Genomic DNA, 140,090 nt, shown 5'->3' on the forward strand with positions numbered 1-140,090 from the left:
CTGCCTCTCTTCTTCACCCCGCCCCTTCTTTTCCCAAGGAGGTGGGCCTTTACCTGAGCACGTTCCCTGGAAGTTTTGGGGCGGGGCCTGCCCCTGCCACCCCCTGCTGGCCCAGGTGAGAGGAGGGAGGGGCCTGGGGAGAGCCGGATGGTGCCCTAGAGAGTTACACCTGGCTGGCCAGGAGCGAGGCCTGGAGAGCCTCGGCCCGCGCAGGGCTCTGGGTGCCTGCACCTTGACCTTTCAGGCTGTGTGGCGTCTTTGTTCTGTGCTCTGCTTAGCATCCCTGGCCCGCCTTAGTTATGACAACCAAAATGCCTCCAGCAAGTGCCAAATGTCTCCTGGAGGGAAACTGCCTAGAGCTGAGAACCACGGCCCAGCGTCCAGCTACTTCTCTCTGGGGTGATTCCCGCCCTGCCCTCCCTCATCTGGGTCTTCAGCTAAGCCTGAGCTGCGGATGAGCCAGCTCTCTAGAGCACGTGGTCTCCATTCCAGGTGTGGCTGTGATTGTGTGGGATCCCCGTGCCGGCCATATTTAGGCTTCTCTATTCTTGCTCTGTGGCAGACAGGCTCTTAACAGGGTGGAGACGCGATCAGGGTATGCTGGGATTGGAGAAGGGAGATCAAACCAGCAGACACGCCCTAGTTACCGTCCCCAAGTTTTAAGCTCTACTTCGGTGCCCTCCTAGAGCCAGACACAAAGACGACTCAGGGAGTTTCGTCTGGAGACCAGGTCCCACTCCCCACCTGGCCGGGCCGGCCTCAGCGGAGGAGCAGGGGCTTTGGCACCTGCCGTTTTCTCAGGTGTTTGTGCCAGCGTGGCAGGCACAACAACAGATGAGCAGGGTGTCTCGTTAGTCTGGGACCAGGGGCTCTGAGGCGGTGGGCTGGGCCTGGGCGCCCGTGTGCACTCTGCTGGTCCCCTGCCATCCAGCTTGCCCCATGTACACTGACCGGTCCTAATTTTCTCAAATTTCAGTGTACTTCCTGCCGTTTTTCAGGGTCTAGTATTGGTTGGAGAGATGCGTTCCCAGCCTACTGTCCAAGTTAAGCTAGATGCTCTGAAAGTAGACCACCTCGTCACCCCAGAGGAACAGGGTCCTGGGGCTAAAGGATGGTGCAGAGGGTGGGACCCAGCCTCCTCCTCAGAGTCTTGAACACGGCCTGCCCGGTGCACTCCTGCTTGAGCTGTCTCTAATGTGTGTGCTGCCATCACTTTAAGGTGATAGGATTGGGTTTGAAAGTCATAATTTATATTAAAAAATTGTTGGACTTTTAAATACATTTTTCAAATAAAAATGTTAGCAAAACGTTTGCAGAGTAGTCACTACAGGTGTGTACTGGATTAAAAGAAATGTCTGCTGAAGTCACTCCCTCCTGGAGAGTGGCTGGGATGGACTTTTGTACCAACGCTGCTGTTTGAAGACAGGGGCCAAGCATTGGAACCCAGAAAAACCACCATCTTTCAAGGGCTTGACCTTCCTAGTTCCTTTTCTTGGCATTTGGGTTTTATTTATTTTTTCTTTTTATAGCACTGGAGATTGAACTCTGGGGGTATCCTACCTTTGAGTTACTCCTCCCCAGTCCTATTTTATTTTTAACTCGGAAACAGGGTCTCACTAAGTTGCAGAGGGCCTCGCTACGTTGCTGAGGCTAACTGAATTTTCTGTCCTCCTTTCTCAGCGTCCCAAGTGTGTCCCGCCACACCTGGTTTGGGGTCTTAAAGTCTTTAAAGGAGTGCGTATTTGAGAACAGTGTTGACTTTGAGTGGCATGAACCTTTTCTTCTGGGGGAGCCACAAAGAGGAAGAAGCCCAAGGCGGCTGAAGGTGAAGTTCGTTTCAGAGTTGAGCTCTGTGGTCTCCTCCCTCCAATAGTTCTGTAAAAAGACACATGACCAAACGATATTTTTTCAGTTTTGTTTTTCTGTACTAAAAATATCTAGTGGATGCTGGGATTGAGAGGGGAGGAGAGGTCGAGATGCTGACACCTCCTCTTGTGGATGATGCGACCATTACCTCTGGTTTCTGTCTGTCTGGTAGGGAAAAAATAAGAGAAAAGGGAAAATTACAACCACATCTACTTTTTTTGGGGGGGTGTGGGTAGTACTGGGGATTGAATCCAGGGGCATCCTATATCTGAGCTATACCCCCAGCCCTATTTTACCTTTTTTGTTGTTGGTGGTGGTGGTACTAGGGGAGGAACCCAGAGGCTTTCTACCTCCGGGCTATACTCCCAGACCTTATTTTTTTATATATTTTATTTGGAAACGGTCTCACTAAGTTGCTGAGAGCCTCACTCAGTAGCTGAGGCTGGCTTCGAACCTGCGCGATCCTCCTGTCTCAGCCTCCCAAGCGCTGAGATTACAAGCCTGCGCCACCACGCCTGGCGCCCTATTTTATCTTATGAAACAGGGTCTCACAAAGTTGCTGAGACTGCCCTCAAACCTGTGATACTCCTGGCTCAACCTCCTAAGTACTGGGATTACAGGCTGAAAAAAACGTACTGGGAATGAAACTCAGGGGCATTCTTCCTCTGAGTAAACACCTAGCCTTATGTTTGTGGTATTGTTATTATTATTTTATTATTTTTGTTGTTTTGTTTTTTATGGTGGTACTGGGGGTGGAACTCAGGCCTTTACCTCCAGGATATATTTCCAGACCTATTTTTAATATTTTATTTGGAAACAGGGTCTCACTAAGTTGCTGAGAGCCTCACTAAGTAGTTGAGGCTGGCTTCAAACCTGTCGATCCTCGTGTCTCAGCCTCCCAAGTGCGGGGATTACAAGCGTGCGCCACCACACTGGCTTATTTTTGTGGTATTAGTAGTGGCACCCAGGGGCCTTCTACCTCCAGGCTGTATAACTACCCCTATTTTATATGTTTATTTGCAGAACTGAAGATGGAACTCTGGGGCATTCTACTTCTGAGCTGCACCATCAGCCCTATTTTTTATTCTTTATATTGAAACAGGGTCTCACTGAATTGCAAAGGGCCTCACTAAGTAGCTGAGGCTGTCCTTGAACCACGATCCTCTTGTCTCAGTCTCCCAAGTGCTGGGATTACAAGCGTGTGCCACCATGCCCGGCTCCTATTTTATTTTTTATTTGGAAACTGTCTCCCTAAGGTACAGAATGCCTCATTAAGTTGCTGAGGCTGACTTTGAACCTATGGTCCTCCTTCTCAGCCTCTCATGGCATGTGCACCACGCTCACTAACAAAAAAAAATTTTTTTTTTTGAGATAGGGACTTTGTGTTGCCCAGGCTGACTTTAAGCGCATGATCCTCCTGCGTCAGCCCTGCCAGTGACAGGTTCCAGGTGTGCACCGCCACGTCCACAGCTACGTTCTACTTCCACCTCTTCCCTGTACCTAACACCCTCCCTCTTTGTGCTTTTTTTTGTATTCAAAACAGTATTGGAAGCCGGGCGTGGTGGCGCACGCTTGTAATCCCAGTACTTGGGAGGCTGAGACAGGAGGATCGGGCAGGTTCGAAGCCAGCCTTAGCGACTTAGTGAGGCTCTCAGCAACTTAGTGAGACCCTGTTTCCAAATAAAATAAAGAGATCTTGGAGTGTAGCCCGGAGTTAGAAAGCCCCTGGGTTCCATCCTCAGTACCAAAAAAAAAAAAAAAAAAAAAATATTGGACACACAGGAGAAAGACAAAAGACAAGTATACCCTTTATTCAGAGCCTTTTACCCCTCTGTCATCCCTAGCAATAGACTTTCACTAGGACACTCAGAACTTGTGACCTTGCGGTAACTTCTTAAGAACTTTTTTCTTACTTATTTATTTATTTATTTTTGTGGTACTGGAGATTGAACCCAGGGACATTCTACCTCCAAGCCACACCTCCAGCTCTATTTTATTTTTATTTTGAAGCAGGGTCTCACTAGGGGAATGAAAATCCCACTATTTGCTGAGGCTGTTCTTGAACCTCTGATCCTCTTGTCTCAGCCTCCCAAGTATTGGGATTACAAGTATGCTCTACCACACCCAACCTGAGATTTCTTAAATTGCCTGGAAGAATCTCAGAAGGACAATTTTGTTTTTCTATGGCACTGGGATATAGCTATAGCCCTATTCTTTTTTTTTTTTTTTTTTTTAGGATAGGATTTCAAGTTGCCCACCTTGGCCTGAAACAGGGTCTCACTGAGTTGCAAAGGGCCTCACTAAATAGCTGAGGCTGTCCTCAAACCATGATCCTCCTGTCTCAGCCTCCCAAATTCTGGGATTACAAATATGCACCACCACACCTGGCCATATTTTTTATTTTTATTTTGAATCAGTGCTTCGCCAGGTTGATGAGTCTCACTATTTGCTGAGGCTTTCCTTGAACCTGCGATCCTCCTGTCTCAGCCTCCCAAGTACTGAGATGACAAGTGTGCACCAACATGCCAGGCTCAAAACTATTAATTAGTAATATCTTTCATGTCTGTTAACTGTGCATTAAGAATTCTTTATGTGAAACTAGGTGTGGTGGTGCATACCTGTAATACCAGTATTTGGGAGGCTGAGACAGAAAAATCACAAGTTCAAGGCCACTCTCAGCAATTTAGTGAAACCTTGTTTCAAACTAAAAAATAAAATGGGCTGGGGGTATAGCTCAGAGGTCAAATCTCCCTGGATTCAACCCCTAGTACCACCAAAACTAAAGTCTATGTACCTATAATCTTAACCATTTGTTCAATAATCATCGAGTGGCCAATACAGTATGTTGCCTGCTAATCAACCAGCAATTGTAGGAGAAATAGGTAGCCGAGCCGGGCATGGTGGAGGTGCCCGCCTACGTGGGAGCGACCTTGGAAGCTGAAGCGGACGATGGTTTGAGCCCATGAGTGGTACTGGGGATGGAACCCAGGGGCATTCTACCTCTGCGTGACACCCTCAGCCCTATTTTTTTATTCTTTATTTTTGAAACAGGGTCTGAGTTGCAAAGGGCCTCACTTAAGTAGTAGCTGAGGCTGTCTACAAACCGTGATCCTCCTGTCCCAGCCTCCCAAATGCTGGGATTACAAGCATGTGCCACCGAGCCTGGCTGCTAGCCTCAGCTACTTATTAAGACACTCTGCGCCGGGCGTGGTGGCGCACACTTGTAATCCCAGTCCTTGGGAGGCTTGAGACAGGAGGATCGCACAGGTTCGAAGCCAGCCTCAGCTACTTAGTGAGGCTCCCAGCAACTTAGACCCTGTTTCCAAGTATAAGATAGGTCTGGGAGTATAGCCCAGAGGTAGAAAAGCCCTTGGGTTTCAACCTGAGTACCGCCAAAAAACAAAAACAAAAGCAAAAAAACAAATCCCTCTGCCATGTAGTGAAACCCTGTTTCAAAATAAAGAATAAGAAAATAGAGCTGGGGGTATATAGCTCAGGAGGTAGAATCCCCCTGGGTTCAATCCCCAGTACTGTAAGAAAAAAAATTAATGGCCAACAATAATATAAACAACCAGTACTTGCGATGAATCAGTATCCAAGTCACAGTTCCTTCCAGCCGGCCACTGGCTCAGCAACAGGGAAGGGAGGCTTATCAGGACTTTTCAGATCCGTCCACAGAGCTCCTGGCTCATCAACAGAACACTTACTGGCTGCATCTCTGTGAACACGGAAGAGAGGCTATTCCAAATATCCTCCAGGCCAATCCTGACCCGTTTCCAAAACTCCAGGTCCGGGCTGGGGGGCGGGGGGCTGGGTCTGCGCCGGAGGTGGAGCGGGGGCATGGGCGTGGTCTCCTCCGGGGTGGCCGGGGTGGTCTGAGTGGCCGCGTCCAGCGGGCACTCCTCCTGCAGCCGGTCGCAGGAGCACTGCTGGTAGGTGCAGGGCCGGTGCTCCGTGCGCAGCTGGCTCAGCGCCCCGACGCGCAGGCGCCCCGACAGGCCCTGCAGCCTCCCGGCCCGGGTCCGGCTCATGGTGCCCGACTTGCAGTGGCAGTGCCACGGGCCCCAGGGCATCAGCACCAGCTGCAGATCCTCGGGGGCTGGCATGGCCGTGCGGGAGGAGGCTGGCCACCGGCTGGGTCTGGCCCCGGCCGTCGTCCACTGGCTCAGGGTGGCCTCGGTCTGCGCGTCCCCACTGGACCTGGAGGAGGGGGGCGGCAGGCTCGTGCTCAGCCTGATTTCCGGGTCTTGCTTGTTGGCTATGAACCTCCGCGTCCCGGGCGGACTGGGAGAAGCCGGGGGCGCGGTCGGCCTCTCGCTCGGTCTGGCATCGATCACCACGCCCTCTTCCAAAGTGCTGTCCGGGTCGGCGCTCCGGTTGGAGCCCGCCGCCCGGCTGATGCCGGTCACGGTGGCCAGGAGCTCCGCGGCCGCAGGCCCGGCCTTGCGGTCGGCCGTGGCCGCCAAGTCATTCTCGTCTTCCAGGACTATCTTCGTCTTCCGAGGAAACCCGGTCCGGGCGGGGCCCACGGTGCTCCTGCGGCTGCGGGCGGGGCCGCCGAAGCGGAGGGAGGCCCGCTGCCTGCCCGCTGCCGTCGGCGCCGGGGTGGGGGTCTGGTCTCGGGCCCCCGCCGCCCAGGGCCCCAGACTCAGCAGCAGGGCCCAGAGCAGCGCGCCGGCGGCGGGGACCATGGGGCCGCGGCCGGGCAGAGCCGCCCCACCTGCCTGCGTCCCTGGCCTCGCGGCCCTGTCGTTGGCGGCTCCGCGCCCCACCCAGGTCCTGACCCGCCCCGGGCCGAGCTGCCGCCCGCGCGCTGCGGACCGCCAGAACCCGGGATTGTGATGTAAGGGCCCAGGGGTCGTTCGCTTCCTCGGCGCAGACAAATGTCTCCTGACAGTTTATTAACCGCTGCAGGTGCGAATTTACTAAGGTGGCGAAAAATACAGGATTGGAAAGCGCTCCTTCCCAGGCTCCCAGGGGGTGCACGCGACTCCGCAGGAAAGCAGGGCGGAGCTCGGGGTCCCTCAGCACCGCGCACGGCCAGGCTGGCGGTGGGCACCGAGCCTTCCCGCGGCCATCCCCCGAGGCGGGGGGCGGGCTGCAGCCCTTCGCTCACAGAGGGGGAGAACAGACCCAGAGAGATGCTGCTGCTTGGCCCGAGGCCCCACCGCCCTGCATCCCACGCCTTTTCACGGGCAGACCCCGCCTCGCAGCCCACAGAGGGCGGGGCCTGCTTGCAGCATCTCCAGCCGAGAAGCCAGGATCAGGGAGGGGGCACTCCGCAGAAGATGAGCTGATTGACAAGCCGACTGACAAACCAGCTGGGCTGTCTCCGGGATGGGGGCGGGCGGGTACTGACTTGGCTGGGTTCTAAGTCTTCTCCAGTCCTGCCTAGGCCCCTCTGTGGAGATCCTGGTCCAGCCTGTAGGGGGTGGGGAGAGAAGCCAAGAACTCGAGCTAGAAGGTGGAGTGCTTAAGTCAGGAATTATTTAGCGTTTTGTCCCTAGCTTCCTCTCCCACTGCCTGCACTCTCCTTCACTGCCCGCACCTCCTTTCTGAGTGAATTTCCCCTCATCTCTGTGCTGTGGTGGTTCCTTTCCTGGATGCCTCTGTACTTATACACATTTAATATTTCCTTTCTTCTTACTGAATGCAGAAATGTCCTTAATTTCTTCTCTGGGTGTACGCACCAAGACACCTGAAAGCTGGACCTGCCAGGGCTTAGGGCCGCGGACACATCCCTCCCCAAGGGCCATTCTCCAGTGCAGGACTCACTGTCTGACAGCGTCCGGGATGTGGACGTGATCCAGGGAGATGAGCTTCGCCAGCTCCCCAAGGCTGTCCAGAAAACGGATCTTCCGTGTGAACTTGGAGCTAAAAAAAAGAGAATACACCAAATATGTTATACTGAAGGATGGCTCCTGGAGAGCCTTATAAAGGGGAACGTAGCAAGTTCAGTTAGTTAAGGCTAGAATGAGGGTGCGGTAAGATTTTTTTTTTTTTTTGTATTGGAGATTGAACCCAAGGGCATTCTACCTTTGAGTTACACCCCAGCCTTATTTCATTTTTATTTTATTTATTTATTTATTTATTTATTTATTTATTTATTTATTTATTTATTTGGTGGTACTGCGGGTGGAACCCAGAGGCTTTCTACCTCCGGGCTAGACTCCCAGACCTTTTTTATATTTTATTTGGAAACAGGGTCTCACTAAGTTGCTGAGGCTGGCTTCGAACCCGTGGGATCCTCCTGTCTCAGCCTCCCAAGCATGGGGATTACAAGCGTGCACCGCCACGCCCAGCTTTTATTTTTATTTTGAAATAAAGTCTCACGAAGTTGCTGAGGCTGGCCGCAAACCTGTAATCCTCCTGTCTCAGCCTACTAAGTACTGGGATGACAAAGGTGTGTCACCACATTCAGGTTTATTATTTTCAAACAGGTCTCACTAAGTGCTAAGGTTTCTCACTAAGTTGCCGAGGCTGGCCTTAAACCTGCAGTCCTCCTGTCTCAGTCTCCCAAGTACTGGGTTACATACATACATGTATGTATGTATGTGTACACACACACACACACACACACACACACACACACACACAATTTCTTTTTTGTGTGGTGCTAGACATGGAACCCAGGGTCCTTCTACCTCTGGGCTACACCCCCCAGATCTACTTTCTTTTCTTTCTTTTTTTTTTTTTTTTTTTTTGCGGGCCTGGGGATGGAAACCAGGGGCATTCGACCTCTGGGCTGCACCTCCTGCCCTATTTTTAATTCTTTATTTTGAAACTGGGTCTCACTGAGTTGCAGAGGACCTCACTGAGTGAGTGAGGCTGGCCGCAAACTTCAATCCTCTGGTCTCAGCCTCCCGAATGCTGGGATTACAAGTGTGCGCCACCATGCCTGGCTCTATTTTCTATTTTATTTGGAAACACGGTCTCACTAACTTGCTGAGAGCCTCACTAAGTAGCTGAGGCTGGCTTTGAACCTGAATGATTTTCTTGTCTCAACCTCTCAAGTACTAGTATTGCAAGTATGTGCCACCATGCCCTGCTTTTTTTTTTTTTTTTAATGTGGTACTGGGGTACCCAGGGACATATTACCCCTGAGCTATATCCCCAGCTTGCTTTATTTATTTATTTATTTATTTATTTATTTATTTATTTATTTATTTATACTGTATAAATAAGTATAGCCATTTCTACCTCCAGGCTATACTCCCAGACCTATTTTATACTTTATTTGGAAACAGGGTGTCACTAAGTAGCTGAGAGCCTCACTAAGTAGCTGAGGCTGGCTTCAAACCTGTGTGATCCTCCTGTCTCAGCCTCCCAAGCATGGGGATTACAAGTGTGTGCCACCATGCCTGGCTGGCTTTCTTCCTTTATTTCTTTCTCTCTTTCTTTCCTTCTTTCTTTTGTGGTACTGGGGATGGAACCCAGAGGCATTCTACCTCCAAGCTACACTTCCAGCTCTATTTTTTTATTCTTTATTTTGCAAAGGGCCTCACTAAGTAGCTGAGGCTGTCTGAGAACCTTGATCCTCCTGTCTCAACCTCCTAAAAGCTGGGATGACAAGTGTGTGCCACCACGCCTGGCTTATTAATTTATTTATTAATTAATTTATTTATTTTGTGGTACTGGGGATGGAACCTATATTCTAACTCTGAGCGATACCCCCAGCCCTATTTTTTATTTTATTTTATTTTACTGTGGTACTGAGGATGGAACCCAGAAGCATTCTACCTCCAAGCTACACCTCCAGCCCTATTTTTTATTCTTTATTTTGAAAGAGGGTCTCACTGAGTTGTAAAGGGCCTAAGTAGCTGAGGCTGTCCTTGAGCCTAGATCTTCCTGTCTCAGCCTCCCAAATGCTAGGATTACAAACTGCATCACCACGCCCAACTCTGGCTTCATTTTTTGTTTTGAATTAGAGTCCCACTAAGTTGCTGAGGGCCTTGCTAAGATTCTGAGGCTGGCTGTGAACCCATGATCCTTCTGTCTCAGCCTCCCAAGTACTGGGATTACAGGCATTTGCACCACACCCAGCTGCTGCTGCTACTACTACCACTACTACCACTACTACTTCTTCCTCTTCTTCTTCTTCTTCTTCTTCTTCTTCTTCTTCTTCTTCTTCTTCTTCTTCTTCTTCTTCTTCTCCTCCTCCTCCTCCTCCTCCTCCTCCTCCTCCTCCTCCTCCTCTTCCTCCTTCCTTTTTTTTTTTTTTTTGGCATGTCTGGGGATGGAACTCAGTGGCATTCGAACTCCAAGCTACACCCCCTGCCCTATTTTTTATTCTTTATTTTGAAACTGGATCTCCCTGAGTTGCGGAGGGCCTCACTAAGTAGCTGAGGCTGTCCGTGAACCTCGATCCTCCGGACTCAGCCTCCCGAATGCTGGGATGACAAGCGTGCGCCACCACGCCCGGCTACATCCAGCTTCTTCTTAGTCACGATTTTGAAAAGAAAAGAGGAGTCTTTTTACCAGAGCTAGTACCTGATGAAGGGCCGGAGCAGTGCCAGAAACGCCTTCACATACCACGTAGCATGGACGACCACTAGGGCGCGCAGGTTCTTTCGAAGCCTGAAGAAGAGTTTGATGAGGTTACCCCAGTTCTCGTCCCATCTTCATGCCTCAGATCAGAGGGAGCTCTCTCCTCCACCTCCACCTCCTGGGCTTCTCTAACTTCTGGATCTCTCTGGCCTCATCTTATTCAGCCCCCAATACTCCTCATGTGTAGGAAACTCCTTTCAGAATCCCCCAGCTCTGACTTCTCTACCGCCTTCCCGTCCCTCCTGCCCCACCTTTTTTTTTTTTTTTGGTGGTACTGGGGATGGAACCCAGGGAAATTCTATCTCCGACCTACACCCTCAGTCCTAATTCTTATTCTTTATTTTCACTGAGTTGCAAAGGGCCTCACTAAGTAGCTGAGGCTGGCTTCGAACCATGATCCTCCTGTCTCAGCCTCCCACGTACTGGAATTACAGCCGTGCGCCACCACGCCCGGCTCTTCCCTACCTTCTCAGCAGAAGTTTCTTTTGCAAACTTCTCCATCCCACCCTGGCCATGACTATTTATAAAACTCAGAGTGAGAAAAAATGAACAAGGAAGGGAAAAGGAAGAGGGCAAGACGAAATAGAAAAAAAAAGCAAAGGGAAGATGGGAGAAACTAAGAAGGAAAAAGCAAAAGAAACACGGAAGAGACAGGCAGGTGAGGGAGAAAAAAAGGAAGGAGGGAGCAGAGGCAGGCCTGGGAGGAGAGGAGGGCCAGCACTGCCACACGCTGACCCACTGGACTTGCACAAAGGCCCATGGCAAAGGCATCATTGCTGTTTTACAGATAAGAAAATTGAAGCCCAGAGGGACTTGTCCAAACTCATATAGCAGCTGGGCGTGGTGGTGTGTGCTTGTAATCCCAGCATTCCAGAGTCTGAGACAGGAGGATGGCGGTTCACAGGCAACTCAGTGAGACCTTGTTTCAAAATAAAGAATAAAAAATAGGGCAAGGGGTGTAGAATGCGCCTGGGTTTCACCCCCAGACCCACCCACCCACCCACACACAAAATCATATAGCTAGTAAGTAGTAAAGGCAAGCCTCGAAATTCAATTTCCCTGACCCCAAAAGAGGACAGAAGAGGCTTGGAAAGTAGAGAATAGGAACAAGAAAACAGGAATGGACTAAATGAAAGAAGAAAGATGAAAAGATGAAGGCAAATAGATGACCGAGAGCCGCAGCCCCGCGGCCCGGGTCTCACCGGCGATCCAGGGTGCGGTAGCACTGGCGTATCCAGCCCAGGGGAGGCACCTGGGCCCTGCTTGTGCCTCCACTCAAGTGGACAAGCAGATAATTCTCAGCCACGAGCAGCTCCAGAGTTCCCACCATATACCTGGGGGGCGATTTCATAGGGACGACTTGGGTTGTATGTTTCAGAGGGACAGGACCGTCCTGCCCACTCTGCAAGCGGCTGCCGGTCTTGGACGGGTTCTTTCCTTACTTCTTCCTCCCTAATTCCCTCCCTGTGGCCCTTCAGCTTCTTGCCTCACCTAAACAAGTGCTCCATAACATAGGTGTAGTTGGGGATGCTGCTTCGAGGGAGATAGCAGGACGCGAAGAGGATGACAGCGTTGAGGCCATCGCCATGATAACCTAGGGACGATACAGGAAAAATTCAGGCCACAAATACATACTGTGGGATGGACACTGAGGGTCTCTGGAAGTTGTAGGAAGGATGCTAAATCCAACAGCAGAGTATCTAGCTTAGCTGCTTTAATAAAAAAAGTCATGTTTTTTTATTTTGTTTTTTTGGTGGTATTACGGATCAAACCCAGGGGCATTCTATCTCTAAGCTACACCCCCATCCCTGTTTTATTTTTATTATGAAACAAGGTCTTGCTAGGTCGATGAGAGTCTCACTACTTGCTGAGGCTGTCCTCAAACCTGCCATCCTCCTGTCTCAGCCTCCCTAGGCCTGGGATTACAAGAGTTCACCACCACGTCCAGCTAAAGCCATGTCCTTGTCCTGCCACAGCCAATGGCCATTACCTCCATGAGACAGGACTTTCTTATAGGGCTCAATGACTGTCATGTCCACTCGTTGCTCCCGCTGTCCTGTTCGGAATACCCTCCAGCGATGACCATCTTCTCCAGCCACATCCCAGACACAACCCCGGCCCAGCCTTTCGGCTGCCTCTCCGGGCCCCAGACCCTCTGCCCGGGGCAGATCATCTGAAACAGAGGGGTTAGAAGAGTTGCCAGAGCGGACCTCCCCTGAAGCAGCTTGTAACTTCCCCACATCCCCATTACTATGCCAGCCTGCTCTTCCTTTTTTTTTTTTTTTTTTTTTTTGCCGAAATCCAGGATTCCTTTTTTGTGCCGAAACTCAGGTTTCTTGGGTCTTGATTCTAACTCTCCAGCTCTCAGCCTCTTTTTCCTCCCTCTCTCTCTCTCTCTCTCTCTCTCTCTCTCTCTCTCTCTTTTTTGCGGTACCTAGGATTGAACCCAGAGGGGCATTCTATCTCGGAGCTACTATTTTTTATTCTTTATTTGGAAACAGGGTCTCGCTAAGTTGCTGAGGGCCTCACTGCATAGCCGAGGCTGGCTTTGAACCTGCGCAATCCTCCTGTCTCATCCTCTCAATCATGGGGATTACAATTGTGCGCCACCACGCCTGGCCAAATTTCTTATCTTGATGAATGACATCATCCACCTAACTTCCTAAGGGAAAAAATTGTATGCATATCCCCTGAGACTATTGTTTTCTGGGATTAAACCCAAGGGCATTCTACCACTGAGTTATACCCCCAGCTCTTATTTATTTATTACATTTATTTATTCATTCATTGGGTCTGGGGATGGAACCCAGGGACATTCTATCATTCTATCTCTGATCTACACCCCCAGCCCTATTTTTTTTTTTTTTTTTTTTTTTTTGCGGGTTTGGGGATGGAACCCAGGGGCATTTGACCTCTGAGGCACATCCCCTGCCAAATTTTTTATTCTGTACTTTGAAACAGGGTCTCACTGAGTTGCAGAGGGCCTCACTAAGTAGCTAAGGCTGCCCGCACACCGACATCCTCTGGTCTCAGCCTCCCAAATGCTGGGATTATAAGTGTGCGCCACCACGCCCAGCTCCCTGCCCTATTTTTGATTCTTTATTTTGAAACAGGGTCTCATTAAGTTGCAGAGGGCCTCACTAAGTAGCTGAGGCTGTCCACAAACCTGTGATCTTCATATCTCAGCCTCCCAATACTGGGATTACAAGTATGCACCACCATGCCCAGCTTATCTTTATTTTTATTTATTTATTTTTGTGTGTGGCACTAAGGATTGAACCCAGAGGCATTCTACTTCTGAGCTACAACCCCAACCTGATGTATTTCTTTTTTTTTTTTTTTTTTTTTTTGTGGGTCTGGGGGTGGAACCCAAGGGGATTTGACCTCCGAGCTACACCTCCTGCCCTATTTTTTATTCTTTATTTTGAAACAGGGTCTCACTGAGTTGCAGAGGGCCTCACTAAGTAGCTGAGGCTGTCCGCGAACCGCGATCCTCCGGTCTCAGCCTCCCAAATGCTGGGATTACAAGCGTGCACCACCACGCCCGGCCTGATGTATTTCTTATTTGGAAACAGGGTCTTAATAGGTTGATGAGAGTCTCACTACTTGCTGAGGCTGTCCTCAAACCTGCAATCCTCCTGTGTCAGCCTGCAAAGTATTCAGATGACAGGCTTGTTCCACCACGCTGGGCCTCCTTTTTTATTTAGAAACAGGGATTCACTAAGTTACCCCACGCTGCTGGCCTCAAGCCTGTGATCCTTCTGCCTCAACCTCCCAAGTACTAGTATTAAAGGCATGCACAAAGCCTGGTGTGGAGGTGCATGCCTGTATCCCAATAAGTGGGAGGTTAACAAACAAGAATCACAGGTTCCAAATAAATAAAATTGGGCTGGGGTGTAATGCTAAGGGAGAATGCCTCTGGGTTCCATCCCCATGTCCACTAAGTAAGTAAATAAGTAAATAAAGGCATGTACCACCATGCCCTGTTCAGAATCATTAAATTTGACTATATTACTCCCCTGATTAAAACCTTTCTGAGCTGGACATGGCGGTGCATGCTGTAATCCCAGTACTTGAGAAGCTGAGACAGGAGGATTGCAGGTTCGAGGACAGCCTCAGCAAGTAGTGAGACTCTTATCAACCTAGCAAGACCCTGCTTCAAAATAAAAATAAAACAAGGCTCGGGTGTATTCATTTCGGGTCACCCCCCGATGCCATTTTGGCATGGGGCTGTATTTCTATTTTCTGTATTTCTATCTTTCTAATAAACTTCTTTAATTCTTCCAAAAACAAACAAACAAACAAACAAACAAACAAACAAACAGGCTCAAGGTAGAGCTCAAGAGTGCACCACCATGCCCAGCTTCCCTTTTTTTATTATTATTATTGTTATTATTTATTTATTTATTTATTTATTTATTTTGCGGGTTTGGGGATAGAACCCAGGGGCATTTGACCGCCAAGCTATACCCCTTGCCCTATTTTTTATTTTGAAACAGGGTCTCACTAAGTTGCAGAGGGCCTCACTAGGTAGCTGAGGCTGTCTGCGAACGGTGATCCTCAGGTCTCAGCCTCCTGAATGCTGAAACAGGGTCTTGCTAAGTTTCTGAGGCTGGCCTCAAACTTGCAATCCTCCTGTCTCAGCTTCTCAAGAGCTCTGCCACGTGTCCAGCCTCCCCGGTCTCTACTTGTACCAGCTCTGCCCTGTCCTTCTCACCTTCCCATTCGAATTCATGTCCGCTGTCCAGCTGCTCCGAGTCTGAAGGTGTCTCCAGTCCGTCCACTTCCAGGTCTGAACTGCCCTCGGAGGAGGATGCAGAGTCGGTGGGAGGGACTCCGTTGTCTCCAGGCCCCGCAGTCAGATCCAGCTGTAAGTCTGGGGCAGACAAACGCTTCCGCATGGGGCGCTGGCCGCACAGCGCTAAAGTGCTGGGGGTGCCTGGGGTTGGAGGAAGCGGAGAAACAGACAGATGTGCATGAGTTGGGGTGCTGCTGGTGGTCAGACTTCCTGTCTCTAGAATGAGGTGGGGTGCACTCTAAGAAGGAAGTGGCACAGGACACTGGGAAAAGAGGGGACAGAACTGCAAAGGGCTGGTGGTGGCACAGACCATCAATTGACTACAGTCAAGGCCTCCAGGCCAATGCTCTTTACTTACCTGCCTCTAATTCTCTTTGAGGGTCTTCGGGATCTTCAGAGGGACCAGCCTCCTCAGGTAGCAGTCTAGAAAGGAAAGATTAAAAGAGGGCAGAGCCGGGCGCGGTGGCGCACGCTTGTAATGCCCGCACTTGGGAGGCGGAGACAGGAGGATGGCACAGGTTCGAGGCCAGTCCTGCTGGCTTAAGAGACCCTGTTTCCAATTTTTAAAAAAGTATAAAATAGGTCTGGGAGTGTTGCCCGGAGGTAGAAGGGTTTCCAGGAACCCCAGTACCACCAAAAAAAAAAAAAAAGAGGGCAGAGAAAAAGATAAAGGCATTAAGCTAGGTATCAATCAGCTGTCTTGCTCAACCATGATTATATCATTTCTGTCTTTTTTCTTTCTGTTTTGGTACTGGGGATTGAACTCAGAGGCATTCTGTCTCTAAGCTAAGCTACATCTTCCCCCCTTCCCCCTTTTTGGTGGTACTAGAGATGGAACCCAGGGGCATTCTACCTCCAAGCTACACCCCCAACCCTATTTTTTATTCTTTAGTTTGAAACAGGGTTTGAATTGCAGAGGGCCTAAGTAGCTGTGGCTGGCTTAGAATCGGTGTGATCCTCCTGTCTCAGCCTCGCCAAAGCTGGATTACAAGCGTGCACTACCACGCCTGGCTCTGTTTTTTAAATTTTGAAACAGGGACTCACTAAGTTGCTGAGCCTAGCCCTTGAACCTGCATTCTCCTGTCTCGGCCTCCCAGGTACCAGGATTACAGGCCTGCACCAGGACACTTGATTTATCACCCCTATTCCCGTCTACCTCCCAGCTCCACCCCAGCCCCCCATTTTTTTTTTTTTTGCAGTACTGGGGATAGAACCCTGAGGCATTCTACCTCCAAGCTGCACCCCAGCCCTATCCTATTTTTTCTTCTTTATTTTGAAACAGGCCCTTACTGAGTTGCAAAGGGCCTCGGTAAGTAGCTGAGGCTGGCCACGAACCCGGATCCTCCTGTCTCAGCCTCCCGAATGCTGGGATTACAAGCCTGCGCCACCACGCCCAGCACATTTTTTTTTTTTTTTAAGATTTAAAGAAGTTTATTAGAAAGAAATACAGAAAATAGAAATGCAGCCCCATGCCAAAATGGCATGAGGGGGTGACTCGAAATGAATACACCCCCAGCACATTTTTTTAAAACTTTGAAACAGGGTCTTGCTAAATTGTTGAGGCTCTTTGCTTGTTTCTATCTGTTTTTCGCCCTCTGATCCTCATTCCCAGTCCCTTCCCTGTCTGTGAACACCCTTCCCTTCTCCCAGCCTTCCTCACCCAGGGAATTCCTCGTCTTGCCATTCCTCCTTCAGCTCCAGTCCTCCGGACCTCAGGGGTACTGTTGCTGCTGTCTCTGCATTCTCCCTGCCCCAAGACAGTCCCAGGAAGAAAAGATTACCACGAGGCAACCCAGACAGGGTCCTAAGGGAGCCAGACAGAAGGTAGCAGACACGACTGAAGAGCAGTAATTACAGGACAGACAGAACTCAGATCGCTCGTCTCCCATGCAGAGGCTTCTCCAACCGTCACCACTTGCTAGAGGCAGATCACCTACTATTGGGTTTAAGAATAGAAGATGCAAAGTAAAGCTAATATTGATCTTTCCGCCAGTGGCTCCACCTACCTTGCAGGGGGAGAGACAGCCTGCATTACTGTTGGCTGGAACCCAGCTACACCTGCCCAGTTCTCCCTGGCTCGTCAGGCCTGCCTTCCCTCTACCGCCCAGGGGAGTGGCTGGGGAGACAGCAAGGCGGAGGGCAGGGGCCATGGGAAGGTCCCAGAGCCTGGCTGGGAAGGAAAACCTGAGCCTAAACTCAGTCCTGGGTCATTCCTCATGGCTGTTCTGGACAGTCGAAGTTAGAAAATCAAGAACAGGTGCTGCCTGGTGGCATATGTTACATTCCCCACACCGGGGTGGTTGAGACAGGAGGATTGCAGGTTTAAGGCCAGACTTGAAAACATAGCGAGACCCTGTTTCAAAACAAAATATAAAAAGGGTTGTGGGTGTACTGTGGAGGCAGAATAGCCCTAGGCTCAATCTCCAGTACCAATAAATAAATAATAAATAAATGTTAAAGATAGGACTTGGGGTTTAGTGCTGAGTAGAACGCCCATGGGTTCAAGCCTCAGTATTACAAAATGCGTGTGTGTGTGTGTGTGTGTGGTGTGGTGTGTGTGTGTGTGTGTGTGGTGTGTGTGTGTGGTGTGTGGTGTGTGTGTGTGTGTGTGTGTATGGTACTGGGGATTAAACCTAGGAGTGTTCTACCTCTTCGCCATACTCCCAGCTCTACTTGGTTTATTCATTCACTTATTTGTTTGTTTTTTGTGGAACTGGGGATTGAACCCAGAGGTATTCTCCCTTTAAGCTGCACCCCAGCCCAATTTTATTTCTTATTTGGAAACGGGGTCTTGCTAGGTTGATGAATGTCTGACTACTTACGTTGGTTTCAAACCTGCGATCGGCCTCCCAGATACTTGGATCACAAGCACGCACCACCATGCCCAGCATTATTTGTTCATTCTAAAGCAGTCTTGCTAAGTTGCTGAGGGTCTTACTAAGTTGTTAAAACTGGCCATGAACCTGAGATCCTCGTCTCAGCCTCCCAAGTACCAGGACTATAGGCGTGCACCACCATGCCCAGCTAAATAAAAGTGTAAAAATTTAAGTGGGGGCCAGAAGTGTAGTGCACTTGCCTAGCCTGTGCAAATCCCCTCGACTCAATTCTTAGAATAAAGGGGAAAAAATAAAACAAAGGAATAAAAGGAGGGAGAGAATATTTATTATGATTGTAAGTTCCTGGCCAGCCTTAGCAATTTAGTGAGGTCCTCCATAACTTAGTGAGATCCTGTTTCAAAATAAAAAATAAGAGCTTGGAGCAGAATGTCCCTGGTTTCAATCTCCAGCACCACAAAATAAATATAAGTGAATGGTGGCCCTGAATTCAATCCCTACGCATGTGAGCGTGTGCACCCCCCAACCCCCAAAGATATAAAAACTTTTTTTGATACTGGGGATTGAATCCAGAGGCATTCTACTCTAAGCTCTACCCCCAGCCCAATTTTTTTTTTTTTTTGTGGTATTGGGGTTCCTGGAAACCCTTCTACCTCTGGACTACACTCCCAGACCTATTTTTTTTTTAATATTTTTATTTGGAATCAGGGTCTCTTAAGCTGGCTTCGAACCTGCGCGATCCTCCTGTCTCCGCCTCCCAAGTGGGGGGATTACAAGCGTGCGTCACCATGCCCAGCAAGCCAACTCAATTTTATATCTTATTTGGAAACAAGATCTCACTAGGTTAGCTCAATTTTATATCTTATTTGGAAACAAGATCTCACTAGGTTGCTGAAAGCCTCGCTAAGTTGCTGAGGCTGGCCTCAAACCTGCTATCCTCCTGTCTCAGCCTCCCAAGTACTGGGATTACAAGAATGCGTCACCACACCTGGTTTGTCTTTTTAACCAGGGAATGATCATGTTTAAAAAATCCCCTGTTCCTCAATCCATGCCAGATGTGGTAGCCTACGCCGGTAATCCCACCTACCTAGGAGACCAAAGCAGGAGAATGGCAGGTTCAAGGCCAGCTTAGGCAACTTGGTGAGAACCAGAGTCTCAAAATAAAAAAAGGGCTGGGGATGTAGCTACTCGGTGGAATAGTACTCAACTGTGTTCAATCCCTGGGAGTGTAAAAACTAAAAGAAAATCACACAAGCAAATCTCCCATGATAAAAAGTTCCTTACCATGGAGACACTTCCTACCGGATGCCGCCCTATCCTTCTCGGCAGGTTCTTACTTTTTCCTCAGAGGAACCGCTGAGGTCTGACCTTGTGGGAAAGTCCCTTCCTCCGTCCGTAATCAAGCGAGCCAAGTTCCTACTTACCCGAAACCTAAGGTCTTCTCGCCTGCCTCTTGCATGGTTCCCATCTTGACCAGTCTTCTTGTCTTTTTCTTTAAGCACTCGAGCTGCGGGGGAGCTGGTTGTCCCAACCCCCAACCTCTTCCCCCTTTCTGTCTCAGCTGTTGGTGCTCTGGACTCTGGAGGAGGGAGGTGTGGAAGGGAGGTAACCTCATCTTCAAACAGGTTTTGCTACCTCCCCTCCCAGGGAGCAGGTTTTCCCAAAAGACAAGCCCCGCCTCCGTTTGGGGGAGGAGAATAATTTTCTAGGGTGGCTAGTCTTTTTTTGGGTTTTTTTTTTTGCGGGTCTGGGGATGGAACTCAGGGGCATTTGACCTCTGAGCTACACCCCCTTGCCTTATTTTTTATTCTTTATTTTGAAACCGGGTCTCACTGAGTCGCAGAGGCCTCACTAAGTAGCTGAGGCTGTCTGCAAACCGCGATCCTCCAGGTCTCAGCCTCCCGAACGCTGGGATTACCAGTGTGCACCACCACGCCCGGTGTCTTTTTTTTTTTTTTTTTTTGCGGGTCTGGGGATGGAACCCAGGGGCATTTGACCTCCGAGCTATACCCCCTGCCCTATTTTTTATTCTTTATGTTTGAAACAGGGTCTCACTAGGTTGCGGAGGGCCTCACTTAGTAGCTGAGGCTGTCTGTGAACCGCGATCCTCTGGTCTCAGCCTCCCGAATGCTGGGATTACAAGTGTGTGCCACCACGCCCAGCTGGGTGGCTAGTCTTGGGTGAACCTAAAGAGACAATTTTTTTCCCCTTCCTTATAGAGAGTCCTTACAACCTTCTAGAAGTTGCTTTTTCTTCTTATTTATTTATTTTTGGTGATACTGGGGATGGAACCCTTCTACCTCCAGGCTACACTCCCAGACCTATTTTATACTTTTATTTGGAAATAGGGTCTCTTAAACCAGAGAGGCTGGCTTCGAACCTGCGTGATCCTCCTGTCTCCGCCTCCCAAGCGTGGGGATTACATGCGTGCGCCACCACGCCTGGCTTCTTGGCTTCTTATTTTCTTAAAGGCAATGTAAGCCAGGTATCACAGCTCACACCTGTAATCCCAGTGCTTGGGAGGCTGAGACAAGAGAATCACAGGTTCAGAGTCAGCCTCAGCAACTTTGTACAGCTCTCAGCAACTTAGTGAGACCCTCTTTTCAAATAAAAAATAAAGCCGGGCATGGTGGCGCACACTTGTAATCCCAGCATTTGGGAGGCTGAGACCGGAGGATCACGGTTCGCGGACAGCCTCAGCTACTCAGTGAGGCCCTCCACAACTTAGTGAGACCCTGTTTCAAAATAAAGAATAAAAAAATAGGGCAGGGGGTGTAGCTTGGAGGTCAAATGCCTCTGGGCTCCATCCCCAGACCCACAAAAAACAAAAAACAAAACAAACAAACAAAAAACCCAAAATAAAATAAAATAAGGCTGAGGGTATAGGCCCCCGGGTTCTACCCCAGTACTACCAAAAGAAAAAAAGAAAAAAAAGGCAATAGGAGGCACCCTTTTGGTTGTAAGGCTCCCCTGGGCCTTACAAGCATAAGCAAAACCAGGATAAGCTGAGCGTGGTGGCACATGCTTGTAATCCCCACATATGGGAGGCTGAGACAGGAGGATCCGGGTTCGCGGACAGCCTCAGCTTAGTGAGGCCCTTTGCAACTTAGTGGGACCCTGTTTCAAAGTAAAGAACAAAAATTGGGCTTGGGGTGTAGCTCAGAGGTAGAATGGCCCTGGGCTCCATCTCCAGTGCTGCAAAATAAAAACAAAAACAACAACAACAAAAGAGGGTCAACAGAAGGGAGACTTTGCATCTATTCAGAAGGAAGGAGGGAGATGAATTTGTTGGAGGCTGAAACACTTATTGGAGGGAAAGGACTGAGTATGGCTGTAAAAAGACACAGTGAGGCCCCAAACAGGAAAAAAGTATTTAATACTTTAACAAAATGCAAAATAAAGTACCCAAGTTACAAAACATAAATTCCTTTGGTTCAATGATCAAACCACTATTTCTACCTTCCAAATGGCTACAGACACCATACCCTCAAAATCAGACTGCCCCTCAAACCATGCCCAAACCATCACACACCCCACGTTCAGTGACACCCTTGGCAATTTACACGGGGAGGCGAAGGGGAGCGGGTCAGCATCAAGGGGAAAAGGAGACTACACATGCAGAACTGTGGGCGGTGGGGTCCCCGCTGGGTTGCTACGGACGCGTCATATCCCTGTACATGCTACATGAGGCTAAACCCCTTGGTACAATCACACATAAATACAATCCAGTGCTCCCGAGCATTCCCAGGGAAAACGAGAGAACTCAGAGCGGAGGGGAGAGAAAGGTGGCAGATTGCAGACCGCCAGGGAACATCTGTGGTCCAAACCCTGTTTCACAGACGGTGAAGACGAGACCGAGAGTAGCATGTCTCGCCAAAAGACCTGGTTCGTGGCACTCAGTATTAGAACTCCATGCTCCCTCTCAACTTTAGCAGAGGAAGAGAGGGACAGGAGACAGAGCCACTAGGCAGGGACAGGCCCGGGATGAACGTTCCAGTCCTGCCACGGTCTGGGGAAATGGCCAATGAGGTCTTAAGGGGTTCACAGGGTTCCTGCGGCTCCAGGACAGAGAGCCAGGCCACTGGATCAGGACGGAAAAAAACAGCCTCCAATCTACTCCCAAACAAGACCCGAAACAGTCACGAAAAGCTCAGGGGAGAAAGTCATCTCTGTATCAGACACCGCCACCTCACTGTGGGCAGAAAGAAGAGTGTGAAGGCGAGACCCGGAATACGTTTCCAAGGTGCACCCTCTTTTCTATGGAGCTAGAAGTAGGTATTCAATAAATACTTGGAAGAACCAGTGAACTCACGGAGCCAGTCAGTGAAGGTTTGGTTCCATGACAGGGAAGGATTGTGCTCCAATGCTCCCTGAGGGCACCTTTGGGGCCTACATTCTTTTTTGTCCTACTCTGCTGGGACATGGATATATCACACTGTGCCCCTGGCAAATGGAATCGAGGAGAGTCACTGCAGATTTAAATAATACAATTAAATAATAAAACTCATCTGATTGGCATAGACAGGAGGGAAAAGGCGGAAAGCCATTCTTCCAGCAGCTGCTTTCGTTCCCTTCTCCCTCCCCCCAGTGTTAGGAGAACAGTACACTCGGCTGCCGTGCGATCCCCCGCCCCCCAACACATGCACCAGAGGGGCTCGCGCGGTGGCCCCCTCCCCGCCGCCACAGTCACTTGGTTGACCTGGAGGCGGTGGCCGATTGGGACAGCGAGATCTGTGAGCACTTCTCAAAGACAGCCTCGGCTGAGAGCTTGGGCAGCCCCTGATCGAGGGGGCACTCGTCCACCAAGCTGTTCATGGGGGTGGGGGGCAGTGGAGGGTCCTCCTCATCTTGACTCAGTCCTGAGATGAGCGAGTTACCTGCCCTGTCCGCTTCCTTGTCCACCTGTTCCCTGGACACACCCGCTGTGTCGGGCTGCCCGGGAGGGATCTTTGTGGAGTCAGAATATGCTGACAGGGCTTCCTGGAGCAGAGGCAGCAGTTTCTTTCTTGACACCTGGGTGTTGCCCTGAAGATAGGCTTGGAGGTTGGGGTGTGTGCTTGGGACAGGGGTCAGCTGCAGGGCTGGGGAATGGGAATGTTCCAGGACTCCACAGATCTGCAGAGGAGACAAGAATGGGAAATGATATATAACTTAGTGTAGCAAAGGGATGAGATGAGGACTTTTTATTTTTTTGATACTCGGGATTGAACCCAAGGGCATTCTATGTCAGAGCTACACCGCCAGCTCCCCCACCCTTTAAAAAAAAAAATCAGCCATAGTGGCACATGCCTGTAATCTCAGTACTTGGGAGACTGAGACAGGAAGATCACAGTCTCAGCAATTTAGCCAGACTCTGCTTCAAAATTAAAAAATAAGCCAGGCGTGGTGGTGCACACTTGTGATCCCTGCACTTAGGAGGCTGAGACAGGAGGATTGTGCGGGTTCAAAGCCAACCTCAGCTACTTAGTGAGGCTCTCAACAACTTAGCAAGACGCTGTTTCCAAATAAATATAAAATAGGTCTGGAGTGTAGCCCAGAGGTAGAAGGCCTCTGGGTTCCATCTCCAGTACCACTGAGAAAAAAAAAAAGCCTGGTGTGGTGGCGCACACTTGTAATCCCTGCGCTTGGGAGGCGGAGACAGGAGGATCATGCAGGTTCGAAGCCAGCCGTGCTGGCTTAAGAGACCCTGTTTCCAAAAATAAAAAATCATAAAATAGGTCTCGGAGTGTAGCCCAGAAGTAGAAAGGCTTCCAGGAACCCCAATACCACTAAATAAATAAATAAATAAATAAAATAAGAATAGGGCTGGGGGTGTAGCACAGAGGTAGAAAGCCCAGGGGATCAATCCTTAGTATTACACACATATTTTTTAATTTATTTTTTTGTGGTGCTAGAGATTGAACCCAAGAGCATTCTACCTCTGAGCTATATCTCCAGCCCTACTGTTTTGTTTTGTTTTTGTCATACTGGGCATTGAATCCAGGAGCATTCTACCTGCAAGTTACATTCCCCAGCTATACTTTTTATTCTTTTTTTGAAACAGGGTCTAAATTGCGGAGGACCTCACTTAAATAGCTGAGGCTGGCAGCGAACCAGGGATCCTCCGGTCTCAGCCTCTCAAGCACTGGAATTACAAGTGTGTGCCACCATGCCTGGCTCCAGCCATACATTTTTCTTTTTTTTTATTCTTTTTTTTTTTTTTTTTTGTGTGTGTGTGTGTGTGTGTGTGTGTGTATGTGCGTGTGTGTGTGTGGTGCTGGGGATGAAACCCAAGGGCATTCTACCTCTGAGCTACACACCAGGCCCTATTTTTTATTCTTTATTTTGAAGCAGGGTCTCACTGAGTTGCAAAGGGCCTCACTAAGTACCTGAGACTGTCCACGAACCTGGATCCTCCTGTCTCAGCCTCCCAAATGCTGGGATTACAAGTGTGCTCCACCACACCCAGCTTTATTCTTTATTTTGAAACAAGGGCTCTCTAAGTTGCAGAGTGCCTCACTAAAATAGCTAAGGCTGGCCACGAACCTGTGATCCTCCTATCTCATTCTTCAAGTCTTGGGATTACAAATGTTATACCACCATGCCCGGCTAAAAAATTATTATTTTTTAAATTTTGAAACAGCCAGGCATGGTGGCACATGGTTGCAATCCCAGCACTTGAGAGTCTGAGACAGGAGGATCGCATACGCTCAAAGCCAGCCTCAGCTACTCAGTCACGCTCTCAGCAACTTAGTGAGACCCTGTTTCCAAATAAAGTATAAAATAGGTCTGGGAGTGTAGCCTGGAGGTAGAAAAGCCCCTGGGTTCCACCACCCACAGTAACACACACACACACACACACACACACACACACACACACACACACCCCAGAACATAAATTTTGAAACAAAAAGGCCAGACATGGTAGTTCACGCTTCTAATCCTGCTACTTGGAAAACTGGAGGATCACAGGTATGCAGCCAGCCTCAGCAACTTAGTGAGACCCTCTGCAATTTAGTGAGACACTTTTTTTTTTAGGTGGTACTGGGGATGGAACCCAGGGGGTATTTTACCTCTGAGCTATACCCTTAGCCCTATTTTTTATTCTTTATTTTGAAATAGGGTCTCACTGAGTTGCAGAGAGCCTCACTAAGTAATTGAGTAGTCCGTGAACTAAGATCCTCTAATCTCAGCCTCCCGAATGCTGGGATTACAAGTGTGCGCCACTACGCCCAGTGTCTATTTTTTGTGTGTGGTACTGGAGATGGAACCCATGGGATTCTACCTCCGAGCTACACCCCCGGCCCTATTTTTTTAATCTTTTTTTTGGTGGTACTAGGGGTGGAACCCAGAGGCTTTCTACCTCCGGGCTATACTCCCAGACCTTATTTTTTTATATATTTTATTTGGAAACAGGGTCTCACTAAGTTGCTGAGAGCCTCACTAAGTAGCTGAGGCTGGCTTCGAACCTGTGCGATCCTCCTGTCTCAGCCTCCCAAGCGAGGGGATTACAAGCGTGCGCCACCACGCCTGGCTTCTATTTTTTATTCTTTGTTGTGAAACAGGGTCTCACTGAGTTGCAAAGGGCCTCACTAAATAGCTGAGGCTAAGTGAGACCCTTTTTTAAAATAAAGAATAAAAAATAGGGCTGTGGGGTGTAGCCTGAGGGAAGAATGACCCTGGGTTCAATCTCCAGTACCAAAACAAAAGAAAACAAAAACTGGGTGTGGTGGCGCAATTTGTAATCCCAGTACTTGGGAAGCTGAGACAGTAGGATCATAGGTTTTCAGCTAGCCTCAGCTACTTAGTGAAGCTCTTCACAACTTAGTGAGACCCTGTTTCAAAATAAAGGAAAAAAAAAAAGGGCTAAGGATGTAGATCGGAGGTAGAATGTGCTGGGTTCCATCCACAGTACCACAAAAAAAAAAAAAAAAAAAAAAAAAATTGAAACAGGGTCTTGCTAAATTGCTGAAGCTGGCTGGCTTCCAACCTATGATTCCCTGACTCAGCCTCCCAAGCACTGGGATTAGAGGCATGTACCAGTATCCCTGGCTAAATTATGTCTAATATATATAAAATTTTAGAAACAGAACATTTTAGATCATATATCTCATTTCTGTTTTTTATGGGGGGGGGGATAGTAGGAATTGAACCCAGGAGTGTTCTACCTCTAAGCTACACCCCTGGCCCAACTTTAATTTTTAGTTTGAAACAGGGTCTGTTGCTGATGGCCTCGTTAAGTTGCCAGGGCTGACCTCAAATCTGCTATCTCGCCTCAGCCTCCCAAACACTGGGATTACAGGTGTGCACCATCATACCCAGCTTAAATTCTTAAGTTTTTAAATTTTAATTTAAGAATTCTTTTTTTTTTTTTTTTCCGGGTCTGGGGATGGAACCCAGGGGCATTCGACCTCTGAGCCATACTCCCTGCCCTATTTTTTATTCTTTATTTTGAAACAGGGTCTCACTAAGATGTGGAGGGCCTCACTAAGTAGCTGAGACTGTCAGTGAACCGTGATTCTCCTGTCTCAGCCTTCAAATTCTGGGATTACAAGTGTGCGCCACCATGCCTGGCTCAATTTAAAAATTCTTAAATTTGTCATGCCCATTTTTAAAATTTTCCCTGGGCATATTAGTAACTAACACAGGGATAGAAAGGGGAGGAACTGGCAGTGGCAGCCAAATGGAAGATCAGGAAAGAAAATGAACCTGGCCCTCAATCGCCTGAGTACACAATATGGCTAATCCCTGCCGTGAGTAGTGGCACATCCATGGCGCTGGGGCTGAGCCCAGAGCTTCACGCAAGCCAGTTAAGCGCTCTACCGTGGAACTACACAACCCCCACCTCATGTTTTAATCATCAAGGCAATAGGGTGGAAAGACAAGAAATGATTTTTAGAAGTGAGAAATTAATGATTAAGCCAAGAATCAAGTTCTAACTCCAGACTCAACATTTCCTTCTAACCAGATTTCAAACTCCTTCTAAGCAGGAATTGTATCTCTAATTTTCTTTGGAATCCTCCTTTCTCAACAATGCTATGATTAAGAATATTCAAATGGGGCCGGGCGTGGTGGTGCACGCTTGTAATCCCAGCATTTGGAGCTGAGACAGGAGGATCGCGGTTCCTGGACAGTCCCAGCTACTTAGTGAGGTCCCTATTTCTTTTTCTTTTTTTTTTTTTTTGGTGGCACAGGGGGTGGAACCCAGAGGCTTTCTACCTCCGGGCAATACTCCCAGACCTATTTTATATTTTATTAGAAACGGGGTCTCACTAAGTTGCTGAGAGCCTCACTAAGTAGCTGAGGCTGGCTTCGAACCTGTGCGATCCTCCTGTCTCAGCCTCCCAAGCGCGGGGATTACAAGCATGCGCCACCACGCCCAGCTGTGAGGTACCTATTTCAAATTAAAGAATACAAAATAGGGCTGGGGATGTAGTTTGGAGATAGAATGCCCCTGGGTTCCATCCCCAGTACTGAAAAAAAAATAAATAAATAAAAATATTCACATGAAGCCGTGTATTGTTGCACATGCCTGTAATCCCAGTACTTGGGAAGTTGAAACAGAAAAATGGAAGGTTCTAGGCTAGCCTCAGCAATTTAGTGAGACCCGCAGCAATTATATAGTGAAACCCTGTTTCAAAATAAAATATAAAGTAGAGCCGGGAATGGCTTGGAGGCAGATCATCTCTGGGTTAAATCCGCAGTACCAGCTGGACAGGGTGGCACATGCTTATAAACAGAGTACTTGGGAAGCTGAGACAGGAGGATTGCAGGTTTGTGGTCAGCCTCAGCAACTCAGGGAGGCCATGTTTCAAAATAATAAAAGGGGCTGGAGGTATATAATTCAGAGATAGAATGTCTCTGAGTTCAATCCCAGTATCCCCCAAAAAACCCCAGTATCCCCCCATACATTCACATGTTAATGGCAGAGGAAGAAGCAGGAAGAGGAAGTTCTAGAATCAGGTCAAAGGACCTGTGTATAAAGATAAGAAGCAAGGAAAGGTCACTGCAGTAGAACCGTGGAGTAGAGTGGAGTAGAGCCGTGGAGGTGAGTTCAGCCCTGTGAGGCCTGGGGTTGGAGAAGGGATGGAGACTCACCGTCATTCGAAGCGCTGCATGAGGACAGAAAATAGCCAACTGCCGCTCTGGCTCATTGTGAGCATTGAAAAAGATAGTCATGGCAACCAGGGCATCATAGCTGTGAGCCTGGCAGAAAGCACTGAGGTCCACAAGGAGGCCAGACCTCTGCAGAAAGGCCTGGGAGAGGAAATAAAATCAGCTCATTACCTATTAGCAATATGATCGAGAAGTTATACTAACGTCCTGGACTTAAGTTTATTTGTCTTTAAAATAGGGAGACAATGCTTATCAAACATAAGCCAATTAAAACATAAGCCAAGCTGGGCGTGGTTGGCACACACTTGTAATCCCAGTACTTAGGAGGCTGAGACCGGAGAATCGTGGTTTGTGGACAGCCTCAGCTACTTAGTGAGGCCCTCTGCAACTCAGTGAAACCCGGTTTCAAAATAAATAAAAAATAGGGTAGGGGGTGTAGCTCGGAGGTCAAATGCCCCTGGGTTCCAGACCCAGACACACACACACAAAACACAAGCCAAGCTAGGTGTGGTGCATGCTTGTTATCCCAGCATGTGGGAGGCTGAGATGGGAAGACAGCCTCAGCTACTACTACTTAGAGGTTCCTTGCAACTCAGTGAGACCATTTCCAAATAAAGAATAAAAACTAGAGCCGGGTGTAGTGGCACACGCTTGTAATCCCCACGCTTGGGAGGCTGAGACAGGAGGATTGCACTTGTTCGAAGCCAGCCTCAGCTACTTAGTGAGGCTCTCAGCAACTTAGTGAGACCCTGTTTCCAAATAAAATATAGCAAGAGGTCTGGGAGTATAGCCTGGAGGTAAGAAAGCCTCTGGGTTCCACCCCCAGTACCACCAAACAATAAGTAAATAAACAAACAAACAAATAAATACATGAAAAATAATAAAATATTTTAAAAATAGGGTTGGGGGTGTTGCTCAGAGGTAGAATGTCCCTGGGTTCCATCCCCAGAACAAAAAAAAATTGGGTTAGGGGTATAGCTTTGAGGTAGAATGCCTGAGTTCAATCCTCAGCACCAAAAATAAAAAAATAAAATAGTGCTGGGGTGCTGGGTGTGGTGGCACAAGCTTGGAATCCCTGTACTTGGAAAACTGAGACAGGAGGATCGGGATTCATGGCCATCCTCAGCTACTTAATGCGGCTCTCCACAACTCTGTGAGACCCTGTCTCAAAATTAAGAATAAAAAAATCGAACTGGGGGTAGAGCTTGGAGGTAAAATGCCTCTGGATTCAATCCCACAGTGCTAAAAAAAAAAATCCAAAAAGAATTAAAACACATTAATTAATGTGTCTTGGTATCTTCAAGGCTCTCCTGTTCTTACAATGAAACAAGATCTTTGTCTTATAATTTTATTCTAAAATAATAATAGAGCATGAAAATACGAGCAGATATGTGACAAAATATCCTTAGCTCTTTCCTCTGTCCCAGTCTTTATAATTTTCCCAAATCACCACTTATTTTTCTTTCTTATTTTGTGGTACTAAGAATGGAACCCAGAGACATTCTACCTCCAAACCATACCCTACTTAGGCCCTGTGTAACTTAATGAGACCCTTATTTCAAAATAAAGGATAAAAAAAGGGGGGTATAGCTCAAAGGTTGAATGACACGGGGTTCCATCCCCAGCCAGAAAAAAAAAAAAAAAAAATTGGTCTAGGGGTGTACCTTGGAGGTAAAATGCCCCTGGGTTCTACCCTAGTATCAAAGGAAAAAAACAAACAACAAAAAATACCCAACTTATTAGCCTGCTCTGGCGGCACACGCCTGTATCTCAGTACTTGGGAGGCTGAGACAGTAGGACCACAGGCTTGTGGCTAGCCTCAGCAACTTAGTGAAACTCTTAGTAACTTAATGAGACCCTAGTTCAAAATAAAGAATAAAAAATAGGGCTTAGAAGCCAGGCACAGTGGCTCATGCTTGTAATCCCAGTACTTGGGAGGCTGAGACAGGAAGATCACAGGTTTAAGGCCAGCCTCAGCTACTTAGTGAGGCCCTCTGCAACATGGTGAGACCCTGTTTCAAAAATACATAATAAAGCCAGGCATGGTGGCACACGCTTGTAATCCCCACGCTTGGGAGGCGGAGACAGGAGGATTGCGCAGGTTCAAAGCCAGCCTCTCTGGCTTAAGAGACCCTGTTTCTAAATAAAAACATAAAAAAATAGGTCTGGGAGTGTAGCCCGGAGGTAGAGGGGTTTCCAGGAACCCCAGTACCACAAAACAAAACAAAACAAAACAAACATAATAAGAGCTGGGCATGGTGGCACACGGTTGTAATCCCCGCGCTTGGGAGGCGGAGACAGGAGGATTGCACAGCTTTGAAGCCAGCCTTGCTGGCTTCCTATTTCAAAATAAAATATAAAAATAGGTCTGGGAGTGTAGCCCGGAGGTAGAAGGGTTCCATCCTCAGTACCACCAAAACAAACAAACAAACAAACAAAATAGGGCTGAGGGTGTAACTAGGAGGTAGAATGCTTCTAGGTTCAATATCCCTAGTACCGTAAAAATAAAATAAAAATAAAAAATAGGGCTAGGGGTATAGCTCGGAGGTAGAATGCCCCTGGGTTCAATCCCTAGCACAAAAAAGACCCCAAAACATCATTATTAGCTGGGCTTGGTGGTGAACGCCAGTAATCTCAGTATTTGGGAGGCAGAGACAGGAGGATCACAGGTTGAAGTACAGAGACGTTCTGGAGGTAAGCCAGAAACAAAAGGCAAAACTGCATCCACGGCTAAAGGCTGCGCCTTCCCACCACGCCCCACGTGCTCGCACCTCTAAGTCCATGTATACTGCACTAATGGCCACCTTGGTGCCTTGTCTGTAGATAGTCTTCTGGTCCTTTCTCAGCATCTGCTCAGTGGTCAGCCCTAGGAAGCAGAAGAGAGGCGCACTGTCAAACGGCACCCACGGTCCCAACCCCAAGGGAGGTGCAGATAAGAAAAAGGAAAAACACAGCAGCTCTTTGGAGCAACAAACAGGGGAAATAACCAAAAATGTAATTAAATAGCATAGTATTTAAATGATAGGGTACAATGGTCACTTTTGGAGCAGGAGACTGAAGAGACTGGTGGCAGGAAGAGGAGAGGTTTTTACTTTAACCCCTTCCCCCTGGATTGAACCCAGGGGCACTCTACCCCTGAGCTACACTCCCAGCCTGTGTGTGTGTGTGTGTGTGTGTGTGTGTGTGTGTGTGTGTGTGTGTGTGTGTTACTGGGGATGGAACCCAGGGGCATTGTACCTCTGAGCTATAACCCCAGCCCTATTTTTTATTCTTTTTTTTTGGTGGTACTGGGGTTCCTGGAAACCCTTCTATCTCCGGGCTACACTCCCAGACACCTATTTTTTATATTTTTATTTGGAAACAGGGTCTCTTAAGCCAGCACAGCTGGCTTCGAACCTGCGCGATCCTCTTTTCTCCGCCTCCCAAGCGCGGGGATTACAAGTGTGCGCCACCACGTCCGGCCTTTATTCTTTATTTTGAAATAGGGTCTCACTGAGTTGTAAAGGGCCTCACTAAGAAATAGCTAAGGCTGCTCAGCCTTCCGAATGCTGAGATTACAAGCGTGCGCCACCACGCCCAGTTTACTCACAGTCTTTTTGGTTTTTGATTTTGAACCATGGCTGAGGTTAGCTTTATGCACCAACAAGCCCAATCCCCTCCTCCTCTTCTTTGACCACAGGACTTGCTCAAGATAAACAAGTGTTCTGCCACTAAACTACCTCCACCTGAGTTTTCCCAATTTTATATTGGTTTGACTTTCTACAAGTACATGTGGAAGAACTAGACATTTTGATGCATGTCTATAATCTCAGCTGCTTGAAAGGGTGAAGCAGGAGGACTGCAAATTTAAGGCCAGCTTGAAAATGTAGCAAGACACTGTTTCAAAAAGAAAGAGCCAGCCAGGGCGTGGTGGCGCACGCTTGTAATGCCCATGCTTGGGAGGCAGAGACAGGAAGATCGTGCAGGTTTGAAGCCAGCCGTGCTGGCTTAAGAGACCCTGTTTCCAAAAGGGCATCACTGGTAGCTGAGGCTGTCTGCAAACCTGTCTCAGCTTCCCAAATGCTAGGATTACAAGTGTGCGCCACCACACCCGGCAAAGACCCTGTTTTTTAAAAAAAGGTTTGAGTGTGTTGTTCAAAGGTAGAATGGCCCAGTGTTAAATCCCCAGCACCAAAAAACAAACAAAACAAAATATATGTGGTATATATAGCTCTCGCGCTGATAATTTACTATCCCTCAGTGTATTTTTTTGTATGTCGTAGTCTCTGCTTAGAATGATACCTCTGAGACCTGAATACACCACACTCCTCATCCCACCTGAGAGCCAGTGCGGAGGAAGCGACAATCTCCAGGAACGCTGAGAGTGTTTTGATGGCATGGTGAACACAACGAACAAAGCGTGCCCACCTCCTTCCTTCTGTGGGAGGCAGAGAATTCAGCATGACACTTCGTACCTGATACATCAAACTTGGCCTTTTGTAGAGAATCAAAGATGTCACTTCTCTTGGGCAGATCTGGGAAGAGGGCCTCTAGTTTCTCCACATATGTGTTGTCCTTCAGGGTTGCCTTTCCGATTTTAGGGTCCATGTTGACACAGTCTAGGATGATGGTTCCTAGTGAGAAGGGAGATGGCAGAATTTGAATCCTGTGACCCTTGACTCATGATCATCAAAATACATACGTCCTCTTCAAACTATATGGACACAATACATAGAAGACTTGCATGGCAAATTCACTGGGGAAAAAATAGGAGCTGGACGTGGTGGCGCACGCTTGTAATCCTAGTACTTGGGAGGCTGAGACAGGAGGATCGTGGGGTCACAGACAGACTCATATATAGCTTTCTACTAAATAAGGCCCTCTGCAACTTAGTGAGACCCTGTTTCCAAATAAAGAATAAAAAACAGGGCTGGGGGTGTAGCTCAGGGGTAGAATGCCCCTGGTTTCCATCCCCTGTACTGTAAGATAAAATAAAATAGGGCTGGGAGTAGCTCAGAGATAGAATGCCCCTGCGTTCAATCCCCAGTACTGCAAAAACAAAATAAAACAACAACAACAAACACCTGGGCGTGGAGGCACAAGCTTGTAATCCAGCTTTCGGGAGGCTGAAACAGGAGGATTGCAGTTCGGAGGATTGCAGTTCAGAAACAGCCTCAGCTACTTAGTGAAGCCCTTTGCAACTGAGACCCTGTGTCTAAATAAAAAATAAAAATTAGGGCTGGGAGTATTGCTCAGAAGTAAAATTGCAAAAATAAAGAAAGAAAGAAAGAAAGAAAGAAAGAAAGAAAGAAAGAAAGGAAGGTAGGTAGGTAGGTAGGTAGGTAAAGAGAGCAGCTGAAGAACACATAACTGCTGGGCGTGGTGATGCACATTTGTAATCCCTGCATTCGGGAGGCTGAGACAGGAGGATCACAGTTCAGGGACAGACTCAGCTACTTAGTGAGGCTCTTTGCAACTTAATGAGACCCTGTTTCAAAATAAAGAATAAAGCTGAGCATGGTAGCGCATGCTTGTAATCCCAGCATTTGGGAGGCTAAGACCATAGGATCACAGTTCACAGACAGCCTCAGCTACTTAGTGAGGCACTCTGTAACTCAGTGAGACCCGGTTTCAAAATAAAGAGTAAAACTCGGGCAAAGGGTGTAGCTTGGTGGTCGAATACCCCTGGGTCCCATCTCCAGACCCGAAAAAAAAAAAAAAAAAAAAAAAAGGATAAAATAATAGGGTTGAGGGTATATCTCGGAGGTAGACTGCCCCTGGGTTCAATCTCCAATACCGCAAGAAAAAAAAAAAAAAAAAGAAAAGAAAAGAAAAGAAAAGAAAAGAAAAAAGAACACATAACTATTACCTGGTGAAACTGATATCAATCTTTTCCCACTTTTGGCTAGTATTCTATTAAAAAAAATGCTACAAACAGGAACCTTCAAGGTCTCTTGCTCTATGTTTCCTTTTGATTTTCTTCAACACTCATAGGCCTTTAAACAAATGCTTAATTTTTCCCTGAAAGAATCATACCCTTTGGTCTGAACTGATTTTGAGAGCATACGGCCTGGCTGGAGGACTCTAGACTCTTCCATGGTCCTTCCTCTGGGATGGAAAAAAAGAACTGGTCCACTCCCAAACCACCCTTACCATGCAGAAGGGCGGCAGTTTGCCTGTCCAAGACCTCTGGTGCCCCCTGCAGGATTCTCTCAGTCACCAGGGTAGCGCAGGATCCCACCAGCTCAACTGAAACATGGCAGGGAGGGCAGTGTTTTTGCTCGATGGGTCGATGGTCTAGCACCTCTGCTACAGCATCCTCCAGGGCTGCGTCACTTCTGAAGAAGGGAGAGGGTGTGAGAGAAGAAGGAAAGGCAGGTAGGGGCGCTCTGGCTGCTTCCACACAATCTTCAACCCCCTTATAAAGGGACGCACTGATGTCTTAGGCAAACTTGCAGACCTTTGGTCACTTCTACCTCTGCCTCATTCCTCTGCATTCTTTCCTTTACCGTTGTGCCTGCCCCAGGTATGGTGCGTACCTGTAATCCCAGTATTTGAGGGGCTGAGACAGAAGGATCACAGGTTCAAGGCCAATCTCAGCAACTTAGTGAGACCCTGTTTCCAAATTTAAAATAATAAAAATAAAATAGGGCTGGTATTATAGCTAAAAGGTAGAATGCCGCAGCTTCGACCCCCAGCAACAAAACAAAATGTTGTGTTTGAAGTAGTTTTTTTTTTTTTTTGGTGCTGAGGATTGAATCCCTGGGCATTCTACCTCTGAGCTATACTTCCAGCCCTATTTTTATTCTTTCTTTCTCTCTTCCTCTATTTCATTCTATTTCTTCTTATTATAATATATATATATATATATATATATATATATACTTTTTACGGTACTAGGGCATTCTAACTCTGGGCTACACCGTCAGCCCTATTTTTTTTTTTTTATGTAGAAACAGGGTCTCACTAAGTTGCAGAAGGCCTCACTGAGTAGCTATGGCTGGCCACAAACCTGTAATCCTCCTGTCTCAGCCTCACAAGTACTTAAATTACAAGCATGCACCACTACACCTGGCTGGCTTTCTTTCTTTCTTTCTTTCTTTCTTTCTTTCTTTCTTTCTTTCTATCTTTTGTGGGTCTGGGATGAAACCCAAAGGCATTCAACCTCTGAAGTACACCCCCTCCCCTATTTTTTTTTTTTTTTTTTGGTGGTACTGGGGTTCCTGGAAACCCTTCTCTGGGCTACACTCCCAGACCTATTTTATATTTTTATTTGGAAACAGGGTCTCTTAAGCCAGCAAGGCTGGCTTCAAACCTACGTGATCCTCCTGTCTCAGCCTCCCAAGGGCAGGGATTACAAACGTGCGCCACCACGCCCGGCTTATTCTTTATTTTTAAACAGGGTCTCACTAAGTCATAGAGGGCCTCATAAGTTGCTGAGGTCGGCTGCGAACCTGGAATCTTCCTGTCTCAGCCTCCCAAGTACTGAAATTACAAGAGTATGCTACCACACCTGGTTCTGAAGTAGTATTTAAATACCATGTAAGAACCAGGTGTGGTGGTGCATTTCTGTAATCCCAGTACTTGAGAGGCTAAGAAGGATCACAGGTTCAAGGCCAGCCTCAGCAACTGAGTGAGGCCCTCAGCAACTCAGACCCTGTTTCAACATTAAAAATAAAATAGGAGCCGGGTGTGATGGTGCACACTTGTAATCCCAGCAATTGGAAGGCTGAGACTGGAGGATCGCCGTTCGGGAAAGCTTCAGCTACTTAGTGAGGCCTTTTGCAACTCAGTGAGATCCGGTTTTAAAAATAAAGAATAAGCCGGGCGTGGTGTCACACACTTATAATCCCCGTGCTTGCGAGGCTGAGACAGGAGGATCGCACAGGTTCCAAGCCAGCCTCAGCTACTTAGTGAGGCTCTCAGCAACTTAGTGAGACTCTGTTTCCAAATAAAGTATTAAAAAATAGGTCTGGGAGTATAGCCCAGAGGTAGAAAGCCTCTGGGTTCCACCTCCAGTACCACCAAAGGAAAAAAAAAAAGAATAAAAAATAGGGCAGGATGTGTAGCGTGTAGGTTGAATGTCCCTGGGTTCCATTCCCAGACCCACAAAAAATAAAAATAAAAAAAATTAAAATAATCAACAGGAGCTGGCCAGACTTAGCTGTCTCATGCTCATGTTGCTTTCTTTAAGTTTTTTCCAGTCCTAAATTAGTGGTGGAACTATTATAGATGTGCGCATTTGTTAAACAGACACAAATGAGATATTTATAGACTCAACCATACATATCAATCTAAAGTCACCAAGAGTTTATGTAGGAAATACTTTTGCTAACTTTTTATTTGTGTGTGTGACACTGGGGATTTGAACTCAGGGGCATTCTACCTCCAAGCTATACCTCAGCTCTATTTTTTTAATCTTTTTAGTTTGAAAGAGATTCTCACTAAGTTGTGAAGAGCCTCACTAAGTTGCTAAGGTTGTCCTTGAGTCTGTGATCCTCCTGTCTCAGCCTCCCAAGTACTAGGATCACAGGTGTGTGCCACCATGCCCACCTCTTTTTCTAATTTTTTAAAATTAAGGGAAAAAAAAAGGCCAAGCTGGGCATGGTGGTGCATGCCGGCATTTGGGAGACTAAGGCCAGAGGTTCGAGGTTTGCAGACAGACTCAGCTACTTGGCAAGGACCTTCACAACTCAATGAGACCCTGTTTCAAAAATAAAGACTATAAAATAGTGCTAGGGGTGTAGTTCAGAGGTACAATGCCTCTGGGTTCCATCCCCAGTACTGCAAAAAAAAAAAAAAAAAAAAAAAAAAAGCCAAATCAGAGTAATTACCATTGCTATCTTCTTAGACTAATATATTCAAAATCAATATTGAAATTTACTATTCTTTTATCTTTGTGTGTGTGTGTGTGTGTGTGTGTGTGTGTGTGTGTGTGTGTGTGTTATCAGGGATAGAACCCAGGAGCATTCTACCTCTAATATATGTCCCCAGCCCTATGTCTTACCTTTTATTTTGAAACAAAGTCACATTAAGTTGTGGAGGGTCTCACAAGTTGCTAAAGCTGAGCCAGGCATGGTGGTGCAAGATTGTAATCCCAGCATTTGGGAGGCTGAGGCAGGAGGATCTTGGTTCAAGGACAGCCTCAGCTACTTAGTGAGGCCCTGTGCAAATCAGTGAGACTCGGTTTCAAAATAAAGAATAAAACCGGGCTGGGGGTGTAGCTTGGAGGGAGAATGCCCCTGGGTTCTATCCCCAGTACAGAAAACAAAAAAAAACCCAAGTTGCTGAGGCTGGTTGCAAACCTGGGATCCTCCTGTCTTAGCCTCCCAAATGCTAGGGATATAAAGGGTGCGCCACCACATCCAGCTTACATTTTTTTTTTTTTTTAGTGGTACTGGGGTTCCTGGAAGCCCTTCTACCTCTGAGCTACACTCCCAGACCTATTTTATATTTTTATTTGGAAACAGGGTCTCTTAAGCCAGCACAGCTGGCTTCGAACCTGCGCGATCCTCCTGTCTCCGCCTCCCAAGCACGGGGATTACAAGCGTGCGCCACCACACCCGGCTAACTATACATTTTTCATGGGAAAAAAAATTAAAGAGTTGTAACCATTTTTCACAAAACTCTAGCCAGGCGTGGTGGCGCACACTTGTAATCCCAGCATTCGGGAGACTGAGACTGGAGGATCGCGGTTCACAGATAGACTCAGCTACTTAGTAAGGCTCTTTGAAACTCAGTGAGACCCTGTTTCAAAATAAAGAATAAAAAAATAGGGCCGGGCATGGTGGCGCATGCTTGTAATCCACGCGGTTGGGAGGCAGAGACAGGCGGATCGTGTAGGTTCGAAGCCAGCCTTGCTGGGTTAAGAAACCCTGTTTCCAAATAAAAATATAAAAGAAAGTGTCTGGGAGTGTAGCCCGGAAGTAAAAGGGTTTACAGGAACCCCAGTACCACCCCAAAAAACAAAGAATAAAAAAATAGGGCTAGGGGTGTAGCTCAGAGGTAGAACAACCCTGTGACCCTGGGTTCCATCCCTAGTACCACAAAAAAAAAAAAAAAAAAAATTCTAGCCAGGTATGGTGGCACACGCTTATAATCCCAGTTTATAATCCCAGCATTCAGGAGGTTGAGACCAGAGGATCGCAGTTCGAGGACAGCCTCAACTACTTAGTGAGGCCCTTTGTAACTCAGTGAGACCCTGTTTCAAAATAAAGAATAAAAATAGGGCAAGGGGTGTAGTTCGGAGGTTGAATGCCCTGGGTTCCATCCCCAGATCCACAAACAAAAAAATTCTATTAAATTTTCCACAAAACTTTTGCGGGGCAGGTGGCACACGCTTGTAATCCCCGCGCTTGGAGGCTGAGACAGGAGGATCACACAGGTTCAAAGCCAGCCTCAGCTACTTAGCGAGGCTCTCAGCAACTCAGTGAGACCGTTTCCAAATAAAATATATATATAAAAAAAACTTCCACAAAACTTTTAATCTTAATGGTTGGTAATCTTACTAATCTTTGGTATTGTAATACCAAAGGCAGATGTAAATAATGTGGGGTTTGAACGCACCATGTTTCTATTTCTTTTCATTATGGTATATGTCTTTATGCCATCAATATACATATAACTAGAGAACTGACAGGATTTCTAGTTGCTTTTCTATATCACATATGACCCATCAGTCATAATTAGCCTGTGAGAGCTGGGCGTGGTAGAGTACACCTGTAATCCTGGTACTTGGGAGTCTGAGACAGAAGGATAAAAGATTGGCACACCCCTAGCCCTTATGATTTGTTATTTTGAGACCAACTTAGCAAGATTTTCAGCATCCTAGCAAGACCCTGTTTCAAAATAAAAAACAAAAAGTGCTTGGAGTGTCACTCAGAGGTAGAATACCCCTGGGCTCAACCACCAGTACCATTAAAAAAGAAAGAAAGAAAGAAAGAAAGAAAGAAAGAAAGAAAGAAAGAGAGAAAGAAAGAAAGAAAAGCCAATGAGATCCCCAAAAGCAAAAAAACTTCTTTTTGGCCAGGTGTGATGGCGCACGCTTGTAATCCCAGCATTTGAGAGGCTGAGACAGGAGGATCCAGGTTTGTGACCAGCCTCAGCTCCTTAGCGAGGCCTTTTGCAACTTAGTGAGACCCTGTTTCAAATTAAAGAATAAAAAATCGGGCTGGAGGTATATTTCAAAGGTAGAATGCCCCTGGGGTCCATCCCAAGCACCACACACACACACACACAAAAAGGGTGGGGTACACGCTTGGAGGTAGAATGCCCCTGGGTTCCATTTCCAGTACTACCACCAAAACAAAAACAAAGCCAAAAGCAAAGAAACCTCTTTTTTCATCTCCTACCTCATGTCTAATATGGACTCTATAATAGAGTATATGGTAGAGGACAAGTATGAGTTTAGCTTCTGTGGACTTACTTAGGTAGGACATGATGGTCAACCAGGGTGAGGGTGAGCTGGCCCGCCTGGTGCAATTCATGGAGGTCAATCTCATCCCGGAAAATCAAGATGGCTTCTGGGATCTGAATCTTCTGAAGGAAGAAGACATTGTCACCTCGCAGAGGTAGCTCAGAACGTTTTATATTTAAAACTGGTATAAAGACTTCCTCGGCTTCACTGGTCTGGATAAGAAAATGAAAAGAAAGTTTCACAATGTTTTAGAACAGACAGAAGTAACAAGATTAGGCTGTGTATGTGGCTGAGGAGCAGAGTATGTGCTTATCTTGGGCAAATTATTGCCTTTTACAAGGCTCCACAGTCTTGGCCCACGCCTGTAATCTCAGTACGTGGGAGGCTGATACAAGAGGATCACAGGTTTGAAGCCAGCCTTAGCAACTTAGCAAGGTCCTCAGCAACTTAATGATTCAAAATTAAAAAATAGCCAGGCGTGGTGGCGCACGCTTGTAATCCCTGCGCTTGGAAGGCTGAGACAGGAGGATCGCACGGGTTCGAAGCCAGCCTCAGCTACTTAGTGAGGCTCTCAGCAACTTAGTGAGACCCTGTTTCCAAATAAAATACAAAAAAGGTCTGGGAGTATAGCCCGGAGGTAGAAAGCCTCTGGGTTCCACCCCTAGTACCACAAAAAAAAAAAAAAAAAGAAAAAAGAAAGTAGGTCTGGGAGTATAGCCTGGAGGTAGAAAGCCTCTGGGTTCCACCCCAAGACCACCAATAAAAAAAAAAAAAAGAAAAAAGAAAAAAAAATGAATAAAAAATAGGGCAGGGGGTAAAGCTCAGAGGTAGAGTGCCCCTGGGTTCCATCCCCAGACCCACAAGAAAATAAATAAATAAATAAAAATAAATAAATAAGTAAATAAAAAGATGACTTTTTTGGTGCTAAGAATCAAACTTAGGGCCCTGTACATGCTCTACCACTGACTTACACGCCTAGTCCAAGAGTGTTTGCCCTCTTCCTTCTTAGCATCATGAAGATCAATAAGATAATTCCTAAAAAAGACCAAGTGCTATTAATGCATGCAGTTGGACTGTCACATACCTGTAATCCTAGTACTTGGGAGGTTAAGAGAGGAGGCTAACAGGTTAGAGGCCAGCCTCAGCAATTTAGTGAGACCTGTTTCAAAATAAAATAGGGTTGGGGGTGTAGCTCAGAGGTATAATAGCCCTAAGTCCAATCCCTAATACCAAAACAAGCAAATAAAGGAATGCATTTTTGTGTGTGTGTGGAACCCAGAGGCTTTCTACCTCTGGGCTATACTCCCAGACCTATTTTATACTTTATTTGGAAAAAGGGTCTCACTAAGTTGCTGAGAGCCTCACTAAGCAGCTGAGGCTACTTTGAACCTGTGAGATCCTCCTGTCTCAGCCTCCCAAGAGCTGGGATTACAAGGATGCGCCACCACACCCGGCTAGGAATGCATATTTTAATTGAAACTCTGCCAATACATCTATCTAGAGGCCTATGCTATTTTTGTCTTCAGTGGGAAAAAAATTTTTTTTTTTTTTTTTTTTGTGGTACTGGGGGTGGAACCCAGAGGCTTTCTACCTCCGGGCTATACTCCCAGACCTTTTTGTATATTTTATTTGGAAACAGGGTCTCACTAAGTTGCTGAGAGCCTCACTAAGTAGCTGAGGCTGGCTTCGAACCCGTGCGATCCTCCTGTCTCAGCCTCCCAAGCGCGGGGATTACAAGCGTGCGCCACCACGCCTGGTTTCAGTGAAATTTTTGACCCCAAGAAAGACAGGACAAGAATTTTTCCTAACAGATTGAGTTGGTTCTTGCTTATCAAAAATACTCATGTACGTGGTGGCGCACGCTTTTAATCCCAGCATTTGGGAGGCTGAGACAGGAGGATCATGGTTCACGGACAGCCTCAGCTACTCAGCAAGGTCCTTTGCAACTCAGTGAGACCCTGTTTCAAAATTTAAAAAAGGACTTTCAAAATAGGGTTGGGGATGTAGCTCCGAGGCACAATGCCCCTGGGTTCCATCCCCAGTAAAACACACACACACACACACACACACACACACACACACACACACACACACACACACACACGAGCTAACTTGGAGCCAGGCATCATAGCCAACACCTGTACTCTCAGTACTTGGAAGGCTGAGGTAGAAGGATTGCAGGTTGGATTCCAGTCTTGGTAATTTAGCAAGACTCTCAGCAACGTAGTGAGACCCTGTTTCAAAACAAAAAATAAAAAGGGCTGAAAGTGTAGCTTGTAGACAGAATGTTCCCGGGTCAATCCCTGGTACCAAAAAAAAAAAAAAAAACAAAAACAAAACTAACTTGGGCAAGAATACACAATAGATCACTGATACCCCTAAGGAACTCAAACATCAGCTGCCTGAATATCACTTCATGGTTTACAAATCCCTTAAAATATATTTACTCATTGGTTCCTCACTGTGACACTGCAAAATATCATCTGTGGTGGTAACACGAGACTCGGCAAGGTGAAGGGATTCAACTTACCCAAGGCTAAACTTTGGCTGGCAAATAGCAGAGCTGGCTCTTGAATCCAAAATCTTTTCATTCTAAAGGGCTCCGTCCCTAGGTACTCACCTTTGCCAGGTAAAAAGCCAGGGCAAGAGCAGACACCATGGAATCCAAGTCACAGGCTTCGTTTCCCAGCACAACATGAAGAGGCTGGGACTCCTGGAGAGAGAGCAGAAGGGGAAACTTTAAAAAGCACGGTGTGTGTCTGTGAGTGTGGAACTGAGGAGTGAACCCAGGGACATTCTGCATCTGAGCTACACCCCCAGCTGTTTTGTCTTTTTTTTATTTTGAAACAGGGTCTCGTAGCCGGGCATGGTGGTGCACGCTTGTAATCCCAGCATTTGGGAGGCTGAGACCGGAGGATCGTGGTTCGCGGACAGCTTCAGCTACTTAGTGAGGCCCTCCGCAACTCAGTGAGACCCTGTTTCTAAATAAAGAATAAAAAAAAAATTGGGTAGGGGTTGTAGCTCAGAGGTCAAATGCCTCTGGGTTCCATCCCAGACCCGCAACCCTGCGGACCCTTCCCATCTTTAGCCGCGACCCTTCCCATCTTTAGCCTTGCAGTACTGGGACTACAAGCGTGGGCTGCCACGCCCAGCACAAAGCATCCTTATGCATCTCCATTTACCTTCTCTTCGGGTGGGCTTCACACACACCCTCCTGATCATCGTAAGACAATCATAATTAATAGCATGGTAAGATGGATCTTACGGGGCGGGGGAGGGGGTTCTCGTTTCAGAGATGGAGCTATGAGAAGACATAAGGGTTTTAACTAAATTTTGATGACACTTGTTTTTTTATTTATTTATTTATTTATTTATTTATTTATTTATTTATTTATTGGTGGTACTGGGAGTGGAACCCAGGGGCTTTCTACCTCTGAGCTATACTCCCAGACCTATTTTTTTATATTTTATTTGGAAACAGGGTCTCACTAAGCTGCTGAGAACCTCACTAAGTAGCTGAGGCTGGCTTCGAACCTGCGTGATCCTCCTGTCTCAGCCTCCCGAGCACTGGGATTACAAGCGTGCGCCACCATGCCCAGCTTGGTTTTAACTAAATTTTAAGCATTCCACACATACCTAGTTGGTGAAAAAGTGCCCTTTCCTCTCTGGTAAACTGTTGTCTTGAATGTTAACTTATAGAAGAACAGTAAATAATTCTGATTTCTTTTTTCTTCTTTTTCTTTTTAGTAGTGGGGATTGAACCTAGGGGTAGTCTACTGCTGAGCTAAAAAAAAAAAAAAATTTTTTTTTTTTTTTGTGGTACTGGGGATGGAACTCTTCTACCTCCAGGCTATACTCCCAGACCTATTTTATATTTTATTTGGAAGCAGGGTCTCTTAAGCCAGCGAGGCTAGCTTTGAACCTGCACGATCCTTCAGTCCACCTTCCAAGAGCGGGGATTACAAGCATGCTCCACCATGCCCAGCTTTTTAATTTTGAAACATGGTCTCAATAGGTTGATGGAGACTCACTACTTACTGAGGCTGGCCTCGAACCTGCAATCTTCTTGTCTCAGCCTCCCAAGGACTAGATTTTCAAGCATGTGCCACCAAACCTGGCCTTTTTCTTTTTTTTTTGGGGGGGGGACAGTACTGAGGCAGGAACCCAGGGGCATTCTACCTCTGAGCTGCAACCCTAGCCCTATTTTTTATTCATTATTTTGAAATAGGGTTTCACTAAGTAGTTGAGGCTCGCTGCAAACCACAATCCTACTGTCTCAGCCTCCCAAGTGCTGGAATTACAAACGTGTGCCACCATGCCTGGCTGGCCTGATTTTTTTATTTCAAAACAAGATCTCGTTAAGTTGTTGAGGGTCTTGCTACATTGCTGAGGCTGGCCTTGAATCTGTGATCCTCCAGTCTCAGCCTCCCAAGAACTGGGATTACAGGCATGCACCGACAAAGCTAGCCCTCCTTTGTCTTTTTAAGCTATTTTAGGCCAAGAGGTCAAATGTAGAGCATCTGAGTAGCTGAGGTATTCAAGCAAGTAATCTACAGTTTCTGGCCACCTTGCCCCCATTCTCAAAAGAGGAAAAATAATCCTTATGCGTTTAAATCATGCAAATAGGTAAAGAGGCTTTGAAAATCAGGGTAATAAGAAGATCCAGTCAGCTGGGCACGGTGGCGCACCCTTGTAATCCTAGCATTCAGGAGGCTTGGACAGGAGAACTGCAGTTTGTGGACAGCCTCAACTACTTAGTGAGGTCCTTTGCAACTCAGTGAGCCCCTGCTTCAAAATAAAAAGTAAAAAAATAGGGCTGGGAGTGTGGCTCAGAGGTAGAATGCCCATGGGTTCCATCCCTAGTACTGAAAAATAAAAGAAAATAAAAAAGATCTAGTCGATTATCCAGTTGTCCAGGAAAATCATGCCCGGTTTGAGACATGTCAGTGATGAGCATATATAACTGATACCTCCAACAACCCAAATAGAAGGTTCAGATTAAAGCAAGAACAGTTGCTGCTGCGCAAACTGTTATTTTTAAAGCTCTGAAGTCCAGCTGCTGATAAGAACTGAGGCAGGAGGGATAGCGGCTATTATTAACCTTTTTCCATGTATCCACCTGGTATCAGAGTTTAAAATAAAACACATTTAGACTACAGTGCCCACAGTAGCAGAAATAGGCTTTTGTAAGTCAGGCATGGTGGTGTACGCTTGTAATGCCAGTACTTGGGAGTCCTTAGGAGTACCACGGGTTCACAGTCAGCCTCAGCAACTTGTGTGGCTCTTCACAACTTAGTGAGACCCTGTTTCAAATAAAAGATTATAGCCGGGCGTGGTGGCGCATGCTTGTAATCCCAGCATTTGGGAGGCAGAGACAGGAGGATCATGGTTCACAGCCAGCCTCAGCTACAACTTAATGAGGCCCTTTGCAAGTCAGTGAGACCCTGTTTCAAAATAAATAATAAAAAAAAAATAGGGCTGGGGGTGTAGCTCAGAGGTAGAATGCCCCTGGGTTCCATCCCCAGTTTAAAAAAAAAAATTTTTTTTTTCAATAAAAAGGGCTGGGGTTATAGCTTGGCATACAGAGCACTTGACTAGCATGTTCCACCAAAAACAGCAATAACGCTGGGCGTGGTGGCGCACGCTTGTAATCCCAGCGCTTGGGAGGCTGAGACAGGAGGATCGTACAGGTTCGAAGCCAGCCTCAGCTACTGAGTGAGGCTCTCAGCAACTTAGTGAGATCCTGTTTCCAAATAAAATATAAAAAATAGGTCTGGAAGTATAGCCTGGAGGTTGAAAATCTCTGGGTTCCACCCTAGTACCACACACACACACACACACAAAAAAAAAACCAGCAATAACAACAAAGCCCAGTGATGAGCATTCTGTTGTGTGGAATGAGAATCAAAGCCTATGGCTCAGTTTAGAGCAAATTAATTCTCTACTGGTTTCTTCTGAACTTCTACCACACTCAGCTGCTCAAAGAGGATGGGATGGGAAAGATAAGATAAAACAAGTCAAACTAGCCAGCAAGTTCGAATTCAAGGCCAGATTTGTCAACTCAGAGAGACCTTGTGTCCAAAAAGCAAAAAGGGTGGGGGGATGGTGGGTGTTGGGTGTCGTGGCCCAGGCCTGCAACCCTAGCACTTGGGAGAGCGAGAAAGAAGGCCCACAGGTGTGTCCCCAGCCAACAATTCAGTGAGGCCCTCAGGAATTTATTGAGATACTGTTTCAAAATAAAATGGGGCTGGGTGTAGCTCAGAGGTAGAATGCCCCTGAGTTCAATCCCTTTTACCAGAATAAATAAATACCAAACAAAGGAGCTGGGCACATGCCTATAATCCCAGTACTTGGGAGACCTAGATAGGAGGTTGTATGTTCAAGACCAGCCTCAACGCAGGTGTGGTGGTGGGCACAGGCTTGTAATCCTAGTTCTTGGGAGGCTGAGATAGGAGGATCACAGGTTCCTAGCCAACCTCAGCAACTTCGTAAGACTCTGTTTCAAAATAAAGAATAAAAAATAGGGCTGGGGGTATAGCTCGGAGGTAGAATGTCCCTGAGTTTCATCCCCGCTAGTTGGAGGTAGACTCCCCCCGGTTCAATCCCCAGTATCATTTTTTAAAAAGCCTCAGAAAGACCCCGTTTAAAAAAAAAAATAGCAGGGCGTGGTAGTGCATGCTTGTAATCCCAGCATTCGGGAGGCAGAAACTGGAGGATCCTGGTTCGTGGACGGCCTCAGCTACTTAGTAAGGCCCTTCACAACTCAGTGAGAACCTATTTCAAAAGTAAAAAAGATTAAAAAATAGGGCTGGGGTGTAGCTCGGAGGTACAATGCCCCTGGGCTACATCCCCAGTACCACAAATAAAATAAAATAAAATAAAATAAAATAAAATAAAATAAAATAAAATAAAATAAAACAGGGCTGGGGATGAGGATGTAACTCTGTGGTAGAGCAACCCTGGGTTCAATTCCTAGTGCCCTCCCCCCCCAAAAAAAAAATCCTGCAGGATTTAATGTTAAAAATGCTGGTATTTTGCCGGGCGTGGCAGCCCACGCTTGTAATCCCAGCATTTGGGAGGCTGAGACTGGAGGATCGCAGTTCGAGGACAGCCTCAGCTACTACATAGTGAGGCCCTCCGCAACTTAGTGAGACCCTGTTTCAAAATAAAGAATAAAAAATAGGGCAGGGGGTGTAGCTCGGAGGTCAAGTGCCCCTGGGTTCCATCCCCAGACCTGAAAAAAAAAAAAAAAAAAAAAAGCTGGTATTTTAAGGTTCTTTGTTTACATTTTTTTTTAAACAGAGTCTAAGCTGCAGAGGGCCTCAATAGGTAGCTGAGGCTGGCTATGAACCTATGATCCTCTTGTCTCAGCCTCCTAAGGACTGTGATTACACGTGTGCACCAACATACCCAGCTTTGTTATTTTGGACTGGATAATTCTTTGCTGTGAGAGCTGCCCTATGCATTATGGGGTATTTGGCAACATCTCTGACCTCTTCCCACTAGATGCCACTGGCACTCCAGTCACAATGATTGAAAATGTCTCCAAAATTTCTAAACATTCCCTATGGGGGGGCAAATGGTCCCAGCTGAGAACTACTAGGGTTCTACCTCATAACCCTTTATTTTGCTGGGCGTGGTGGTGCACACTTTTAATCCCCGGGCTTGGGAGGCTGAGACAGGAGGATCACACAGGTTCGAAGCCAGCCTCAGCTACTTAGTGAGGCTTTCAGCAACTTAGTGAGACCCTGTTTCCAAAAAAATATAAGATAGGTCTGGGAGATAGCCTGGAGGTAGAAAGCCTCTGGGTTAGATCCCCAGTACCACCGAAGGAAAAAAAAAAAAAAAAAGAAAAAAGAAAAAATAGGGCTGGCGGTGTCCCTTGGAGAGAGAATGCCCCTGGGTTCCATTCCCAGTACTGCAAAAGAAAAAAAAAAAGGGCTAAAGGTATATAGCCTGAAGGTAGAATGTCCCCAGGTTCAATCCCTAGCAGCAGCAGCACTACACACACACACACACACACACACACACACACACACACACACACAAAGACAACGATGTAAAGAAAGGGAAACTCTCATGCATGTACTGTAGGTGGGACTGTAAATTAGCATAGCCCCAGCCGTGGGTACCTACCCAAAGCAATTAAAATCATTATGTTCCAGAAGCATCTGTTATTTGATGTTTACACCATTCACAACAGTAGCCAAGATATGGTGGAATCAACCTAGGTATCTGTCCACAAATGAACAAAGGCAATGTGGGTTCATTCCTCAGCCATGCAAAAAAAAAAAAAGTGGTATCTATACACAATGGAATATTACTCAGCCATGAGAGGAATGAAATGCTACCATTTGCAAACATGGATGGAACCTGAGGAAATGGTTATGTGAAATCTGCTAGGCTCAGAAAGACAAACACGGCATGTTCACACTTATATGCAGAAGCTATAAAATTGATTATTAAAGAAGCAGAGAGTGGGCCAGGTATGATGGCTTACTCCTGTAATCCCAGGACTTGGGAGGTGAAGACAGAAGGATCACGGGTTCGTGGCCAATCTCAGCAGTTCAGCAAGGCATGCAATAACGCAACGAGACCCTGTTTTAAAATAAAAAGTAAAATAGGGCTGGGAGTGTAACTCAAAGGTAGAATGCCCCTGGGGTCGATCCCCAATACCCCCCCATAAAAAAAATAGAGAGTAGAATAGTGACAGAGGCAGAGGCAGGATGGTAAAAGGAGATAACACGCACACCAGGGCGATCAAATAGGAGGAATAACTTTTTTTTTTTCCAGTACTGGAGATGAAACCCAGGGCATTCTACCTCCAAGCGACACCCCCAGCCCTATTTTTTATTCTTTATTTTGAAACAGGGTCTCAATGAGTTGCAAAGGGCCTCACTAAGTAGCTGAGGTTGTGAACCTTGATCCTCCTGTCTCAGGCTCCCAAACGCTGGGATTACAGTGTGCCACCACACCCGGCGAATAACTTCTTTTTAATTTTTATGGTACTGGAATTTGAACCCTGGGGGCATTCTAGTCTATATAAGAGTCTGGAGCTGAATGTGGAGGAGGATCGTGCAGGTTTGAAGCCAGCCTCAGCTACTTAGTGAGGCTCTCAGCAACTTAGTGAGACCCTGTTTCCATATAAAATATAAAAAAGGTCTGAGAGTATAGCCTGGAGGTAGAAAGCCCCTTGGTTCCATCCCCAGTACCACAAAGAAAAAAAGAAAGAAAGAAAGAAAAAAAAAAGAGTTTGAAAGCCAGCTGAGTTTGGTGGTACATGCCCATAATTCCAGTACTTCAGAGGCTGAGACAGGCAGGTTCTATGCCAGCTTCAGCAACTTAAGGGAGACCTTGTTTCGAAATAAAAAATAAAGCCGGGAGCCGAGCATGGTGGCCCACACTTGTAATCCCAGCATTTGTGAGGCTGAGACCGGAGGATCGTGGTTCGCGGACAGCCTCAGCTACTTAGTGGGGCCCTCTGCAACTCAATGAGACCCGGTTTCAAAATAAAGAATAAAAAATAAGGCAGGGGGTGTAGCTCAGATGTTGAATGCCCCTGGGTTCCATCCCAAGACCCGCAAAATAAATAATAGATAAAAAATAAATAAATAAATAAATAAATCCGGGTATGGCGGCGCACACTTGTAATCCCAGTACTTGGGAGGCAGAGACAGGAGGTTCACAAGTGCACTGGTACTCTCAGCTACTTAGTGAGGTCCTCCGCAACTTAGTGAGACCCTGTTTCAAAATAAAGAATAAGAAATGGGACTGGGGGTGTGACTTGTAGGTAGAATGCCCCTGGGTTCCATTCCTTGCACCTCAAAATATAAAAAATAAAAAATAAATAAAATAAAAAGGACGGGGGTATAATTCAGAGGCTGAATGCCCCTGGGTTCAATACCCAGTAACCGCACAGGCGCGCACACACACACACACACACACACACACACACACACACAATTCAGAGGCAGAATGCCCCTTGGTTCAATACCCAGTAACCGCACAGGCATACACACACACACACACGCACGCACGCACGCACGCACGCACGCACGCACACAGTCCAGACCCATTCACACTGATCAGGCCTGAGGAAGGGAGTCTTTCTTTCCACGGTAGACTCTTCTCCAAAGCAATAAGGGAATTTGTACCAAAGACCCCAGGCCTGTAGTAACTTCCTGACTTACAACTCCTGCTTGGACACAGAGATGGCCGTTTCCTGGATACCAAGAACTGCCCAGATGGCCTTGGACCAGAGTGATAGCAAAACACTCGAGATAAGTGCTGCAGAGATAACCTGAATGGGAGGCAGGGCGAGGGGCCTGTGCTCTCCAGACAGGGAACTATAGAAACACCAGAGGCGGCCATGACTCTGGAGAACAAAGGTAGAAGGAAGGGCAGGGGAGACACCTGCGGCCAGGCAGGCGGCCCTGGAGAGCCTCTCAAACTCCTTTACCACAGTGCTACTTCTCTGCAAGTGGAGCTGAATCCGGCCAGCCAGATCCCCGCAGGGAGAGAAGCAAAGAAAGGCAGAAAGCAGGGACCAAACTCAGCCTCGCAGCCCCAGGAGGAGAGGAATGCTCTGCACAGCAAGGAGAGCTCTCGCCCTGTGTGCGCGCGGCCAGCCCACATGGGCACTCTGGGACTCGCAGCCCATCTGCCTGGGCTGAGCGAGCGGGAAGCATTCTTTTCCCCTGAACCATTCACCGCCCCCAAACCATGATGTGCACATTCTCTGCTCAGCCCTTTCTTTGCCCTATTTGTTCTTTTCTGAAGGCAGCAGAACTGCAGTGTGTGTGTGTGTGTGTGTGTGTGTGTGTGTGTGTGTGTGTGTGTGTGTGTTACTGGTATTGAACCCAGAGATGTACCCCAGGTCTTTTTATGTTTTGTTTTAAAAGAGGGTCTTGCTACGTTGCTGAGGCTGGCCTCGAACCAGTGACCATCCTATCTCAGCCTCCCAAATACAGAGATTACAGGTGTGCGCTACCAAGCCCGGCTAGTACCGCACTTGAAAAGATCAGACTCTCAAGATGAGTCCCAGCTCGCCCACTCGCTCGCTTGTGTTCTCTTTCTTTGTGATACTAGAGACTGAGCCGAGGGACATTCTCTCTCCAAGCTACACCCCCAGCCCGATTTTATTTTCTACTTTGAAACAGGGTCTCACTAGGTTGATGGGAGTCTCACTGCTTGCTGTAGCTGTCCTCGAACCTGTGATCCTCCTGTCTCAACCTAAGTATTAGGATTATAGGCATGTGCCACTACATCCATGCCAGCTCTTTCTTTCTTGTGGGACTTTGGCTTCTCTAAGCCTCATTTTCCTATATAAAAAGTGAGGCTAATACTGTAGCAGAGCTCATAAAGTGACAACTCTGTAAATAAGAAAGATGCACTGCGTTCCATATCCCTTCCTGTCCATTCTGGTCCTACCTAAAAGCCTGTGCTCTGGGCGAACCCTCCTTACCTTCTGGGCCAGAGCCATCCTGTCCTCTCACCCTCCAGCTTCAGGAACCGTGCGACTGAGATCGCTTCAGAGTTGAGTGACTACAGAATTTGTTATTTGTTATTCAGACTGGGAAACTTTTTTTTGTGTGTGGTCCTGGGGATTGACCCAGGGACTTTCTACCTCTGAGGTATACCTCCAGTTCTATTTTATCTCTATTTATTTAGTTATTGGTGCTGGGGATTAAGCCCGGAGGCATTCTACCTCCAAAGTACAACCCCAGTCCAATTTTATTTCTTATTTGAAAACAAGGCCTTGCTAATTTTCTGAGGCTGGCTTTGAAACTATGATCTTCTATCTCCGCCTCCAAAGTACTAGGATTACAAGTGTGTGCCACCATGCCCAGCTGTATTTATTTATTTATTTATTTATTTATTTATTTATTTATTTTTCAGTACTGGAGATAGAACCCCAGTCCTATATCTTATTCTTTCTTTCTTTCTTTTTTGCGGGTCTAGGGATGAAACCCAGGGGCATCAACCTCCGAGCTACACCCTATTTTTTATTCTTTATTTTGAAACAGGGTCTCATTGAATTGCAGAGGCCTCACTAAGTAGCTGAGGCTGTCTGCGAACCGTGATCCTACAGTCTCAGCCCTCCGAATGCTGGGATTACAAGCGTGCGCCACCACGCCCGGCTCTTATTCTTTATTTTTGAAACAGGGTCTCACTGAGTTGTAAAGGGCCGCACTAAGTAGCTGAGGCTGTCCAAAAACTGCAATCCTCCCCTTTCAGCCTCCTGAAGGTTGGGACTACAAACATGCCCCACCATGCCCAGCTCTTTTATATTTTTGAAACAGGGTCTAAGTTGAGGAGGGTCTCACTAAATTGCTAAGGCTGGCCTCGAACCTGCAATCCTCCTGTCTCAGCCTCCCAAGTACAGGATTATGAGCATGGGCTACCACACCTGCTTGTGTAATTCTTTTTAATTTTTATTTTGTGTAGTACTGGGTATTGAGCCCAGGGCCTTGCACATACTAGAAAAGCACTCTTTCCACTGAGCTACATTCCGAGCTCTTTTGATTTTGTATTTTGAGACAGCGTCTTGCTAAGTTGATCAGGCTGCCTTGAACTTGTGATCCTCCTGCCTCAGCTCTTGAGAAACTGGGATTACAGGCTTGCAACATCATGCCCTGGTAATTAGTGTATTTCTTAACTTCTGACCCATCCCCCATCTGCCGAAAGCACAGGCCAAATGGCCTTAGTTTTCTGACCATCAGAGGAAGAGTTCAGGGAAAATATAGCTACACTTAACAGCAGGAAGAAACCCGAGCTGCCGATGGAAATACAATCTGAGAGCCACAAGTAAATATATACTTTTTTTTTCCCTAAAGAGACCCACTAGTTGAAATGACTCATCCTGATGTTTTCTCTGTGGCCTCAATATGGGGCAGGGAAGGGGGTTAAGGCTGGCAAAGTAAACCACTTCCCTTCTGTAGCTGAAATTGGTCTGATAACTACTCCATAAAATAGTTAATGAGGGAGAAAAAAAAAAGATAAAGAGCCAGAGAGAGACAAACCCTCCCAGCAGAGAAAGCGGGACTGATACTGAGGCCAGGACTGCACATTTCTAATTGTATACACCTGAGAAGTGTATACAATTCCTTACCCAAAGGCTTCTAAGAAGGTTCCCAGATAAACACCTGAACTTGAATGCAGCCCCACCCCAAGAGAGATGAGTCATCTGGAATAGGACATCTAGTTAAATAGGATTTCTTTTAAACAGAGCATATGACTATCATTGTGGCTATAGAAAATTCCTCTGCTATCACACGCTATAAATATGGTATCAACAGAGATATCCAGTATCAACAGGATTATCAGCTGTCTCAGTCCAGTGCAAAAGCCTAGCATTCACAATTCCATGTTTTATCTGGCTAAATCATGTTTCTTTACACTAGAAATATAACAGGGTGACCTCTGAGGAACTGAGTGCAGAGAAAAGAAGAAAAAGAATCTTTATCTTTTTCATTTCAGATTCTTTTTGTACTTTTTTTTTGTACTGGGGATGGAACCCAGAGGCATTCTACCTTCGAGCTACACCCCCATCCTGATTTTATCTTATTTGGAAATCTCACTAAGTTGATGATGCATTCTACTCCTTTAGCTAAAAACAGCTTAAATGATGCACGCTTGTAATCCCAGTACTTGGGAGGCTGAGAAAGGAAGGTCACAGGTTCAAAGCCAGCCTCAGCAACATAGTGAGGTTCTCAGCAACTCAGTAAGCCCCTGTTTCCAAATAAAATATAAAATAGGTGCAGAGGTGTAGCCCAGAGGTAGAAGGCTCCTGGGTTCCACCACCAGCAGCGCGCGCGCGCGCGCACACACACACAGAAAACTTAAATCAAGGGTGGAGGTGTAGGTCAGTGGCAGAGTGCTTGCCTATCACCTGTGAAACCCTGGGTTCAATCCCCAGTCCAGCAAAAATAAATAAATAAATAAATAAATAATAAACTGTTTTGGTAAAACTTCCGGTCCAAGGGACCTTCACCAAATAGTGGAAAAGAGAGATTAGTCACTTAGAAGGGTGTTATTAAAACTCTACATTAGCCCTCCTTTATCAAAAAGGCTGGGTAAGGTGCTGAAAATATGTAATTCTAGTTCTTAGAAAGTTGAGACAGAAGGATCATAGGTTCAAGGACAGTGTGAGCAACTTAGAGATCTCACTTCAAAATAAAAAAAGGCTGGGGGGTTTCACTTAGAGGTAAAATACCCCTGGGTTCCATGTCCAGTACCAAAATTTAAAAAATTTAAAGATGTTCTAAAAGGACATGGCCGGGCGTGGTGGTGCATGCTTGTAATCCCCACGCTTGGGAGGCGGAGACAGGAGGATCGCGCAGGTTCGAAGCCAGCAGGGCTGGCTTAAGAGACCCTGTTTCCAAATAAAAAATATTAAAAAATAGGTCTGGGAGTGTAGCCCGGAGGTAGAAGGGCTTCCAAGAACCCCAGTACCACCAAAAATAAAATAAAAATAAAAAAAGGACATAAAGCCGGGCATGGTGGCGCACACTTGTAATCCCAGTACTTGGGAGGCTGAGACAGGAGGATCGCAGGTTTGCAGCCAGCTTCAACTACTTAGTGAGGCCCTCTGCAAATTAGTGAGACCCTGTTTCAAAATAAAGAATAAAAAATAGGACTAGGGGTGTAGCCCAAGGTAGAATGTCCCTAGGTTCTATCCCTAGTACCGCAAAAGAAAGAAAAAAAAAAGGAAAGAAAAGAAAAAGAAAAGGAGGATATAGCCACATAGGCATCAGTCTGAATTTCTTCAGTGACAAGTGTGATTAAGAGTGGGGGGCAGGTGACCTCCTGGAGCCTTTTCTGAGTGGCTTTTTTTTTTTTTTTTTTTGCCTAAAGCTACATGACCAGTCAGCACAGCTGGTAGAATCCAGCTGGCTCAGAAAGCACCCAAAATAAGCTACAAAGCATTCAAGACGCATGCTTATGGGTTTTGACTCCAAACACACTTTGTTTATCCCTTTCAAGCAAGGGGATTTTATGCGTAGTTTTTATTCATTAATGCCAAGGGACACACCTGGAGGCAAAGGAATGCAGGTTCAGGTTGTGGGTCAACAAATATGCTAGATGTAATCTGTATGTTTGGTTTAAAAACACACATTTAAGCTAGGCTTGCTAGTAGTCCAAGTACTGGGGAGGCCGAGCAAACAGGATAGCAGTTTGGAGGGGAGTCTCAGCAAGTACTGAGACTCTCATCAACCTAGCGAGACCCTGTTTCCAAATAAAAATTAAAAAAACAGGGCTGAGGGTGTAATTTCGAGGAAGAATGCCACTGGGCTCAACTTCCAGAGTCAACAACAACAACAACAACAACAATAATAATAATAATAACTATGAAATAAAAACAAGGATTTAAACCGGACATGGTGGCAAACACCTGTGTAATCCCAGCACTAGGGAGGCTGAGACAGGAGGATCGCACAGGTTTGAAGCCAGCCTCCGCTACTTAGTGAGGCTCTCGGCAACTTAGTGAGACCCTGTTTCCAAATAAACTATAAAAAAAAGGTCTGGGAGTATAGCCCGGAGGTAGAAAAGCCCCTGGGTTCCACCCCCAGTACTACCAAAAATAAAAATAAAATTAAAATAAAATAAAATAAAATAATAAAAAATAGGTCTGGGAGTGTAGCCCGGAGGTAGAAAAGTCCCTGGGTTCCACCTTCAGGACAACAATAAATAAATAAATTAATTAATTTTCAAAAATATAGGACCGAGGGGGGTGTGGCTCAGAGAGAGAATGTCCCTGGGTTCAATCCCCAGTCCTGCAAAAATAAATAAATAAATAACCACACAGATTTAAAGTATAACAGGGACCATCTTCAAGATTTAGAAAAGAGTTTGATCGGCCAGAGAGAAATCACAATTCACAAGGGATGCCGCGGGCGTCCGGGTTGGTCCCACACGCCCTGGGGAGCCCGACCTGCGGGAGGGGCGGGTGGGGTCGCCCGGGTCCTCCTGCTGCAGGGACTCCGCGGGTCCTGCGGCGGGGCCTGCAGCGGGGCCGAGCCCCAGGCCCCCGCCCCGCTCGGGCAGGCCCCCGGGAGAGAAGCCCAGGCCCCACCTCGGCCGCCCGCACGCCCCGGGTCCCGCACCTCCGTCCTTCCCAGGACTCCATGCTCCGTTACCTGCAGAGCAGCTCGACAACCTTGCAGGAAGTCCTCCATGGTGACGCCCAAGGTATGCCGTCGCCCCTCGCCGACGAGCGGTCACCCGGCGAGCGCGCCCTGCCCAGACTCCGGGGCCAGGGGCCGGAGTGAGGAGGCAGGACTCGAACCCGCCACAGCGATTCGGCCTCCGACCCCGGAGGAAGTGCGTAAGCCGGCGCCCCGGAGCCCGACGTCGCCCCGCCCCCGGCGGTGGAGGCGGAGCTCTGCGCCCAGAGGCTCACGGGACGTCTCTCCGGAAGCGGAGGCGCGTGGCGCAGGGCGGCCTGGGAAACGTAGTCCAGAAGCCCCGGAACGCCCCAACAATTGAGAGAAGAATTTTCTGAGGGATTTGACGCACAAATGTGTATGTGTCACGGGCACCCATCTTTGTGACATCTGCTCTTCCTCTCACAGAGAAAAGCGAAATATAGCATCTTCCCATGTATCACACTAAGCATGTGGTTGACATTTTAAATGACAAGCATGGCGGCTGGGCGTGGTGGTGCACGCTTGTAATCCCAGTACTTTGGGAGGCTGAGACTGGAGGATCGCAGGTTCGGGGACAGCCTTAGATTCAGCAAGTAACGAGACTCTTATCAACCTAGCGAGGCCCTGCTTTAAGATAAAAAATAAAATAAGGCTCCGAGTGTAGCTCAGAGGTAGAATGTCCCTGGGTTCAGTTCCAGTAACTAATACACACACACACACACACACACACACACACACACACACACACAAGCATGACAAAATGGCTCCCCATCTTTTTCCCAAATTCTCCCCTCACCTTTTTTTTTTTTTTTTTGGTAATACCAGGGGCATTCTATCTCCAAACTATACCCCAACCCAGCCCAATTTTATTTATTTATTTATTTATTTTTAAACAAGGTCTCACTAGGTGCTGAGGCTGGCCTCAAACCTGTGGTCTTCTGGTCTCAGCCTCCTAAGTACTGGTATTACAAATGGTGATTGAACCCCAGAGCTTTCTACTTCTTTGCTACACCCACAGCCCCTATATTACTTTTTTTTTTAAACAGTCTCAGCCAGATGGTGGTGCACACTTGTAATCCCAGCATTCAGGAGGCTGAGACTGGAGGATCACGGTTCAAAGACAGCCTCAGCTACCTAGTGAGGCCCTCCCTAACTTAGTGAGACCCTGTCTCAAAAATGAATAAAAAATAGGGCAGGGGATGTAGCTTGGAGGTCGAATGTCCCTGGGTTCCAGACCCACACACACACAAAAAAAAGTCTCACTAAGTTTCAGAGGGCCTCACTAAATTGCTGAGGCTGGCCCTGAACCTGTGATTCTTCTGTATCAGCCACCCAAGTAGTGGGATTGCAAGCTTACAACACCAAGCCTCGCTCCTTTGGCCCTTTTTATTTTTCAGCCTCTGGTTCCCAACTCCTGGGCTGGGTGCATTTTCAGGGTAACTTCTCATCAGGTCTTGCTAGGTTGCTGAGAGTCTCGCTAAGTTACTGAGGCTGGTCTTGAACCTGTAATCCTCCTATCCCAGGCTCTCAAGTACTGGGATTACAAGTGTGCACCACCATCAAATTCTCCCCTTTACCGAACTGACCCAGCTTTAACCCCTCTTTTTTTTTTTTTTTTTTTTTTTTTTTGCGTTGCTGGGGGTGGAACCCAGGGGCTTTCTACCTCCAGGCTATACTCCCAGAATTATTTTATATTTTATTTAAAAACAGGGTCTCACTAGTTGCTGAGAATGGCCAGGAACCTGTAAGTCCTGGGATGACAAGTGTGCTTTCCTCAAGCCTTTCTTGGACTCTTGTAACCTTGCCTCTTTTCTCTCTGCCCCCTTAATTAAACCGCTCTTTCACCTTTCAGACTTTCTTGAAGTCTCGTCCTGGGGCAGTGGTGTAAGTAGTGTTTGGAGGACCCTTCAGAAGGGTCCTCTAAAACTTCCCTTAATAACTTCCTTTGATAACTGCTACTTTTTTTCTTTTTTTTTTTTTTTTTTCGGTTCTGGGGATGGAACCCAGCAGCATTCTACCTCCAAGCTACACCCCCAGGCCTATTTTATATTCTTTATTTTGAAACAGGGTCTCACTGAGTTGCAAAGGACCTCACTAAGTTGAGGCTGTCCTTGAACCATGATCCTCCTGTCTCAGCCTCCCAAAAGCTAGGATTACATGTGTGTGCTACCATGCCTAGCTGATGACTGCTACTTTCTCTCCCCAGGGTAGTGCAGAAAAAAAATAAGGTCCAAGCAAACACGGTGGCAGTGGCGCATACCTATAATTTAGGGAGGCTGAGATAAGAGAATCATAGGTTGGAGATCAGCCCCAACAACTTACCAAGACCCTTGACTATTTTTTTTTTCAGGGTCTGGGGACGGAACCCAGGAGCATTTGACCTCCGAGTTACACCCCCAGTTCTATATTTTATTCTTTATTTTGAAACAGGGTCTCACTAATTTGCGGAGGACCTAAGTAGCTGAGGCTGTCCGCGAACCTGTATCTTCCGGTCTCGGCCTCCCGAATGCTGGGATTACAAGTGTGCCACCATGCCCAGCTGACCCTCAACTATTTAGCAAGGCCTTTTCCAAATAAACAAATGAACACAACAGGACTAGGGATGTAACTTAGAGATAAAGTGCCCCAAGTTCCATCTCAGTACCACACACACACAAATAAATAAGTCCCTTCATCATCAACTGTTCATTAATTAACCCAGTCCTTTATTTCCTGCCACCAGCCTCACACCAGCTTGCTTTCTTTTTTTTTTTTCTCTCTTCTTCTTCTTCTTCTTCTTCTTCTTCTTCTTCTTCTTCTTCTTCTTCTTCTTCTTCTTCTGGTACTAGGGTTCCTGGAAACCCTTCTACCTCCGGGCTACACTCTCAGACCTACTTTTTTAATATACTTTTTTAAATTTGGAAACAGGGTCCTTTGAACCTGCACGATCCTCCTGTCTCCACCTCCCAAGCGCGGGGATTATAAGCGTGTGCCACCACTCCTGGCTTTCTTTCTTTCTTTCTTTCTTTCTTTCTTTCTGTGTGTGTGTGTGTGTGTGTGTGGTACTGGGGGTGGAACCCAGGGGCTTTTCTACCTCCGGGCTATACTCCCAAACCTCTTTTATACTTTATCTGGAAACAGGGTCTCACTAGGTTGCTGAGAGCCTCACTAAGTAGCTGAGGCTGGCTTCGAACCTGTGCGATCCTCCTGTCTCAGCCTCCCAAGCACGGGGGGCGCCACCACGCTGGGCTAACACCAGCTTTTCCTGCTCCCCAAACTGGAAGCTGAGAGGCGACTGAGGAGACACTGAGGCCTGAGGTGGGCTTGCGGGACACACCCAGGGTGTGCAGGGCCTGGGGTCGCCTCTGGGTCCTCTGGGGGCGCCCTCCTCTGCTCTCCCCCAGCGCCAGGAGCTCCTTCCAGTCCTTCCCGTGCATTAACAGGTGGGCGACCCAGCCAGTTGTATTTCTTGACTAAAAGAGAGAGAGGGATGGAGGGGGACTTGGAAAGGAGCCTTCTGAGGACTCCAGAAGACAGGACCAGGATCTCTTCTCTTTTTCCTTTCCTTTCCTTTCCTTTCCTTTCCTTTCCTTTCCTTTCCTTTCCTTTCCTTTCCTTTCCTTCCTTTCCTTTCCTTTCTGACCTTCAGTGAGTAACTGCGCGTCCCGCTCGCCGGCCCTGCTCCCTGGGGTCCAGAGCCAGGGCCTGCGCGGGTGGGAGCGGCCAGCGGCTCTGTCCAGCGCCCTCCTCCCGCTGTCCAGGGGCCTGCTCTTCCCCGCTCTCACCAGAGAGGCACGAGCGCCCCGTCCCTCCGGCGGCGGGCGGAGGCAGGAGAAAGGGGCTGTTGTTTTTCTGTGGTTTCTCTCCCCCTCTCTGCTGATCTCCGAGCTGCTGGCCGGGTCAGCGAGCCCGGTGGAACCCCTCCAGCGCGGGGCAGGTCCCTCCTCCTGCCCCGAGCTTGTCCTTGACTGATTTTTTTTTCTTTGTCCCGATGGAGGAAAGAGACAGCAAGAAAGAGGAAGCAAGAGAAACCACAAACTTCCTTTGAGAACCGGTTGGTCGCCAGGGCCTGGAGTGCACGCGGGACTCGAGCCCGGAGCAGCTGCCCAGCCCCAGGCCCCGCGCTGAGCCTGGCAGCCGGTGCCCACCCTGCGCCCCCTCCGTCCTCACCCCTCCTCGGGCTGCCACGGCTGCACCCCGCTTCTCAGGTCCGGAACTGCACCCACTTCTTGAGGTAAAAACTTTGTTTGGGCCGTCCTCGCTGCTCCCGCCGCAACTCCCCTTCTCTCCGGCTTTGGGGGGTGGGGTGACACCTGTCTGTCTTCCCATCGGGGGTCTCTACAAGTCCGATCGCCCCAGGAGCTAAGGCAGCGGGGACCCTTAAAGAGATGCTTCTCCCCCGGTCCCGGCATTTCTTCCTCGCTGCCGAGCCCTCCCCCTCTCCCCGGGGGCGAGGGCGAGCGGACGCCGCGCGGGGCTTTGGGGATGGGGGATTCGTCTAACCATTGCTGCAGTGAAGACTTGGGTCAGACAGAAGGAGATTGGGATGGGACGACAAGGGATGAGTTCCCGCGGGGGTGCCTTCTTGAAGCTACACACCTATTTTATACGCTTCCCCCACTCTGGCTATTTACCGTCACCCAGGAGGTAGGTGCCGGGGCTGTGTGAACTCCCTGGACTGCCACCAGAGGCTAATTCCAGCTGGAGAGAAAAAAAAGTATGGGACTTGAACTAAAAAGAGAAGAAAGGAAAGGAAGAAAGAAAGAAAGAAGAAAGAAAGAAAAGAAATTCTGATTTGCTTGAGTACCCTCCTTTTCCACTCTGAAATAGTCCATGCCCCTGCCGCAGGAGTGTGCCTTACAGGGCAAAAGCTCCCTCTTCCACCTCCGCCTGCCTCTTAAGGCTTAGGCCACTTAGCGCTGCCCAGATTCTCTGGGGACCCCACTGTCTCGGGGCTTAGCTCCTGGCTGCTTTGAGATCATCCCTCCAGCCTGCTCTTCCCAGCCCCCACTTAATTATTGATCATTTCTAGCACAGGGCAGAAAATGAGCCCTGCCTTTTTTCAAGGTGTGTGTGTGTGTGTGTGTGTGTGTGTGTGTGTGTGTGTGTGTGACTGAGGATTGAGCCCCTGGGGCATTCTACCTCTCAGCTACAACCTCAGCTCTATTTTATTTTATTTTTTATTTTTATTTATTTTATTTTATTTTTGGTGGTACTGAGGTTCCTGGAAACCCTTCTACCTCCAGGCTACACTCCCAAACCTATTTTATATTTTTATTTGGAAACAGGGTCTCTTAAGCCAGTGAGGCTGGCTCTGAACCTGCACAATCCTCCTGTCTCCGCCTTTCAAGCCCCAGGATTACAAGCGTGCGCCACCACGCCTGGCACTTATTTTTATTTTGAAACAGGGTCTCACTAGGTTGATGAGAGTCTCACTATGTAGCTGAGGCTGGCCGAGAACCTGGGATCCCCCTGTCTCAGCCTCCGAAGTACTGGGATTACAGACATGTGCCACCACGTCCAGCTTTTCTTTAAGCTTTTTATTTATTTTTTATTTTTTATTTTTTTGAAAATTTAAAGTTTATTAGAAAGATAGAATTACAGAAAATAGAAATACAGCTCCATACCAGACTGGCATGGAGGGGTGACTCGAAATGAATACACCTCTTTAAACTTTTTAAACTTGTCCCTATCTCTGCCAGGGCTTCAAGTCTCATTAGAAGTGCCAGGTGGGAGGGGAGGAAGAAAGGAAAGAGAAGAAAAATTGTAATATTTGCTGCTCTGATTCTCAATTAAGAACATGTAAATAAAATGCAGCTAGCATAAATTTTACATATATATATATATATATTTTTTTTTTTTCTTCATGCTGGGGATGGAACCCAGGGCATTCTACCTCTGAGCCATACCCCAGCCCTTTTTTATTCTTTTATTCACTAAGTCACAGAGGGCCTCACCAAGCAGCTGAGGCTAGTCACAAACTTGTACTACTCCTGTCTCAGCCCTCCCAAGTACTGGGATTACAGGTGTGTTCCACCACACCCTGCTTGGTGTATTTTATTTGAGTAACTCTTCTGTCTTTCAATCTTTTCTCCCAGGCCTCAATTCCTGCGGGTTCACAAGAAAAAAGTATAATCTTAGGAAGCTAGAGAGAAAACAGGATTTCTGTCTAATTTCTGACATCAGGCTCAGTGGTGCACGCCTATAATCCCAGTCCTTGGGAGGCTGAGACGGGAGGATCCAGGTTCAGGCCAGTCGCAGCAACTTAGCTAGGCTGTTTCTAAATAAAAAAATAAAGGTGGGGGGGATATAGCTCAGAGGTAGAATGACCCTGGCTTCCATCACTAGTACCAACCCCCCTAAAAAATACACATGGGTAGATGAATATAAGGGCGTATGTTTTATGTAAACCAATAAATAGCATTTTTGTCTTCCATATAAATAGTGGACGAAGGAGTATCCCTGGCCATGGACAGTTTGGGAAACAAAGAGGAACAGAGAAGAAATAGCCCTGGATTAAATCTCTAGCACTGCAAAAAAAGGGGGGTGGGGAGGCTTACTGGAAGAATTTTTTTTTTCCGGGTCGGGGGATGGAACCCAGGTGCATTCTTTCTTTAAGCTACACCCCCAACCCTATTTTATTTTATTTTATTTTTTTATTTTGAAACAGGGTCCGGCTAGGTTGATGAGTCTCACTACTTGCTGATGCTGTCCTGGAACCTGTGATCCTCCTGTCCCAGCGTCCCAAGTACTAGGATTACAAGCCTGAGTCACCACGCCCGGTGTATCAGAACCATCTCTGATTCAAGTTCTTATGACCTACATTTTCCCTCTCCAGCCTCCAGGAAGCCTCCCCTAAGACCTTTTTGCTGTGGTCTGTGATTGTGTAAGGTTCAGTGGACTCGCTAGGAGAAGAAAGACTTCCCTTCCTCACCAGCAAGCCAGGCAAACCACACTGTGACCGTGCTCTTTGGGGTGAGGCAGGGAGGTTTGCCTAAGGATGTCAGCAGCCCGTGTATTCAGGATTCTCTCTGAATGGGGCGGGGTGTGAAGGAATGACTCCTGTCCCAGCTGTGGTGTGAGTTATTGATGTGATGCCTTTTAAAAGGCCAGGTAAACCGGGCGTGTTGGCACAGGCTTGTTATCCTGGTGCTCAGGAGGCTGAGACAGGAGGATCGCAGGTTCCAGGAGCGCCTCAGCAAGTAGTAAATCTTTCAGCAACCTAGTGAGACCTTTTTTCTTTTTCTTTTCTTTTTCTTTTCTTTTTTTTTTTTTTTTTTTGGTGGTACTGGGGTTCCTGGAAACCCTTCTACCTCTGGGCTACACTCCCAGAAATTTTTTATTTGGAAACAGGGTCTCTTAAACTAGCAAGGCTGGCTTTGAACCTGAGCAATCCTCCTGTCTCTGCCTCCCAAGCGCGGGGAGTACGAGTGTGCGCCACCATGCCCGGCTTTGAGAACTTTTTTCAAAAAAAAAAAAAAAGTAAAAGAGGGCTGGGGATGTAGCTCAGAGGTAGAATAAACCTGGTTCCAATGCCCAGTACCACAATAAATAAATAGTCATCAAAAGACCCTCTTTTTTTCTTTCTTTTTTTTTTCCTTTTGTGGCACTAGGGATTGAACCTTGGGATATTCTACTTTTGAGCTACACACCCAGCCCTTTTAAAAAATTTGTCTTGCTAGGTTTCTGAGAGTCTTGCTATATTACTGAGGTTGGCCTTGAACCTGCAATCCTCCTGTCTCAGTCTCCCAGGTACTGGGATTACAGCCGACATGCCACCATGCTAGTTTATTTTTATTTATTTATTATGTGTGGTACTGGGGATTAAACCCAGGGACAGTATCTCTGAGCTATACCCCCAGATCTATTTTTTTAAATTATGAAACAGAGTCTCACTAAGTTGCAGAGGGCCTGGGATCTTCCTGTCTCAGCCTCCCAAGTACTAGGATAACAAGCATGCACCCATGCCCGGCCAGTTTGTTGTTGTTGTTGTGATGATGATGATGATGATGATGATGATGTGTTTTTTTGCGGGTCTGGGGATGAGACCCAGGGGCATTTGACCTCCGAGCTATACCCCCTGCCCTATTTTTTATTCTTTATTTTGAAACCGGGTCTCACTGAGTTGCAGAGGGCCTCACTAAGTAGCTGAGGCTGTCCTCGAACCACGATCCTCCAGGTCTCAGCCTCCTGAATGCTGGGATTACAAGTGTGCACCACCACGCCCGGCTTTTTTATTATTATTATTATTAATTATTAATTATTATTATTTTATTTTATTTGCGGTACTGGGGATGGAACTCAGGGGCATTCCACCTTCGAGCTATACTCCCAGCCCTATTTTTTATTCTTTTTTCTCTTTTTTTCCTTTTTTTTTTTTTTTTTTTTGAGGTACCTGGGATGGAACCCAGGGACATTCTACCTCCAAGCTATACCCCCAGCCCTATTTTTTATTTCTTTATTTTGAAACCAGGTCTCACTGAGTTGCAGAGGGCCTCACTAAGTAGCTGAGGTTGTCCGCGAACCGTGATCCTCCGGTCTCATCCTCCCGAATGTTGGGATTACAAGTGTGCGCCACCACACCCGACTCCTATTTTTATTCTTTATTTTTGAATAGGGTCTCACTGAGCTGCAAAGGGCCTAAGTAGCTGAGGCTGTCCCTAAACCTGGAACCTGGAACCTCCTGTCTCAGCCTCCCAAATACTGAGATGACAAGCCTGTGCCACCAGGCTTGATTTAACATTTCTTTTTTCATCTCTTTTCGTCGCCCTTCTCCTTTTCACTCTGTCTTTCTCTCCATCTTTTCTTCATTCTTGGTCATTCTCTGTTTCAGGAAAGCTGGCTCCACTCGATTCTGCAGTCTCACCGAAACCCCCCTTCTCAAGCCAGGAACCCTGAGGCACCCTCGGTCCCACCTGGTCCCGAGTTAGAGCTCAGCCCCATTCCTTCTTTTTGCACAAGCTGAGAAGAGTCCGCGCTCCTAAGAGCCACGAGGGATGTGAAGACACTAGCCAGCTTCCCATACGACGGTTTCCAAGACTTGTCTGGGTCACTGGTTTTCCAGGTCTGCCATCTTCTTGGACAGGGCTCTTTTGCACCCCAAGACTGTCTTAGGCAGGGCCCCTGAGGTCAGGACACGGTGACGGTGCCCTTCCTTGACCCTTTCCCACCATGGAACACCCTCAGCTGGAACAGACAGCCCCTGATAAGGCCGGGGCTGCAGAAGCAGTCAGCGCTGAAAACCAAGAGGTGCCATTGGAACCATCGGGACCAGCCAAGCACCCTCAGGACCCGGATGCCAAGTGTGCTGCCCGGGTGGCTGGAGGACAGGAGCCAGGAGGCCAGGCTGCACGGCCCGACCAGGGCTCAGAGAACCTGGAGTGCCCTCCTTCTGAAGCCAGCTCAAATCAACTTGAGCCGGCCTGTAGGATGTCACCTGAGGTAGAGACAATAGGGGCGTACTCCAGGCCCCAGGAGCCCCCCCAGTCCCCCAGAACCCGGCAGCCTGAGCTTGATTTCTACTGTGTAAAGTGGATTCCCTGGAAAGGAGAACGGACCCCCGTCATCACCCAGAGCACGAACGGCCCTTGCCCTCTCCTGGCCATCATGAACATCCTCTTTCTTCAGTGGAAGGTAAGAGAGTGCAGAGGAGGCTCTGAAAATACTGGGGAGCCGGGCGTGGGGGTGCACGCTTGTAATCCCAGCATTCAGGAGGCTGAGACAGGAGGATCGCAGGGAGTTCAAGGCCCGCCTCGGCAACTTAGGCCCTTTGCAACTCAGTGAGACCCTGTTTCAAAATAAAGAATAAAAAATAGGGCTGAGGGGTGTCGCTCGGAGGTAGAATGTACCTGGGTTCCATCCCTAGTACTGCAAAAAGAAAGAAAGAAAGAAAATACTGAGGAGTACCCTTCCCTGACCCTCCTCCATCATCCTGGTTTTCTCAAACTAATCAAAGCTTTCCAGATTATTCTGTCCTGCCCCTGTCTCTCCTCCTCTCTAGCCAATGGGGGCTCCTTGTAGCATTTCTCATTGATTTCCCTTGCTCTGGTTTCAGGCCTTTTTTTTCCCCATTCTGCTCTCAGTGGATCCCCCTCCCTGCCTCCCTTCCTGCCTTCATTTCTTGAAACAGAGTCTTATTAAATTGCCGAGGCTAGCTTGAACCCGAGATCCTCTGATGATCTTAACCTCCCAAGTCCTGCGATTGCAGACCTGCACTGCCAGCCTCGGCCTCCCCTCTGCTCTCTGAGGGAGGACGCGCACACGATGGCTGGTCTCTCCCTCCAGGTGAAGCTGCCCCCCCAGAAGGAAATGATCACGTCCGATGAGCTCATGGCCCATCTTGGTGAGTGCCTGGGCCTTAACGAGGAATCCCCCCGGGGTTCCAGAACAACCCACCCATCCAGAAATCCAAACTTTTGGGGGCTTTGAGGTGGCAGGAAGGGCAAGAGTCAGTGGAGTGTCTCTGCTGTGCTGGAGAATAAAAAGCAAAGGTCCAGGGACCAGGTGGCCTGGGTTGTAGCATCCATTTTGCCCTTAGATTGTGTGTGTGTGTGTGTGTGTGTGTGTGTGTGTGTGTGTGTGTGTGTGGCTGGAGATCAAACCCATGGTCTTAAGCATGCTAGGCAAGTGCTCTGCCACTGAGCTACACCCTTGGTCCCTGCCCTTAGCTTGTGTACGTGGCCTTGGGTGGCCACTTCACTTTTTTTTTTTTTTTTTTTTGGTGGTACTGGGGTTCCTGGAAGCCCTTCTACCTCCGGGCTACACTCCCAGACCTATTTTATACTTTTTTAATTTTTGGAAACAGGGTTTCTTAAGCCAGCATGGCTGGCTTCGAACCTGCGCGATCCTCCTGTCTCCGCCTCCCAAGCGCGGGGATTATAAGCGTGCACCAACATGCCTGGCGCCACTTCACTTTTAATTTTTAATTTTTAATAATTAATTAATTAATTAATTTGCAAGGCTGAGGATGGAACCCAGGGGCATTCTACCTCTGAGCTATACCCCCAGCCTTATTTTTTATTATATATATATATATATATATATATATATACATATACATTTTTTTTTTTTTGGTGGTACTGGGGTTCCTGGAAGCCTTTCTACCTTCAGGCTACACTCCCAGACCTATTTTTACATTTTTATTTAGAAACAGGGTCTCCTAAGCCAGCGCTGGCTTCGAACCTGCACGATCCTCCTGTCTCTGCCTCCCAAGCGCGGGGATTACAAGCGCACGCCACCACGCCCGGCTATTCTTTATATTAAAACAGGGTCATGGCTCGGCGTGGTGGCGCACGCCTGTCATCCTAGTGCTTGGGAGGCTGAGACAGGAGGATCAAGGCCAGCAGAGACCTTCAGCAACTTAGTGAGACCCTTTTAAAATAAAATAAAATAGCCGGACGTGGTGGCACACGCTTGTAATCCCAGCATTCAGGAGGCTGAGACCGGAGGATCACGCTTCGCGAACAGACTCAGCTACTTAGTGAGGCTCTCTGCAACTTAGTGAGACCCTGTTTCAAAATAAAGAGCAAAAAATAGGACAGGGGTTGTATCTTGGAGGTCAAATGCCCCTGAGTTCCATCCCCAAACCGGCAAAGAATAAAATAAAATAAAGAAACAGGGTTTCACTAAATTGCAAAGGGCCTCACAAAATAGCTGAGACTATCCGTGAACCGTAATCCTCCTGTCTCAGCCTCCCAAATGCTGGGATTAGAGCATGCGCCACCACGCCCGGCAGCCACTTCACTTTTATAAACCTATTTCTTCCTCTGAAAGATGAGAGGTTTGGATTAGATTCTAAGGTCTTTCCCAGCTCTGAAAATGTGTGGTCCTGTGACATTACCCCGGTTCTGCAGGACAAGAGGAAGCTAAGTTTTGGGGACAGTTGTGGGGTAAGTTGATAAGAGACCTGTCTTACAGGAAACTGCCTCCTGTCCATCAAGCCCCAGGAGAAGTCAGAGGGACTTCAGCTCAATTTTCAGCAGGTGAGGCAAGAGGTCTGCGGACTTAGGGGCTTGCTGGTTTTTAAGGAGTTGCTAGAGCTATGGAGAAAATCCTTTTTTCCTTCCTTCCTCTTCTTTTTTTTTTTTTTTTTTTTTTTTTTTGCGGGTTTGGAGATGGAACCCAGGGGCATTTGACCTCCAAGCTACACCCCCTGCCCTATTTTTTTTAATTCTTTTTTTTTTTTTTTTTTTTGGTGGTACTGGGGTTCCTGGAAGCCCTTCTACCTCTGGGCTACACTCCAAGACCTATTTTTTATACTTTTTTATTCGGAAACAGGGTCTCCTAAGCCAGCACGCGCGGCTGGCTTTGAACCTACGCAATCCTCCTGTCTCTGCCTCCCAAGCGCGGGGATTACAAGCATGCGCCACCACGCCCAGCTTATTCTTTATTTTGAAACAGGGTCTCACTAAGTTGCGGAGGGCCTCACTAAGTAGCTGAGGCTGTGAACCGCGATTCTCCTGTCTCAGCCTCCTGAATGCTGGGATTACACGAGTGCGCCACCACGCCCAGCTCCCTCCCTCCCTTCCTTCCTTCCTTCCTCGCTCTCATTCTTTCTTTCCTTCCTTCCCCCCCTCCCTCCCTCCTTTCTTTCTTTCTTTCTTTCTTTCTTTCTTTCTTTCTTTCTTTCTTTCTTTCTTTCTTTCTTCTTTCATACTACATAATTGAACCCAGGGGTATTCTACCACTGAGCTCCACCCCCAGCTCCACCCTTTAAATTTTTTTTTTTAATTGGAAACAGGATCTCACTACATTGCAAAGGGTTTTGCTAAGTTGCTGAAGCCGGTCTCGAACTTGTGATCCTCCTGTCTCAGTCTCCCAAGCACTGGGATTCCAGGCATGTGCCACCACGCCCAGCTCATCGTTCTCTTTTCTGTCCCCAGAATGTGGACGATGCAATGACCGTGCTACCGAAACTAGCCACAGGTCTAGATGTCAATGTGCGATTCACAGGAGTCTCTGATTTTGAGTACACACCTGAATGCAGTGTCTTTGACCTACTAGGCATTCCTCTGTACCATGGCTGGCTCGTTGATCCACAGGTGAGTGGGGTGGGGGAACCTGACCCAGCTCAAACTAACACAAACGAGGCAACATTTTGAGAAGTGGGGATTAGGGAAGTGGGAATTAGATTGGTTTGGGAGGAAAATAGGATTTGAAGGCCGGACCTAGCCAGGCATGGTGGCGCACGCTTGTAATCCTTGTGCTGGGAGGCAGAGACAGGAGGATCACACAGGTTCGAAGCCAGCCTCAGCTACTTAGTGAGGCTCTCAGCAACTTAGTGAGACCCTTTTTCCAAATAAAATATAAAATAGGTCTGAAGTCGGGCTAGGTGGTGCACGCTTGTAATCCCAGCATTTGGGAGGCTGAGATTGGAGGATCTCAGTTTGCCGACAGCCTCAGCTACTTAGTGAGGCCCTCTGCAACTCAGTGAGACCCTGTTTCAAAAAAAAATAAAGAATAAAAAATAGGGCAGCGGGTATAGCTCAGAGGTTGAATGCCCCTGGGTTCCATTCCCAGACCTGAAAAAAAAAAAAAAAAAAAAAGGTCTAGGAGTATATATCCCGGAGGTAGAAAGCCCCTGGGTTCCACCCTCAGTACCACCAAAAAAAAAAAAAAAAAAAAAAAAAGCTGGACCTAGCCGGGTGTGGTGCTGCACGCTTGTAATCCCAGCATTTGGGATGCTGAAACAGGAGGATCCATGTTTGCGGAATAAAAGACTGGACCTAGTGCAGAATTTCTTGAATTTTAAATTCTTTGGGGGGGAGTATTCTTTTCTTTTCTTTGCTTTGCTTTTTTACCATTGGTGCTGGAGGTTGAACCCAGGAGTATTTTACCTCTGAGTTACACTCCCAGCCCTATTTTATTTTTCTTTAGTGGTACTGGGGATGGAACCCAGGGACATTCTACCTAAACAGGGTCTCACTGAGTTGCAAAGGGCCTAAGTAGCTGAGGCTGGCCACGAACCACAAATCCTCCTGTCTCAACCTCCTGAATGCTGGGATTACAAGCGGCACCACCATGCCTGGCTCGGGGATAGCATTCTTTGTGTGTGTGTGTGTGTGTGTGTGTGTGTGTGTGTGTGTGTGTGTGTGGTACAGGGGATGGAACCCAGAGGCTTCAAACTGGACTACACCCCCAGACCTATTTTTTTAATTTGAAAACAGGGTCTCCCTAAGTTGCTGAGAGCCTTATTGAGCTGCTGAGGCTGCCTGCGAACCTGTGATTCTCCTGTCTCAGCCACCAAGTACTGGGATTATAAGCATGAGCCACTGAGCCTAGCTTGGGGATAACATTCTTTTTTTTTTTTTTTTTTTTTTTTTTTTGCGGGTCTGGGGATGGAACTCAGGGGCATTCAACTTCCAAGCTACACACCCTGCCTTATTTTTTATTCTTTATTTTGAAACAGGGTCTCACTGAGTTGCAGAGGGCCTCACTAATTAGCTGAGGCTGTCTGCGAACCGTGATCTTCTGGTCTCAGCCCCCCGAATGCTGGGATTGCAAGCGTGCGCCACCACACTCGGCTGGGGATAGCATTCTAATTCAAGCAAAGAAGATCAGTTCTTTAGACATCAAGAGTTCAGGACCCTTTGATCACAGCATTGCAATCCTGTGGGCTTGGTTCATTTCCTTCCTTAAAAGAACTGACCCCAGCTGGGCGTGGTGGCGGACAGGACATTCGTCATCCCAGCTGTTGGGCAGCTGAGAAAAGAGGATTGCAGGTTTGCGGCTAGCCTCAGCACCTTGTGAGGCCCTCTGCGACTTAGTGAGACCCTATTCAAAATAAAGAACAAGCCGGATGTGGTGGCGCACGCTTGTAATCGCAGCATTCCGGAGGCTGAGACCGGAGGATCGCGGACAGACTCGGCTACTTAGTGAGGCCCTCTGCAACTCAGTGAGACCCGGTTTCAAAATAAAGAATAAAAAATAGGGCTGGGGGTGTAGCTTAGAGGTCAAATGCCCCTGGGTTCCATCCCCAGACCCGCAAAAAAAAAAAAAAAAAAAAAAAAAAAAAAGAATAAAATAGGGCTGGAGATATAGCTCGGAGGTAGAATACCACACACGCACAAGAAGAACTGACCCCTCCCCCACTCCCCGTGCAGAGTCCAGAGGCTGTGAGTGCAGTTGGGAATCTCAGTTACAACCAACTGGTAGAGAAGATCATCACCTGCCAACATTCCAGCGACCCCAACCTGGTGACAGAAGGTGACACCCCTTCTCCCTCCAGTCTTGCGAGAAGGAAGGGAGGAAGGGCGCTTAGTATCTGCTTTTTCTGGTTTTTTTTTTTTGTTTGTTTTATTTTTTTTTTTTGCGGGTCTAGCTACACCCCCTGCCCTGTTTTTCATTCTTTATTTTGAGGCAGGGTCTCACTGAGTTGCAGAGGGCCTCACTAAGTAGCTGAGGCTGTCTGCGAACCGTGATCCTCCGGTCTCAGTCTCCCGAATGCTGGGATTATAAGCGTGCGCCACCACATCCGGCTAGTATCTGCTTTTTCTTGTTCAAATATAAAGAATAGCTGGGCGTGGTGGCGCACGCTTGTAATCCCCGTGCTTGGGAGGCAGAGACAGGAAGATCGCGCAGGTTCAAAGCCAGCCGCGCTAGTTTAAGAGACCCTGTTTTCAAATAAAAAAGTATAAAAATAGGTCTGGGAGTGTAACCCGGAGGTAGAAGGTTTCCGGGAACCCCAGTACCACCACCTAAAAAAAATAAAAATAAAAAAAATAAAAGATCTGGGCATGGTGGCGCACACTTGTAATCCCAGTACTTGGGAGGCTGAGACAGGAGGATTGAGCAGATTCGAAGTCAGCCTCAGCTACTTAGTGAGACCCTGTTTCCTATTAAAAATATAAAATAGGTCTGGGAGTATCCCCTGGGTTCCATCTCCAGTACCAAAAAAAAAAAAAAAAAAAAAAAAAAAAAAAAAAAAAAGAATAAAAAATAGGGCTAGGGTGTAACTTGGAGGTAGAATGCCCCTGGATTCGATCCCTAGTACCCTATGGGGGGGGGGGTAAAAAAGAAGCAGCTTGGGAGTGTAGCTCAGTGGGAGAGGGCATGGATAAGGCATGCTTAGCACACACAAGGCACTGGGTTCAATCCCCAGCACACTTACACACAAAATAGAAAGAAAGAAAGGATTTCAGAAGGTTGGACTCAGGGTGCTCTTGACAGGAGCTATTTGGATGACCCTTCCTAGCTTGGACTTTGGTTGCTTGTTGGTTTGTGTTTTTAATTGGTTTTGCTGGGCCCTGGGCTTCCTACATGCTAGGCAAGAGCTCTACCACTCAGCCACCTCCCCCAGCCCTCCCTTTTTCCCTCATGGACTTTGGATTGAAGCCAAGTTCCCCGACCTGTGTCCTGGGCAGGCTTGATCGCGGAGCAGTTCCTGGAGACCACGGCGGCGCAGCTAACCTACCACGGCCTGTGTGAACTTACAGCAACTGCCAAGGAGGGTGAACTTAGCGTCTTTTTTCGAAACAACCACTTTAGCACCCTGACTAAGCACAAGGTGATGAGGGTTTGGAGGTGGGGGGGTTGGAGCGCTGTCATTCCCCCTTGCTCTTTCTGGTGTTTAAGTCAGGATAAGGTAGGTTGAGTTGCAGTAACAAATGATCCTTAAAATTCTTGTGGTTTTTAGCCGGGCGTGGTGGCGCACGCTTGTAATCCCCGCACTTGGGAGGCTGAGACAGGAGGATCACACAGGTTCGAAGCCAGCCTCAGCTACTTAGTGAGGCTCTCAGCAACTTAGTGAGACCCTGTTTCCAAGTAAAGTATAAAATAGGTCTGGAAGTATAGCCTGGAGGTAGAAAAGCCCCGGGTTCCACCCCCAGTACCCCCCCCACACACAAAAAAAAAATAATAATAAAGAATAAAAAAGTAGCCAAGCGTGGTGGCACACACTTGTAATCCCAGCATTCGGGAAGCTGAGACTAGAGGATCACAGTTCTACCCCCAGACCCGCAAATAAAATTAAATTAAACATAAAAATAAAGGATTAAATAGAGCTGGAGATAGAATGGCCCTGGTTCTATCCTCAGTACCTCCCCCCCATGCCACACACAAAAAAAACAAACCCCAAACAAAACAAAATCCTTGTGGTTTGCACAGTAAACGCTGGCTTCTCCCACACACTGCTCACCCACTGCGGCCTGCCTATGTTCTGTCCCACAGCAACGTCCCTCTCGGATCCAGACTGACAAAAGAGCCTTTATCTGCACTCTGTGCAGGAAGGAGATGGACACTATGCACTCAGTGCTTCTGCCTCCAATGATATGCCATTCCCGCTCACATCTCCCCGGCCAGGCCAAGCCACGAGGCTTGCTGCCCGTGGGACAGAAAGCTGTAATCTCTTCCAGAAAGGGACAGCGAGCTGCTGAACAACACCATAATCTCCCAGAGTTAGGAATCGCCCCAATTCTCTAGTAACTGAGAAGGGAGAGGTCTTTGGTTCCTGACGAATTTATTCTCATTGCCATCAGGAGAGAACCATGGGAAATAGAGTGAGAAAGCAGGGTGCAGTGGTATGTGCCTGGAATCCCAGTATTGGGTGTGTGCCACCACGCCTGGTTTGAAACTCTGTTTCAAAATAAAAAAAATATAGCCAGGTGTGGTGGTACACACTTGTAATTCCAGCATTCTGGAGGCTGAGATGGGAGGATTGCGGTTCGTGGACAGCCTCAGCTACTTAATGAGGCCCTCAGCAACTTAGTGAGACCCTGTTTCAAAATAAAGAATGAAAAATAGGGTAGGGGGTGTAGCTCAGAGGTCAAGGCCTCTGAGTTCCATCCCCAGACCCGCAAAAAAAAAAAAAAAAAAAAAGAAAAGAAAAAGAATAAAAATAGGGCTGGGGTGTAGCTTGGAGGTAGCATGCATCTCAGATGATTTGGGCAGCAAGCTGCCTGTGCGTCACCTGTCCACCGGTCTGTTTTGTCTTTGCAGAGCCACTTGTACCTGTTGGTCACTGACCAGGGTTTCCTGCAGGAGGAGCAGGTGGTATGGGAGAGCCTGCACAATGTGGATGGGGACAGCTGCTTTTGTGACTCTGACTTCCGCCTGAGCCATTCCCTGGGCAAGGAGCCCGGAGCAGAAGGCGGGGGTGGCTCCCCAGAGAAGCAGCTGCAGGTAGACCAGGTGTGTGGATCCTCAGAGCTATACCCCCGGCCCTCTCCTTGCCCGCTGGGCATCTTCTGACACCGCGGAATACACTGGGCCATGCCTTTTACTCTGGAGGGAGAAGGAACTAGAAGACTTGAAAGCAGATCTGGTTTGGAAACTTTTTGCCCAAATCCCTTCCTTTGGGGCCTAAGTCCGCCCTGTGACTCCTGTTCTCTCCAGGACTACCTGATTGCCCTGTCCCTGCAGCAGCAGCAGCACCCACAGGGCTCCCAGCTCAGTGACCTGGAGCTGGCTCAGCAGCTTCAGCAAGAGGAGTATCAGCAGCAGCAAGCCATCCAGCCCATGCAAGCGCAGGCGCCCTTGCCCCAGGTGAGCCCTCTGCAGGCAGGCTTCGGAACTGCACTTTGCAGGCGCCCTTGCCCCAGGTGGGCCCTCTGCAGGCAGGCACGGGCACTGCACTTAGCAAGGACGCAAGGCCCCACCCCTTGGTTTGGTTTTTGGCTTTAGATACTGGGGGGGTTGAACCCAGAGGCATTCTACCTCAAAGCTACATCCCTAACCCTTTCTGTTTTGTGTTTTGCTAAGGAGCTTGTTAAGTTGTTGAGTGCCTTGATAAATTGCTGAGGCTGTCCTTAAACCTGTGATCCTCCTGTCTTAGCCTCTAAGTACGGATTACAGGCCTACCCTGTTCCCACTGCTTTTTTATTTTTTGGAGGATGGTGGTGCTGGAAATTGAACCCAAGGGCATTCTATCTTCAATCTACACTCCATCCCTAATTAATTAATTAATTAATTAATTTTAGTGTGTGGTATTGCGGATTGAACTTGGGGACCTTCGAGCTATACCCCCGTTATTTTATTTATTTATTTATTTATTTATTTATTTATTTATTTATTTATTTACTTTTGCGGTTCTGGGGATGGAACCTAGAGGTATTCTACCTCCAAGCTATACCCCCAGTCCTATTTTTTATTCTTTTTATTTTGAAACAGGGTCTCACTGAGTTGCAAAGGGCCTCACTAAGTAGCTGAGGCTGTCCTCAAACCATGATCCTCCAGTCTCTGACTCCCAAATGCTGAGATGACAAGTATGTGCCACCATACCCAGCTTTATTATTTATTTATTTGTTTATTTATTTTGCGGGTCTCGGGATGGAATCCAGGGGCATTCTACCGCCGGGCTACAATCCCCGCCCTATTTTTTTATTCTTCATTTTGAAACACAGTCTCACTAAGTTGCAGAGGGCCTTAGTCAGTAGCTGAAGCAGCTGTCTATGAACCACAATCCTCCGGTTTCAGCCTCCCAAATACTGGGATTACAAGTGTGCGCCATGATGCCTGGCTCCTATTTCATTTTTTATTTGGAAACTAAGTATCTGAGGGCTAAATTGCAGAGGCTGGCTTCCAGCCAGGGATCCTCCTGTGTTAGCCTTCCAGGTACTGGGATTCCAGGCATTCTTGTGATCTTGTTGGGTGACCAGTTGTTTAATCCCACACAGGGAAGAGGAGCCACACCAGGTCGCCTGGCCGGGGAGCGGCGGCCGAAGCCGAAGCAGGAGTCAGACTGTACTCTGCTATAGCTCGCACAACTACTGCCCGTGCCCTCCTTCTCTCAGAGGCTAGGGCTCATTAGCTCCACCACCTCGACCCCTGAGAGAGGCAGGGTAACTTATTTATGGAGCGTGAAGCTGCCCACAGGCTGCGAATGTCAAGGTCACTGTGAGCCGTCTCAGTGCCTCCTCTTCCTCCATCCTGTGGATAGGTGGGTGGAGATTTCTGCTCCCTAACGCCCATTCCCAGAACAGTCCTGTGAACACACACACTCAGGCTCCAGCGGGAAGATTCCTACCTGGAATGCTTTATCTCCCCCCCCACCCATCCCTCATCCCTGGGGGCTCCTAACTACTACCCAGGAGGCCTGTCTCTGTTTCATGGTTTGATTTGGGTTTCTATATCTTTTATTTGTAACTCTTTCCTAAGGGTTTGGAAATAAAACTTTATTCCTTAGATCTGTTGTTTGGCTTACCTTGTCGCAATGGGGTTAAGTATCTGACCCATCTGAGGAATGCAAAACTCGGGGTGGAGAGGAGCGGAAAGGTAGAAGGAAGTTGTCTGCCTGTCGTTTCTACTAAGGCCAGCAGGTGGAGACAAAGCCTAGCATTTTTTTTTTAATCCTGGGGATTGAACCTAGATGCATTCTACTTCTGAGCTACATCCCTAACCCTTTTTATTTTTAAATTTATTTTTATCTATTGATTGATTTTTTTGTGGCACTAGGGATTGAACTCAGGGGCATTTTACCTCCGAGCTACAATCCCAGGCCAATTTTTTTTTTTTTTTTTTTTTTTTTGCGGGTCTGGGGATGGAACCCAGAGGCATTTGACCTCTGAGCTATACCCTCTGCCCAATTTTTTATTCTTTATTTTGAAACAGGGTCTCACTGAGTTGCAGAGGGCCTCACTAAGTAGCTGAGGCTGTCTGTGAACTGTGATTCTCCTGTCTCAGCCTCCCAAATGCTAGGATTACAAACATGTGCCACCACGCCCAGCTCCAGCTCAATTTTTATTTGTTTATTTAGTGGTACTAGACATTGAACTAGGGACATTCTACCTCTAGCTAATCCTCTGCCCTATTTTTAAATTTTATTTATTTATTTATTTTGCAGTACTGGGGATTAAACCCAGGGCATTCTACCTCTGAGCTATGTCCCCAGCCCTATTTTTTATTCTTTATTTTGAAACTGAGTCTCAGTGAGTTGCAAAGGGTCTTACTAAGGAGTGGAGGCTGTCCAAACCACAATCCTCCTGTCTCAGCCTCCCAAATGCTGGGATTGCAAGCCTGCATCACCACGCCCAGTTTATTACTTTGAAACAGGGTTTCAGTAAGTTGCAAAGGGCTGACAAGTTGCTGAGGCTGTTCTCAAACCTGGGATCCTTCTGTCTCAGCCTCCCAGGTACTGGGTTTACAAGCATGTACCACCATCCCCAGCTTATTTTTATTTTTGAAACAGGGCCTTGCTAGGTGGACAATAGTCTTGCTACTTACTGAACTAGCCTCAAACCTGCAATCCCCCTGTCTCAGCCTCTCAAGTACTACGATTACAGGTGTGAGTCTTTATAATTGGCTTATTTATTTTAATTAATTTTTTTTGTGTGTGGTACTGAGGATTGAACCCAGGGACATTCTATCTCCAAGCTACACCCCCAGCCCTATTTTTTAGTCCTTTTATTTTATCTTATTTTATTTTTTGTGGTACTGAGGATGGAACCCAGGGGCTTTTCTCCCAGACCTATTTTATACTTTATTTGGAAACAGGGTCTCACTAAGTTGCCGAGAGCCTCACTCAGTAGCTGAGGCTGGCTCCGAACCTGTGCGATCCTCCTGTCTCAGCCTCCCAAGCGCTCGGATTATAAGCATGCGCCACCACGCCCAGTTTAGTCCTTTTATTTTTAAAACAGGTTCTCACTGCATTGTATAGTGCCTCGCTAAGTAGCTGAGGCTGTCCATGAACCAGGATCCTCCAATCTCTGCCTCCCCAGTGCTGGGATTACAACTATGTGCCACCACGCCTGGCCACCCAGACCTATTTTTTTATTTTTATTTTGAAATAGGGTCTTGCTAAGTTGATGAGAGTCTCACTACTTGCTAAGGCTGTTCTCACACCTGCAATTATACTGTTTTAGCCTCTCAAGAAGTGGGATTACAAGTGTGCACCACCACACACAAATTTTTTTATATTTTGAAACAGGATTTTGCTACATTGCTGAGGCTGTTCTCAAACCTGGGATCCTCCTGTCTCAGTTTTTCAAGTACTGGGATTACAAGTGTGCACCACCATGCCTGGTTTCTCTAGCCCCTTTTTAAAGGGCCTGTGTGTATGTGTTACTGGAGAGGTTAAACCCAGGGGCGTTCTACCTCCAAGTTATACCTCTAGCCCTATTTTTGTGTGTGTGTGTGTTTGGTATTGAGATGGAACCCAGAGGTAGCTTGAAGGGTACCTTCAAGCTACACCCCAAGCCCTACTTTTTATTCTTTATTTTGAAGCAGGGTCTTACTGAGATGCAAATAGCCTCAATAAGTAGCTAAGGCTGGCCGCCATCCGTGATCCTCCTGTTTCAGCCTCCCAAGTGCTGGGATTACAAGTGTGTACCACCACACCTAGTTCTTTTTTTTTTCTTTTTTTTTTTTTTTTCAGTACTGGGGTTGGAACCCAGGGGCATTCTACCTCTGAGCTACACACCCAGCCCTCTTTCTTTCTTTCTTTCTTTCTTTCTTTCTTTCTTTCTTTCCTTCCTTCCTTCCTTTCTTTCTTTATTATTATTTTTTTTGGTGGTACTAGCGGTGGAACACAGAGGCTTTCTACCTCTGGGCTATACTCCCAGACCTTTTTTAAAAATATTTTATTTGGAAACAGGGTCTCGCTAAGTTGCCGAAAGCCTCACTAAGTAGCTGAGGCTGGCTTCGAACCCATGCGATCCTCCTGTCTCAGCCTCCCAAGTGCGGGGATTACAAGGGTGCACCACCACGCCCGGCTTTTATTCTTTATTTTGAAACGGGGTCTCACTGAGTTGCAGAGGGCCTCACTAAGTAGCTGAGACTGACTGCAAACCACGATCCTCCTGTCTTAGCCTTCCAAGTACTGGGATTATTAGTGTGTGCCACCATGCCTGGCTTTATGTTTTATTGTTGTTGTTGTTTGTTTTTGTTTGCAGGTCTGGGAATGGAACCCAGAGGCATTTGACCTCCAAGATACATCCCCTGCCCAATTTTTTATTCTTTATTTTGAAACATGGTCTCACTGAGCTGCAAAGGGCCTAAGTAGCTGAGGCTGTCTGCGAACCATGATCCTCAGGTCTCAGCCTCCCAAATGCTGGGATTACAAGCGTGCGCCAGCACGCCTGGCTGTGGCCTTATGTTTTTGATAGGCATTCTGTGGGACACTGTATTCTATTAAGAGGGTGGTTTCAAAATCTCTGTTTGGGCCGGGCAGACGCTTGTAATCCCCGCACTTGGGAAGCGGAGACAGGAGGATCGCGCAGGTTCGAAGCCAGCTGCACTGGCTTAAGAGACCCTGTTTCCAAAAATAAAAAAATAAAAAAAATAGGTCTGGGAGTGTAGCCCGGATATAGAAGGGCTTCCAGGAACCCTAATACCACAAAAAAAAAAAAAAAAAATCTCTGCTTGGACAGGTGCATTGGGGGTTGTGAATCTGACAACTTATCAAGTCTTCCCGGGATAGGGAGGGCAGCCTCACCCTCAGTTTTCCCCCCAGTTCACACAGATGGTCCTTCGCTACTATTTCTGACCGGGTTCTTCCTTAGTAATTTTGCCTGAAAATTGCTGGGGCAGAGGGAAGAATGGGGAAGGGGGTTCGGGGGGTGGGGGGGGGGCGCCTTGGTAACTGCAGCATGGGGCGGGGGCAAAAGCAGGGTCCCCTTGAAAGGGCCAAGCGCTTGCACGTCAAAGGTGCTCTGACCGCAAGGCCTCTTCCTCGAGTCCGGCTCCACCCGAAGCTCACTCACGGAAAACCAATAACAGTGGAGTTTGCCAAAAGTATTCAAGAGCCAGTGAGATGCTCTGCCAGGGTGTGGGAGGGATGAGCCGGACAGAAACTATCCGGGGGATCCCACTGCCCCACGCCCCAAGACGGCCCTGGAAGGCCCAGGTCCAGATATCATTTGGAGGTGACAGAAATGAAAGTTTTTTAAAAGACATGTAAGTTTCAGCCAGAACGAGAAGCTGGGGTACGAGGTGTCCGGGGGGAGGCCCCGCTGATCTGCAGGTTTTGCAAACAGGGGAACCTCGGGTCCTTGAGTATCCTGTAGGGCTGGGGACAGGGAGGCTTCAGATGTCTTCAGCTCTGCACAGGGCCAGGAGGGCTGGCTGGCAATCCCCTTTTACTGACTCCTGCAGAGATGGGGGCCAAAGGTTAGAAAGACCCAACGCCACCATGGTCCCAGCATCTCCCCTCCCTCCTGCGTCCACAGTTCATCCCCAAGGGAAGGCGCTTCCCTGGGCCTGGGAGACTCGCAGTCAACTTGGTGCTAATGAGATCCACGCAGGAATATACTCAGCTATGGGAGGGCAGGAGGTGGGGGCAAGGAGGGGAGCTCGCCTCTCCAAGAACCAGCCGCGTTTCACCTGCAGAGAAGAATACAGGGACTTCCCAAATTTCTTCTTAAACTCAGCTCGGATGCTCAGAAGGTCAGTTTCGCTCCGAGAGACCAGGATGCGCATCAGGACCTGGTAATTGGGCTCTGCTTCCTGGTAAAGAAAGAAATAGATGGGAGGAATAGTTACTAAATCTCTCATTGAGCCAGGTGGGCGGGGCAGCGCACGCTTTACTTGGGAGGCTGAGACAGCAGGATCGCGGACAGCCTCAGCTACTTAGCGAGGCCCTCTGCAACTCAGTAAGACCTTGTTGTTTTGTTTTTGTTTTTGTTTTTGGTGGTACTGGAGGTGGAATCCAGAGGCTTTTCTACCTCCAAGCTATACTCCCAGACCTATTTTCTATTTTATTTGGAAACAGGGTCTCACTAAGTTGCTGAGAGCCTCACTAAGTAGCTGAGGCTGGCTTCGAACCTGCGCGATCCTCCTGTCTCAGCCTCCCAAGTGCGGGGATTACAAGCGTGCGCCACCGCGCCCGGCCTTTTAGTTTTATTTTGAAACAGGGTCTCGCTAGGCTGATGAGAGTCTTACTACTTGCTGAGACTGTCCTGGAACCTGTGATCCTCCTGTCTCAGTCTCTCTCAAGTACTGAGATTACAGGTATGTGCCACCACACCCGGCTTTGGCAGACTGCTTTTAATTCAAGTTAGTGGCCCAGATAAAATGGAAAAAGAGCTGAGGGTGTAGCTCGGAGGTAGAACATCCCTATGTTTAATTCCAAGTACCACAAAAAAATGAAAGGCCCTATTTTTAAATTTATATTTATTTATTTATTTATTTATTTATTTATTGTGTGTGTGTGTGTATGTGTGTGTGTGTGTGTGTGTGTGTGTGTGTGCGCGCGCTACTGGGGGTGGAACCCAGGGGCATTCGACTTTCAAGCTACACTGCCAGTCTTCCTTTTTATAATTCTTTATTTTGAAACAGGGTCTGAGTTGCAAAGGGCCTCACTAAGTAGTTGAGGCTGGCCGCGAACCGCGATCCTCCTGTCTCAGTCTCCCAAATTCTGGGATTACAAGAATGCACTACCACACAGGCTGAAAGGGCCTATTTTATTTTCTGATTCCTAAGATGAATCTAACATTTACCCAACATTTACCCTCAAGGATGTGAGTCCTGATCCAGCATGATGGCTCATGCCTGAAATCCCAGCATATGGGAGGCTAAGATAGGAGGATCATAGGTTTAAGGCCAGCTTCAGCAATTTAGGGAGACCCTGTTTCAAAATAAAAAAAAATAGAGCTGGGGGCATAGCCCAGAGGTAGAATGCCCCTGGATTCAATCCCCAGTAACCTCCCCCCCAAAGAGTGTGGTTTCTATAATCCAACTACATGACAAAGTCGTTTATTGCTGGGATACAAGGCTGTTTTTGGTTTTGTACGTATGGGACTGGGGATTGAACCCAGGGCCTTGTGCAAGCGCTCTGCCGCTGAGCCACACCCCAGATCGTGTCTATTTTTATCACAGGAATTTAGACAGATAACCATAGCTCTTCAGATGAACTTGTGTTGACTCATTATAATGATCCGGGCTTTCTTGGCTAAGCATAATAATCTACTGTCAAGATGGAAATCTCTAGATGACAGAGCAGACGCTGTCATTTGAACAGCATCCACTCGGCAGCTGGTGTACAGAAAACTCCATCACCAAGGTGATAACGCTTTTATCTTCTTTACTCCTTCCCTCACTTGGCAAATTTTTGTATATCCAGCTTTGGGGGGACAGTTCTCCTAGGAGGCCTAGTTCATTGAGCAGAATAACGGGATTCTGATGGTGGAACCACTTGGGCCAAGACCACGTGTTTAAGGACGGGCAATGTAAAACAGAATCTGCCCAGTGGGGAGAAAGGGGCTCTGGCTGCTGAGAGCATTAGGGCAGCAGGAGGCGTTGATATGGGGCAGTGCATGTTTGATACCATTAAGTGTTTCATAGCCAGGCCTGGTGGCGCATGCCTGTAATCCTAGTACTTGGGAGGCTGAGACAGGAGGATCCCAGGTTGGAGGACAGCCTCAGCAAGTAGTGAGGCCCTGCTTAAAAATAAAATAGGGCTGGGGGTATAGCTTGGAATAGAATGCTCTGGGGCTCAATCCCCAGTACTACACACACAGACACACACACACACACACACACACACACACACGTTTCATAGGAACTGGGAGTGATGACACATATCTGGGACCCCAGTACTTGGGAGGCTGAGGCAGGAGGATTGGAGATCACAGGTTTGTGGCTAGCCTCACAAATTTAGTGAGACTGTTTCCAAATAAAAAATAAAATAGGGCTGAGGGTATAGCTCAGAGGTAGAATGCCTCTGGGTTCAATCCCCAGTACTACAAAAAAGAAAGAAAGAGAAAGAGAGAAAGAGAGGATGAAAGAAAAGAAGAAAGGAAGAAAGAAAGAAAGAAAGAAAGAGGAATAAAAGAATAAACTTGGCATTGTGGTGTACATCTGTAATCCCAGTACTTGGGAGGCTGAGACAGGAGGATCAAAGGTTTGAGGCCAGCCTCAGAAATGTAGCAAGACCATCAGCAACTTATCAAGACCCTATTTCGTTTTTTTTTTTTTTTTTTTTTTTTGGTTGTTGTTGTTGTTTGTTTTTTCGTGCAGGTCTGGGAATGGAAACCAGGGGCATTCTACCTCTGAGCTACACCCACTGCCCCTTTTTTTAATTCTTTGTTTATTTTTATTATTTTTTTGGTGGTACTGGGGGTGGAACCCAGGGGCTTCTCTACCTCCAGGCTATGCTCCCAGACCTATTTTATACTTTACTTGGAAACAGGGTCTCACTAAGTTGCCGAGAGCCTCACTAAGCATCCGAGGCTGCTTTGAACCTGTGGGATCCTCCTGTCTCAGCCTCCCAAGCGCTGGGATTACAAGTGTGTGCCACCATGCCTGGCTTTTATTCTTTATTTGGAAACAGGGCCTCACTAGATTGCAGAGGGCCTCACTAAGTAGCTGAGGCTGTCCGCAAACTACAATCCTCTGCTGGGATTACAAGCATGCACCACCACGCCCGGCGAGACCCTAATTCTATTCTTTTCTTTTTTCTTTTTGCAATACTTGGCATGAAACCAAGGGGTATTCTACCTCCAAGCTACATCCCCAGCCCTATATTTTTTCTTTCTTTTTTTTTTTTTTTTTGATTCTTTATTTTGAAACAGAGTCTCACTAAGTTGCAAAAGGCCTCACTAAGTAGCTGAGGCAAACTGCGACCCTCAGGTCTTAGCCTCCCCAGTGCTGGTATTATAAACGTGTGCTACCACACCTGGCTTAGTGAGACTCTATTTCAAAATAAAAAGGGCTGGAGTTTTGGCTCAGTGTATAACATCCTGAATTTGATTCCCAATACCAATACATACATACATAAAATAGGGCCCACCGTTAACTTTGGAGCCCTTTCGGTTCTAACCACAGCTCCCTCCTCTACCGTTGGTAAGACGGTTTGTCAGTACAGGGGAGAAAGACCCCCAAGAGGTCTATAAAGTACAGACAGCACTGTCACTTAGCTCTTTCACCTGGAAGAGCCCCCCCCCCGCCCCATTGCGGGTTTTGTTCCCAAGGGGGACAAAGGAGCAGCCTCTCACCTGGAGAGCTCGGTGGAGCTTGTCAGCAAAGTACAGTGCTGTGTTCCTGATCACCGAGGCTGGAAGCAGAGAGGGAAGATGGAGGGCCTCCGGGAGACCCTTGCCACAGCACACACCCACAGCCACGGCGGGCCCTCACCTAGGCTGAGCAGGGCGTCCCGGGCATCTCCATGGAAACGGTTCTGGACAGCTTCCTCCACCTCCTGCCCGGTGCACCGCTGGTACTGATCAAACACTTGTGGTGCGCGGCGCGTGGGAAGTAGGTAGGAAGACAAATCGGCGGGAAGGGAGATTAATGATTACAGAGAGGACGATGCCCCCTCTCCTCAGCCCCAGCTCAGCGTCGGAGCTAGCTAGGGGATGCAAGGTGCCCATCTACCTCGGTTGAGGTGCTCAGGATTGCGCTGGGTGAAGATCAGGACCCACGGCCCCTCGGTGCTGGGTCCTTCTGCCTGCAGCAGAGCCTGGAGGGAGCAGGGAATCAGATCACTGGCCGAGCCTGGGCGGCCCCATCAAGATGTTCCTAGAGTTCACCACCCACCCCTAACAGGATGAAGGGAGGAAATGGCGATTTTAACCTGCAAGGCAGTTGATGTACTTTTTTTTTTTTTTTTTGGTACTGAGTTTTGAACCAACTAGGGGCATTTGACCGGTGAGCTGCATCCCCAGCCATTTTTAAATTATTTATTTATAATCCAGGCATGGTGGCGCACACTTGTAATCCCAGAATTTGGGAGCTGAGACAGGAGGATCATGGTTCACGGACAGCCTCAGCTACTTAGTGAGACCCTGTTTCAAAAATAAAGAATAGGGGCTGGAATGTAGCTCAGTGGCAAAGTGCCTGCTTTGCAGGTGTGGCGCTCTGGGTTCGATCCCCGGTTCCAAAAAGACAAAAAAAAAAAAAAAAAAAAAAAGAACAAAAATAAAGAATAGCTGGGCGTGGTGGCGCATGCTTGTAATCCCTGCATTTGGGAGGCTGAGACAGGAGGATCGCACAGGTTCAAAGACAGCCTCAGGTACTTAATGAGGCTCTCAGCAACTTAGTGAGACCCTGTTTCCAAATAAAATATAAAATAGGTCTGGGAGTATAGCCCAAAAGTAGAAAGCCTCTGGGTCCCACCTCCAGTACCACAAAAAAAAAGAAAAAGAAAAAACAAAAATAAAGAATAATTCATCCCCAGTACCACAAAGAAAGAAAGGAAGAAAGGAAGAAAGAAAGAAAGAAAGAAAGAAAGAAAGAAAGAAAGAAAGAAAGAAAGAAAAAGTAGGGCTGGGGGTGTAGCTTGGAGGTAGAATGCCCCTGGGGTTCAATCCCCAGTACTGAAAAAAAGAATAAAATTATTTATTTATTTATTTATTTATTTATTTATTTATTTATTTATTGGTGGTACTGAGGTGCCTGGAAGCCCTTCTACCTCCGGGCTACACTCCCAGACCTATTTTTTTTTTTTTTTTGAAACAGGGTCTCTTATGCCAGCGCAGCTGGCTTTGAACCTGCGCGACCCTCCTGTTTCCGCCTCCCAAGCACGGGGATTACAAGCGTGTGCCACCACGCCTGGCTTATCTATTTATTTTTGGTTCTGGGCACTGAACCCAGAAGCATTCTACTACTGAGCCACACCACCAACCTTATTTTATTTATATTTTTATTTGGACACAGTCTCACTAAGTTGCTAAGGGCCTTGCTATGTTGCTGAGGCTGTCTTTGAACCTGCGAGCCTCCTGTCTCAGCCTCCCAAGTACTGGGACTACAAGTTTGAGCCGTCGTGCCCGGCCTGTCAGGTGTTTTATGTTTGCCTTTGCGGTTCTGGGCAAGCGCTCTGCAGCGAGCTGCATCCCCAGCCTGAGAACGCCAGTTGCTGAGCTCACTTCCTGAAACAGAGACAGAGGAGAGGAGTGAAGAGGCGTTTTAGTTCTCAGGTCACTGGGGAAGGCCTCCCAGGGAGAAGCAGTGTTGCAGGACACGTGGGCGCCCAGGCCCCAGGCTCCTAGATGGAGTGGAGGAGGGTGTCTTGTGTGTACAGCTGCGGGACCCCTACAGCCCTTGCTCACCTGGACGTCCTGGTCTGCCAGATTGTAGTCAATGATTCCAGAGTAGCTGTCGCGGCCCCCCTAAGAGGAGAAACATCTCAGGACCCAGCAAGACAGCTTTTATGTGTGAAGGGGGTGTTTGCAGGGGGAGGAGGACTGCGGATTGAACCCACGGGCTTTCTACCTTGGACTACACCCCCAGCCCTATTTTATTTTGGGATCTGGTCTCACTACATTGCTGAGGGCCTCTCTAAGTTGCTGAGGTTGTCTTTGAACCTGTGATCCTCCTGTCTCAGTCTCCCAAGTAATGGGATTATAAACATGTACAACTGCACCAGGCATCCCCAGCCCCAACCTACCTACCTTCTTTCTTTCTTTCTTTCTTTCTTTCTTTCTTTCTTTCTTTCTTTCTTTCTTTCTTTCTTTCTTTCTTTTTGGTGGTACTGGGGTGGAACCCAGGGGCTTTCTACCTCCAGGCTATACTCCCAGCCCTATTTTATATTTTATTTGGAAACAGGGTCTTATTAAGTTGCTGAGAGCAGGCTGGCTTCAAACCTGCACGATCCTCCTGTTTCAGCCTCCCAAACGCAGGGATTACAAGCGTGCTCCACCACGCCCGGCTCGCTCTTTCTTTCTTTCTTTCTTTCTTTCTTTCTTTCTTTCTTTCTTTCTTTCTTTCTTTTTCCTTCCTTCCTTCCTTCCTTCCTTCCTTCCTTCCTTCCTTCCTTCCTTCCTTCCTTCCTTCTCTCGGTACTGGGGATTGGACCCAAGAGTGGTATTATACCTCCAAGCTACATCCCCAGCCCTTTTTTTTAAAAACATGGTCTCGCCAGGATACTGAGAGTCTCACTAAGTTCTGAGGCTGGCCATGAACCTGCGATCTTCCCGTCTCAGCCTCCCAAGGACTAGGATTACAGATGTGTGTCACCACGCCTAGTTTCTTTTTTATTTTGAGACAGGGCCTTGCTAAGGGCCAGGCTGGGCTCAAACTTGTGACCCTGTTGCCTCAGCGTCTTGAGTAGCTGGGATTACAGGCCTGCAGCACCACACCTGGATTAAGGGCTGGCTCTTTATTGCAGACCAACAAGCCAGACTGGGCCACCCTAAGGCCCTCTCTTGCTCCCCACCCACACCCTGACCTCCTGGCCGTGCTCCCTCCCCGTGCAGGCCGGTCCTCCTCACCTTGGCCAGGGCCAGGAGCAGGTCCTGCAGGATGCCACTGGTCGTAGACTTGATGTCCTCCTCAGCCTCCACCTGGAAGTCTGAGGTGGGGTCGGGAGCTGTCTGGCTGTTCCTGGCTTTTCCCAGGGTAGCTATCCCCCCGCACCTGCAGGTGCCTGACCCCCGGCGCCTGCCAGCCCCACCGTCTCCTGCTCAGAGACGCTGCTCCTTCTCAGATGGACAGACACAAGCACCATCGGGGCCACTCTGAAACATCTCTAAGCTGCGAGGCGAGGTGTGAGGTGTTTTCATTCTAAGAACCAACCTGCCAGGCAGGAGGCCTCCACTCTCAGGTGTTGGCGAGGCAAGGAGGTATGGGGAAACCCGTGTGGTGACGCAAGGTGGCGAGCGCCCGGCCCTTCAGTGAAGAGAAAAAGCCCAAGCAAGGTGGGATAGGAAGCAGAGACCGAGCAGAGAGAAGAGAGGGAGGAGGAAGGAGGACAGAGGAAAACATGGGCAGGCTGGAGGGGGTGGTAGATACTTAGCCAACCTGTGCAGAGGCCCTGAGTTCAATCCTCAGCACCAAAAACAAGAACTGGAGTGGGGGAAGGATTAATAACACAGGTCTAGGTTACCTCAGCTGGGCCTGGTGGCACACACCTGGGATCCCAGTATTGAGACAAGGGGCACCACAGGCTGTAAGCCAGCTGGGGTGACTTTGAAAGACCCTGTTTCTTTTTTCTTTCTTTTTCTTTTTTGTTGTTGTTGTTGTGGTATTGGGGGTTGAACCCAGTGGCATTCTACCTCCAAGCTACACCCCCAGCCCTATTTTTTATTTTTTATCTATGTATTTTTTGAGGGTCTCAGAATGGAACCCAGGGCCATTCAACCTCCGAGCTATACCCCCTGCCCTATTTTTTTTATTCTTTATTTTGAAACAGGGTCTCACTGAGTTGCAGAGGTCCTCACTAAGTAGCTGAGGCTGGCTGCGAACCACGGTCCTCCAGTCTCAGCCTCCCGAGTGCTGGGATTACAAGCATGCGCCACCACACCTCCCAGCACAAACGAATAGTGCTGGGAATGCAGCTGGGAGGTAGAATGCCCCTGGCTTCAATCCCCAGTACCACACACACACACCTAAAATAGTACACACTTGCCAGATGTGGTGGCACATACTTGTGATCCCAGTCCTCAGGAAGCTGAGACAGGAGGATCACATTCCAAGTCAGACTCAGCAATTTAGGGAGACCCTGTTTCAAAATAAAAAATAAAGCTGAAGCTGGGCATAGTGGCGCACGCTTGTAATCCCAGCATTCGAAAGGCTGAGACTGGTGGTCTACTCAGCCTAGAGGCTGAGTCATGGTGGCTGAGACAGGAGGATCACGGTTCGCAGACCCTCAGCTACTACTTAGGCCCTTTGCAACTCAGTGAGACCCAATTTCAAAATAAAGAATAAGAAAACAGGGCTGGGGGTGTAGCTCGGAGGTAGAATGCCCCTGGTTTCAATACCCAGTACTGCAAAAAAACAAAAAAACAAAAACAAAAAACAAAATAAAATAAAATAAAACAAAATAGCCAGGCGTGGTGGTGCATGCTTGTAATCCTCACACTTGGGAGGCGGAGACAGGAGGATCGGGCAGGTTCAAAGCCAGCCTTGCTGGTTTAGGAGACCCTGTTTCCAAATAAAAAATATAAAAAATAGGTGTCTGGGAGTGTAGCCCAGAAGTAGAAGGGTTTCCAGGATTCCCAGTACAACAACAACAAAAAAACAAACAAAATAACAAAATAAAGTAAAATAAATAAATTAGATTAGCCAGTCGTGGTGGTGTACGCTTGTAATCCCCGTGCTTGGGAGGCTGAGACAGGAGGATCGCACAGGTTTGAAGCCAGCCTCAGTTACTTAGTGAGGCTCTCAGCAACTTAGTGAGACCCTGTTTCCAAGTAAAGTATAAAAAATAGGTCTGGGCCGGGCGTGGTGGTGCACGCTTGTAATCCCTGCACTTGGGAGGCAGAGACAGGAGGATTGCGCAGGTTCGAAGCCAGCCGCGCACGCTGGCTTAGGAGACCCTGTTTCCAAATAAAAATGTAAAAATAGGTCTGGGAGTGTAGCCCGGAGGTAGAAGGGCTTCCAGGAACTCCAGTACCACCACCACAAAATAAATAAATAAATAAATAAATAAATAAATAAATAAATAAATAAATAAAATAGGTCTGGGAGTATAGCCCAGAGGTAGAAAAGCTCCTGGGTTCTACCCTCTGTACCACCACCACCACCACCACCACCACCACAAAAAATAGGTTGGGGGCCTGGTTCAATCCCCAGTACAATGAAGAAGAAGAAGAAGAAGAAGAAGAAGAAGAAGAAGAAGAAGGAGGAGGAGGAGGAGGAGGAGGAGGAGGAGGAGGAGGAGGAGGAAGAAGAGGAGGGGGGGAGGAGGAGGAGGGGGGAGGAGGGGGGAGGAAGAAGATAGGGGGGGAGGAGGAGGAGGAGGAAGAAGAGGAGGAGGAGGAAGAGGAGGAGGAGGAAGAGGAGGAGGAGGAAGAGGGGGGAGGAGGAGGGGGGGGAGGAAGAGGAGGAGGAGGGGAGGAAGAGGAGGAGGGGGGAGGAAGAGGAGGAGGAGGAGGAAGAGGAGGAGGAGGGGGGGAGGAAGAGGAGGAGGAGGGGGGAGGAAGAGGAGGAGGAAGAGGAGGAAGAGGAGGAGGAGGGGGGAGGAAGAGGAGGAGGAGGAGGAAGAGGAGGAGGAAGAGGAGGAGGGGAGGAGGAGGAGGAAGAGGAGGAGGAGGAGGAAGAGGAGGAAGAGGAGGGGGAGGAAGAGGAGGAGGGGGAGGAGGAGGAAGAGGAGGAGGAGGAAGAGGAGGAAGAGGGGGGGAAGAGGAGGAAGAGGAGGAGGGGGGGGGAGGAGGAGGAAGAGGAGGAAAGTAAGAAAGAGGAGAGGGTGTTGGTGACAGATGAGGGTGTGGAAAGGCAGATACGTGGGTGGGTGAGGCACCGGGCATCAGGGAGGACGGTCAGCGGGCCCCATCATCTGGGGAGGAGATGGCGGGGATGGCCGGGGCAGGATGGTGAGGCAGGTGCCTTGGGGACTGTCAGGGTGCCTGGTGTTGTCATTAACTTTGACGCCTGCCCTGGAGCCACAGACTGAGATGGTTAATAATTGTTTTTCTTCAGTAATCACAACTGGCTTTCTCCCCTGGGGGCGCTGAGGCATTGGCGGGGAGGGAGGAGAGACGCCAGGGGACAGACCCAGACAGACCCAGACAGGGACAGTCAGGCTCCCAGATGGCCTGTGGGGTGAACAGGGGCGGGGTGGGGGGTCCCACCAGTCCCGTGGCTCTTGGGCCCCTCCCGCTCTTACCGTGCTTGTAGAGGGCTAGGCACGCCTGCAGCTGCGCTGGGGCTCTGGTGGCGAGGATTTCCACGGCCACATCCTCAGCGGAACCTGAGGCCTAGAGAAGGCAGGCGGGCACTCTGCGACTGGGCCATGTCACTAGGCTGGCAGACAGGGCCACCAGCAGATGCTGGCCGAGTCTCCCTCTAAGGGTGGACAGGATGGCTAGAGGGACCTCCCAGCCTGCGATGCTCCCGGTCAGTTCCCAGACACCCGGTACAGGCCAGCGTCCTGTCCTGTACCTTCAGGGCGGTCCTCAGTTCCTGGGCGTCCAACTGGGCTGCGGGTTGAAGGAGAGACACCACAATCCTCTCCAGGTGGCCGGAGAGCGCTGCCTGCAGGGACCTCAGCAGGTCCTGCAATAAACGGTGTGCGTGGCAGAGGGGGCAGGAGAGGGACCCGGAGGTTGGGGCGGTTTGGGAAGAGCTGGCCGGTTTGCATCTCAGGCCTGAAGCGCCAGCCCCTGGTTAGCCAGCAGGTAGTTGCTGTGACTCTGTGCTGAGTCTCCTGGGCTCCGCGCCCTGGACCACTATTTCTGGGATGTCGGAGCAGTCTCTACCTGTTGGGTGCGCTCCTGGAAGGCTCGAGAAATGAGCTGCCTTTGCTCTCTGCTCCGATTGGTCAGCACATCCACAATGGCGCCGCGGTCCACACCTGACCCAAGGCAAGGCTGAGCTGTTTATGGGGTTGGGATCCCTTTACTCCTCAGTCTAAGGTTTAAGGGAGAGGTGGGAAGCAAAGGCGCACACTCCCATTTGATCAAACGATGTAAACCGGGCGTGGTGGCGCACGCTTGTAATCCCAGCACTTGGGGGGCTGAGGCAGGAGGATCGCACAGGATCGAGGCCAGCCTCAGCTACTTAGTGAGGCTCTCAGCAACTTAGTGAGACCCTGTTTCCAAGTTAAAAAATAGGTCTGAGAGTATAGCCCGGAGGTAGAAAGCCTCTGGGTTCCACCCCCAGTACCACACACACACAGAAGATGCAGATAAAATGCCAAAACACCATGCAAATTCCATCCAAATTTAGGCAAAGGTGGCCTGCCTGGTGTGATAGTGAAAATAAATAAATAAATCAATGCTGGGTGCGGTGGCACACCCTGTAGTCTTGTAGTCTGAAATCCCAGCATTTGGAAAGGTGAGACAGAAGGGTCACAGGTTCGAAGTCAGCCCCAGCAATCTAGGGAGACCTTCAGCAACTTAGCAAGACCCTGTTTCTTTTTTTTCTGTTTTTCTTTTTTTTCTTTGTAGTACTGGGGATGGAACCCAGGGGCATTCTACCTCCGAGCTACACCCACAGCCCTATTTTTTATTCTTTATTTTGAAACAGTGTCTCACTGAGTTGCAAAGAGCCTCACTAAGTAGCTGAGGCCAGTTGCAACCCGTGATCCTCCTGTTTTAGCCTCCCAAGTGCTGGGATTACAAGTGTGCACCACAACACCCCAAACCCTGTTTCTAAAAAACAAAAGAAGCTGGGCATGGTGGCGCACACTTGTAATCCCCGGGCTTGGGAGGCTGAGACAGGAAGATCGCACAGGTTTGAAGCCAGCCTCTGCAATTTGGGCTCTCAGCAACTTAGTGAGACCCTGTTTCCAAATAAAATATAAAATAGGTCTGGGAGTAGAGCCCGGAGGTAGAAAAGCCCCTGGGTTCTACCCTCAGTACCACCACCAACAACAACAAAAAAATAGGTTGAAGCCAGGCGTGGTGGCGCACACTTGTAATCCCCGCACTTGGGAGGCTGAGACAGGAGGATCGCACAGGTTTGAAGCCAGCCTCAGCTACTTAGTGAGGCTCTCAGCAACTTAGTGAGACCCTGTTTCCAAATAAAATATAAAAAAAGTCTGGGAGTATAGCCCGGAGGTAGAAAGCCTCTGGGTTCCACCCCTAGTACCACCAAAAAAAAAAAAAAAAAAATAGGTTGGGGGGTATAGCTCAGAGGTAAAATGTCCCTGGTTCAATCCCCAGTACAACGAAGGAGGAGAAGGAGAAGAAGGAGAAGAAGAGTAGTAGTGGTGGTGAGTAGTGTATGGTACTAGGGATGGAACCCAGAGGCTTTTCTACCTCCGGGCTCTACTCCCAGACCTATTTTATACTTTATTTGGAAACAGGGTCTCACTAAGTTGCTGAGAGCCTCACTAAGTAGCTGAGGCTGGCTTCGAACCTGTGTGATCCTCCTGTCTCAGCCTCCCAAGCGCGGTGATTACAAACGTGCGCCACCACACCTGGCTTCTTTTTTTTTTTCTTTATGTCTCACAGAGTTGCAGAGGGCCTCACTAAGTAGCTGAGGCTGGCCAGGAACCTGTGATCCTCCTGTCCCAGCCTCCCAAGTGCTGGGATTACAAGCCTGCGCCACCTCACCCGGCTCTAGATGGACTTTTAAAAGGCAGACCCCAAGGGAGCGGGAAGGGGCTCACCTTGGCCTGTGATGGCTCGCAGTAGCCTCTGCACATCCTTATCCACACTGAAGCTCAAGAAGGTCCTGAGGGTGCCCAGGGTCCCCCAAGCCGCAGTCTGTAAGAACAGGAGGTGATTCAGAGAGGCTGTCCCTGTCTGCCTCCGTCCCTCCCAGGTGTCCCAGCCAGATGCCGGCAGGGCTTCCTCTCTCCATTCCCCAGGCCTCCATCTTCTCATAGACCCTGGCTTGCTCTGGTGTGCACAGGGGCCCTGGTATGCACCTGTAATCCCAGAGACTCTGAAGCCTGAGGCAGGAGGCTCACCAGTATGAGGCCAGCCTCTGCAAAGGCAATGTAGTGAAATCCCATCTCAAGGAAAACAAAGTAACCAAAAAAGGCAGGGCGTGGTGGCCCATACCTGTAATACCAGTACTTGGGAGGCTGAGACTGGAGGATTGCAGGTTGGAACCTCAGCAATTTAGTAAGACTCTATTTCCTTTTTCTTTTTCTTTTCTTTTTTTTTTTTTTTTTTTTGGCAGTACTGGGGATGGAACCCAGGGGCATTCTACCTCTGAGCTATACCCCCAGCCCTGTTTTTTATTCTTTTTTTTTTTTTTTTTTTGTGGGTCTGGAGATGGAACCCAGAAGCATTTGACCTCTGAGCTATATCCCCTGCCCTATTTTTTATTCTTTTTATTTTGAAACAAGGTCTCACTAAATTGCAAAGGGCCTCACTAAGTAGCTGAGGCTATCCACGAACTGCGATCCTCTGGTCTCAGCCTCCCAAATACTGGGATTACGAGCATGCGCCACGACGCCCGGGTATTCTTTATTTCAAAACAGGGTCTCACTAAGTTGCAAAGGGCCTCTCTAAGTAGCTGAGGCTGTCCTTGAACCACGATCCTCCTGTCTCAGCCTCCCAAATGCTGGGATTACAAACGTGTGTCAGCACACCTGGCTTATTTTTTTTATTTTGAAATAGAGACTCACTAGTTGGGCGTGGTGGTGCATGCTTGTAATTCTAGCATTTGGGAGGCTGAGGCATGAGGATCACAGGTTCGCGATCAGCCTCAGCTACTTAGTGAGGCCCCATTTCAAGCACCAGAAATACACACACACACACACACACACACACACACACCACAAAAAACAAGTAAACAAACAAGAAAAGCAATCCCAACAGCTCCTACCTTGTTGGCAAGGCCCAGCTGGCCGAGGATCTCCTGGGTCAGGGATGGCGCCGGGTTCCCGTTGCTCAGGGCCATGGTGCAGGGGGACTCCCTCCCTGGACAAGGTAACAGTTGCCACCTTGAGGCCAGGGTTCTTGATGGCCCCAGTCCTACTCCTTTTCTTATTATAGAAGAAATGACTCTGTCCTTTCCCTGCTTAGCAGGCTTGGGAGCCAGGATTAGAGCCAGAGAAAACCTCCATCTCCTCACCTCTCACTGGGCCTGCCCAGGGATGTCTAGGACCAGCATCCTCCAAACTGTCTCTAACTCCAGGGTTGGACTGACCCAGCCCCGAGGGCTGTGTCCCTTCCTTCCCTGGCCTGGCTGGGTTCTCCTGGGGCAGCACAGGGGAGTCGAGGCGAGGCGGCGAGATGAAGTAGACAGGGTGGGGGCCAATTCATTGTACCCCTAGCCCCAGGCCCAGCCCTGCTACCCTGCCGACCTGCTCACCTGCCGCTTGCCCTTCGACTGTCAGGCTGGGCTCGCTGGGTCGCAGGCGCCGTCTCTGAGAGCAGCAATTGACCAGGCCCCTCTCCCGGCTGGACCAGGCCCTGGCTTGCCAGAGGTGCTGGAGGTGAGGCATACGTGGTGGTGGCCCGGTAGCCTGGCTCTGTGGGCACCGGCTCCCGGGTAGCCTGGCAGAGGAGGGGGCGTGGGCTGCCCGGGCTGAGCAGCTGGTCAGATGACCTCTCCTGCGGACCAACCCAGTTGTTGCCTGGGCGCTGGCCCCTCCCAGACGTGGGAGAGGACCAGGCAGTGCCGGGTCCCACGAGCGGGCACCTCCCTGTGTGTGAGCATCTCTTCTCCCAGGAACGGGACCTTAACCCACACCAGTGAGCCAGGCTGGGCCTCAGCGCTCAGCGGTGGACACAGGGTGCTTTGTGCGTCTCTCTCCCTGTGGGGCCAGGTGGGACCACAGAGGCCTAGTCTCTAAGTCCAGCTCTTGACCTGGCTCCAGCTCCCCGGGGGTGTGTGTGGGGGGGGCAGGTCAGACAGGCTCCAGGCTGATTTCAAGGTTGATAGAGAAAAACCTGTTGGGGCACATGCCGGCAGGCACCCCGGCTCGCACCCTAGAGGGGGTCCCAGCCCAGAAACTCCCTTGCCGACAGCCTTATTAAAGCCAGACAGCCTGGGTGGGGAGGCGAGGGGATGGTTTAGATCTGTGGACAGGTACTGGGGGCAGCAGCAGATAGGCAGAGTCAGGAGAGAAGAATGCGAAGGGTGTGCCCTGGGGACTGCGGCTCTGCATTCCCAAAGCAGCCGCGAGGAGGAAGAGGCTCCCTGGGCCCTGGTTTCTTAAGATTCCAGATGCCTTTTGGCTGCCAGGGCTCTGGCTGTTTGCAGGTGATGCAACCCCAGCAGCTGGGCCGAGGCCGCTCAAGCTCACAGCAGCAGGTGAACAGCCCTGCCAAGCTCCCCAGGGCAAGCGGGGCTGGGTGCAGCCCCGGAACCTTCTCCAAGCTCTGCCACTGTCCAGGCCAGGACGGCCTTGAAGCCAAGGAAGGAAGACTTGCTGGTGGCAACCACTGCTCCTGGTCTTCTGGTGCCTGTCTGTCTCTCTTTTGTGTGTGGGGTACTAGGGATTGAAACCAGGGATATTCTATCTCTGAGCTACACCCCCAGCTCTGTTTTTTTTTTTTTTTGGTACTAGGCCCCCGGTGCATTCTACTTTTAAGCTACACCCCCATCCCTATTTTTTATTCTTTATTTCGAAACCAGGTCTCACTGAGTTGCAAAGGGCCTCACTAAATAGCTGAGGCTGGCTGTGAACCATGATCCTCCTGTCTCAGCCTCCCAAATACTAGGACTACAAGTGTGAGCCACCATGCCTGGCTGTTTGTTTGTTTTTTTGTGGTACTGGGGTTCCTGGAAACCCTTCACCTCTGGGCTACACTCCCAGACACCTATTTTTTATATTTTTATTTAGAAACAGGGTCTCTAAAGCCAGCAAGGCTGGCTTCAAACCTGCACAATCCTCCTGTCTCCGCCTCCCAAGTGCAGGGATTACAAGTGTGCGCCACCATGCCCGGCTTCTGTTTTGTTTTATTATGTGTGTGTGTGTGTGTGTGTGTGTGTGTGTGTGTGTGTACTGGGGATGGAACCCAGGGGCTTCCTACCTCTGGGCTATACTCCCAGACCTATTTTTTATATTTTATTTGGAAACAGGGTGTCACTAAGTTGCTGAGAGCCTAAGTAGCTGAGGCTGACTTTGAACCTGTGCAGGCATGCTGTTTATCATTCCAACTTCTGGGGAGGCTGAGGCAGGAGGATGACAGGTTTGAGGCCAGCTTGGGCAATTCAGTGAGACCCTGTCTCTAAATTAAAAAAAAAAAAAAGGCTCAGTGTAGAGGCACATGCCTATAGTTCCAATACTTGGATGGCTAAGATAGGAAGATGCAGGTTTGAGTTTAGTGTCAGCAACTTAGTGAGACTTTGTTTCCAAATAAAAAAATAGGGCTGGAGATGTAGCTTGGAGGTAGAGTGCCTGTGGGTTCAATCCCCAGTAAAAATAAATAAATAAATAAATAAATAAATAAATAAATAAAATTAGTTGGGCACAGTGGCTCATAGCACACCTATAGTTCCAGTACTTAGGAGGCTGAGACAGAAGGATCACAGGTTCAAGGTCAGAATGTGGTAACGGCTTCAAAAATAAATAAATAAGCCGGGCATTGGGGTGCATGCCTGTAATCCCAGTACTTGGGAGGTTGAGACAGAAGTATTGAAGGTTCAAGGCCAGCTTCAGCAACTTAGTGAGGCCCCCTGCAGTTTAATGAGACTCTGTTTCAGACTAAAAAATAAAATAAGGCTGGGAGTGTAGCTTGGAGGTAGAATGCTCCTGCGTTCAGAGTACCCAACAACAACAACAACAACAACAACAACAACAACAACAATAATAATAATAAAGGCTAGGGATGGCTGGGTGTGGTAGCTCACTATATATATATATATCCTATAACCCAGGGGCATTCTACCTCCCAGCTATACCCCAACTTTTTTTTTTTATTATTCTTTATTTTGAAACAGGGTCTTACTGAGTTGCAGAGGGCCTCACTAAGTAGCTGAGGCTGTCCTCGAACTGTCTCAGCCTCCTGAGTACTGGGGTTACTATTATGCACCACCACGCCCCGCTGGAAGCTCACATTTATAATCCCAGTACTTTGGAGGCTGAGATAGGAGAATCACGGGTTTGAGACCAGCCTCAGTAATGTAGCAAAATTTCAAAACAAAAAATTTTCTATTTCAAAATAAAATAAGTTGGGCGTGGTGGGGCACGCTTGTACATCCAGTACTTGGGAGGCTGAGACACGAGGATTGAGCAGGTTCGAAGCCAGCCTCAGCTACTTAGTGAGACTCTCAGCAACTCAGTGAGACCCTGTTTCCAAATAAAATATAAAATAGATCTAGAGCCGGGTGTAGTGGCGCACGCTTGTAATCCCAGCATTCAGGAGGCTGAGACCTGGAGGATCACTGTTTGCGGACAGCCTCAGCTACTTAGTGAGGCCCCCTGCAACTCAGTGAGACCCGGTTTCAAAATAAAGAATAAAAAATAGGGCAGGGGGTGTAGCTCAGAGGTCAAATGCCCCTGGGTTCCATCCCCAGACCCGCAAAAAAAAAAAAGATCTAGGAGTGTAGCCCGGAAGTAGAAAAACCCCTGGGTTCCATCCCTGGTACCACAAAAATAAATAAATAAAATTGGAAGCCGGGTATGGTGGTACATGCTTGTAATTCCAGCATGTGGAAGGCTGAGACCAGAGGATCGAGGTTTGTGGACAGCCTCAGCTACTTAGTGAAGCCCTCAACAACTTAGTGAGACCCTATTTCCAAATAAATAATAATAATAATAATAATAATAATAATAAATAATAATAAAAACAGGGCAGGGGGTGTATCTCAGAGGTCAAATGCTCCTGGGTTCCCGCTAGGTTCCATTTCCAGACCCGCAAAAATAAGTAAGTAAATAAATAAATAAATAAATAAATAAAATTGGGCTGGGATGCAGCTCAGAGATAGTGTGCCCCTGAGTTCAATCCCCAGTAACACACACACACACACACACACACACACACACACACACACACACACACACACACAATAAATAAATACATAAATAAAGCAATAGCCGGGCATGGTGGCACACTCCTGTAATCCCATTACTTGGGAGGCTGAGACAGGATGGATGATCACAGGTTTGCAGCCAGTGTCAGCTACTTAGTGATGCCCTCTGCCACTTAGTGAGACCCTGTTGCAAAATAAAGAATGAAAAATAAGGCTGGTGGTGTAGGCAGGAGATAGAATGCTCTTGGCTGGGCTCAACCCCCAGTTCCAAAAAAAAATAAAAAGAAAAGGCTCTAGGGATGCAGCGCAGTGGTAGAGCGTCCCTGGGTTCAATCCCTTGTACTTCAAAAATGCTAAGGAACATGTAAGAATAAGTACTGTTACAATGCTATTTCATAATGGTAACTGTTATTACTCCCTCAGAAGTTGTTATTTTTCCCTAAGAAGTCCCGACTTCGTTCTTCCGCAACCTCTTCCTTGCCGTTCCCCCATGTGGCCACAAGAGGGCAGAAGCGGCCACCGGCGTCTCCAGTCTCCTATTGGCCACCTGGTCTCTGGCTCCACCCCCTCAGAGCTTCCGAAACCCCGCCCACTCGCGGGAAGTACCGCCTCTTGGTGACGTCAGGGCGCGGGGTGGGGCGCTCGGAGGCGGATGGGGTCGCGGGCGGCCGGCCGCCGGAGGTCTACGCTCCGCTCGCAGGGAGGCCGGCCTCTGGGTGCAGGCCGCAGGCTGGATGACCGCGCTTGGCCGGGGTGGCCGCAGTTACGCCATCCTCGCTTTCCGAGCCTTTCAGACTCTTCTCGGGCCACGCAGACCGAGCAGGCTGACGGGGACCGCAGGGGAGGGCGACGCGCCGGGGTGGCCAGCCCAAACGCCCCTCGGGAACTCGGGGTAGAGCTGGGATCCGAACTCGGGACTTGGAGAGGACACCTGCAAGCTCAGCGGGGCCCTGTGTGCGAGGGGGAGGCGCGGTGCCTCTGCCAGGGCTTCTGAAGCCTTTGCGGAACTGCACGCCTCGTGCTCGACCGGACTGGGTTTTCAGATTTATGAATCGTCTTCATGCACATGCTCCCAATTATAAACATAATTTCTTTTTCTCTTTTTTCTTTTCTTTTCTTTTTTATTTTTTTGCGAGTCTGAGGATGGAACTCAGGGGCATTTGACCTCTGAGCTACACCTCCTGCCCTATTTTCTATCCTTTAATTTGAAACGGTCTCACTAAATTGCAGAGGGTCTCAGTAGCTGAGGCTGGCCGTGGACCCTGAATCTCCTGTCTCAGCCTCTGGAATGCTGGGACAACAAGAGTGCACCACCACGCCCGGCTCTCCTTTTAATTTTAATTTTTTTTAAATTTTATCTTATTTTATTTTTTGGTGGTACTGGGATTTCTGGAATCCCTTCTACCGCCGGGCTACACTCCCAGACCTATTTTATATTTTTTTATTTTTGGAAACGGGGTCTCTTAAGCCAGCGCAGCTGGCTTTGAACCTGCGCAGTCTCTGCCTCCCAAGCAGGGGATTACAAGCATGGGCCACCATGCCCGGCCTTCTCTATTTTATTTTGAAACAGCATCTCTTGCTAAATTGCTGAGGCTGGATTGCTGAGTACTGGGGATGGTACTAGGATTACAGATATTCCTCTCAGCGGTGCAAAGCAGCAGCTCACACTTTGCATTATGTGATTTCAGAATCAGTAAAGATCCCTTTGGGCTATTTTACCTCTTGTTAGGAAACTTCTTCCCAGAATTCCTGGCACTGAGTGCCTGGCTCTGCTCCTTACTCAGAGCCTAGCCTGGCGATCCCACCTTGAGCCCGTCTTTCTGTCTGAGATACCTAGAGGCTGGCCCTGTGGCCTGCCCTTTGCCTCGGGCCACCTGGGCAGCCCTAGAGGAAGTGACTCACCACAAGGCCAGCCTTGCTTGGGGCGCTGTGGGCGTGGCCATGCCAGCCTGGGGCGGCTGGTTGGGTCGGAAGGGCGGTAATCATAATCTCTTGATCTCCTGTACAGCATCCCCCTAACCCCTGGCTGAGTCCAAGTCCCTCCTCCTCCATCAGCTTGTTCTCAGTTGTGTCCTGGGGTGGGATACACCCTCTTATCTTATTTTCCAGGCCTTCCTTATCCAACTGCTGCCCCAATCTTCTCCCCACTGCTGGAGATCAAACCCCAGGCCTTGTACATGCTGAGCAAGCTCTCCTACACCCCAGCCCTGACCTGACCCTGTGATCAACCTGCAAACTAGACCCCCCCCCTTTATTTTTTATGGTCCTGGGGCTTGAACCAAGGGCTGTTATATCTCCAAGTTACACTCCCAACATTTATTTATTGAAACTGGGATTATAGGCATTGTGCCACCACACCCGGGCTTGGTCTATTTATTTTGAAACAGGGTCCGGCCTTGAACCTTCGAACCTCCTTTCTGAGCCACCAAGCCCTGCCCTTTTTTATTTGACACAGGATCTTGTATCGTTTCTGTGGCTGGCCTCAAACTTGCTATCCCGGTATTAGATTACAGGCATGTGTGCAGGCAATTTATTTTTTTGACAAGTGTTAGGGATTGAACCCAGGGCCCCATTCATGCTAACCCATAGCGCTCTTACCACTGAGCTACATCCCAAGCCCACAAGGAAGTCTTTAAAAAGCTTGGTGGAGCTGGGCGTGGTGGCGCACGCTTGTAATCCCCGCACTTGGGAGGCTGAGACAGGAGGATCGCACAGGTTTGAAGCCAGCCTCAGTACTTAGTGAGGCTCTCAGCAACTTAGTGAGACCGTTTCCAAATAAAGTATAAAAAATAGGTCTGGGAGTGTAGCCCGGAGGTAGAAGCCCCTGGGTTTTATCCGCAGCACAACACACACACACACACACACACACACACACACACACAAATAGGGCTGGGGGTGTCGCCTGGCAGTAGAATGCCACTGGGTTCCATCCCCAGTACTACACACACACACACATACACAAAGAGTCTGGTGGAGCTTGGTGTCGTGGTGTGCACACCTGCAATCCCAGTGCTTGGGAGGCTGAGACAGGAGGATCACAGAATCAAGGCCAGCTTCAGCAAGTCTAGTGGGGACCCTGGGGAAGCCTGGCACCTAGGAAACCCCCGTGAGAAAAGGGTTCAGAAACTAAAAGAAGGAGACAGCTAGTACAGAGATGTGGGCAGGGGGTTAGAAGGGGATACAAAAACTTGCCTGAGGCCAAAATAGGAGACACTGGAACCCTAGCAAAAAGGACCTGTGGGTGTGTAGCAGAGGAGTCCTCTGGAGAGAAGCATGGAATCAGAAGGCTGAATGAAGGAAAGGGAGTCTCCAGTAGGCAGAAAGATACAGTATAAACCCGGTGCAGTGGCCACGCCTCTAATCCCAGTATTTGGGAGGCTTTGACAAGAGGATCCCAGGTTGGCCAGGCTAGCCTCAGCAACTCAGGGAGACCCTTGGCAACTTTGTGAGAGCGATTTCTTCCTTCCTTCCTTCCTTTCTTTCTTTCTTTCTTTCTTTCTCTTTCTTTCTTCCCTTCCTTCCTTCTTTTGTGGTACTGGGGGGTGGAACCCAGAGGCTTTCTACCTCCAGCCTATACTCCCAGGGCTATTTTTATATTTCATTTAGAAACAGGGTCTCACTAGGTTGCTGAGAGCCTCACTAAGTAGCTGAGGCTGGCTTCGAACCTGTGCGATCCTCCTGTCTCAGCCTCCCAAGCGCGGGGATTACAAGCCTGCGCCACCATGCAGGGTTTATTTTGAAACAGGGCCTGAGTTGCAAAGGGCCTAGGTAGCCGAGGCTGTCCTTGAGCCAGGACCCTCCGGTCTCAGACTCCCAAATGCTGGGATTACAAGCGTGCGCCACCACGCCCCGCAGAGCCTATTTCAAAATAAAAAACCGGGCTGGAAGTTTGGCTCCGAGGTAGAATGCCTTCGGGTTCAGTTTTTTTGTTACACAGATAAGGTACTAGATGTGCTAATAATGCAAGAGTAAGGCTGGGGCAAAGAAAAGCGCGGCCAGAAGGGCGGCTGGGCCTCGGGGCCGGGCGGGGTGGGCGGCGGGCGCGGCTGGCGTCAGGTAGGGCCCGGGGCGCTCTCCGCAAGCCCCCCCGCCGGCCCCAAACTACGGTGACGCCCGGGACTCCGCGAACTTTTTCCCTGAAGTCGAGCGTGGCTCGGGGTGGCCCAGCCTGCTGAGGAGAAGGAGGAGGAGGAGGAGGAGGAGGAGGAGGAGGAGGAGGAGGAGGAGGAGGAGGAGGAGGAGGAGGGAGAAGAGGAGGAGGAGGGAGAGGAGGAGGAGGGAGAGGAGGAGGAGGAAGGAGGGAGAAGAGGAGGAGGAGGGAGAGGAGGAGGGAGAGGAGGAAGGAGGAGGAGGAGCAGAAGGAGGAAGGAAGGGAGAGGAGGAGGAGGGAGAGGGAGGAGCAGGGGAGGAGGAGGAGCAGGGGAGGAGGGGCAGGGGAGGAGGAGGAGGAAGGAGCGGGCGGAAGGGGCCGGAGCGGCGCGCAGGCCGAGCGGACGCCGGGCCGGGCCGAGGCCGCGGGCAGGACGCCGCCGGGTGAGCGGGCCGGGCGGGCGGCGGGCGGTCATGGCGGCCTGGGTCTGCGCTGGCCGCGCCCGCGTGCAGCAGGGCCGGGGTTTGGGCCGGGCGGCGGCACCGTTATGGGCGAGCCCGGGCGGCCCCGCGGGCTTGCTGACGGCCTGGGCCGCGCGGGACCCCCCCCCCCCCGGGCAGACGCTTCCCCGAGCTGGGCGCCTCCCGCCGCCCCCTCCCCGAGCTGGGCCCCCTCCCCGAGCTGGGCCCCTCCCGCCGCCCCCTCCCGCGGACCCCCACGCTCGCTTCTTCTGGCCCATCTTTCCCAGAATCTGCCCCAGAGTTTGGCCCCGCGCTGCAGCCGGGCACAGGGACACACCTCTTCCTGACCTCAACCCTTCTTGCGGCCTTCTTTTTCTCGACCTGCTGCAGTCGCCTGAAAAAAGAGAGTTTTCGACAAGAAGCCTATTCAGGACTCCTTCCTTTTCTTTCCTTTTCTTTTTCGTAGTCGCTCAGGCTTCATTGGAAGCCAGGAGCCGGCGACACCCTGGAACCTTCTGTTTCACCCGCTGCCCCTGCCGACCCATTTATTTATTCCTTTTAGATACTGGGGGTTGAACCCGGGGGCGCTCACCACCCAGCTATACCCCAAGCTCTTCTTATATTGAGACAGGGTCTCCCTCATGTATCCAGCTGGCTTCAAACACTTTGGGTCCTCCTGCCTCAGCCTCCCGAGTTGCTGGAGTTTACAGGTTGGTGATGATGGCTGGCCTCTGTTTTCCTTTGTAATTTCCCCAAATTCTGAGAGTCAGCAGCAGGGCTGTTGCCACTTGGAGCCTGGGAGCATTCTTCCTTTCTCTCACCAGCCCAACTTCTGCCTCCTGGGTCTCTAAGCCCCACAGCCTCTTCCCCTCCCCTCCCCCTCTCATCCCCTTCGGACAGTTTTGGGATCGGAGTTGAGGCAGAGGCTGGGGCCGGCCGGGCCCTGCTCAAGTTCCTGGTAATCCAATGCTCATGAAATCCCTGCTCCGCTGGCCCCTCTCCAGCCTGTGCCTCTCAGAATTGGCATCTGTGTCTCCGAGGCAGGTGTGTATAGGAGAGAGACGCACCGTATCTCTTCATGTGGGTGGAGGTGTAATTTCTAGGAGTGGAAGAGTAGGTGTGATATATATATTTTTTTCTCTGTAACAAAATCAGGTGCCTGCCCTGAGGGCCCAGTGTTCTAGAAAGGCAGAGTCTTTTTTCTGTCCTGTGCATGCCTCACCTTCTTTTGCCCCAGCATTTTGTTTATGGGATGCCCTGTTTGGCCTAGTAAGCTGATGCCAAGAAGCCGCTAGGGCTGCCACGGGGAGCCGATTCTTCCATTCTTTGGGGTGTGTAAGCAGGCGAGGTGGCTGAGAACACCTGTTATCATTTGCCTCCTGACCCTGCTAACCCGGCGCCTCTCACTGGCTGGGCAGGAGGAGTTGCTTCTCTGCTAATGTAAATTCAGGACAGCTAGGGAGGGCTGTGGTCACGGGAAGCCTGTGACCCCGGTGGGAGAAGCCCCCATTAATCCGCATCTCGGAAGCTGGGGTGCCGTGGTGCAAGCCTGTAATCTCAGTACTTGGGAGGCTGAGACAGGAGGATTGTAGGTTTGAGGCCAGCTTCTGCAATTTAGCAAGGTTTTCAGCAACTCTGAACTCTGTTTCAAATAGCGGTTCGAAGCAGGGCGTGGTGGTGCACGCTTGTAATCCCAGCATTCGGGAGGCTGAGACCGGAGGATCACGGTTTGTGGACAGCTTCAGCTACTTAGTAAGGCCCTCTGCAACTCAGTGAGACCCGGTTTCAAAATAAAGAATAAAAAATAGGGCAGGGGGTGTAGCTTGGAGGTCAAATGCCCCTGGGTTCCATCCCCAGACTTGCAAATAAATAAATAAAAATAGCAGTTCGAGGACAGCCTTAGTAATTAGGCCCTCTGCAACTCAGTGAGACACTGTTTCAAAATAAAGAAAAAGAGCCGGGCATGGTGGTACACGCTTGTAATCCCAGTACTTGGGAGACTGAGAAAGGAGGATTGCACAAGTTCAAAAGCCAGCCTCAGCTCCTTACTTAGGCTCTCAGCAACTTAGTGAGAGACCCTGTTTCCAAATAAAATATAAAATAGGTCTGGGAGTATAGCCCAGAGGTAGAATGCCCCTGGGTTTTCATCCCCAGTAACCCCTCCTCCCCATACACAAAAGGGCTGGAGATGTAGCTCGGAGATAGAATGCCCCTGGGTTCCATTCCCCAGTACCAAATAAATAAATAAATAAATAAATAAATAATAGGGCTGGGAGTATAGTTTGGAGGTAGGAAAGCCCTGGGTTCAGTTCCCAGCAACACAGATGCACACCTGTCTTGCATCTCAGGCTCTCTCCTTCCCTTGTCTCCCACCCCCTCTGCTTGGGGTGGGAGAGCGTGGGTCTCTCTGTCCTGGGGTGGAGGTAGGGGCAGTAACCAGGCACTGGCCCACGACATTGTCTGACCTGCCTCCTCAGAGCCTTACCTTCTTGGTTAGGGATAAAACAGGCATAAGACAATCCCAGGCCCCAGCAGCCCAGCTAGCCACAGAATCAATCTTTCAGCCTCCAAAGCCCCCTGACAACAGAAATGTCCCTGCCAGTGACTGGGAATGGGGATGGGGCCCAGGCCCTGGACCTGCCTGGACCCTGGCTTCAGCTCTCATTTGTGGAAAAGTTGGGCCCCAAGACACAAGCAAAAACCTTGATAGGGATGACTAGGGTGGTTATGGTACCCAGCCTGCCTTCAGGCTGTGTACAAGTGGGCGGGAAGGAAGAGGAGTATGAAAACACATCTGGGGGTCTGCATCATCCCTGCGCAAGTTCTTGGTTTTTTTTCCCACTGAGGATTAAGCCCAGGGCTTTCTACCTCGGAGCTATACCCTCAACCCAATTTTTGTGGTTTTTTTTTTTTTTTTTTGGTGGTACTGGGATTCCTGGAAGCCCGTCTATCTCCGGACTACACTCCCAGACCTATTTTATTTTTGGAAACAGGGTCTCCTAAGCCAGCACAGCTGGCTTCGAACCTGCGCGATCCTCCTGTCTCTGCCTCCCAAGTGCGGGGATTACAAGCATGTGCCACCACGCCCGGCCAAATTTTTGTGTTTAAAAATAGGGCCTCACAGCCAGGCGTGGTGGCGCACGCTTGTAATCCCCGCGCTTGGGAGGCGGAGACAGGAGGATCGCGCAGGTTCGAAGCCAGCCGCGCGCGCTGGCTTAGGAGACCCTGTTTCCAAATAAAAATGTAAAAAACAAACCTGGGATTACAAGCGTGTGCCAGCGCACCCTGCGACCTCAGTTTTTTTGTTTTGTTTTGCTGTACTGGGGATGGAACCCAGGAGCATCTTACCTTCGAGTTACACCCCCAGCCCCATTTTTTGATCTTTCTTTTGAAACTGGGTCTCACTGAGTTGCAAAGGGCCTCATTAAGCAGCTGAGGCTGTCCTTGAATGGAGATCCTCCTGTCTCAGCCTCCCCAGTGCTGGGATTACAAGCGTGAAGCCCAGCTTGCCTTCTCAGTTTTTCATCTGTGCCCCTTCTCTATTCGATTTTCTACTTTTCTCTATGAAGAAAATAAAACGTGTATGTGGAAAACTCTACTGTGGGCAATTATATTTGATTTTGTTCAGTTCAAAAAGCTTCCATCTCTTTAATTAAATATTTATTCTGGCTCCGGTGGAGGGGAAGGGGCAGCAGCAGCGGCCCGGGTTCTGAGGCTTGGAATGTGTGCGCCCGGGAGATTCAGGGCAGGAGAGGGGAAGGTGGGGCTGAGGCTCCCCTGTTGTCAGGGCTCACCTCTGTTTTCATCCAAGAGAGCAGTGACCAGGAGTGGGGACAAGAGGGTAAAGTCCTTGAGCTGGAATACTGACCCGTGACAGGCCCCAGGGGATTTCGCAAGTGCCTCCGTGGTGGGTGGGGGCGGAGCTGCGCCTCTGAGCTGCAGGCTGGAGGGCCTGCCTGCGGGCCGCCGCAGCCTCAGCAGCACCAACCTGCCTCCTGCCCGCTTTCCTCCTCGACCTGCCAACCTCTGTCTTGCAGCCTCTAGGCCTCTCTGGTGGAGCCTGAGGGCTGTGGAGCCTGAGGGCTGGGGAGCCAGGAGGCGGCGGCCCGAGTCCCCCTGCCACATGGCAGTGGTCGCGGCATCACGGTCTCTGCAAGTCCATCCTGCTGCGCTGCTCTGCTCTCAGCAGCTTCTGACATGAACCATAGGCCGTTCCTGCCTTGTCCCATCTGGGGGTCCAGGTGGCCCCCATGTTTCTCTTTCAGTAGATTAAGGGGGACGGGTAAAGCAGCAGCTCTTTGCTAGGCTCTGGGCCTTGCCATGGTGTTTCCCTGCAGATTAGTGTTTTGGGTTCTGGATGAGCCTTAATAAAAAGTAGCTTAAAGCTGGGTGTGGTGGTGCACACTTGTAAACCTAGCATTCAGAAGGCCGAGATAGAAGGATCAAGGTTCAAGGACAGCCTTAGCTACTTAGGCCCTTTGCAACTCCCTGAGACCCTGTTTCAAAATAAAGAATAAGGCGGGCGTGGTGGCGCACACATAATCCCCGTGCTTGGGCGGCTGAGAATCGCTTGGGCGGCTGAGAAGGGAGAATCGCGCAGGTTCAAAGCCAGCCTCAGCTACTTAGTGAGGTGCTCAGCAATTTAGTGAGACCCTGTTTTCAAATAAAGTATAAATTAGGTCTGGGAGTATAGCCCGGAGGTAGAAAAGCCCCTGGGTTCCACGCCCAGTACCACATACAAAAAAAAAAAGAAAAGGAAAGAAAGAATTAAAAGCCAGTTGTGGTGGTGCAAGGCCTGTAATCCCAGCATTCAGGAGGCTGATATAGGAAGATTGCAGTTCATGGACAGCCTCAGCTACTTAGGCAACTCTGAGACCCTGTTTCAAAATAAAGAATAAAAAATAGGTCTGGGGGTGTTGCTTGGAGGTAGAAGGCCCCTGGGTTCCATCCCCAGTATCGCAAAAAAAATAAAGTAAAATGTATCTTAAGCCAGGTAAGACCCTCTTTCTTTCTTGTTTTCTTTCTTTCTTTCTCTCTTTATCTCTCTTTCCTTCCAGAACTGGGCTTGAACCCAGAGACATTCTACCTCAAAGCTACACCCCTAGCCCTATTTTTTATTCTTTATTTTGAAACAGGGTCTCACTGAGTTGCAAAGGGCCTCACTTAAGTAGCTGAGGCTGTCTGTGAGCCGTGATCCTCCTGTCTCAGCCTCCCAAATGTTGGAGTTACAAGTGTGCACCACCACAACTAGCCATTGTTATTTATTTATTTATTTTTTTGTGGTACTGGAGATGGAACCCAGGGGCCTTCTACCTCCAGGCTACACTCCCAGACTTATATTTTATTTGGAAACAGGGTCTCTTAAGCCAGCTGAGGCTGGCTTCGAACCTGCACGATCCTCCTGTCTCAGCCTCCCAAATACTGGGATTACAAGTGTGCGCCACCATGCTCAGCTGAGACTCTTGTTTCGAAATAAAGAATAAAAAATAGGGCTGGGGTTGTAGCTTGGAGGTAGAATGCCCCTGGGCTCAATCTTCAGTACTGAAAGATAAAAAAAAAAGTAGCTTAATTCCAGCAGACATCTATCTAAGTCTGCTGTCTGGATTCCGGGTGTCCAGGCCTGGGGCTCTCTGCAGCTGACCTGACTTTCTTTCTGTTAAGAGGCTTGTGGTTTGGCATCTCGTGCGTTTGCCGGGGCTGGGTGGTTGCCGGGGCTGGCAGCCTCTTGCGTGGTCATCTATGCTCGCTGACTGTTCCGGAGCTCAGAGGGTTTGGGGACAGGCTTTTGTCTTCCGTGGCCTCTTCATTTTCCCCTAGGGACCTGCTGCCCACGTGGATCTAGGACAGGGAAAGAAGTGTTTGCCCAGCCCCATAATTGATCGCTTTTGGACTCTCTCCTCCAGCCCCCTGCCCCAGGGACCCTTGGGAGTGGGGTGGAACAAAATGGAAGGACCCAACCTTTATTCTAGGGAACTGGGACGTCTAAGGGTGTTAGCATTCATCTGAGGTCAGTGCTGAGACTAGAAAGCCACTGGATTTCAGAAGAGGAAGCTGAGTTGTCCAAGGCCACAGAGTCAGGGCCAGGCTCCGGGCTCAAGTTGCTCCTGTGTGTTGCTGGGGATTGAACCTGGGGGAGTAGTTTCTCTGAGCTACGCTCCCAGCCCGCCCTTCCTTCCTTCCTTCCTTCCTTCCTTCCTTCCTTCCTTCCTTCCTTCCTTCCTTCCTTCCTCTTTCTCTTTCTTTCTTTCCTTTCTTTCGTGCTGGAGATGGAACCCAGGGGCATTCTACCTCTGAGCTACATCCCTAGCCCTATTTTTTTTTGCGGGTCTGGGGATGGAACCCAGAGGCATTCAACCTCCAAGCTATAACCCTTTCCCTATTTATTTTTTATTTTGAAGCAGGGTCTCGTTGAGTTGCAAAGGGCAGCTAAGGCTGACCGTGAATCTCCTGTATCAGCCCCTCAAATGCTGGGATTACAAGCGTGTGCTACCATGCCTGGCTTGTTTTTAATTTTTTCTTTTCTTTTTATGAACCCAAGGGCATTCTACCTCTGAGTTACCCCCAGCCCTATTTTTTATTTTGAAACAGGGTCTCGCTAAGCTGCTGAGGCTGGCTGCGAACCTGAGATCTTCCTTGTCTCAGCTCCCAAGCCCTGCCTGGGATTACAGGGAGTACCACCATGCCCAGCTCCCCTGCTCCTTTTTTTTTTTTGCTGGTCTGGGGATGGAACCCAAGGACATTCAACCTCCGAGCTATACCTCCTGCCCTTTTTATTCTTTATTTTGAAACCTGGTCTCACTGAGTTGCAGAGGGCCTCACTAAGTAGCTGAGGCTGTCCGTGAACCTCGATCCTCCTGTCTCAGGCTCCCGAATGCTGGGATTACAAGCGTGCGCCACCACGCCTGGCTTTTGTTTTTGTGGTACTGGGGGGGGGGACCCAGGGGCTCTCTACCTCCGGGTTATACTCCCAGCCCTATTTTTTATTTTGTTAACAGGGTCTTACTAAGTAGCTGAGGCTTCAAACCTGTGCGATCCTCCTGTCTCAGCCTCCCAATCCCCTGCACCTTTTAACACACCACCGAGAAAGCTTTCGTTCCCCTGTCCCTCTCCCTGAGGCTGCCCTCCTGATGGCCTCCTTCCCTCACTCAGGATGCTCCAGACCTTGTGTGATTACTTCTGGTGGGAACGGCTGTGGCTGCCTGTGAACTTAACCTGGGCGGATCTAGAAGACCGAGATGGGCGTGTCTACGCCAAGGCCGCAGACCTCTACATCACGCTCCCCCTGGCCCTGCTGTTCCTCATCATCCGATACTTCTTCGAGCTGTGAGCATATCGGCCTAGACACAGCCGTCCCTCAGCTGCCAGCCACCGTCTCTTGGACTTGCAGTTGTCTCTTGCTGTTGAGTCCTGCGCCCGGGTGTTCTGGCCACCCCGGCCCCTGCCCACTGCAGCCCCCACCCCCAGGGCACCATTGTTTTCCTGAGGGCTGAGCACCCTCCAGCACTTGCCTTCAATGGCTGTTTGTTCTTTCTCTCTCCCTGCCACTCCGCCTGGCCACTAGCAAACAAGGCAGCTTTGTCAGCCGTGGGCAGCCCAGAATGCTTGGGGAGAGGGGGTTGCCTGGAAACTGGGGAAACTGAGGCCAGGTGAAGTTGCCTGAGTTTGCAGTCCTTTCTCCTCCCCGACTGGGGGCTGGGAGCATTCCGAGAGCCAGACACCTCTGCCTCACGTCCAGTCCCATCCCCAGGTACGTGGCCACGCCACTGGCTGCCCTCTTGAACGTCAAGGAGAAGACGCGGCTGCGGGCGCCTCCCAACGCCACCCTGGAGCACTTCTACCTGACCAGCGGCAAGCAGCCCAAGCAGGTAGGGGCGGCAGGCGGGCAGGGCTCTGTGGCTGGCCCAGATCCTGGGCGAGGCTGGTAGGCGCCCTGCGACTCCAAAGGGCAGCTGCTGATGGGCTTCCGTGCCATACCAGGCAGAGGTGGACCTTCTGTCCCGGCAGAGCGGGCTCTCCGGCCGCCAGGTGGAGCGCTGGTTCCGCCGCCGTCGCAACCAGGATCGGCCCAGTCTGCTCAAGAAGTTCCGGGAAGCCAGGTGAGGACGGTGGTTCCTGGAAGCCAGGTGAGGATGGTGGGTGCCAGTGAACTGGGTGGAGAGGAAGGGCCCAGGGGGCCGCATGTGGGGAGGGGCGCGTTCAGGTTAAATGAATGGCTTGACAGGGCATCGGGGGCCTTGGGAGGCTGTACTGTCCTCCCATCCAGTCAGTTCTGCCTCCTCTTCCAGCTGGAGATTCACCTTTTACCTGGTCGCCTTCATTGCCGGAATGGCCGTCATCATGGACGTGAGTGGGGATTACCGGGAAGTGGGAGCGGGTTCTTTGGCGATGTGGGGTGAGGCCACAGAATCTCTTTAATGTCTCGCCGTCTCTGCAGAAACCCTGGTTCTATGACTTGAGGAAAGTCTGGGAGGGATATCCCATCCAGGTACGGAAGGGGCCTCTGTGGGGTGGCCTGAGACATGCGCATCCTGGTGAGGAGATGCTTTCTGGAGCATGAGTCAGAGGAATGAGCCCTGGAGCTCAGAATAACCCCCGGGGCTGGGAGGGTTGGGACTGGAAGGGGAGCCCTGCAGCCAGCCCCTCTGGGGTCCCTGTGGGGTCCCTGACCGCTCTCTCCTCTCCCAGAGCATGGTCCCTTCCCAGTACTGGTACTACATGATTGAACTTTCCTTCTACCTGTCCCTGCTCTTCAGCGTGGCCTCTGACGTCAAGCGCAAGGTGGGTGAAGGGGCCACGCAGTGTCACCTGAGCTGAGGACGGGCCTGGGGTGAACAGCCTGTGTTGACTCCCAGGAGCTCTGGATGGAGCTCCTGGGGGATGGGAATGAGGGGGGAGGAGGAAGGAAGTCCCCTGGAGCCCACACCTTCTCCGCAGGATTTCAAGGAGCAGATCATCCACCACGTGGCCACCATCATCCTCCTCAGCTTCTCCTGGTTTGCCAACTACATCCGGGCCGGGACGCTCATCATGGCTCTGCATGACTCTTCTGACTACCTGCTGGAGGTGAGGTTCCCTCGAGCTAGAGGCCTCAGCACGGGCTCTCGTGTTTTTGGGGGACGCAGAGGGACTGTCTGGAACTAGGGTGGGGGGCACAGAGCAACTGCTGCTCGCTGGGTACACAGAGCGACCGGGTGGGGGAGTCGGGGGCTCACGATGCCCATGGGGGCTTTCTCCTAGTCGGCCAAGATGTTCAACTATGCCGGCTGGAAGAACACCTGCAACAACATCTTCATCGTCTTCGCCACGGTCTTCATCATCACCCGGCTGGTCATCCTGCCCTTCTGGTGAGCGGGCAGGCTGGCCTCCCCTGGCTGGGCTCAGGAGTCCTGCCCTCCTCCAGGCATCTCCCCACCCTGCGCCACGCTCACCATCTGCCTCCCCTGCACCCGCAGGATCCTGCACTGCACCCTGGTGTACCCACTGGAGCTCTATCCTGCCTTCTTTGGTTATTACTTCTTCAACGCCATGATGGGAGTGCTACAGATGCTGCACATCTTCTGGGCCTACCTCATTTTGCGCATGGCCCACAAGTTCATAACTGGAAAGGTGAAGGCTGTCTCCCTTTAGTAGGGCCCGTGTCTCCGGACTCTCCAACTCCCCACTCATCAGGCCAGGGGCTCTTTAAGAAACCACTGTGGGCTGGGCGTGGTGGCGCACGCTTGTAATCCCTGAACTTGGGAGGCTGACACAGGAGGATCGCATAGGTTCACAGCCAGCCTCAGCTACTTAGTGAGGCTCTCAGCAACTTAGACCGTTTCCAAACAAAATATAAACTAGGTCTGGGAGTATAGCCAGGAGGTAGAAGGCCCCTGGGTTCCATCCTCAGTACCACCACCAAAAAAACAAACCACTGTGGGGCCCTGGGCAGAAGGGTGTGAGACCTTGGAGAGGCAGCCCCAAGGGCTGGAGACTCACCTAACTTCTCACCCACTCCCACAGGTGGTAGAAGACGAACGCAGCGACCGCGAGGAAACAGAGAGCTCAGAGGGGGAGGAGCCCTCCGGTGGGGCCGGGGCCAAGGGCCGGCCCCTGGCCAACGGGCACCCCATCCTCAGTAACAACCATCGCAAGAATGACTGAACCACTGTCCCTGCCACCTCCCAGATTAACGCAGAAAGCCAAGGAACTAGCCAACTTTCCTGTAGGGTCACTCGAGTTCTGGGAGAAAGGAGAGAGGAGCGGTAACCTCCCTCCTCCTCTGTCAGCCAGCTGCCTTTAAACCAAATTCCAACCAGCCTGTCCCCAGGTGGAGGCTGGTTATATCCTGCTGGAGGGCGATGGTCTCGGCTCCTCTTCCGCCAGGTCTTTACTGCTTCCGAGACCCTTCCTCAGCTCCAGCTCCTGGGTGGTTACAACTCACATTCCTCTTGAGAATCTGGCCCTAGCGGTTTGCCTTTGACTCCCTGACCCCCAGGGCCAGGGCTGTGCCTTAACGTCCCATCTGTGGGCCTCATTCTGCCAAAGTTGGACCAAGGCTCACCTTTCTAAGCTAACTTGGGCTGGAAACCAAAGCTGAGCTGATGTATTTTCCCCTAAGACACATGAACTGGGTGTAGGAGGGTGCACAGGACCCTGACCCTACCTCTGCCCGGACTGGGGGCTCTCGGCGGTCTTGGGGTTCCTTTTGCCAGCCGTCCCTGTGCCACCCCAGGCCTGAGATCTCACAGCTTCCTCCCCCCTCCCTGCGGCTAGGCTAGCTGGTGTGGAGTAGAATGGCAACTAGTCCTAATTTTTATTTATTAAATATTTGGGGTTTCAGTTTTGAAGACAGAATTACAGCTAGCACCTGGCATTTCAGCAGAGGGACCATTTCAGACCAAAATGTACTGTTAATGGTTTTTTTTAATTAAAATATATTAAAGATTAAATAAAATGTGTCAACAAGTGTCAAACTACTAGGAACTGAGAAGGGGGATTAACTAAACCAAGAGAACTTTGTATGCCTTCCTTGCAGTCACATAACATCCGGTAAGAACAAAAAGTAGAGAAGGTGTAGGATTGATGACAGCTGCCCAGTGGGGTTGGGGACGGGCCACTCACGACCCGGATCAGTGTGTGGGGCCCGAGGTAGGATCCAAACCACAACCTCGGTTTTACAGTTTGTTTAAAAAAGACTGGAGAAGCAATACAAACCAGGGACAATACAGACATGGCCCGCTCCAGGAGGAAAGTCTACTAGAATCATGAAGGTGAACGAAGGCGGGTTGGAGGCCGGGGCCAGCGTGACTCCACCCCGAGTGCCCCAGGAAGCCGGGACTCTGCCTGCTAGCACCACATTGGAAGAGCTCCTGATCCAGAACCCCCGTTTCTATCCAGGAGCTGGGGGGGTGGCTAGACCAGAGACTTGGGGTCAGAATTCAGCAGTCAGGAAGACCCGAGCCCTGAGGACAGGCGAGCCGGGAAGGCGCGGGGCGTCTACAGCAGACGGCCTCTGCACTCGATGGCCCCGCAGCAGCAGAGCAGCTCCTTGCCTTCCACGCTGCCCACCTCATAGTTGTAGTCCCAAGTGAGCTCCGTTCCAGCCCGGATTCTCCTGAAAAGCAAAGGAAAGGATGGGGCGTGGCGAAGGCAGTGCAGATGAGAAGGGGCCTGGGAATCCGCAGCCATCCCCGCTCCTCCTTACTTGCTGGCGAAGAAGGCCACCCAGGGAAAGCGAAGGTCGTGGGTATCCACAAAGACGTTCTGGACAAACAGGTTGGGGCTGCAACTGTGCTGCAAGTTTAAGCAAGGCATCGAATCAGAACCAGGAAAACAGAAGAATCTGGCTTGGGGGTGAGAGCGGGAAGATGACAGGGTCTGGCCCTCCCTCTAGGGCAGACATGTTCAGAAAGACTGTTAAGACTCAGTACTTTTTTTTTCCCCTTGTTTGCAGTACTGGGGATGGAACCCAGGGGCATTCTACCTCTGGGAGGCACCCCTAGTCCTATTTTTTATTCTTTATTTTGAAACAGGGTCTCACGGAGTTGCAAAGGGCCTCCCTAATGCTGGGATTACAAGCGTGCGCCACCACGCCCGGCTCTGAAGTCAATTTTTTTTTTTTTTTTTTTGGTGGTACTGGGGTTCCTGGAAACCCTTCTCAGGGCTACACTCCCAGACCTATTTTATATTTTTATTCGGATACACGGTCTCTTAAACCAGAGAGGCTGGCTTTGAACTTGGGCGTGATCCTCCTGTCTCTGCCGGCACCACCACGCCCGGTGTTCTGAAGTCAATTTTTAACAAGAAAAAGTGAGTTTATACAGTGTGTTAAAAGAACCAGAAAGGCCGGGCGTGGTGGCGCACGCTTGCAATCCCCACGCTTGGGAGGCTGAGACAGGAGGATCATACAGGTTCAAAGCCAGCCTCAGCTACTTAGTGAGGCTCTCAGCAACTTAGACCGTTTCCAGATAAAATATAAAATAGGTCTGGGGAGTATAGCCTGGAGGTAGAAAGCCTCTGGGTTCCACCCCCAGTATCACACACACACAAAAAAGAACCAGAAAGCCAGACGTGGTGACGCACGCTTGTAATCCCCGCGCTTGGGAGGCAGAGACAGGAGGATTGCCCAGGTTTGAAGCCAGCCGTGCTGGCTTAAGAGACCCTGTTTCCAAATAAAGTATAAAATTAGGTCTGGGAGTGTATCCCGGAGGTAGAAGGGTTTCCAAGAACCCCAGTACCACCACCATAAGGAAAAAAAAAAAAAAAAAAAAAAAAAAAAAAAAAAAAAAACCCAGAAAGCTGGGTGTGGTGGTGCATGCTTGTAATCCCAGCATGTGGGAGGCTGAGACAGGAGGAACGCAGTTCACAGAAATCCTCCGCAAATCTAAACTGGGCGTGGTGGCGCACACTTGTAATCCTAGCATGTGGGAGGCTGAGACCTGAAAATTGCGGTTCATGGACAGCCTCAGCTACTTAGTGAGACTCTATTTAAAAAAATAGTGTTGAAGAGGTTGTAGCTTGGAGGTTGAATGCCCCTGGGTTCCATCTCCAGACCTAAAACAAAATAAAACACCCAAAAGAAACAGAAACCTCACCAGGTGCAGTACATGTTTATAATCCTAGTACTTGGGAGTCTGAGCCAGAAGGTGCAGGTTTGAGAATAGCCTTGACAACAGAGCTAGACCCAACAATCTAATGAGACTGTTTCCAACTAAAAACAACAGGGCTGGGGGTGGCTCAGACGTAGAATGCCCCTGGGTTCAATCCTCAGAACCATGGGAAAAAAAAAAAAAAATCAACAAACAACAAAAAAAGCCCTAAAAGCCTGAGGCCAGGAGCTGCCCCCCCCCCCCCCCCCCGCCTCTGGAGGTGGGGAGGGCCTCACATTGAGGTAGCGGCCCAGGTTGCCTTCAAGTTTGGCGTCGATGATGTAGCAGGACTCCTCGCCGTCATAGAACTGCCGCGTGTTCTTTCGGACGGGCGCGCTCTCCCCCTTGTCCACGGAGGCCATGTTGGTTGACTTAATGGCAATCCCATGGGTCGATTTAAGAGCAAAGCCCCGGGTTGATTTTACTGCCACCTGGCGCTTCGTGGGACCTAGATGGGAAAAGCGGGGTCAGGATCCATCCTACCTCACGACTGGACAGTCCAACTCTTGCCCCATTTGGGGATGCTGGCGATGGGACCCAGGGCCTCATGCGTGCTCTGCGTCAGCTGCGTCCCCAGCCCATCTACCTCATCTATCTCACACGTTAACCTGGGGAATAACAAGAAGCTCGGCTTCAGGCCAAGGCTTTTTTCAAGCAGGATCAGATCTACTGGATAAAGAGCTGAGGGAAAGAGCAACAAATTGGAAAGAAGAGGAAGGGGACGTGGAAGTAATAGCAATAGTTTAGCCTTCCCAGAGATGCTCCCGCTCAATTTTTTTTACTTTCCTTAACTTATATTCCTACTGTTTCTTCCTACCACTCCCCCAATTTTTTCAGACTACCAGACATGTTCTTCTTGTCCTCAAAGTCCTCCCCCTCGGAGCCAGAGGAGATGGTCTGGATGTCGTCGCTGTCCACTGCTGCGGCCGAGGTCTGCCCGGCCGCGGGCTTCCGGCTGATGCCGCTCTCCCCCTCGCTCTCGGTGCTGCTGGACAGCGTGAGGACGTCCTGGGGAGCGGAAGGAGAGAGTAAATGCAGAGGCCCTGCGAGTCCTGCTTTTACCTGTGGTGTGGCAGAAGGGCTGGGACTGTGGCAAGAGGAAGATCAGATGTTGGATCACACAGAACGAGGGAGGACACCAAGCTGAAGGTTCAAGAGGCCAAGAGTAGCTATGGGGAGGCCCTGGCGAGGCAGGACTGCTCCATGTCCCTGTACTCGGCGGCTGAGCTCAGCCTGAGGGCACTTACGTCAGGGTTGGACTGGGCAGAGGCCCCCGGTCGCCGGCTCTGCAGCATATTAGTCTTACTGGCTGGGCGGCGAAGACCTTCAGTCTTCAGGGGAGAAGGATTATAACCATAATTTCGAGTGCTTTCGGTAACTCTGATGGGAGGGCAAGGAATGAAATGGGGTCAGGTTATTCGATGTTTTCTTAGCTTTTGTGGGCAGACTTAAAAACAGGTTAAAAAGACAAGCACAAGCTGGGCGTGGCTGTGCATGCCTGTAACCCCAGTACCTGGTAGGCTGAGACAGGAGGATCACAGGTTTAAAGACAGCCTCACCAAGTGAGACACTCATCAACCTAGGGAGACCCCGTTACCAAACAAAAGATAAAACAGGACTGGAATGTAGCCTGGAGGTAGAATGCCTCTGGGTTCCATCCCTAGGAGAAAACACACACATGCGCCCGTGCACACACACCGGTGTGTGCGCGGAGGGAATGGTGGCACAGGTCTACAATCTCAGTGACTTGGGAGGCTGAGACAGGATGGGTTAAGTTAGAGGCTAGCCTTGAGCAACTCAGTAGATCTTTTTTTTTTTTTGTGGTACTGGAGGTGGAACCCAGGGGCTTTCTACCTCTGGGCTATACTCCCAGATCTATTTTGTACTTTATTTTGAAACAGGGTCTCACCAAGTTGCTGAAAGCCTCACTAAGTAGCTGCGGCTGGCTCTGAACCCGTGCAATCCTCCTGTCTCAGCCTCAATGGGGATTACAAGCGTGTGCCACCACGCCTGGCTCTCAGTAAAACTCTTGTCTCAAAATAAAAAAGGGCTAGAATGTAGCTCAGTGGGAGAGCAGCGCCAGGTTTAATCTAACATGAAAGGGAAAAAACAAAAAAGCAAACACTTACACTGACATCTTGTTCCGATCATCAGGGTCCTGGAAAAGAGCAAGTGTAGAGCTGAATACCGTTGCGGTCAGGGTAACAGATCCAATAATTAGATTTACTTCAAACGACTTTCGAAGACATTAGGCACTGAACGTACATCACTATCTAAAGTGGGTGGCGTGGGGAGAGTCACTCTGTAACCACCAGATTCTCATCACTGAGCTCCCCTGGCAGAGCCCTCTGACCCTTCCTTCCCAAGGACGGAACACGCTCCTGGAAAGAACACCATGAGCACAGCTCCAGGACCCCGGGGCAGTTTGGCCACCTACAGACTTCTTGTTTTGTTCTGAGATGGGGCCTTACTGAGGTGCCAGGCTGGCCTCTAGCTGCTGGGCCTGAGCAGTCCTCCAACCCTCTCCAGCAGCTGCCACTGCAGGCCTGAGCTTTGACACTGCAGGCCTGACATCAATACTTAACTCTTTTTTTTGTGTGTGGTACTGGGGATTGAACAGAGGACCTCATTCATTCTAGGCAAGTGCTCTCCCATGGTTTTATCTTCCCAGCCTTTCATTATTTTGAGACGTCTCAACTAAATTGCCCAGGCTAGCCTCAAACCTGTGACCTTCCTGCCTCAGCTGCCCCAGTTGCCAGGATTATGGGAGTATGCCACTGTACCATTCCATACCATACCATACCATACCATACCATACCATACCATACCCAGCTTGTTTCTCTAATTTAGCAGAAGCAATTTGTAACACTGTTTAAAAAAACACAGCAGGGCATGGTGGCCTATGCTTGTAATCCCCAGTATTCAGGAGGCTGAGACGGGAGGATCCTGGGTTTGCAGACAGCCTCAGTTACTTAGTGAAGCCCTCTGCAACTTAGTGAGACCTTGTTTCAAAATAAAGAATAAAAAATTGGGCTAGGGGTATAGCTCAGAGGTAGAAATGCCCTGGGTCCCACCCCCACTACTGCAAAATAAATAAATAAACAATAAACAACAAAAAACAAACCCTCTACTTTGGAATGAAATCAGATATTTTGCCTTCTCTAGAAAGTAGATTTTAAATAATTTGGTCTTTTTTTTTGGTGCTGGCAATTAAACCCAGGGGCATTCTAATTCTGAACTACAGCCTCAGCCGATTTTTATTTTGAAACAGGGCCTTGAGAGGTTGATGAGAGCCTCCGTGCTGAGGTTATCTTCACTCCTGCGATTCTCCTGTCTCTGCCTCCCAGGTACTAGGATTACAGGCGTGGGCCACCGCACTCGGCTGAAGAATTTGGCTTTTAAATGAATACTAGGAATGTCCTGGGTTGAGGGGGAGATTAATTAGGCTGCCACAGAAATAACCAGCACATAAACAATCTAAATGCAAAGGCATGTGGTGAGACCGTGGCGAGTTTCCTCCTGCTCACCTCCTTCTTGGCTTGCTTGGTGTCTGCTTCCTCCTTCGTGGCCAGCCCCGTGGCGGAGGCCTTCTCAGCCTCCCCTCGGCCTCCCCCACCCTCGCTAGTCTTGAAGGATGAGCGGCTGTCCGAGTCAGCAAAGCCTTCACTGACGCTGTGGCAGCTCAGCCACGAGGCCACCTTGTTCTTGGGCGTCTCTTCAGAGGAAGGTGGATTGCAACCTCCTGCAGGGACTGAGGGAGGGAGGGGTGGGTGAGGGGGCCCAAGATCTGGGGGGCGAGAGTCCTTGGAAGCCGTTTCGGACAGCCCATTCTCCTTCTGGCCTCGGGTCTGCCTCCGAGTGGCGTAGCTGCGCCACACAGAGCTGGTGCTGAAGTCCTCGTCCTTACAGAAGTTATCGTCTGAGCTGTCGTCGTTGGACTCTTCCGGGTCCTCTGTCCCACTGTTGCCGTCTTCCTGGTCCTTCAAGTCCACACCACTGCTGTCAGAGGAGCAAGGGACATCACTCTCATAGCCTTCCTTGAAGTTCTCCACACTCTCGATATGGTCCAGATTTGCGAAGTACTCATCCCCCATCTCCAGGCCCTCCTTGTCCGCAAAGTCATCTGTCAGGATTTTGCCTGAGGATGAAGAGAATTAAAGACCTTCCAGAGTTATGGGATCTTTTACTGAGAATCTCACTGTGCTCCGTTTACTCTCAATGCCTGCAAGTTACAGTCCCCTTTTCTTGATGACACCACAGAAGTGCATCAGTATAGGGACGCTTATTGTAGTGGTTCAAAATTTTTTGTGTCTAGTACTGGGGACTGAACCCAAGAGAACCCTACTAGATACTTCCCTAGCCCTTTTTATTTTATTTATTTATTTTTTATTTTTATTTTTTGGTACTGGGGTTCCTGGAAGCCCTTCTACCTCTGGGCTACACTCCCAGACCTATTTTTTTATTTTTTTTTTATTTGAAAACAGGGTCTCCTAAGCCAGCGCGCGCGGCTGGCTTCGAACCTGCGCCATCCTCCTGTCTCTGCCTCCCAAGCGCGGGGATTACAAGCGTGCGCCACCACGCCCGGCCGACCTTTTTATTTTGAGACAGGGTGTTGCTAAGTTACCAAAGCTGGCTTCAAACTTTTACTACTCCTGCCTCATCCTCCCAAGTTGCTGATTACAGGTGTGTGTCACCACAGTCAGCTCATTTCTTCCTCTTTATGGGAAGACAGTTCTTAGCTATGCTGGACGATCTCTGGAGAAAATGACAGTGAACTCCAGAATCGCGTCTCTTCTGAAATATCAGTGTCCCAAATACCAAGCCCTTCCCTTCTTGTCTGTATGAAGTTCTGTGCTCCTGGCTGATCCATCTAGACAGGCAAATTATTCATCATGTTCTTTCTTTTGGGAGTACTGAGGAGTGAACCCAAGGCCTGTGCATGCCCCAACCCTTTTTATTTTCAGAGAGGGTCTTGCTAATTTGCCCGGGCTAGTCTGAAACTTGTGATCCTTTTGCTTCAGCCTCCAGAGCAGCTGGAACTATAGGTCACAAACAGTACCTAGCACTCATCCTGTTTTTGAGAGACAAAATCTCTGCTTCCTTTTTATCCCAGTTCAAATGTCAAGCACTTCAGCCGGGTGTGGTGGTACACACTTGTAATCCCTGCCCTTGGGAGGCAGAGACAGGAGGATTGCACAGGTTCGAAGCCAGCCTCAGCAACTTAGTGAGGCTCTCGGCAACTCAGTGAGACCCTGTTTCCAAATAAAGTGTAAAATAGGTCTGGGAGTATAGCCCGAAGGTAGAGAGCCTTTGGGTTCCACCCCAGTACCACCAAACAAACAAACAAACAAACAAACAAACAAAAAACAAAACAAACAAACAAACAAAACAACAACCCAAAAACCAAATGTCAAGCACTTTTTATTCATTTTAAAAATTTTGTCCTAAGCTGGGTGTGATGGCTCACACTTGTAATCCCAGTACTTGGGACGCTGAGACAGGAGGATTAAAGGTTCCAGGACTGCCCAAGCAAGTAGTGAGACTCTTATCAACTAGTGAGACCCTTTTTCAAAATAAGTATTTAAAAATAGGGCTGGGGGTGTAGCTTGGAGGTAGAATGCCCCTGGGCTCAAAGTACCACACACACACACAAATTTGTTGCGATAGCCTAGTGTGATGGCTCACACCTATAAACCCAGCAGTGGGAGGCTAAGACAGGAGGATTGTAGGTTCAAAGACAGCCTCAGCAGTACAAAAGAATGCTGCGGTTGTAGTTCAGAGGTAAAATATCTCTGGGTTCAATCCCTAGTACTTCAAAATAAGTAAGTAAGAATTAAGTAAATTAAAGTTGGGATCTAGCTCAGAGAGAGAACATCCCTGGGTTTAGTCCCCATTTTTCCTGTGGTGCTGGAGACTGAACCCAGGGTCTCACACACCCTACTACTGAATCACTCCCCGACACCTAAGCACTTTCAACTTGCCTATGGATCAGTTTCCCACCATGTCCCAACTCCAAGAAGCACTGTGTGTATTTATCACCAACCTGCATAAATACAGACAAAAGAGCCTTTGGCAATGTCATCCAAGCAACGAATTCCCCAGCCCTTGTTCTGAGTCTTGAAGAGCTGTAGCCGAACCTGTAGTCCATGCTGTACCAATCGGTTTGTACACATGTTTGGGTCGCAGTTACAGCGTTTGTTACACTCGTAGACCCTAGGGAGGAGGTTAGGATAAAATCAGTCCTGACATGATCAGTAGAGTAATAGAAATCCACAGAACATTTCATGAATGATGATTAAAAATTAGGTAATGATCTAAGTGAATGGGTGTATGAAATGGGCGTGGTGGCGCACGCTTGTAATCCCAGCATTCGGGAGGCTGAGACCGGAGGATCGTGGTTCGCGGACAGCCTCAGCTACTTAGGCCCTCTGCTACTCAGTGAGACCCTGTCTCCAAATAAAGAATAAAAAATATTGGGAGACCCCAAAGTCTGTAATAATTCTTTAAAACTGGCTTCAAGGTTGTTTACCGGAAAAAACTTACAGGAGACTAAGTCATATCATACAGGGATTTGAAATTTGCCTTATAAATTAATTCCAAAAAAAATAAGCTTGTTAAGTCCACCAGGCAAGCAATCTAGAAACACATGTCCAGGTGAAGATTGGCAGCCTGGTTTCACTCATATGCCAGGGGAAACTTTTAGATCTTTTCTGACTGGGATATAGTCCTAGATAACAATGTTACCCTATTGTCAGCGTACCAGCAAGTCTTAAGTAAACTTCAAACAGTGCCAGAGGAAAAGGGTAAATTCTGTTTTGTCCAGATGACCTGGTACTCATTGAATAATCTAAAATCTTTATTCCAAAGCCTATTTCAGGTCTCCACAGCACTAATTTCTGGATTCACATGGTGCAAAATAAACTTAATACATCCCACTTTTGTGTGTTTCAGCCTAAGTCAGCAAAACAGGTTTTCTCATTTAAGTGCTATGTTAAGGTTTTCATGGTTAAACCTGTGAGTGTTGTCTCATAGGGTTAAAGCTTTCCAACAGACAGAACCTGACAGACATTTATCGAGGCCCTTTGGATCGTCATAGACGCACACGGCACAGACCCATCTGATTCCCCCATGCCAACTACATGCATGAATGTTACCCTAAAGCTGGGCCCCCCAACTTCACCCCTGTACAGCTCGAAGCAGTTTATGACCGACTCGACGTCCTTATTCCTTTGCTGAGGGGTACATTCATGTGATAAAAATGAGGGGAAAAAACTGATGTAAAATTAGCTCATGTTAAATGTTTGTACAATTGTAAATGTCAAAATGTATTTTCTGTATCTACCTTTGGCCTGACAGGTGTCAGGAAGTTACTAGACAAAGAGGGGAATGTACCAGTATTGGGACTGGCCTAGGAAGATTTGAGAAAGCTATGATTATTAATATATTTCAAAAACTGGGTGAGGAGCAAATCTGTGCAAGGACTTGATTTCTGCCTAAGGCAACTATTCCAATGTAAATTAACATAACTAAAAGTATCGAACAAGTCCAATAGGAGAGAACTAGGCCTTTATCTAAAGACAGATCTTAGGAGAGTAGAACTAGGCCTTCCTCTATCTAAAGACAGATCTACATGATAAGCTAGCTAGGATGGTAGGAGGGGTCGACCTTCATGAAAGGAGACACCCTGCCACACCTTGCTGGGGGAGGTACCTTACAGGGACTTTCAGGTGCTGTATCTTGGGAGTGGCGAGTTGGCCCGGGCCACCCTCCCCCCTCATGCCATTTTGGCATGGGGCTGTAACTATTTTCTGTATTTCTACCTTTTTAATAAACTTCTTTAAATCTTAAAAAAAAAAAGAAAAAAGAAAAAAATAGGGCTGGAAGTGTAGCTTGGAGTAGAATACCCCTGGGTCCCATCCCCAGTACCGCAAAAAAAAAAAAAATAAATAAATAAAATAAATAATTAAAAAAAATCAGGCTGGGAATATAGTTTGGAGGTAGAATGCCCTGGATTAAATCTTCAGCAACAAACACAAAAAAATAAAAAATAAAAAATAAAAAATAAATAAGGCCGGGCGTGGTGGCGCACGCTTGTAATCCCCGCGCTTGGGAGGCAGAGACAGGAGAATCGCGCAGGTTCGAAGCCAGCCACGCGTGCTGGCTTAGGAGACCCTGTTTCCAAATAAAAAATGTAAAAATAGGTCTGGGAGTGTAGCCCGGAGGTAGAAGGGCTTCCAGGAACCCCAGTACCACCAAAAATAAAAAATAAAAAATAAATAAAATAAAATAAAAAAATAAATAAATAAATAAAGAGAACAAACTAGTACTTGGGAGGCTGAGAGAGGAGATTCTCAGGTCTGGGGCCAGCCTCAGCAACTTATCAAGACCCTGTTTCAAAAATAAATAGCCGGGCATAGTGGCACAAGCGTTTAATTCCAGCGCTTGGGAGGCTGAGACAGGAGGATCGCTCAGGTTCTAAACCAGCCCCAGCTACTTAGTGAGGCTCTTAGCAACTTAGGGAGACCCTGTTTCCAAATAAAATATAAAATAGGGCTGGGAGTATAGCCTGGAGGTAGAATGCCTCTGGGTTCTGCCCCCAGTACCACTAAGTAAATAAATAAATAAGAAAGCCAGGAAGATCACAGGAAGATAGATAGATAGATAGATATATTAATTTAGGAGGCATTTACTTTTGGAAAGATAACTACAATTGGTTGATGGCATTAGTCATACCCTCTGGATAAAGAGCATCCTTATTTTTTGGTATTGGGGACTGAATCCAGAGGCATTCTACTTTTCAGCTACACTCCCAGACTGTATGTATGGTTTGCAGTACTAAGGATTGAACCCAGGGGGATTCTGCCTCAAAGTCACAACCCCAGCCCTATTTGTTTTTTTTTTTTTTTTTTTTTTGTGGTACTGGGGTTCCTGGAAGCCCAGTACTAGGGCTTGTACCTCGGGCTACACTCCCAGACCTATTTTATACTTTTTTATTTTGGAAACAGGGTCTCTAAAGCCAGCACAGCTGGCTTGGAACCTGCGTGATCCTCCTGTCTCCGCCTCCCAAGCGCAGGGATTACAAGCGTGCGCCACCACGCCCGGCCCTATTTGTATTTTTTGTGTACTAGGGATGGCATCTCAGGGGCTTTCTACCCACAGACTTACTATATATTTTTTTATTTTGAAACAGGGTCTTGCTAAGTTGCTGAGTGCCTCACTGAGTTGCTGAGGCTGGCTTTGAACTCGTGCCCTGGCTCAGCCCTCAGCATACTAGATGACAGAAGTGTACCACCACACCCGGCTATTAGATAAGGGCACTTTCTACTTATTAAAAACGATTGGTGTCTGGTCTTACATAAATGCTATATATGAATTCACTTGTTCTGCCTGCAGAGCAGCCCTCTAAGAGTTTGCCCTTTTAACTTTCTAAGATTATCACTCAGTGAATTTTCACAAACTGAAAATGCCATGTAACCAGCAGACATGAAAAGACTCCGTGTGATCCTTTTTTTCTTTCTTTTTTTTTTTTTTTTGCAGGTCTGGGGATGGAACCCAGGGGCATTCGACCTCTGAGCTACACCCCCTGCCCTATTTTTTATTCTTTATTTTGAAACCGGGTCTCACTGAATTGCAGAGGGCCTCGCTAAAGTAGCTGAGGCTGTCTGCGAACCGCGATCCTCCAGTCTCAGCCCTCCGGAATGCTGGGATTACAAGCTTGCGCCACCACGCCCGCTGTGTGATCCTACTGAGCCAGGCATGTAATCCAGGCATTAAGCGCAGGCCTGTAATCCCAGTAAGTAGTGAGACTCTTATCAATCTAGTGAAACTTTCAAAAAAAAAGTAAAATAGGGCTGGGAGTGTAGCTCAGAGGTAGGTGGCCTCTGGGTTCATCCCCAACACCAAAAAGTAAAGAAAATACCACACAGAGTGTATTTTATTTAGTTAATATCTCCTGTATTTAGCTGATAAAACAGGATCAGCTGGAAAGTAGCAAGGCCAAGAATTAGAGCTCAGGTCTGAGACCACTGCAGGACACCTTCAGCGTGGTCACACGATCAGCCACCAGCCCATAACCTTTGTTTCCGGAGCTATCACTAGCCGGGCACTACGGCAAGTTAGCTGCCAGTGATACAATGGTGTGCAGACCAGGAGGAGAAAGGCCAGGCCCGCCCGCATGAAGCTTATATACCAATGCGGAAACCAGGAGAACTGAGCTGACACATAAAGCCCTTCCATACACTGTGAAGAACCCAAGGTGGCGCTCAATCGAGAGAATTAGGGAGTGGAAAGGGCCTAGTTTTGAGAGACCCTAGACTTTCTCTAAGGAGGTGAGATTAACACTGAGAGCTCAAGGTTAGAGACGCCAGCCACACAAAGAACAACAGAAGGGTGCCGAGCGCCGGCACAGTGAGCGCCAAGTCCCCAGGAGGGCCGGAGCGCGGGGTGACCGGGACGCAGGGATGACAAGTATCAGCACGGCTGGAGTGACTTTGGAGGCAGAGAGAGAGATAAAGGAGCCAGTTTTGTAACCCAAAGTTAAAGGTTAATATAAAATTTGAGTGCTATGGAACCTATTATTTTTTATTTCTTTTATTTTTTTGCAGTACTGGGAATAAAACCCAGGGGTATTCTACCTCTGAGCTACATCTGCAGCCCCATTTTTTTATTCTTTATTTGGAAACAGGGTCTGAGTTGCAGAGGGACTAAGTAGTAGCTGAGGCTGTCCACGAACCGCGATCCTCCTGTCTCAGCCTCCTGAATGCTGGGATTACAAGCATGCGCCTCCACGCCCACTGGAAACTATTAGTTTTAAGCAAAGGAGTGCCATATTCCAGTTTTTTTTTTTTTTTTTTTGTTTGGCACTGGAGGTGGAACCCAGGTTTTTTCTACTTTCAGGCTATACTCCCAGACCTATTTTATACTTATTTGGAAACAGGGTTTCACTAAATTGCTAAGAGCCTCACTAAGTAGCTGAGGCTGGCTTCGAACCTGTACGGTCCTCCTGTCTCAGCCTCTCAAGCACTGGGATTACAAGCGTGTGCCAACATGCCCAGCTAGCCCTATTTTTTATTCTTCTTTTGGTGGCAATAGGGATGGTACCCTTCTACCTCAGGGCTACACTCCCAGACCTATTTTTAATATTTTTTATTTGGAAATAGGGTCAAACCTGCATAATCCTCCTGTCTCTGTCTCCCAAGTGCAGGGATTACAATTGTGCGCCACGACGCCCAGCTTAGTCATTATTTTGAAATAAGGTCTCACACTATTGCAGACGGCCTAAGTAGCAGAGGCTGGCTGCGAGCCTGTGCTCCTCCTGCCTCAGCCTCCCAATACTAGGATCACAAGGTGCGCTACTACGCCCGGTTCTTAACATTCTTTATATTTCTTACAGTATAAAGCATCTGGCTTGCCCACAAAATGGAATTTACTGAATCAATATTTGTGTAGTTTTACAGCAGATTCACTATTTCAATAAATATAACCATAAAATGTGTTATATGTGCTTTCTAACACACCACTCTATTTGAAGAATTCTTATTCCTTCCCACCAAACCATATTATTTTTTAATTCTTTAAATAAATGGTAGTACTACAATTTTTTCTTCCTTGTGCTTGCTTTATTTTCCACAATAACCATGTGATTTTATTGTTGTTGGTTTTGTTTTACTGCAGTACTGGGAATTAAACTCAGGGTTACGCCAGGCGTGGTGGCGCACACTTGTAATCCCAGCATTCGGGAAGCTGAGACCAGAGGATCGTGGTTCGTGGACAGCCTCAGCTACTTAGTGAGGCCCTCTGCAACTCCGTGAGACCCGGTTTCAAAATAAAGAATAAAAAAAAAAAAAAAAAAATAGGGCAGGGGGTGTACCTTGGAGGTAAAATGCCCCTGGGTTCCATCCCCAGACCCATGAAAAGAAAGGTTCAGAATTTTATTAATCAAAACATGTGCTTAGTATTCCATGTACTCTGCAAACCTCTCCCTCTCCCGTAGTCTTCATCTGCTCTGGAGTTACTCAGACCTGTCTGGGCGTCTTTTCTTTTTTGTAGTACTGGGACTGAACCCACAATATCAAGCATGCTAGACACACATCCTAACACTGAGCTACATCCCTAGGTCTTCTGTTTTATTCCGGCAGTACTGGGGATGGAGCTCGGGGCATTCTACCTCTGAGCTACACCCCCAGCCCTGCTTTTTTATTCTTTATTTTGAAACAGGGTCTCACTGAGTTGCAGAGGGACTAAGCAGCTGAGGCTGGCAGCGAACCTGCCATCTTCCTGTCTCAGCCTCCCAAGTACTGAGATTATAAGTGTGCACCATCACGCCTGGCTTCCCTATTTTCTTTTCTTTTTATTCGGTACTGGGGATGGAACCCAGGGGCATTCTACTTTCGAGCTACACCCCTATCCCTATTTTTACTCATTTGAAACAGGATCTCACTGAGTTGCAAAGGGCCTAGGTAGCTGAGGCTGGCCATGAACCGTGATCCTCCTGTCTTAGCCTCCCGAGCGCTGGGGTTCCAAGCGTGCGCTACCACGCTGGGCTTCCATCGGGCTTTCTAGCAATGTCCTGGAGCAGCTGCTCATGCAGTGGGCAGAAGGGCTCTCACGCTGGCTGAGCGCAACACGAGCAGCCGCCCGAGTGCGCCCTGCAGTCCCTTCCCTCCTTTTTTTGGGTTGAATCCTGAATCCTTCCTTCCTTGGCTGTCTCCCCTCATTTTGGCAAACATGTCTAGTAACTTTCTGAGAAGGGCAATAATGGAACACTCTTGGGGATACTGAGTATCCACAAACGTCCTTAGCCTACCTAAACACTTGAGTTTGACTCAGTTTAGAATTCTAGGCTGGAAATCATTTTCTCATAGAATTCTGAACAGATTGCTCAATAGCCATCTAGTTTCCAGTGTAGCTTTGGGAAGGCTGAAAGCACTTCAAGTATTTATTTGGTGCTGGGGAATGCAATCCAGGGGCATTCAACTTGTGAGCTACCGCCCCATTCCTTTTTATTTACATTTTTTGTAGTACTGGGGATTGAAAACAGGGGTGTTCTATCTCCCAGCTCTGTTTTGCTTTTTATTTTGAAATGGGTTCTCACTACGTTGCTGAAGGCCTCAGTAAGTTTCTGAGGCTGGCTGTGAACCTGTGACCCTCCTGTCTCAGCCTCCCCAAGTATATCACAGAAGTGTGCAACCATACCAGACTGTTTTACGTTTTGAAGCAGGGTCTCAACTAGGTTGCCAAAAATCTCATTACATTGCTGAGGCTGTCATCAAACCTGCAATCATTCTGTTTCAGCTTCCCAAGTACTAGGATTATAGGCTGCACCAACACGTGTAGAATTCATTCATTCATTATTTATTTTTTGGTGCTGGGGTTGAACCCAAGGACATGATACCTCTGGACTAGACCTCCAGCCCTATTATTTATTCTTTATTTTGAAACAGGGTTTCACTAAGTTGTGGAGGGCCTCACTAAATGCCTGAGGCTGGCTGAGAACCTGCAATCCTCCTGTCTCAGACTCGCAAGTACTGGGATCACAAGCATGAGCCACCAAGCCCAGTTCATTTTTTTTTTACGTGGTCTATTTTTTTTTGGCGGGTCTGGGGATGGAACCCAGGGGCATTCGACCTCTGAGCTACACCCCCTGCCCTATTTTTTATTTTATTTTATTATTTTGTGGTACTGGGGGTGGAACCCAGAGGCTTTCTACCTCCGGGCTATACTCCCAGACCTATTTTATATTTTTTATTTGGAAAGAGGGTCTCACTAAGTTGCTGAGAGCCTCACTAAGCAGCTGAAGCTGGCTTCGAACCTGTGCGATCCTCCTGTCTCAGCCTCCCAGGCGCGGGGATTACAAGCGTGCGCCACCACGCCCGGCTATTCTTTATTTTGAAACCAGGTCTTACTGAGTTGCAGAGGGCCCCACTAAGTAGCTGAGGCTGTCCACGAACCGCTATCTTCTGGTCTCAGTGTCCTGAATGCTGGGATTACAAGTGTGCGCCACCACACCCGGCATTAATGTGGTCTATTTTTCTTTTCCTGAAGTTTTTTTTTTTTTTTTTTTTGTGGTACTGGGGGTGAAACCCAGGGGCCTTCTATCTCCGGGCTACACTCCAAGACCTATTTTATATTTTATTTGGAAACAGGGTCTCACTAAGTTGTTGAAAGCCTCACTAAGTAGCTGAGGCTGGCTTCGAACCTGCATGATCCTCCTGTCTCAGCCTCCCAAGTGCAGGGATCACAAGCGTGCGCCACTACACCCAGCTTCCTGAAGTTTTTAAGATTTTCTGAGCTGGGTGTGGTGGGACTCCCTTGTAATCCCAGCATTTGGGAGGCTGAGACCGGAGGATTGTGGTTTGAAGCCAGCCTCAGCTACTTAGTGAGGCTCATAGCAACTTAGTGAGATCCTGTTTCCAAATAAAATATAAAATAGGTATAGGAGTATAGCCCGGACATAGAAAAGCCCCTGGGTTCCACCCTCAGTACCACAAACATAATTAAATAAATAAAGTAATTAGAATGGTCAGAATTGAGTGGCTAAGGAGGATGTTGTTTTGTTTCTTTAATGATGTTGGGGATTGAACCTCAGCCTTTTATTATTTCTGAAACAGGGTTTTGCCAGGTTGATGAGGGTCTACTTGCTGAGGCTGTCCTTGAACTTGCAATCTTCCTGTTTTAGCCTCCCCAATACTAGGATTACAAGTGTGAGCCACCCTGTCTACCAACCCACCATTTTGTTATGCAGAGCTAGAGACTAAATCCAGGCCTTCCCACTTGCTAGGCAAACACTCTACCAACCAGTAAGCCACAAAGCCACACCCCTAGTCCAAGTTACAACTTAAAAACAAACTTTTTTTTTTTTTTTTTTGGTGGTACTGGGGTTCCTGGAAACCCTTCTACCTCTGGGCTACACTCCCAGACCTATTTTTATACTTTTTTATTTGGAAACAGGGTCTCTTAAGCCAGAACGGCTGGCTTTGAACCTGTGCGATCCTCCTTCCTCAGCTTCCCAAGCTCAGGGATTCCAAGCATGCGCCACCACGCCTGGCAAAAAATTTGAATTCTTTCATTGATGTTTTTCTGTTCTGCTTTTGTTAATTATGTGTCTTGAGAATTAGGTTTGAATCACATATTCACATGTACTTGTTCACCCAACTAAAAATGCACTGTTTCACTGTCCTTTTCAAACCGACACCCTGGCTCTGCCTCTTCTGCTCATGCTTTAAATGTTGGGGCATGCAGGGCTTATTCCTGAGTCCCCTTAAAGATCATCAACATTTTCTGTAGAACTCATTCAAACTCAAATATTACTTTTCTGCTGACTACTCCCAGGTCTTTTTTTTTTTTTTTTCCAGTACTAGGGAATTGAACCCAGAAGTGCTCTACCTCCAAGTTACACCCCAGCCCTAATTTTTTTTTAAAGTAGGATCTTATAAGGTTGGTCTCAAATCTGCAATCCTTTCATCTCAGGTTCTAAAGTACTGGGATTAACAGGTGTGCGCCTCTCAGGTCTTTATGTCCAGCTTTTAGACTTTTTTTTTTTGGTAGGTACTTGCAGTTGAACCCAGGATCACTGAGCTACAGCCCCAGCTCTTTTTATTTTGAAGTAGGGTTATTACTAAGTTGTTGAGGCTGTCCTGGAACCTGAACTTGAGATCCTCCCATCTCAGTCTCCCAAGTACAGGGATTACAGGTATGCGCCACCACACCCTAGGCAGGCCTTTATACTTTGCTTCAGACTCTCACTGCCAAAGCTGGGCATGGTGGCACATGCTTATAATCCCAGTACTTGAGAGGCTGAGACAGGAGGATCACGGTTCGCGGACAGCCTCAGCTACTTAGTGAGGCCTTCTGCAACTAAGTGAGACCCTGTTTCAAAATAAAGAATAAAAAATAGGGCTGGGGTGTAGCTCAGAGGCAGAATGGCCCTGGGTTTAATCCCTAGCACCACTTGAAACAAAAACAAAAAATAGAAATCTCACTGCCTTCCCAATGTTTGCACTTGGATTGCCCAACAGGCGTCTTGAACTTCACCTGGCTCAAACAAGAGCTACATTTCACTCAAACCTGCTGCTCCTTTGGTATTCCAGCTCTGTAAAAATAATCAACATCCAGTTAATTACTCAGGCCAGAAACATACGGGGACTATCCTTGATTCGATTCCTTTCTCCCACTCCATAGGCAGCCCATCAAGTCTGTAGCTCAACCTCCTAATATCTCCCAAACCTATGTTCTTTTCTTGTTTGAGTGCTAAGAACTGAGCCCCGTGCCTTGCGCATGCAATCTACATCCCCAGCCCCGTCCCGTTTTTAAAATCCAGCGCCACCTCCATCCCAGTGCAAGCCCTGGCCACCGCGACCTCTTGCCTACACCCTTTATTTCCTCACTAGCCTTCTAAATTTTGTTTTTGCTACCAGAATTCCTATACTCCAATGAAGAAGTCAGTATAACCTTCAAAAGGCGTATCAGACCACTCACTTACCGCTTAAAATCCTGTAATAGAGCCAGGCACGGTGGTGCACGCCTGTAATTCTAGTACTTTGGAGCCTCAGGAGGCTGAGACAGGAGGATCCCAGGTTCGAGAACAGCCTCAGTAAATAGTGAGGCTGTCGTTAACGTATCAAGACACTGTTTCAAAATAAAAATTAAAAAAAAATAGGGCTGGGGATGTAGCTGAGGTAGAATACCCTCAAGTTCAATCCCCTGGACCACAAAAAAAATAAATAAATAAAAATTGATTTCTGACCCACACATGGTGGCCCAATAGATAAAAAAATTGATTGTGGGGACTTTCCCACTCGGGACCCCCTCCCCTTTTGGGGAGCTGTTCTCTCTCGCAGGTCGTGTTGGCCCTGAGAGAAGGCAGAGTGCATCTGAGGGCACGTGGCTCAGGCGACTCTCGAGTAGTGACCTGAAGGCCTCTGCTGGACATCATAGCTGGCCAGGCCCCTAGGGGTGACCTGTACCTCTTTTCTGGCAGATCGCGTGGACTCTGGGAGAAAGTAGTTTGCAACTGATGGGCACTTGGCTCGGGCGACACTCAGGTAGTGACCCTGAAGGCAGCTACTGGACCCCAGAGTTCCGACAGCCCCTATGGGGTGTTCGGCCACTTTTCTCTATTCCCTTCTGGCAGATGGTGCGGACTCCGGAAGAAAGCAGCCTGCACCTGAAGGCAATTCGGCTTGGGCTACTCTCAAGTATTGTCCTGAAGGCAGCTGCTGGACCCAGAGTTCCAGACCCTTTGGAGGTGTTCAACCACCCTTGCCCCATTCCCTGCTGCTTCCAATAAACCTTTTACTCCCCTTAAAAAAAAAAAAAAAATTGATTGTAACTTTTTCTTCTTGGTTACAATCAGTTCCCTGCCTACTTCTCCCCATATACATTTCACTTGTTAGTGAAGTCAAAATTTGTACATTCACACAGATACAAAATTAAGATTTTTTTTTAGTGGAACTGGAGATTGAAGCCAGGGGCATTCTACCTCTGAGTTATACCCTAACCACATTTTATTTTAAAACAGGCTATCACGAAGTTGAGGAGGGCCTAAGTTGCTGAGGCTGGCCTCAAATTTGAGATAGCTTGTCTCAGCCTCCAACATATTGAGATAACAAATGTGGGCCACCATGCTGGGCTAAAGTCATCTTTATCTGCAACAGAAAATTACCAGTTACTAGTGAATTATTTTATATCTTCATTTCAAGGAAAGCCCAATAACTGAGTGCTGAAAATTTCAGAAAATAAGACTTAATTAAATGAAATGCCTGTTTTGCTATTCTATTTTTGGTCCCAGTTTTTCTTTCTTTCCTTTTTAGTGCTGGGAATTGAACCTGGAGGGTGGGGGTAGGGCAGGAGAGGCATTCTGTCTCCAAATTACACCCCCAGCCCAATCTTATTTTATTTTGAAACAGGGTCTCACGAAGTTGAGAATCTCACTACTTGCTAAGGCTGGCCACAAACCTGCCACGCGCTGGGATTACAAGTGTGTCCCATCATGCCCAGCCACAGTTTAGACTTCTGATGGTTCCTAGCAAGCAGAGAAAATAAAAAACACATTCCCCAGCGTTTGAGTTGCCCCCACTCCCTGACTACTCACCCTGTGGGCAGACACTCCTCTAGTCTCTTATACTGGTAGCCAGAGTTGGGGTTGACTTGGCCCCCTGGGGTGCAGGCCGTAGCCTGGATAGTTAACTGATGGCAGGCACACTTGGACCTATGGAAGAAAGAAAGGTACCACAGCTAGAGATTGAGGCTCTTTTTTCCCCTTTGTGATGCTAGGAACTGAACCAAGGAGTGTTCTAGCTCTGAGCTACACCCCAGACTTATTTTATATTTATTTTGAAACAGGGTCTCACTAAGTTGCAGAGGAGAGGATCTCCTTATGTTGCTGAGGTTGTCCTTGAACCTGCAACCCTTCTGTCTCAGTCTCCCAAATACTGGGATTATAAGCGTGCACCACCAAGGCTGGTTGTGACCTTCTTTAAAGAAAGGAAGTACTAATAAAGGGATGGGGACAAAGTAGTGGAATTTCCTCTTTCTTCTTTTGTATGTGTAAATGAAAAGAAAAAAGGTGATTAAGACATAATAACAGACGCAGAGAACGAAGGAGCAAGTCAAAGTATGACAGGTAGAAATGCAAGAAAAAGGGGAAGAGAAACACGAGACACGGCTGGGCGTGGTGGTACATGCCTGGGATCTGAGCACTTGGGAGGCTGAGACAGGAGTATAGCACAGAGGTAGAATGCTCCTGGGTTCAATCCCTAGTACCAAAAGAAACGCAAGACACATGTACTCAGGATTATTCAGTGATACCACATCAGATTCCAGCTTCTTCCTTGTAACTTTCATGGGGGGCTATGGCAGATGTTCCAGCTGAGGGAGGAGGTAAGGGGTAACAGGGAAAAGCAGTATGGACATGAGGCAAAGACGGAGGTGAAAAGGAGGTAACCATGATACAGCTGGCGGTAGGACATGAATTCCCCTACTTACTTGTCCCGGCACCCATCCTTGCAGTCACAGCCAACCAGAAATTCAGGGCCCGTGTTAATGAAAACACCTTTGCCGGGGATACGTTCCTTGCTATAAGCCACCTGGGGTGGGGGGGTTGTATCAATCTCATTGACACAGGACAGAGGTACATCTTCTTTCCCATAGGTGATGTCCAAAATATAGTAAAAAGGCTTATAGGGCTGAAACTTGCGGTCCACAAGAACATACGGATCCAAACAGAACATCTCCAAGAAGAGGAAGTCACATCCAGTCTCAAAAAGGTAGCGTTCGATCTCCTGCATAGTCCGAAGGCAAAGGCCACAAGGTGTCTTATAGATAACATGGAAGCCCATCTTGCGGTTCACTCGGCGCCGGGCTGTCATCCGCCGGAAGTCATACAGCAGTGGAACTAACAGAGGGTTCTTGCCCCGGTACTGCTCACTCCTCATAGGCCTGATCCGAGACAGGCAAGTATAGCTGCAGACATGCGGCAAGTAGAATAGCTTCTCCATGGGGGCACGGTAGGAGGGCTCTGCCGGGGCCCTCTCCAGCATCCCATGGAAGGCTGGAGGGGCCGGAGAAGCTTGGGGTGCTGGGGCAGAGGCTGTTGAGCCTAAAGGAGATCTGCAAAGGAGATCCACAAGATCAGTTCAGTTGGTGGTGTAATTACGCTTCGAGCTAGCTAAGCCATTTCATCTTTCAAACAGCTGAGCTGAAGCTACAGATGACAGAAGGAAGTCAGACCTTCCCTTACCAAGACTGGATGACAGGCCCTGTTTACGCTTCTCTGAATGGTAACATCACTCTCGAGATGGTATATTTGCCTGTGGAATGTGAGAGTCCAGTCTTATACTGATGCTTTTTACCTGCTGTGTGTCCTATAATATGTCCTTATTAAAGCTTCAGGGTGCTTTGGTCCGGTTTTTGTGGGGATGGAATGCAGGGGGATTTGACCTCCGAGCTACACTCCCTGCCTGCCCTATTTTTTATTCTTTATTTTCATATTTTCAAACAGGTTCTCAGTAGCTCACTTCTAAGTAGTTGAGGCTGTCCGAGAACTGCGATCCTCCGGTCTGTCTCCCGAATACTGGGATTACAAGCGTGTGCCACGACGCCCAGCTAAAACTTCAGGTTTTTTTTTTTTTTTTCTTTTTGGTGGTACTGTGGTTCCTGGAAGCCCTTCTACCTCCGGGCTACACTCCCAGACCCATTTTATTTTTGGAAACAGGGTCTCTTAAGCCAACAAGGCTGGCTTCAAACCTGCGCAATCCTCCTGTCTCCGCCTCCCAAGCACAGATATTACAAGTGTGCACCTGGCAAGCTTCAGGTTTTTGAAAAGAGAAGGCAGCCTTTCTACTGTAGAAATGACAGCACCATGATCAAGGAGAAGTTTTGACAGGTAACTTTCTGGTTACATTGTCTATATAGGCATCTAGACTGTAATTCCATTCAATCACCCATACTTTCTGTTTCTTAGAAACTTCTTTTTTTGTTTATCCGCAGTACTGGGGATGGAACCCAGGGCATTCTACCTCCAAGCCACACTCCCAGCCCTATTTGTTATTCTTTATTTTTAAACAGTGTCACTGAGTTACAAAGGGCCTCGCTAAGTAGCTGAGGCTGTTCGCGAACCCAGATCCTCTTGTCTCAGCCTCCCAAACGCTGGGATTACAAGTGTGCAGCATCACACCCGGCTTGTTTCTTAGAAACTTCTAAGGTTAAAGGTTCATTTTCAAGCCCAAGCTCCTCACCATCATAACTAAACCACAACCTCCTGGAGCCAAGCAGCTTTCCCTCCAGTGACCCCAGTAAAGGCGGCTGACACCCAGAGCCCAGATGGCCTCACCTGTACGTCTGGCTGAGCCCGGGTTTCCCACCAGGGGCATTCTCACTGAGTGCAGGAGACGTTGGGGAAGAATGGCCGGAGCCCACAGATCCTGGCCGGAGGAATGATGTGCTCTTTTTGGCTACCTGCTTCCGTGATTGAGCAAGCTGGCTTTCCAAACTTCTAGAATATTTGAGAAGAGATCATATAGTAATGGATTCAGAAAACATAGGAAGAAAACTGAAGAGAACAGAATGAATAGCACTCACTCATTGTCACCTGCTTGGGGGGACAGAGCTGGAGCAGCAGGGGCCAGCGGGGCCGGCAGCGCTGGAGGTTGTGGGGGCTCTGCCGGCTTAAACTGGGTTCCAGTACTGGTCAGATCCTGTGTGTACTGGACAACAGGCCCTTTGCTCCTCACAGCACCTACGGGAAAAAGGAAACTGACCATTGAGAAGGTGACAGCTGTGTCAGCTTTATTCACTGACACGCCTGATCCTCAACAACCAGTAAAAAAAAAAAGCAGTAATAAGAGCCGGGTGTGGTGGTGCACACTCGTTATCTCAGTACTTGGGAGATAGGAGGATCGCAGGTTCGCGGCCAGCCTCAGCTACTTAGTGAGACTCTCCATAACTTAGTGGAACACTGGTTCAAAATTAAAAAAAAAAAAAAAAAAAAAAGCCGGGCAAGGTGGTGCACGCTTGTAATCCCAACGCCACTGAGGCTGAGACAGGAGGATCCCACAGGTTCAAAGCCAGCCTCAGCTACTTAGTGAGGCCCTGTTTCCAAATAAAATAGGGAGAAAGGAGCTCAGAGCCACAGAGGAGATACGCTGGCCTCATGCCAGAGGACGCGGCAGCAGCATCTTACTGCTGGAGGCAGTGGCGAATTCACGAAACAGCTCCAGACCAACGTACTCAACAGCCCACCAGGCTTCAGAGAGGAGTGGCGGACAGCGAGGCAAGGTGAGCCTCTGCAGAAGAGTCGGATGGAATTCAGCAGATTTTTCGGCGCAGGGAGCATCTAAAGCTCTCAGGGGCTGGGCTCAGCACACCCTGCAGGGACTCAGAGCGGAGCTCAAAACCAGAGAAGAAATACGCCAGTTTCATGGCCGAGGGCATGGCAGCTGCACCATATTGCCACCGGCAGCAGCAGCAGTGAATTCACCGAATCCACTACAGCTCCATCAGCACACTCAACAACAGTGAGTCAAATTACAGCCCCTAGAAGAGAAATCCCAGTACTGACTCCCAGGGACTTGACCCAGTGGGGGAGTGGCGGTGGCAGAGATATCACATCATAGGGGAATGCCCAACCTGCCCCCCACCCCCTGGTCTAAATTGACTCCCTGGGTCTGAGACTCTGCAATACAACCCAGTAAAGGAGTAGTGGTGACTGAGATACCACAGACTCAAGATCCAGAGCACCTTAAGTGAAGTCATAGTAACCCAGGGAAGAACCCAGAAAAGGCACAAACTTCCAAAATCATGGGAAAGAGGAATAACAATGGGGCAATGAATGCCCACAACCCCACAACATCAGAACCTGATAAAACAGAAATTCAGAGATTTCTAGAAGATCAAATTAGGAAAATAACTGTAGAAATAATAGAGGTGCTTCGAAAAGAACTCAGAGAGAGCCAAAAGGAGATAAAGGATGCAATTAATGAAGTAAAGGCCTCAATTCAAAGTATAAACAACCAATTAGACCACATGGAGAATAGAATCTCACTCCTAGAAGATGATCACTACAAAAATGAACGCATAGTTTCTAATCTAGAAAAATAAATCTGACAGCAGGAATCTGACATTGAAGAAATATGGGCCCATTTTAAGAGAGCTAACCTAAGAATAATTGGAATAGAGGAGGGAAAAGAAGGTGAAACCAAAGGGATCAACAATCTCTTCAAGGAAGTAATAGCAGAAAATTTTCCAAACATAGAGCAAGAGGTCGATACACAGGTCCAGGAAACTTATAGAACTCCCTTTAGACAGGATCAGAGAAGAGGATCCCCACGCCACATAATTGTCAAAATGACCAATGTGGAAGCCAAGCAGAGAACCTTAAAGGCAACAAAAACAAAGGGCCAAGTGACATTCAGAGGCAAGCCAATTAGAATCACTCCAGACTTCCCAAACCAAGTCATGAGAGCCAGAAGGACTTGGAGTAAGATATTCCAAACTCTGAAAGAAAACAACTTCCAGCCAAAAATTTCCTCCCCAGCAAAACTTTCTATCAAATTAGATGGAGAAATAAGAAGCTTCCATGACAAACAGAAACTGAAGGAATATATGTCTTCAAAACCAGCACTAGAGAAAATACTCAAAGAGATTAACTACAAAGAAGAAATAGGTAACACACACCAGAACCAGAGAAACAAGATTCTCCATCCAACAGACAACTAAGATTGGTTATCTGTGGAGATTCATTATTTATGTTAGTCTTTTACCTATCTCTAAGTAGTATTGTTTGCTTTTATTGTTGCTAATTTTTAGGATTTCTATTTGGAATATTAACATACCTTCAGATATAGCATTTGGAAATATTTTATCCCATTCTATCAGTAACTTTTAACTCTGTTTACATTGTCTTTGGATATACAATATTTTTTTTATTTTTTAGGGAGTTTGTTTACCCTTCTGTTGCGTGTGCCACTGAAATCATATCCAAGAAATCACTGCCAATTTCAATGTTGTGAGGTTTTATGACCCAGATTTTCTTCTTAAGTCTTAAGATTTATATTTAGTCTTAAGATTTATATTTAGGTCTTCTATCTATTTTGAGTTAATATTTGTATATGGTATTAGGTAAGGGTCCAATTTTATTCTTTTTCATGTAATTATTTTTCAACAATATTTAGTTAAGATTATTATTTCCTCCATCAAATGTTCGTGGAAACCTTGTCAAAAATAACTTGACAATATATGAAAATATTTATCTCTAGGCTTTTATTTAACTCCAATGGTTTATATATCTGCCTTTATAACAGTACTATACTGTTTCAATTATTATAGCTTTATAAGGTTTGAAATCAGAAAATATACATCTCCTAGCTTTGTTCTTTTTTGAGATTGTTTTGGGTATCTAGAGTCCATATTCCATATTAGGATAGATTTTTTTCTGAAAAATAAATAAATAAATGTATGATAGTTTCACCTAAAAAAAAAAGAAAAAAAAATATTCTCTGGTAAGAAAGAAAGCAAAAAGAAATATTGAAATGTTATCTTTAAGTCATCAAAAGCTTGGTATCAGACAAATTAAACTGTTATGTGAGATTATCATTTTTAATTTTGGATAAATTGCTATAATACTAGATGTCAACCACTAAGCCAAGCATGGGAAGGAGGGATGGGGAGGGAATGGGGTGGGGATCGGGTAGGGGCTAAGTGGGCGATGTGTGCATGTATGTCTACAAAAGTATTTTTTTTTATCCCATTATGATGTATGAATACAGTGTACCAATAAAAAATAAATAAATAAATAAGTAAATAAAATAGGTCTGGGAGGATAGCCTGGAAGTAGAAAGTCCCTGGGTTCCATCCCCAGTACCACACACACACACACACACACACACACACACACACACACACACACACACAAAAAAAAAAAAAAAAAAAAAAAAAAGCAAAGCCAGGCGTGATGGCATAAGCTTGCAATCCCAGTACTTGGGTGGCTGAGACAGTAGGACGGTGCAGATTTGAAGCCAGCCTCAGCAACTTAGGGAGACCCTGTTTCCAAACAAAATATAAAATAGGTCTGGAGTATAGTCCCGAAGTAGAAGGCCCCTGGGTTCTGGCCGCAATACCACAAAAAGT

General features: G+C 48.4%; 7 protein-coding genes across 13 annotated transcripts in view; 2 read left to right on the top strand and 5 right to left on the bottom strand.

Moving 5' to 3' along the window:
* Positions 1-5,528: 5,528 nt before the first annotated feature.
* On the bottom strand, positions 5,529-6,557 carry LOC308260301 (protein MENT; the record flags this gene model as incomplete). Its single annotated transcript, XM_080691607.1, has 1 exon — positions 5,529-6,557. The coding sequence occupies one exon, from the start codon at positions 6,555-6,557 to the stop codon at positions 5,529-5,531; it is 1,029 nt and encodes a 342-aa protein (XP_080547733.1).
* A 1,080-nt stretch (positions 6,558-7,637) lies between these two features.
* On the bottom strand, positions 7,638-19,513 carry BNIPL (BCL2 interacting protein like; the record flags this gene model as incomplete). Its single annotated transcript, XM_080692134.1, has 9 exons — positions 7,638-7,740; positions 10,357-10,443; positions 11,616-11,747; positions 11,905-12,007; positions 12,404-12,586; positions 15,131-15,352; positions 15,570-15,634; positions 16,872-16,958; positions 19,470-19,513. The coding sequence occupies 9 exons, from the start codon at positions 19,511-19,513 to the stop codon at positions 7,638-7,640; spliced, it is 1,026 nt and encodes a 341-aa protein (XP_080548260.1).
* A 3,218-nt stretch (positions 19,514-22,731) lies between these two features.
* Positions 22,732-55,713, bottom strand: PRUNE1 (prune exopolyphosphatase 1; the record flags this gene model as incomplete). Of its 3 annotated transcripts, XM_080692326.1 has the most annotated exons (8): positions 22,732-23,160; positions 28,123-28,281; positions 30,912-31,006; positions 32,595-32,753; positions 34,273-34,457; positions 39,545-39,747; positions 42,156-42,248; positions 55,675-55,713. In XM_080692326.1, the coding sequence occupies 8 exons, from the start codon at positions 55,711-55,713 to the stop codon at positions 22,732-22,734; spliced, it is 1,362 nt and encodes a 453-aa protein (XP_080548452.1). The 3 variants fall into 3 exon arrangements, with proteins under 3 accessions (XP_080548452.1, XP_080548453.1, XP_080548454.1); XM_080692327.1 differs by lacking the exon at positions 28,123-28,281; XM_080692328.1 differs by lacking the exons at positions 32,595-32,753; positions 34,273-34,457; positions 42,156-42,248; positions 55,675-55,713 and having other exon boundaries at positions 39,545-39,620.
* A 9,324-nt stretch (positions 55,714-65,037) lies between these two features.
* Positions 65,038-75,353, top strand: MINDY1 (MINDY lysine 48 deubiquitinase 1; the record flags this gene model as incomplete). 2 transcript variants are annotated; one of them, XM_080692479.1, is made up of 9 exons in its annotated part: positions 65,038-65,295; positions 65,947-66,004; positions 67,579-67,643; positions 68,544-68,702; positions 70,764-70,866; positions 72,024-72,166; positions 73,597-73,788; positions 73,993-74,142; positions 75,273-75,353. In XM_080692479.1, the coding sequence occupies exons 1-9, from the start codon at positions 65,092-65,094 to the stop codon at positions 75,351-75,353; spliced, it is 1,155 nt and encodes a 384-aa protein (XP_080548605.1). In that variant the 5' UTR covers positions 65,038-65,091. The 2 variants fall into 2 exon arrangements, with proteins under 2 accessions (XP_080548605.1, XP_080548606.1); XM_080692480.1 differs by having other exon boundaries at positions 74,020-74,142.
* A 4,264-nt stretch (positions 75,354-79,617) lies between these two features.
* ANXA9 (annexin A9) lies at positions 79,618-93,765 on the bottom strand (the record flags this gene model as incomplete). Its single annotated transcript, XM_080692515.1, has 12 exons — positions 79,618-79,680; positions 79,915-80,037; positions 83,526-83,584; positions 83,665-83,760; positions 83,905-83,989; positions 85,578-85,637; positions 86,739-86,818; positions 90,074-90,164; positions 90,349-90,462; positions 90,666-90,760; positions 92,522-92,618; positions 93,691-93,765. The coding sequence occupies 12 exons, from the start codon at positions 93,763-93,765 to the stop codon at positions 79,618-79,620; spliced, it is 1,038 nt and encodes a 345-aa protein (XP_080548641.1).
* A 15,724-nt stretch (positions 93,766-109,489) lies between these two features.
* CERS2 (ceramide synthase 2) lies at positions 109,490-112,479 on the top strand (the record flags this gene model as incomplete). Its single annotated transcript, XM_080692638.1, has 10 exons — positions 109,490-109,662; positions 110,087-110,204; positions 110,317-110,435; positions 110,625-110,682; positions 110,774-110,824; positions 111,025-111,117; positions 111,274-111,402; positions 111,577-111,683; positions 111,792-111,945; positions 112,339-112,479. The coding sequence occupies 10 exons, from the start codon at positions 109,490-109,492 to the stop codon at positions 112,477-112,479; spliced, it is 1,143 nt and encodes a 380-aa protein (XP_080548764.1).
* A 1,335-nt stretch (positions 112,480-113,814) lies between these two features.
* The window catches only part of SETDB1 (SET domain bifurcated histone lysine methyltransferase 1), a gene marked incomplete at both ends in the record, with an annotated part of 54,359 nt that continues 28,083 nt past the window's right edge, over positions 113,815-140,090 (bottom strand). Inside the window, 12 exons of one of the 4 annotated variants that reach the window (XM_080692067.1) lie at positions 113,815-113,929; positions 114,023-114,111; positions 115,703-115,914; positions 116,309-116,474; positions 116,714-116,846; positions 117,596-117,624; positions 118,994-119,604; positions 121,510-121,679; positions 133,558-133,674; positions 134,451-135,074; positions 136,297-136,455; positions 136,545-136,701. In XM_080692067.1, the coding sequence (XP_080548193.1) occupies positions 113,815-113,929; positions 114,023-114,111; positions 115,703-115,914; positions 116,309-116,474; positions 116,714-116,846; positions 117,596-117,624; positions 118,994-119,604; positions 121,510-121,679; positions 133,558-133,674; positions 134,451-135,074; positions 136,297-136,455; positions 136,545-136,701 (2,582 nt within the window). Of the gene's footprint in view, positions 113,933-114,022; positions 114,112-115,702; positions 115,915-116,308; positions 116,475-116,713; positions 116,847-117,595; positions 117,625-118,993; positions 119,605-121,509; positions 121,680-133,557; positions 133,675-134,450; positions 135,075-136,296; positions 136,459-136,544; positions 136,702-140,090 lie in introns of all 4 variants that reach the window. The other 3 variants (XM_080692065.1, XM_080692066.1, XM_080692064.1) reach the window with 3 other exon arrangements.

This window comes from Muscardinus avellanarius (assembly GCF_963383645.1).
Source record: "Muscardinus avellanarius genome assembly, chromosome: 3".
Classification (NCBI taxonomy): domain Eukaryota; kingdom Metazoa; phylum Chordata; class Mammalia; order Rodentia; family Gliridae; genus Muscardinus; species Muscardinus avellanarius.